Raw genomic sequence first — 144,179 nt, forward strand, 5'->3', positions numbered from 1 at the left:
CCATGATATTTTTAAAAACAATATATATATCAAGGAATGGGAGGACTAAAGAGAGAGCAGGTCCTGCGGGGTTTCAGGACGTAACCTGCAGCTGGTGGATGCCATAATAGGAGACCTGGATTTAGGCCCCTGTTCCGCCCCTTATTTGGCTCTATGACCTGGGGTAATTCAACTCCTCTGAAGATAACATAGCGCCTGCAGACAGCTGCCATGGAACTCAAAGTGAGCAAACAGGTGAAACTCTCTGTGAACCACTCAGCTAATTCGCATTAGGCCTCTCTCCCCTTTTCCCCCCCAAAAGAAGAAAGAAGGAAAGAAACCCATCACAAACAAAATGCAATAGTATCTCTTTTCTTTTGCCCTTGAAAATGCTTAACATTCCACCTTAAGGCTTAGAAGTCTGTTAAATGGAAACTTCCAGCAATAAGGATGGATAGAAGGGAAGCTAAAGGAAGCTCTCAATCTCTGGCTCCTTGCTGTAAAGGAGATGTTATATTTCCTCGTGGATTGGCTTTGTAGGACCTCCAGGGAGGGGACAATGAGACAGACTCAAGGTCTGCCAGAGGAGAGCAACTCAGGTGGACAAAAGTGCGCAGACAGGGGAGGGCTGGGGTGCCCAACAACCACCCGCAACTTCACAGCTTTGCAATGGCGTTGGGCAGCGGAGAAATGTGTCCTTGGCCTGTCCCCTCTCTATTGCCCTACTTTCCCCCTCCCCTAGCCTTCGTACCTTAGGATGCCTTTCCCGGCTTTCTCCTGGGAGGTTTATTTATGTCCCTTTTTTTCATCTAAAGCAGCGGAAATGAATCATCTTTCAGCCTCTTTGGTAAACAGCCCCACGCCCTCTGACCCTGCTGGGCTCTCTCACTGGTTTCTCTGGACCTACTCCTGGGCTAGGCCTCAACCCCCACACAGTCAAGACCCTCTTGGCTGGTTATTCTTGGTCATGTCCCCCTTCCCTCAGGGCCTGGAGCTTGACCTCCTTCACCCTGGGGAAGATGGGGAGTGACACACAGCATTCCAAATGAGAATCCCATGAGCCGGCCAGAGGGGCAGGAGAAGCCAGCCAGCCACCGTGTTTTGAGTGTTTTGTGTGCCGTGTCCTGGCACATCTCAATGACCCTATTATGTGGATGGATCTTGCAATCCTCATTTTACAGATGAAGAGTCCGAAGATCAGAGAAGTGAAGACATTTGCCTAACACCACACAGCTAATAAGTGATGGAGCCAAGATTCAAAGCCTGGATTTCTGGATTCAGTCTATTACACCGGGCTGCCCTGCTTGTTCACATGTGTACACGTGTGTGTTGAACTGGGGATTCAGGACAGTCAGCTACAACATCAGCTGCCATCCATCAGGATGAAAACCTAACATCTGTGTGGATTAAGCCACATGCATATGACAGATGGGTGTTTATCTACAGAGAGGATGGCAAGTGTGTGCAGTGTGTCTTTCCAGGAGTCTGTGTGTCACTGAGGATGGTGTCAGAGTGACAAAGGGGGGAAGGGAACGGGGATTAATAAAATGCCTATATTCAAGACCACTTTAGGCCCTTCCCACACCTTACAGTGATGGAATTTCACAGATAAGTGTCCAGGGGTGTTCACGTTGGTGAAACCACACTTCCTGGTGAACACACTCCTGCAACTATTTGCTGGACTTCTAAAAATGGGCAGGTACTATTTCTAGGAGCTATGTAGGATACAGAAATAAAACTCCTGACATCAAACTATCTAGTGTGGGCAGGTGGGTTGGGAGGCGGGATTAACATAAATATATAAATAACCGATGCAAGGTGGATAGAAAGCACTCAGGGCCAAAGAGCTGGATGGATCCTATATGAGTGTTCTAGGAGGACCACACACTGGAGAGATTACTCGGGGCAAGGTATCAGCGAGGGCTTCTTGAGGAGGTGGCATTTGAATGTCTCTAAGTAGATGTAGACTCTACATCAGAACTCTGTAACAGAAGTGAGATCCTGTTTGATTTTACAAGGAGCCCTGAAGCCCAGGCATATACCTTTATTCCCCTTCTACAGAGGTGGAAACTGAGGCCCAGAGAAGGTGATTGGTTTGTCCATAGTCACTCAGATGGCAAGTGGAGGGACAGGATTTTATCTGGGGCCACTGGGACCGACTCTAAACCCCGCGCTCCGGTCCACCGCCTCGGGACCCTGCCTTAACTAGGAGCCGGAGCGGCGTCGGCGGAGCTACAGGACAGACGGGACGCGCCTAGGCGGGGGCGGAGAGTCGTGGAGGGGCGGGGCTGGCGGCGGCGCCGGCGGGCGACAGGCGCTGGGCCCGTCCCACTCCACCTGCCCGGGGGAGCGCACCGGCCATGGGCGGCCGCGGGCCGGGGGGCGGCTGTGCTGGGCCCCGCTGACCTCGCGGGCCCAGCCATGGGCGACCGCGAGCGCAACAAGAAGCGGCTGCTGGAGCTGCTGCAGGCGGCGGGCACCGGCAACGCTCACTGCGCCGACTGCGGGGCGGCGGGTAAGGGCGCAGCGGCGCGGGCAGCCCGGGACCTGGAGCCGAACCCCGGCCCCCCAGACCTCTCCCCACCTCGCAGACTGGGTGCCACCATGCGCCCCGCTGGATCCCCGCGCGACCCTGTGGCACCTTCGGAGCCAAGCCCCGCCCACCCGGACCGCGGATCTCCGACCCCGGTCCCCGACCGCCCTCTCCTCATCCTCCCCACGCTGGACCCCGTCACTAGGTCTCGGACCCGGGTGTCCTGGCCATCCTGCTCACCTCCCCCGCCAGACACCCTACCCACCCGGAACTACCCTGACGTCGTCACTCCCAACCCAGCCACTTACCGTCTCCTCGGACCCAGACATCCCGCGCACCTAGGGGTCCCCCTAACCGTGCAGTGCCCCTCCCCCACTCAGGAGCGCTCCCCAGGTCTTCCCGCGTTCCTCCTCCTCAGTTTCCGACCCTGCAGACCCGGAGGTGCCCCGACTCAGACTTCCCCACCTGCAGCTCCCCAGCCAGGCGTCTAGATGCTGGTCCCTCTCTCCGCGCTCCCCTCTCAGTTCCCTGGAGTCCTGTCACTTACCTTCGCGCTGCCTCAGCCTCGCGCCCCCGTCCCTGGGACTCTTTCCAAGATCTTCATCATGGTGGCCTCCGCGCCAGGGCCGGTGGGATGACCAGAAGGTTCCATGCTGGTATCTTAGTTCAACTAAGGTGGGGAGACCGAGAGAGAGAAGGGGTTCTCGGGGTGGGCAGAGCTGGACACCGCCCCAGGAATCCTAACTGCCAAGCTCTGCCTCTGCCAGCGCCCCCAGCCCAGTTCTCCACCCAGCTCCCTCTTGCCCTCTCATCCTGCAGATCCCGACTGGGCCTCGTATACGCTGGGTATCTTCATCTGTCTGAACTGCTCCGGCGTCCACCGCAATTTCCCAGACATCAGTAAAGTGAAATCCCTGAGACTTGACTTCTGGGACGACAGCATTGTGGAGGTAGCAAGGGGTGCACGTGAAGAGCCTTGGGGCAGCAGAGCTGGTGGAGGCGGTGGGTAGGACGCTCCCATTCGCCGGGGGAAGGAAACGGAGGCCCAGAGAGGGGCAATAACCAGGGAGAAAAAACAGCTTATTAGAGCTGAGGCTTACATAGAGGCCCTGAGTTCAAAACCCTGCTTCATTACTTGTTTATTTAGAAGCTGTGAGGCCCTAACCCTAGTTGTGGGCCCTCTGTTTCCACATCTGTAGTATGGGGGGTACCACTACCACCTTCAGGGGGCTGCTGTAAGGATTAAATGTGTGCTCAATGCAGGTACAAAATAAGTAATGATATCATAGCTGCTGTTCTCATTAGCTGAAGACCTGGACTGGAACAGAAGTATCCTGATTTAAGTGTCCTGAGTCTATAGTCCCCCTAGCCAGGAAGGGGACCACTTTGCTCTCCTTACCTTCAGTCGGGATAATAATACCATTTCAGCCATAAAACCATCAGGGAGTAGGCAGTTCTAAATTGTGCTGGTTGGCTGAGGATTTCGAGGCCTACTGGCCATGGTCCCTGAGCGCCCTCTCTTTGTCAGGCAGTGTGCTAGAGCCTGGGCTTCATGCTTTACTTATTCATGTGACACATAGTTACTGTAAGCCTACTATGTGCTGGGTATTAGGAGAGAGCAGGGAGCAAGATCAAGTCTGTCCACATGGAGCGTACAGGAGAAGGAGAGGAAACCAATAAACCAGCACATAAACCCAGGGGATATTTCTTTGTGCTTTAGAACTCCCGTTACAGTGTCTTCATTTTTGCAGGTGAGTTCTCTGGAGTGTAGGGGGTTCAGTATTGCCCAAGGGTCACTCTGTGAATAAATGGCACAGCTGGGATGTGAACGCTGCTCTGTTAGGATCCAAAGCCCATGCAAATCCTGTGATACAGCCCAGTGGCCCCTGGGGAGGGGGAGAATAGGGTTCTCCCCGTGAAAGACTTGATGTGTCCTCCCACACTGCCTTCACCCCAGATACGCTACTGCTGTTACTGGGTGCTGACTGTTGACCAGGGCCACGCTTGGCACATGTGCCTCTGGGTTTCTCTGGTGTCCAAGGGTCCCAATGAGCATCCTGACCCAGTACTGTATGGGGCCAGCACTAAGTTCCCACCTCCAGCTACATCTGTCTCCCATAGACTTGCAGGGACTGCGGCTAGGAGTCGGTCCCGGCCATCTGTGGAGGGGGTGGGAGAAAGAACATGAGCTTTGGAGTTAGACAGGACTGGGTTCAAATCCTAGCTCTCCACTTACTAGCTGTGTCACCTCTCTGAGCCTCAGTTTCCTCGTCTCTAAAATGGGGAGCGTAATATTAAAATGGGTAAGGGGATCAAATGAACTAATGTGTGAGAACTGTCAAGTGCTCTGCCTCTGTGAGGCATGCTTGTTAGAGCACCTCATTGCTCGAGGCTGGGGTTTCCCAGCAGCATGGTGACAGCCTGGTGGGACTGGTCAAACTCCCGTAGGAGTGTCTCCTGCCTCAGCCTAGGAGCCAGTGAGAACAATGGCTTCTGGGTAGACCGTGGTTTCATTTCACATTTTTTCAAGTGCTAATATTATCCCAAGTTGCTGTTGTCTTGCAGTTTATGATCCACAACGGGAACCTCCGTGTGAAGGCCAAGTATGAAGCCAGAGTCCCTGCTTTCTACTACATCCCCCAGGCCGATGACTGCCTGTGAGTGTGTGATTTCCTGGTCCCACCTTCCCCACCCCCACCCCATCTCCAGGCCTTTGTCTGTGGTGGTCTCATCTGTGGACCTGGGCAGCAAGTGGATCCAGTCACATGGTTGGGACTGTCGTGGAGAACATACAGACCTGGTTTAAGCCCTCTCCACCTTTATTGCTTGGGTTGTTACTTCCCCTCTCTGAGACTCAGTTTCCACAGCTGTGAAATGCAGCAGTTTTTCTATGATTTACCCCATTTGCCTCTGATGTTCTCATAGCCTCCAGGTGGTGGCTAACTTGATAGAGAAAAGAAATGCTGGTATTTTAGTAGGACAAATGTGTTCCAGCTACTTCCTATGGAGTTACGCCTGGGGTTGTGCCAAAGTAGCCCCCTTAGTCCCAGATCGCTAAATAATAACCATAAAAATAATAGCAGCTACTTCAGCTGAAGTGAGCTTTCCCTGTGTATCAGGCCCTGTGCTAAATGCTGTGCGCACTAATTGGTTGAATTCTCTCAACAGCCCTATGAGGTAAATACTGCTATTATCCTGATGATATAGACGAAAAACCTGAGGCTTATAAAGGCAGAGCTGGGACTAGCCTATCTGACACCAGGGTTGGGGGACTGTACCATGGCGTTAGGAAAATCTAATATAATGGGGGTAGGAAGAGGTCAGGGGATTGTCTGTGAAGCAGGATGGTTCAGTTCCCCAGAAGGTAAGGGGTCAGTGTGACATTGGTACCTAATGACCCAGACCTCTGCAGGATTGACTGCCTGAGCCTGAGCCTCTCTCCTAGGGCCTCAGCCTCACCGCCAGAGCTTTTAGCGCCTTGTGTAAACGGGAAGCAGGTATACCTCTGGGCAGACCCAACCTCCTGGGGCATGGCTTGCAGGAAGCAGGCTGCATTTCAGCCACCATTGTCTTCCAGCTTCTGCGGGATGCTTTTGGACAATGCACAAATTATACAGCTGTACCTGATGGTCCTGCAATTTCCCAATCCGTAAACAACCCAGAGGCTACGGATACAGTGTAGAGTGGCAGGGGAGGCACAGCTTTTGACTCAGAAAACCTCAGTTTTGTTTCCTGCCTCTACCATGACCCAGCTGTGAGGAGGTAGATCAGTTACCGAACTTCTCCGACTCGTGGCATCCTCGTGTCTGAAATGCAGATAATGAAGTCTACACCATAGCATGGTGGTACAGATGAAATGAGATAATTTATGTGAAACATCTGACAGGCCACCCAGAATGCTAGTTGTAATCCATTTCTCAGCGTCAGCTTTGGCGCGCTGCCTGGTCCTTGACCCAGGGGAAGGATATGCCAGGCTCAGATTGAGAGGCCTGGCTCATCTTGCCTCACTGCTGCCACTCAGCACTTTGCTCCAAGGGGAAGGGAACAGGCACTTGCTGAACACCTACTATGTGCTAGGCTTTCTGCCAGCACTACACAGATACTACTGTGTTTCCCCGAAAGTAAGACCTAGCCAGACCATCAGCTCTAATGCATCTTTTGGAGGAAAAATTAATATGAGACCCAGTTTAATATAAGACCGGGTCTTTAATATAATATAATATAAAATAATATAATACCGGGTCTTATATAACATAATATAAGACCAGGTCTTATATAACATAACATAATATAGCATAACATAACATAACATAACATAATACCGGGTATAATATAATATAATATAATACCGGGTCTTATATTGATTTTTGCTCCAAAAGACGCATTTGAGCTGATGGTCCAGCTAGGTCTTGTTTTCAGGGAAACAGGGTACTTTGTCATGATCCCAACAACAGCCCTGCACTTCAACCCCTTTTAACTGAATACTAATGACCTCTTCCCCCCAATTCTAAAACTCCTCTAAGTTCCCCACCCCCAGGACCGGGACTGGGCCTCGGTCTCCATTCTCTCTCCCAGCTCTGACCCTGTGGCTGAGGGTCCACAGTGGGCTTGGTGACTCCTCTGTTCTGGATGAGGACCATGTATTAGATAGGACTCTTGACTGTAAGGGACCAAAACCCAGTTTAAACCAGCTTAGTAACAAGGAGATTTCATGGATTCCGGGTATCAGAGTACAGGAAGCACAGAGGTGGAGCCATCCTCATACAGGACAAGCCAGGGGCTCACACACGACCAGGTCTCCCAGATTCTCTGGCTCTCATTCCCTTATCTAGGCTTCCTTCATGCAGCTGGGAACAAGACCACATTCAGGTCCCCAGCTCCAGCTCCCAGCTTGACCCCAGAGAAGGCTTCTAATCCATCCCCCTCTCAATTTTGCTTCTTTTGGTCCACATAACCCTAGGCATTGCGCTGATTGGCCAGTTTGGGCCCGGTGCCCAGCTCTAGGTCATTCCCTGTGGTTGTGGGGTGTGAGGTCATATAAACCTTGGAGCATTTCCCTGGAAATAGCAAGAGGGGACCAAACAATTAAATTGAGTCCACTCTTGACTGCATGGTTTTTCTGCAGGGGTCATGTAAGATAATATCTAATTGGGCTAACATGAAATACCTACTGTGTGCCCAGCATGGTACCAGGCCCTCTATATACATTTAAACCTACCCTGAAAGGTAGGTAGGTATGGTATTATTGACATAGTCCCCAAGTTTAGAGCAGTTAAGTAACTTGCTCTTGGTCACACAGTGGATAAATGGTGGAGTGGGACCAGGGGGTTGGACCCGAAGTCCACCTCTCTGTCCAGTGTAGCATGCCCAGCTTTCATGGGCAGGCCACAGGAAGAGACTCATGGACTCTCCGGGCTTAATTCAGGAGCATGCAGTGGGAGCTAGCAATGTACGTGGTCCAGAGGAGCTGGTATGTGGCTCTCTGACCTAGAGGGCTGAGGCTGGGGTTGGAATAGCCCAGTGGTTTTCATACAACCCACTGGGGGATATATTTCTCCCCAGGAAACACTGGCAATGTCTGAAGACATTTTTGGCTGTCACAGCTGGGGAGGAAGTGCTACTGGCATCTAGAAGGTAGAGGCCAGAGATGCTACTCTGAGCAGGCAGAAGGCCTGAGCAGGCAGAAGGCAGCTGCTGTGATGCTCCCTTGCTCAGCTTTAGGACCTTGAAAGTTACTGTGGGCAGGGAATGCATCAGACACAGCTGACCGAAGTGTCTCTCTTTTTAGGGTCTTAAAGGAGCAGTGGATTCGAGCTAAGTATGAAAGACAGGAATTTATGGCGGATGGGAAAACCCTCTCACCCCCAGGTAAAGTTATTTGCATCCTCTTTTGAGGTCTATGTTCTAATGAGCTCTAAAAAACACAGTGCCTGAGTATTAGGAACAGGGTCCAATCAAAAGATATCTGCTGTCCTCTCTCTGGCCACAGAGGCCCAGGTGTGGGCTCGTCTGCCTCTGAAACAGCAGCACATCAGCTGGTGGGGTTTTATGGTCCAAGAGGCCGAGCAGCATATTCATGTCAGGTCCTTGCAGAGCCACAAGTCTTAGTATAAATTGCAGGAAGACTCACCCACCTGAAACACACCCCTCATCTTGGCTAATGTAGCCCCTGGAGTAGCGCAAGGCTTGGAAGGTGCATGGGCTGGATTTCAGCCGCCGTTCCCACCTTTGTGCAGGGCACAACCTCCTCGGTGGCCCTGGACCTGTGGCAGTTTCTGCCCAGCTGCTTTGACCCAGAGAGCAAAGTGTAAAAACCACTCTTTGAGGATGAAGGCTGCCAGGGCTCAACAACCCTGGCTACTAAGAGCACATGGTATTCTTCAACCAGCAGATGCCTAGAGGTCACTCATGATTCCTGTGCTCTCAAGAGTGTCATTAGGCTTATGTTAACGTGAGGTCATCAGATCAACTTGTCCGTACTTAGCCAACTTAAGGGTTTACTGTGTCTCCTTATGAAACAGCCAACGAAGAAAGTTGGGGGAGCCCACCTGAAATCATAAGACTTTACAAATTGGCCCCAGACTGGATGGGTGTCAGCTGAAGTAGCTGAGTTAGAATCGAGACATTGTAGCAGCAGGTGGAAGGTTCATTCCACCCTGAGACCCTCCGAGGGTCGTGAGCTGCTTGTCCGTCTTAAGGCTGTGGGCGTTCACTCTTTCTTGTCCTTGGTGGCTAAGGTAACCGAGAAGGGTTCCTGTGGAAGCGAGGAAGGGACAAGGCGCAGTTCCTGAGAAGGAGGTTTGTCTTCCTGGCGAGAGAAGGCCTCCTGAAGTACTACACTAAGGAAGAGGTAAGAGGCACATCAGCGGGGGGATCCCCTCCCTGAGCACTGTGCTCTCACCCCACTGAAGTCTACCTTTTAGTTAACGGTGCCTTGTCTTGTGGATGATCTGAGCCCCTGAGAGTTAAGCACCACATCCAATTTTTCCTTGGTTATACCATCAATCCCGTCTACTACAAAACATACCTTCTGTTCACCTAGAATGGGCTTAGACTGCTCCACGGTTAAGCTTTTGATGCTTACTTGATTTTACTTCATTTATTCATGCACTCAAGAAATATTTGTCAAGCACCTACTATATGCTAGATATTATTGTAGGCACTGGGGATACAGCAATAAACTAAACAAAGCTCCTGCTTTTATGGAGTTTTCATTCTAGTGGAAGGAGATGGGTGGTAACCGAATCATACATCAGTACATGACGTATCAGGTGGCAGTAAGTTCTAGGAAGTAAAATAAAAGAGGGTGAAGTGTTAGGGCATGATGGGAGCGTGGCAGGGACGGCCACTCTGATGACATCTGAGCAGAGAAGTGAATAAAATGTGAGTGAGTTATGTAGCTGTGTGGGGAAGAGAAGACTAAGGGGAGCGGTCTGTGCAGAAGCCCTGAGCATGGTCCTGGCCAGCACGTGCACCTGTGTGCTCATTTGAACAGGTGACCCCTCTGAGGGGGTACAGCTTCCAGGCTCCAGTCTACACAAGCAGAAGCCTGCATTGCAGCTCTCACGAGCACCTTCAGCCAGGGGCTTTTTGTTCAGTGCACAAACTGCCCACCCATAAGCCATAGCCCGGGCCTGAACTGGGTATGTGTTTGGTGGGCTTACAAGGACATCAGGAGGTCACAGTGATTGGTTCAGAGTGAGCAAAGAAAAGGATAGAGGGAGATGAACTCATATAGTGCAGGTCCTTGTGGACCATGGTAAGACTTAGGATTTATTTTTTTGTAACAGCCTTATTGAGTTATAAATTCACATACCATACAATTTACCCATTTACAGCACACAATTAATGGCTTTAAGTGTAGTCACAGAGTTGTGCAGCTATCACCACCATTTCAGAATATTTTCGTAACCCCAAAAAGACACCTCACATCTGTTAGCTGTAATGTTGAACTTACTTCCACTCCCTTGCCCTAGCCACCCACTAATCTACTTTCTGTCTCTATACATTTGCCTATTCTGGACATTTTCTATAAATGGAATCATACAATATGTGGTCTTTTGTAACAGACTTCTTTTCATTTAGCAGCATTATGTTTTTAAGGTTCATTCATGTTGTAGCATGTATCAGTACCTCATTTCTTCTTGTTGCCAAGTAATATTCCATTGTGTGGATATCTCACATTTCATTTATTCATTCATCCATCAGTTGATGGACATTTGGGCTGTTTCCACTTTGTGGCTAGTATGAGTAATGCTGCTAGGAACATTCATGTACAAGTTTTCATGTGGACATATGTTTCCGTTTTTATTGGGTATGTACGTAGGAGTAGAATTGCTAGGTCATATGGTGACTCTGTGTAATCTTTGGAGGAACTGCCGCACTGTTTTCCAAAGTGACTGCACCATTTTATATTCCCACCTGCAATGTATGAGGGTTCCAGTTTCTCCACATCTTCACTGACACCAGTTACTATCTGTCTTTTTGATTATAGCTGTCTTAGTGGGTATTTGGGAAGTAGAACCAACAGAATTTATAGGACAACTGGATATAGGATGTGAAAGTAAGAGGAATCCAGGGTGATTCCCAGATTTTCCTCTGTGCAATTAGGATGGATTTGCCATTTGACAAGATGGCAAAGACTTAGCTCCCTAAGGGGAGGAACGTCATTTGAGATGCTCCTTAGTTATCCAGGTGGAGACACTGAGAAAGAAGTTGGATATGTGAGTCTGGTGTTTTGGAGGTAGTTTGGAACTGGAGTCACCAGCACGTAGACTGGTTTAGCAATGGGACTGGCTGGGATCACGTAAGCAGGGAGTATGGATAGATGAGAAAAGATGCCTGAGGACTGAGTATTTTAGTTATTTGTTGCTGAGTGACAAGCCACCATAAAATTTAGTGGCTTAAGACGTCAATTTATTATTTCCCACAATCCTGTGGGTCAGGAACTTGGGCAGGCCGTGGCTGTTCCAATGTACTCTTCGGTGTACCAGCTGGGTCACTCACCCTGCTGCATTTAGTTGGTGGTTGTGCGAGGTCCCAAGGCTCAGGAAGCCTTCACTCACATGTCTCGTGACGTGGCTACTCCATGTGGCTTCTGTCTCTCCATGTGGTTGTTCCTCATTTGGGAATCTAGCTCCAGCTTCTTTATAGCCTGGTGGCTGGCTTCTTCTGAGCAAATGAGGGGTGCTACAGGTCTCGTAAAGGCCAGGCATTGCCTTCTGTTGGTCAAAGTAAGTCATGCAGCTAGCCCTCATTCGAGGGGAGGGGATTTAGATTCCACTTCTTGATGGGTAGAGTGGCATGGGCACACAGGGAGGAAAGGAACTGGTGAAGGCCGCCTTTGGAGTTTATTTACCATACTGAGCCCTGGGACACCCCGGTATTTAGAGGACAAAAAGATGAGAAGTTTCCGGCAGAGAATGTGAAGGAGTGACCCAAAAAGTAAGAGAAGGACAAGCTCTGGGCACTTTAGCCTTCACCTGACTCCATTCCCTATATGTAGAAATTATTATTTATTTCCCCCATTGCTTTCCTATATGGACCAGACCAAAGCCAGAAGTTCTGTCCTGGTGGCCGCAGTGTGGGGCCAAGTGAAAAATGGTGGGGGATGAAGAGTTTTAACTCTCTAGGTGGGGATTTCTTCTCAGTCTTCCATTTAAAGCACTGAAAAATGTCGCAGGTACCACAAAATAAAATAATAAAATAAAATAAGGAGGAAGAAAAACTGCTGCTGCAGAGTTAGCAGGGGCCACTGAACCCCAGCAGTAGCTGTGAGTTGACCTCTAGGAGAGTCCATCGTTGGGTGGAAAAAGTTGATGTTTCTCAGTCCTAAGCCAGTTCAGTCTAAAACAGTCTAAAAATAGAATGAGTTGCCTTTTTCTTTTTTCTTTCCCAAAAGGGGCATTTTTTAAAATTATAAAGATAACTCACTTTTATGTAAACATTTTGGATGATACAAAAAAGTAAATAAAATATAAAGAAAATTAAACTCAGAAGATATCTCAACATAATGAAATGTTAATACCCAGAACACAGTTTGAAAAAGAAAAACAAAAAACCTGCAAACCCAGAAGAAAAGACAATCCATTGGAAAACTAGGCAACAGAAATGGACTGGCAGTTCACAGAAAAGGAAATCAAAATACTTGATAAGAAGAGATGTTCAATGTTTCTGGCTGTCAGGGAAATGCAAACTAAAAAACCACAATGAGACATACTGCACACCCACTAGAAGGACTAAACTTAAAAAAGCTGACAACACCAACTATTGGCTAGGATGTGGAGAAACTGGAACTCTCATACATTGCTGGTGGGACTGAAAAATGACACAAACTATTTGGAAAACAATTTGGCAATTTTTAATAAAGTTAAATGTACACTTAACCATATAACCCAGCCATTCCATTCCTAGATATTTACTGAAGAGGAACCAAAACCTATATCCACAAAAAGATTTGTACACAAATATTCATAGACCCCTTATTTGTAATAGCCAAAGCCTGAAAGGAACCCAATTGTCCATCTACAGCTGAATGAATAAAAACTTGTAGTATATCCATAGTGTGGAATATTACTCAGCAATAAAAGGGACAAACGACTAAAACAAAAAAACAAAAACAAAACAAAACAACATAAACAACAATGTGGAACAATCTAACAAATATTATTTTGAGCAAAAGAAGTCTTAAACAAGCGTATGTACCATATAATTCCATTTACATGAAATCCTAGAACTCTATACCAATAGAAAGCCGATAAGTGATTGCCTGGGGTTGGGGTGGGATGGAGAGGGATTACCTGCAAAGGGGTAGGGGGAAATTCTTTCAAGATCATAGTGACATTCTACGTCTTAATTGTGATGGTGGTGATGTGGGAATATATGCTTGTCAGAAATCAAACTGTAGTCTTAAAATGAGTACTACTTATTGTTTATAAATTATACCTCAGTAAAATTGATTACATGAAAACTGTGAGATCCGATTTCAAACCCATCATATTGTCAGAAAGGTTAAAAGCTGGCAGTGTCAAGTGTTGCTGAGACTAGGGGGTAAGGGGAACTCTTGTGTTACTGATGGAAGTAAATATTGGTACAACTGCGGTGGATAGCCATTCAACAAAATCATGTGGCAGTTACTTGTTAGTCAAAGATATACACACTTTGTGATCTAGCAATTCCATCCCTAAGTAGATACTGTGATCTAGAGAAGCTCTCACGTATATGTACCAGGGACACAAGCTGACTGCAGCACAAAATTAGAAACAATCTCAATGTCTGTCAACAGGAAAATAGGTTGATAACTTTTGGTGTAGTTATTTACAAGAGCAAACGAGAGTGGTATATTTCAACTTGGATAGAACTAAAAAAATATAACGTTGGGTGACAGAAGCAAGACATAGTATGATCCATATGCTGTTAGACCACTTATATAAATTAAAGCCACATGAAACAATGCGATGCAGTGTTTATGGATATGGGAATATGTGTGTGTGAGTATACAAGGTGAACTGGAAGAATAAACATCGAACTCCTGACCGTGATTGCCGGTGGAGAGTGGAGGAGGACAGAGGGCAGGGTGAGTGTTAGTTAAAAAGATTTGGGCTTTATTAGTAATGTCACATTTCTTTTTTTAAACAATTATGAACAATACTGACAAAATTAGACGTTCTTTTTTTGTAGCTTAAGTGTTTTTCGTAGTAAATATTTTAAAAGGAAAGTCTTCCAGTAATCTTTCAAGAAAACCATTGTTAAGAGTGTTGGTGTAAATCTGTGTATACTTTTTAGGCATGTTCAAATATACGTATTTTATATATATATATATATGTATGTATGTATATGTGTGTGTATATATACATATATAATATAACATATACATATATTTTGTGTGTATAATTTTTGTTTCAGTAGGTTCTTACTATATATCCTGTTCTGGGACTTGGTATTTGTCATGGATATCATGGACATTTTTTCATATTAGTAAGATTAATCTAAATTTTCCTTTAAAAATTTCTGTGGTATTTCATTGTATGGATGGACCGTGATTTATTGGTTTAACCCATTATCATGAATTGACATTTAAACAATTTCTTCTTTTTTTTCCCACTACTGTAAGCGACATGGTAATAAATACATTTTGACATACCTGTTTGCACAGTAATGCAGTTACCTCCTTGGGATAGAGTCTTAGATGCAAAATTGTAGGTCAAAACAAGACATTCAACATTTTAATAAATATGACCAAATTTCCCTCTACAGAGAAGACTGTTTGTAGGAAATGTTCTATGTCTGACCTGCTCAGTGCCCTAGCCATTAGCCACAAGAGGCTACTTGAGCACTTGAAATGGGGCTAAGTGCGTAAGGAACTGGTTTTATTTTTATTTAATGTTAATTTTCATAGCCACATGTGGTTAATGGCTACCACAGTCTACTGTGCTGGTATCATTTTTACTCTTATCAGATATGAAGGAAAGCACTTTTTTCTCTTCCCTTCTCAGCATCAATTGGACTGTGTTTCAGAACCCTGAGAACAGAGAGAAGAGTGTGGGAGGGAGTGGTCTGAGGGCTCCACATCTGATTGTGTTCTCTGTTTTATTTTTATTTGTTTGGCTTCTGTAGAAGGTTTGCTTCCAGAAAGCTCTATGGCTAAAATGTTTGAAAAGTCCTAAGTTAAGGCCTTTCCAAGCCCCCTTCCAGCTCAGAGGCCAGTCTGGTTAAGCAGGAATGCTGAGATGGCTGAATATAGGAAAGCAGTAGGGTATCTGTGCATCTTGATATGAGACCAAGAACATTGAACACCCATGAAAAGTTACAAATGTGTTACCCGTTTGCCTTAGGGCCTCGGTGAAGGTGATGAGAAGTCACCCAGCTGACTGTCAGCATCTTGAGGATCTGTTTCCTCTCTTTCAGGGTAAAGGTCCCAAAGCTGTCATCAACATCAAGGACTTGAATGCCACCTTCCAGACAGAGAAGATAGGGAACCCCCACGGGCTGCAGATCACCTATAGGACAGAAGGCCACATCAGGAACCTATTTGTATATCATGAAAGTGGCAAGGTGAGATGATTGGCATTGTCACACCAGTGCGGGACTCAGCAGGCCCAGCTCACCAGCTCCTTTGTTCAGCTGCCTCTTGGGATTTGCTGCTGCTGTTTGCCTTCATCTATTGTCACTTTCCAGGCTGAGATAGAGGTATGAGGAAGGCAGAGGAAGATCAGAGAGAGGAACAGTGCATAGCCACCAGGGGCATCCAATTAGCAGAAGGGACTATGCCCGCGGATGGCAAATCCAGGTAGAGCCAGAGATTCTGAATGTGGGAGGAGGAGTGGATAGGCGATCAGAAGCGGCGCACTCTAGGGCCTTGCTTCTCGACGTATGGTCCTGTCCCAGCAGCATTCGCGTCACCTGGAAATTGATTAGAACTAGAGTCTCAGGCCCACCCTGGACCTACTGCATTAGAAACTGCATGCTGACATCCCCGATGATCCTTATGCTCGTTAAAGTATGAGAGGCACTCCGGAAAGGTCCAGGAAATCAGATCCCTGGTTCTGAGTCCCTGGTGGGCCCTCTGCTGTAGCTCAGACTGGCTGGACACCGCTGGCCACTCCTGACCACCCCTCCACGCCAGTCAGTACCATGAGGACTTGGGCTGAGGTACCCAAGGTCTCTGCCACTTACGGTGCCTGGCTCCCTCCCACTTGCTCAGTTGTAGAGCATTTGACAACCTCAGACTGGCCATTCGCCTCTTTCCCTTGATACCCCAGCATCTCCATTAGATGGGCATAAATGAGGGGCTCAAACTCACGCCTGCAGGAGCCAGGTAGGTAATTTAAAAGTCAAGTGGATAGCGATAAGGCTGTGGCAAACAGGAACTCCTGTATAGAAGACTGAAACCAAACTTCAGGAGCCAAGCAAGCATGCGTGCAGGTTGGGTTTCGCCCTGGGGTCACCAGTTTGTGACCAGAGACCTTTCAAAGTGAAGGCCTAGGTGGGTCATTCCTGGGATGGCCCCAGAGCCTTAGTGCCTGAGACCCAAGAAGGTTCTAAACTCCCAGGACTAGAGAACTCAGAACGCCAAACGCTAGCCTGTGTGCTCAACCCATGAGAGAGCAGGGTAAGTGTGTTTCACTCCTTTGAAACCATGTTCATATGAATTTCTCAATTACCCAATTACATCAGCGTGCAACACTGCAACTATTTGAACAAGTCTTTCTGCCTCCCAATTCCAAATGCCTGGGAGAAAGAATCTGATAAGCCCAGTCCAGCCTCTTCATTGGACAAGCCCTGATGCCATAGCTGTGGCCAAGAAGGGGTGGGATCACAGCAGCAAATGTGGCTGCAACGGTGGGTGGGTGAGAATGGGTGGGTGAAACCAGGTGGAGCATTTCTCATAGAAGCAGAGCTTGGGCTGAGCAAATATCTATTACGACATCTAAACTAATCTTCAGGATGAGTGGCAGCATGTTGTAGGTAGTAGGTATGTGTGGGGTGAGGGGAGAGGTGGGTGAGGCAGAGGGTTCTGGGAGGAGGGAACAACATGTACAGGGGGGATTGCAAATGGATTTGTATGGAAGAAGCTCAGAAGAGAAAGTAAGTCATACAACGGAACTTGAACGTACTGAGGGTAGTGGAGAGGACTTAAAGCTAGACTCAAGAGATTTGCAATTAGAAAATCACTGGCTGCCCTAGGGAGGACCGACTGGAGAGCAGCAGAGCAGAGAGGCAGTTAGGTATGTGGTTCACTTGGTGAGAGATGATGGTGGCCCACACTGCCGAGGGATACGTTCTGCCTGAGTGACAGACAGCAGAAGGTCCAAGCCAGCATTGGCCTGAATTGCACTCCAGGCAACGAGCTTCCCCATTGGAGGAGCATCCCCAGGTGCAGCTGTCCCCACCTGCAAGCCTGCCTTTGACATCTGAGGTCCCTTGCTCCTCAAAGTGTGTCCCACTAACCAGCATCACATCATCTGAGAACTTGTTAGGAATGCAGAATCCCAGGCCCCACCCCAAACCCACTGAATCCAAATCTGCATTTTAACGAGGTGCTTTGTACACCTATGAGAAAGTGTCAAGAACTGTCCTAGGCCATTGCATAGCTCCCATACGGTTTACCTTGGTTCTTTCCCGTGGGTCTGAGGATCTCCCTGTCAGTGGCTTCCCACTTGCTTAGGTGAACCCTGCCCTGCCGCCACGGGCTCTGGCAGATGCTTGTTATCCGGGCCCCTGAGTGGAACTGGGGGGGGTGTGCCTGTGCGGAATGCATGTACCCAAGCCCACAGACACAGCTAGCTTCCTGCCACCAGACTCAGTTTCCCCCTACTCCCATCTCACTGGCTGTCCATTTGCCCTTTCCATTTTTCTCTGCAGGAGATAGTGGACTGGTTCAATGCCCTCCGTGCAGCCCGTCTGCAATACCTAAAAATGGCCTTTCCTGAGCTCCCAGAGTCTGAGGTGAGCTAAAAGTGGACCCCAACTTCTGAGTCTCCTCTCTGCCACCTCCTTCTCCTTGTCTGCTGACCTCGAAGACACTCAGAGGCCAGATTAGGTTGGTTTGCAGGGAAGACCTTGAGACTTGGGGTTGGGTATCTCAGAGGGAAGCCAAAGGCTCTTTCTTGGGGATGCTGGGTACCATGGCCTCATCCATGGCCAGAGGGCCTCCAAAAAGCAGGTCAAGCTCTCCTGCTTTTTGGCACAATTCACCATGTCAAAGAGCTCAGGATTTGGGTATTTCTTCCTTACCCCATCTCCCTCTAAAAATTACAAATGATCCCTACCATACTGCTTACAAAGGGCTCTTGAGCCCATTTTATCTTGTAGTTCCTTGTATCTCGTAATCCCTGCAGCAGGCAGTTAGGCAGGGGTGATTATTCCCATTTTACTGATGAGAAACTAAATCCCAGGAAGGTCAAGTGAATAAACCGAAGGCGCTCTTCGCACTTTCACATCCCCCTTCGCTCTTTCGGGTCCTGGTCTCGTGAAAGCAATGGGATCTTCCCCATTACAATTCTAGCAGGCACAGTCTGTCTTTTGTGGCCAAGGTACTGGTGGGCCTGAGAACTCCATGTTGATTGTCTTTAGACGTCTGGGGCATCCATCTGCATCTCTCGGGCTTGGCTGGGGAAGCTGACAGTATGGGGCCGACCAAGGGTGCTGCCTCGAGCCAGGAGGTCTGGGCTCTTGTGGATGCCCTGTTACTAACATGCTGTGTGACCCGTGCAGGTCACGTCACCTCTCTGCACATCTGTAAGATGGCGGTTGAGCTGGGTCATCTTCAGTATCCCTTCCAGCTCGGAGGGGCTATGATCTGGTGTCTGTTTTAGGCCCTACTCTAAGGGAAGTTTGTACGTGGTGGGGGTAGACAGATCATAGTCCTCCTCCGACTATGTCATTCCAAACTGTTAGGTTCTCCTTGAAAGCCTGAATGTTCCTTAATACCAAGGTTTGTAGGGAGCCGAGTGTCTGGAATGGGGGTCCACTCCAGGGCCAGTGACGCACCAGGATGGCGACCCTCTGGAAGAGGTTCCAGCAGGCCTGGGTCAGGGCGCTCCCGGTCTGCAGCGTCAGCACCCACAAGTAGTGAATGCACGTTCCTGTGGGCAGGGTGTTGGAGTGCTGACTGGAGAGGTCGGGAGGACAAAGTGCAAACACTCGGCCTTATTTATCTGGGTAGCTCTCCAACTCTGCTGACCCCTGCAGAGGAAACTGGTCTTTGGTCAACATCCTCTTGCCTCCATCCTCTTGGCTCCCTCATCGACCACGGTTACCCCGTATCTACCCCCAGTCTCCTCCCTGCCTGCCTCTCTCCCCTGTCTTTCCTCCCCTATGTCTATGTGAGGTTCTGGACAATCACCCAGCTCTGGTTCCAGCTGAGGGACCCAGATGCCAGAAACTTGGGGAGTCCCAGTGGCGTGGAGGTCCTGTGCTAAGAAAGGCATGGACTCTGAAGTCAGAGAAGCTGATGGGTTACCCAGGGCAAGTCACCTTACCTTTCTGAGCCTCAGTGTACTCATCTGTCACCATGGGGATAATACCTACCTTCCAGGGCTATTGTGAGAAGCAAGGGAGCTAAGGTTTCTAAGGTACAGTAAGTAATACTCCACCTGTGTGCTTTTCCTCCTCCCAGTTGTTTCCTTGGCCTATCCCAACTCTTCCCTGGCTCAGGTTCAGACTACTGAGCAGTAGGGACTCTGTTTTTATTCCAGAGGAAGGAATTAAAGCCTATAGAATACATTTCAGCGAAAGGAGAATGGTATAGTTTAGATTTTTGGTTTGAGCCCATAGTTTTGTCTTTTTCAGACTTCTCCTTATTCTGCAGACCTCACTTCCCCCTTGCCTCTGCCCTGGGCCCTGGAGTACTGGAGAACTCCCTCTGATCTCAGAAGGCGGGGCTGGCATTGGTACCTCTAGATTTATTAGGCTGACCCCCAGGAACATAGGAGGCCAGCATCAATCCCTGGAAGCTTCTCTGAGAATAGGATAGTAAGCTGGAAGGGATCCTGGAAAGCACGTCATCCAGTCTGCTTATTACATAGAGGCCGACAGGCCCAGAGAGGCATAAGGTTTTTACCAAGGGAACAAAGCTGGGTGAGGTCAGAAATGGAGCTAGAACCCAGGACTCCCAACTCCTAGTCCAGAGCTTTCTCTACTTGCCCACTTTGCTGTCACCTCCTTGGGGCCCTGTGTCCGAATCCCCACCAATGACAAGGTCTTGGCCAGGGGCCTGATGAGAAGCATGTTTATACTTTAGCATCACAGTGTAGTGGTGGGAGTACCACTAGTGTCTGGTGTCCCTCAGCCCTAGGTGTGAATCCCAGATCGTCATCCTATCAGCACTGTGACTTTGGGAATACCCCTGACCACCGTTCAATTATTTGATGAGGATGTTAATATCCACCACTTCACGGGGTGGTTGGGAATTGCTCCCCGAGTGTAGACCCTCAGAATACGCCCCTTGACACCAGGAGGGTCTCATTGGAGCCTTGCCTGGGTCCACCTTCTGGGGTTATTGAAGAAGCATTCCTTAAACTAAGTCCTTAAACCAAGACTTGGCTATGCTGGGAAGCCCTGCAAACATCTGGGGTGCTGTCGTCTGGCTCTGTTGAAATATTAATATTGCATCCATACCACGTTCCAAATATAACCCGTGAACCATGAGTACACATCCTTCCTCATTCCAAACTTCCCCTGTGTTGGGGAGCCAACTTCACTAGGGAACTCTGAACCCCTGGCGTGAGAGTCAGGGGGTCAGTGTGTGTCTTCTTTCCCCCAGCTGGTGCCCCTCATCACCAGGAACTACCTCAAACAAGGCTTCATGGAAAAGACTGGTCCAAAGGTATATTCTGCCACTCCCTGGGGGACTCTCATGGCCCCTGTCTCAGCAGGCAGTAGGACAGAATTTGGGAGGTGGAGAAATGGAGAACCAAGGGGAGGGAAGTGGGAGGCAAGGGAAGTAAACCAACGTGTGAATTCCTGGGGTGAAGGACCAGGCGGAGACTGGCTCATGGTCCGTGATCCAGCCTCGCTGCAGGTGCTTCTCCCTGTCATTGGGCATCCTTCCTCTTTATCAACAACACCATCTGCTTCTTTCCTCCTAACTGCATCTAACTGACCCTGCTCCTGGGAAAGCATTGCTGAAAGGGACTTCTTGGGGATCCTCTGTTGCCTTTTCCAGAGCTGTGTGCTCTGTGCTAGGGGCCTCCCGGGACTCCCCGTCCAAGTGAGTTGGGAGCTGAAGACTTGCCTGAGAAAACACACCAATACACCCCGGCGTGGGTGTCCTTGTGGGCACACCCCTCCTCAGCACACACTCAGCCTCTTCTCCCCTTTGCTAAACCTGCCCCAACTCCCCAGGGGCTGCTCATTTCCTCTTAGCTATGAAGGAAGGGGAGCCTGGCTGCTTCTCTGCCTCCCATGGAGGGTCCAGAGGGTGGAGGCTGCCCAAGGGCGTCTCAGAGACCCAATCTTGAACACTTGACAAGGGTCGCACGTTTTGTTTTCTTCTCTCCCCAGCCCTCCCCTGATCTTGTCTTGACCTAGGTTAGAATTTGACCAAGGCCAGTGCTTTCAGCATTGCTGAGCAGTAGCCACTTCTGATTTCCCCAACTTCCTTTTCCTGAGGCTTCTTGTCTGCAGCTTGAAAAAAAGAAAAAGTGTCTCTTCCAACCTATAGCAGCACCTGAAGGCAGCAGGGTGACTGTGGCAGGGGGTGAGGAGGTGGGCAACGCCTTCAGAGCTCAAGGACCTCAGAGCTCAAGGGCACTGGGGTGTCTGACTGTGGAGCCAGCTGAGGCTAGCCCTCTGACCTCTGTGCTCCCCGGCTTGGCCCACCCTGGTACGAGGTTCCCTATTTTGCAGCAGAGAGAACCTTTCAAGAAAAGGTGGTTTGCCCTGGATCCTCAGGAGCGGAGGCTGCTCTATTACAAGAACCCACTGGTAAGAGCCATTTCCGGCCCCTCCTCGGTTCACACCGAGATGGAGGTGGAGTCAGTGCTGGACGGGAGACTGTGGGGAAGCCACAGGGCTGGAGAACCCTGGTGTGTCCTGTGCACAAGCTACTCTCTCCCCTCCCCTGCAGGAAGTCCTTTATGTGCATCCAAAATGCTGCCAATGTAGTTAAATAGGTTGTTTCTCGTCCTCTGGTTTCCAAGGCTCACCTCTAACCAGGAGGCTGGGAAGTATAGTGGTTAGGAGTGTGGGCTCTAGAACTCAGCTGTCTGGGCTTCAGTTTCAGCCCTGCTACTTTCAGTGGCGGGCCCTGGGCAGAAAACTTAGCTCTCTGTGCCTCAGTTTCCTCCTCCAGAAAATAGGCTTAATAACAGTGCCTTCCTGAAAGGTTGCCATGAGGATTATATGAGTGAGTACACGTGAATTCCTGGTGCAGGCACTTGAATTCCTGGTGCATAGTTAACTCTCCATAAATACTAAGTGTCATTTTAACAGATGAGGTGTGTGGTTTCTTTTACAGTTTTAGCCTTTCAAATTCTGAGTTCACTTAGCACAAATCCCCAGAAGAGACCTGACACAGACACACACACCCCTTTTACTAGAAGAGAGCTTGAGGGCCATCATGGCTGCAGGTGCCCCACTACCCCAAGTGTGGCCTCTGACGACAATGTGTCCTCCGTTTCCAGGATGCCTATGAACAGGGTGAGGTGTTTCTCGGGAGCACCGAGCAGGGGTACGAGGTGTCTGAAGACCTGCCCAAGGGCATCCGTGGAAATCGCTGGAAAGCCGGCCTCACCATCATCACCCCTGAGCGCAGATTCATCTTCACCTGCCCGAGCGAGAAGGAGCAGCGGGAATGGCTGGAGAGTTTTCGGGATGTCCTTTCCCGCCCCTTGACGCCCCTCAACCTCCTCAGTAAGAAGTAGGGCCTGGGGTTTGTTCTTTTGGCAAAGGGTGGAGCGCATAAAGAGGCTTTTTCACTTGGGTTCAACTGTGAGTCCTGAAACCAAGGTCATGGCTCCCGATTGCACATTTTCCATTTTTCCTTGCTGCCAAAGAAAAGTACAGACAGTGCACATTATTGCCAGAAAGCCCCCTGTCTACACTAAGTTCCTCTTTCGGAAGCCCTTCCCCAATCGCATCTGGTGGAGTTTTGCCCTGGTAGAACCTGGTTAGATCCCTTTTTCTACCCTGCTGAGTCCAGGAGCCGAGCAACCGCTGTCTCCTCCAACCCCTCCCCACTAAGACCCTTTTCTCACGAGAGAAAAGCCTTTTCTCGTGAGAAAAGCCTGGCCTGTTATTATTAGCTAAGGTCCACCCGCTGGGCAGCTCCCAGGAATTTGGATTCCTCCCAACTCAGAGGGAAGGCTTTTTTTAGCGCTCTTTTCTCTGGGTCCTCCCTTCTGTTTGCCCCTCACTTGCTCCTTTCCTTCACCCCAGTTGTGTCACGGTAGGCTTCCCTATCTGCCAACAGCCCTGTGAAAAAAGGGGCGACATTTTGAGCTAGAACAGGAATCTTCTGGCCCAGGGCCTGGCTTCTGAGGCCCCAAGGAGAAGTTCTGTGTTTGGAAAAGTACAGACCGAGCAAGTGACCCTACATGGTCCCTTGGGAGAAACATTTGTGTTCTTTGCATCTGACCAGTATAAACACAAACTCTCTTCACTTTCCAAAATCTCAAAGTCAAAAACAGAAAAAAGACAGGAAGAAAAAAGAAAAGAAACAAACAAACAAAAGAAAAAAATTGAAAACAACGAAAAAAGGAGAAACCAAATCTCAAAGCCAAAGTGCCTCAGGAGTTGTCAGTGAAGCACATCATCTGGCGCTTTCTTTTCCCTGTGGGCCTGTGTGTCTGAGTCCCTCTCTGCTTCTGTGTCTTTCACTCTCTACTTTTCTCTTCTTCTCTGGTGTGTGTGTCCCCTCTGTCTCTCACCCTTTCAGTCCTTTTAAAATTCTGGTTCCCTCTGTCTTTGTGCCCTTGTCCCCTGCTGTCCCTTCCCTCCAGTAGGACTGCATTGGCACCTATTGACCCCTCAGCCCTCTTCTTGTTCTCCTTGCAGCTGCATCAACAGAGAGTGACCACAGCAGCAGGTGATCCATTGGCTGAGGAACTGGCTGGCCACTGGCCACGGGAGCTGTTGGTAGGAAGGAGAAGTTCTCACCTTGGCCTTGGTTGCCCAGCAGGAGTGCCCTGCAGTTGGCAGCCATCTCTGGCGGTGAACTCTGCCAAGACTAAAGCTTGCAGAGCTCCCTGGGCCAGCTCCCTGGGCCTCCCCAGTGCTCAGCCCTGGGGGTGTGGGGATCTGGTACATGTCCTCAAGACCCAGGACATCGGAAAGGAAGGCACTGCAATGAAAGAGGCACCCACAGCATCACGCAAGTGGCATGCTTGTTCAAAAAAAAAAAAAATGTTTAATCTGACCTAACCATGAGGAAATAATCAGACAAATCCATGTTGAAGACATTCTGCAAAACAACTGGCCTGAACAGTTAAAAAACTGTCAGTATCATGAACGATAAAGTAGTGTGGGAACTGTTCTTGATTAAAGGAGACTAAAGAGCAATACTATGCAATTTGTGATTCTTGATTGGATCTTGGATTTTAAAACACAGCTATAAATGACATAAATTTGAATATGGATGTGTATTAGCTAATAGTATTGAAAATCTGATAATTATCAGTGTGTAGGAGGATGCTCTTATTCTTACGAGATATGCGCTGAAGTGTTTAGGGGTAAAATATAATAATTTTCAGTCTACAACTGAAATGGCTCAGCAAAAAATAGGTATGTGTACATGTATGTGTACATGTATGCATAGAGTATATACATATATTGTGTGTGTATACTTGCTGTCTTCCAAAAATATATATTTGGAAGTATACATATGCAGAGGGGGGGAGAGAGAGAAAAAAAAAAAAGAGAGAGAGCCGCTGTGTGAAGTGTTACCAACTGATGAATCTAGATGAAGTATAGATGGGTCTTTATTGTCCTATTCATGCAGATTTTCTATTGATTTGAAAGTATTCAAATTTTAAAAAGTTAGGGGAAAAAGATTAAAAACATTTTCACTTTTCACTCCTAACACACAGTTTTCTCTACATGAATCAAAACTGTTTCTGGGAGAGTTTTCTCTTTGTGTACATTTGAGAAGAAATAAAAGCCAACACAAAACACTCCTGCCTGCACTAACCATCCCTGTGCTCTGAAAGGAAAGGAGACCCGACCACGCTGCCTGACCCCAGGGCACAGAGCTCTCTAGCCGGTGTCAGGTCTGGCCTTGCCACTGACTTGAGCCTGTTGGAAAACTCACTTCCCCACCACTGCGCCTTGGTTTTTGTCTTTCAAATGAGGAAGTTGTAGTAAGGACTGAAATTCAATGGAAGCAACAAGTGTTTTTGAGTGCCTCCCAGGTGCCAGGCTCTGTGCCAAGCCCTGGCAATTGGCAAGGATGAGATGATGTGGTCCCTGCTGTCACAGATTACACCGGGCAGGACAATGTGGTGAGTGTTCAGGAAGGGGAAGTGCAGGCTGTTGTGGGATCATGTGGCAATAGGATTTACCCTAACCAAGGGGGAGAGGGCAGCCTCCTTCCTCTTCAAAAGTGACATTGAAGTTGAAAGCTTAAAGCTATTTAGAGGTGAGTCTGGGAAGAGGGTGAGGAAAACACTCTAGCCTGGGGGAAGAAAATGTTCAAAGACCCTGAGATGGGGAAGAGGACTGAAAGAAATCTTGAATGGCTGAAAGGTTAGAGAAACAGATCACCAAGGTCTCTGCTTCATGATCCTTTGTCCCTTCAAGTGATGTGCAGAAAGACCTTGGGTGTTCTCTCTTCATTTTGGTGGAGACCTACAGGGTTGTGAGGATCTTGAAGAGAGTCTCTTCTTTTTGTGGGATTTACCTTTGGATCCCTCAATCAGAGGTCAAACATCATTGGGGTGTCTTTTCTGAGACTTCTTGACTGCCCAGATGGAGATGTGGTTGCTTCCTCTTCTGGCTCGTAAAGAACCTTGAAAATACAACCTGCCGGGTTGTATATTAAGGGACAGTTTACTTGTCTGCCTTTTTTTTTTTTTTTTTAATACCCGTGAGCTCTGTTGACTGTACTCTGCTAAGTTCTGAGGATGAGAAAAACCAATAAAGGCATAGTTTCGCCCTCAAGGAACTTATGGACTAGAAGAGAAAGAATAGAAATAGGCAGTAACAAAGTTGCTTGAGGAGAGAAATTGGGATTCTTAGGAGCCCCTCAGAGGGGCAGAGAAGAGACACAAGAATAGCAATAAAGTCCCAATGAAATGGTTTTGGTTGGTTTCTGAGGCCTGGCTGGAAGTGTCTTTGGGTTCCCTGAGGATGACTCTGTACTCTTACATTAAATCCTAGTCTCCCTTTTGACTTATTGGTACAAGGAAGTTTCTGTTACTGGAATCTGCCTGCCTAAGAAAGCTCTCAAAAAGAGGTGCTATCTATGCTGAATCCTGAAGAATGAATAGAAGACACTTGGGTTGGGGTGGGGGAAGGCAGAGAAAGAAGTGTACAAAGGCCTAGAGACATGAGAGAACATGGCCTGTTCTGGAAACTTCAAATAATTGAATATGACTAGAGCACAAGTTGTTGGAAGAGGAGAAAGAACAGATTAGACTGGAGGAGGGTCTACTTCAATAGTGGTGGAATAGCTCAGATCAGAACAACCATTCCACAGATAATTAGAAACTCTGTACAGACTATGACAAAACAATTATCTGAAGGCTCTGGAAAACGACCTAAAGCAGGCAGAGACTAGAGAGAAGTTGGTACTGGAAAGCAAGAACTAGCATGGGTTTCTCATTTTTTAGCTTTTCACCCCAGGGGGCCACTAAAACTTTGATGGAAGCCTGCGTACATCCTAATTGAAAAGTAGAGGACAGAATTTAGGGTGACTATAGCAGCTGGCAAATGAGAGAGGGAAGTCTGGGAGGCCACAGAGGAGGAGCCCAGAATTCTACATATCATCTGCCTACTCTCTGGAGGAACATAAAAGAATCTGGAGTTTGACAATGTATTATGAAGAATATCAGGATTATAGCCCTAAATTAGTAGACATATGAAGAAGCAAGAAAATGTAAATTATACTGAAGAGAAAAATCAATGGAGACTGAATCCAAGATGTCCCATATATTGGAATCAGCAGGCAAGAAGTTTAAAGCAGCTATTGCAACTATGCTCAATAAGTAAAAGAAAATATCATAATGAATAAACAGATATGAAATTTCAACAAATAGAAATTATGACAAAGAACCAAATGAAACTCTAGGACTGAAAAAATACAGTATGTGAAAAAAAAAAAAAACTCAGCCCAACAGTAAATTGGAGATGATTGGGTATCAGTGACTTGAAGACAGTAATAGAGCAATGGAAATTATCCAATTTAAAAAACAGGGAAAAAAGGGAATGAAGAAGTGAAAAAGTCTCAGTGACCTGTAGGACAATATCAAAAGCTCTAATTTACATGTAATTGGTCTCAGAAAGAGAAGAGAGAACTATTGAGGCAGAAAAAAATATTTGAAGATATATTGATTGAACTGTTTCCAAGTTTGGTGAAAGACGTGTAGAGACTCAAGAAGCTCAGTAAACTCCAAGTAGGATATATACAGAGAAAACCACATCCACATTCATTGTTGTCAATCTGCTGAAACAAAGATAAAGATAAAATCTTGTACAAACTGTCAGTTATAAAAACAGTCACAGGGATGTAAAGAACAGCATAGGGAATACAGTCAACAATATTGTAATAACTATGGTATTAGATAGGTACTAGACTTATTAGGATGATCATTTCATAAATTATTAAATATCTAATCACTATATTGCACACCTGAAACTAATATTGTATGTCAATGTAATTGGAAAAATTTAAAAATATTTTTAAAAGAATAAACAATTCCAATTGGAGAAAAAAGAAATATCTTGAAAGCAGCCAGAAGAAAATGATATACAAGGTATGGCAATTAAGTTCGTGAATTCATCCTAGAAAAAGTGCTACATACCTCATTGCTGAGTATCACTATGGTCAACTTCGAAGTACTTCCCTTGGGAAGCTATGCACCAACGCCAGCACCTAGTCCACCCTTCAAAGCAATTTTTTAAAAAATTATTTTTAAAATTATTTTTTTAATTGGGGAATATTTGGGAACAGTGTTTTTCCAGGATCCATCAACTCTATGTCAAGTTGTTGTTTTCAATTTAGTTGTGGAGGGTGCAGCTCACTGGCCCATGTGGAAATCAAACCGGCGATGGTGTTAGGAGCACTGCACTCTAACCACTGAGCCCAGCGATTCAGTTGCAAGCTCAAGCAGTTGTTTCTCACTGGTCCATGTGAGAATCGAACCAGCGACCCTGGTGTTATGAGCACTGTACTCTAACCATGGAGTGAACCAGCCACCCCTCAAAGCAATTTTGGAACTCTTTCTGGAATGGCCATCACAGCTGTCATCATACTACCCTTGATGTCCTGAATATCATCAAAATGTCTTACTTTCAATATTTCCTTTATCTTTGGGTAAAGAAAGAAGTCTTTGGGGACCAGATCAGGTGAGTGCGGAGGGTGTTCCAATACAGTTATTTGTTTACTGGCTAAAAACTCCCTGCCAGACAGTGCCATGTGAGCTGGTACGTTGTCGTGATGCAAGAACCATGAATTGTTGGCAAAAAGTTCAGGTTGTTTTCATCTAACTTTTTCACGCAGCCTTTTCAGCACTTCCAAATAGAAAACTTGGTTAACTATTTGTCCAGTTGGTACAAATTCATAATAATTTGTGAATAATAATTTGTGAAAAATAATTTGTGAATTATGATTTCTGATATCAAAAAAGTTTACAACATCATTGCAACAAGTTCGCTAACATAATTGTCAGACCTCGTATGCATATTTTTGTGGCCGAGAATTATTACAAAGTGATAAAAGTGATTAGAAACTGATAAAAGGCTTTCATGCACATATATTACTATAGAATATAGTTCTGTGGATAAATTGGAATGGAAATACAAGTTCAAGAAGATGAAAGAATGATACAATTTCCGATGTAAATGAAAAACTTGTTCAAGTATTATTTTTTTAAACTTTTATTTATTTGTGTTTTTCCACAAGCCATCAGCTCCAAGTCAAATAGTTGTTTCATTCTAGTTGTGGAGGGCACAGCTCACACTGGCCCATGTGGGGACTGAACCGGCAACCTTAGTGTTAAGAGCACCGTGCTCTAACCAACTGAACCAACCAGCAGCCCTAGTTCAAGTATTTTTACAGCTAGGGTTGAATACTTCCACCCTTTCTCCTTTTCTTGTAATCACTGCATGTTTTTGCCTAAAACTTTTAGGAGGTGCCCAAGAAAAATGTCTGAAGACCACTGGTTAATCCACCCTCTCAAAATACTTGGGTGTGTAATGGAGAAGAAAAGGAGAGGTACCTAAAGGGAGGCTTTTATCAAAGGAGACTGCATTCTTTAAGATGGGAAATTTGAGCTCGTGTGTTGGGTTATTCCTATTTTTCAGAAAAGAGAGGATCAGAGAAGCTATGAGTTTACGCCAGATGAGGAGACTCCGCAACAAAATCCAGGTAATACAGTTGACCCTTGAACAACACAGGTTTGAACTGTGGGCATCTACTTATACATGTACGATCCTGGGACTCCACAGATGCAGAGGCTGGCTGTATGCATTGATCTACAATAGGGCACTTGAGCACTTGAGTGGATTTTTGTAGTAGAGGGGGTCCTGGAACCAGTTCCCCCACCCGTGGATACTGAGAGACAACTAAGTGTTGGGGGAGTCAAAAGTTACATGTGGATTTTTTGACTGTGCAGAGGCTGGCACCCCTAACCCCTGAGTTGTTCAAGGATCAACTGTACCTCAGTCAGGATAGGCTATATTATGCTGCAGCAGCAAGCACCCACTATATCTCAGTGACCTGAACATATCTCGTGTATTTCTCTCCTTTACTACACATCAGTGTGGGTTGGCAGGTGATCTGCTCATCTTAGCCACTCAACTACTCAGGCCCCCAGATGATGGCTTCATCTCTGTAGTCAGGGCAGATGGCAGAGATACAATGACTAAGTTTTTTTAAGCTGGTAGGAAGTTAACAAGTGTTACTTCTGTGTGTTTCCAGTGGCTCAGAGAAGTGCCAATCCTACCAGGTGCCTAGAAAGGGAAACTTCGATGAGCAGCGCGAATAGGTAAATTCTATTGACTACTACCTGTCATTTCCAGTATTGCAAATTGCCACACGTTTGTATTATCTGGTACCTACTTTGAGACTGGATAAGACCGGGGCAAAATAAAATATAAGACATTGTTAGTTCATTTCAAAAGATCAGAGATGGGTTCTGGTCTCTGCCACTCAGTTATTGCTCTGTAAGTCTGGAAGTTCCTTTGCCTCTTTGGATCTTTGGGGAGGACTTGTGCTCTTCCAGTTGCAACGTTTTCTGGATGTAATGAGCTTAGGACCGGAGTAAGAGCGAAGGAAGAAAGCAAGCCCAACCAGGACCAGATGTGCTAGCTACAAAAAACCCCCACTGTCTAGTATTTTCGTCCCGAAGCCTGTTGTGTTAACGTGCTTTCAGCCAGCAGACAGCAGTACTGCTTTCAGCCAGCAGAGAGCAGTAAGGAGATACCACATTATAATAGCGATTTTAAAAGTCTAGAGTTACTCAGTTTTGCGCGTTCGAATCACCTGGGGGAGGTTTTTCAAAAATCCTGAGTCCGCGATGCACCGCAGACAAAGAAATCAGACTCTGGCAGCGGAGACCGAACATTGGTATTTTAAAAGAGTTTCCCAGCTTTGTGCGCTGGGTATTCTTGAATCCCTACTGCTTGTTAGAGGGGCTGGATGATACTTAGTCGGCACATCCTCTTTTTTTTTTTTTTGGACTTGGCTACCAGGCACTCCTGGCTCTGCCATTTATTACGGTCCCTTGTGAGGTTGAAATGGGGTCAAGATTGAAATACAGATTGACAAAGATTATATGTCCAGTCAGCTTTAGATGATTTTCATAAAGTATTTTGAATACAAGCCCCTTCTTTTTTGGATCAAGATAAAGGGCTGAAAAAAGAATACCTGACCAGTAAGATGGAACCAGAAAATTCAATATTTTTTTTTCCTTTTTTAAATTCCTTCTTTTTTTTTTTTATTTATTGGGGTGACAATTGTTAGTAAAATTACATAGATTTCAGGTGAGTCGGCACATCCTCTTGAAAGAGTTCTGGAATCGAATTCTCTGTTGTTTCTTCTCCCAAGAGCTGTCAGGGTTGCATTTTAATGGGGGGACATCAAGCTAGAGAAAATCTTCGGGCATCAGCGGGCTTCCTAAGGCTTGGGGCGAGCTGATTTCCCAGCGCAGGAGGCGGTGGTGAGGACTCGCTCTAGCCAGAGGGCGCTGCAGGCTGGGCGGTGGAGACTCTCGGCTTTCAGCGGGACCCGAGAAAGGAAAAAAGCTTGGATCGCTACGAGTAGAGGAAGAGGCAGCAAAGGAGGAGGGGAGAGGAAGAGCAAGGGAGGAGCAAGGGAGGAGCCGGAGGAGACGTAGCGCGGGCGGGCGGTCCCCACTGTGGCCCTGCTTCCGGACGGCGGCCTGGTCACAATGGCGGGTCTGGACATCGGACTCACGGTGCCGGTGTGGCTGGCCGAGGACGACCTGGGCTGCATCATCTGTCAGGGCCTGCTCGCCTGGCCCGTTACGCTGCCCTGCGGCCACAGCTTCTGTCGGGACTGCTTGAAGGACCTGTGGGGCGCAGGGCGCCACTGGTCCTGCCCCACTTGCCGCGAGGGCTCCGAGCAGCAGCTGGAGCTGCGGAAGAACACGCTGCTGCAGGACCTGGCGGACAAGTACAGCCGGGCGGTGGGCGAGCTGGAGGGCGGCCCGGGCCCGACCCGGAGCCCCGGCCCCTCCCCGCGACCCGCGCGCCGCACCGGGCTGCAGAAGGTAGGGTAGGCGGGTCCGGGTTCCCGTCTCTCCGTTACCACTATCTGCCCACGCTTCCTGCACCGCTTTCCCCCATGGATCTTCCTCCCTCCCTCATCCTTCCTACTTTCACATTACTTTTCTCCATCTAAAAGTAGAACCCGCTCTTTGGAAAGTTCAGAAGAGTATGAAGAAGCAGAAAAAAGTCCAAATCTCCTGAAATCCTTTCAATTTAGCTGCTATACACCTTGGCATATTTCCATTTCTTTGCAGTCTTTCTGCTGTCTGTGTCTCTGGCAATTTTTTTTCTGTTTTGTTACTTCGTTTGTTCTGTTCTTTAGATTCCACATATAAGTGAGACCGTATGGTATTTGTCTTTCTTCGTCTGACTTATTTCACTTTGCATAATATCCTTGCACAAGGTAAAATTTCATTCTTTTTTTTAAGGCAGAGTAATACTCCATTGTATATATGGACCACTGTTTCTTTATCCAGTAATCTTTTGATGAGCATTTTGGTTGTCTGGATTTTTTAATTGTGGTAAAATACATATAACAAAACTTGCCATGTTAACCATTAAGTGTACAATTTAATGCCTTTATTATATCCACAATGTTGTGCAGCCATCATTACTGTCTATTTCCAAAACTTCATCACCACAAACAGAAACTACCCACTAAGCAGTAACTTCTCATTCTCCCTCCTTGCAGCCCTCCCTGCCTCTAATCTTTCTGTCTCTCTGAATTTGTCTACTCTAGATGTTTCATGTAAGTGCAATTTGTGTCTGGCTTCTTTCACTTACCATAATGTTTTCAAGGTTCATCCATGTTGTACCATGCATTGGAACATCATTCCTTTTTGTGGCTGAATAATATTCCCTTGCATGTATATACCACTTTTTTTTTAATCCATTCATACATCAGTGGACATTTGGATTGTTTCCGCCTTTTGATGATTGTGCGTATTATTGCAGTGAACGTTGGTGTACAAGTATCTGAGTCCCTATTCTCAGTTCTTCTGGGTGAATACCTAGGACTGAATTTGCTGGGCCGTTAGTGTAATTATACGTTTAACCTGAGAAACAGCCAAACTATATTCCACAGCAACTACATCATTTTACATTCCCATCAACAAAGTTAGACGGTTCCAGTTTTCCCTGGCTTTTTCTTGTGGGACTTAGGTGGTTTATTGTGTCTTTCAACTAGAATCTTTTGTCCCAAACATCCGCTATGGTAGTTTAGTTCAGCTTGCAGCGTTTGCCTGAGTTAGGTGAAACAAAGATGAGCACACTGTGCCATTCCTTCAGGCAGCCCCTAGCCAGGTTTGAACAGACATACAGGACAATTTCTGAAAAAGGTCTGCTCTGCACCTTCCAGAACCAGGACAAGGGTTCCAGGATTCGTGAATACTGAGGGAGTGGGGATGGCCAAATAAAAACACCACGAAACTTTCCTAATGCCAGGTTGCTCTTTTTTGATTCAGTGTTTTCCAGAGTTCTGGCAAAGTTGGTTCTGATTGTTTCTGCTTGTTTTTCAGTGTTTCTGTGTGTGTGTGGCGGAGGTGGGGGGGTGAGGGGGGTGGGGTGCGGGGATGAGAGCTTAGAGTAGCCCACTACACCCGATTGCTAGTCTCTGCAGTCCTTTTAAATAGAGTTGAGGTCATGTTGTATAGGCAGGTTATGTCCTCTTATTTATTTATTTATTTTAAGTAACTATGGTTTTTGTGATTAGTTTCTTAATCTTTTAAACCTCAGTTACTTTTTTAAAAATTTTTAAGTGTGTTTTTCCAGGACCCATCAGCTCCAAGTCAAGTAGTTGTCTTCAATCTAGCTGTGGAGGGCACAGCTCACAGTGGCCCACGTGGGGATCGAACCAACAACCTTGTTGTTAAGAACACCGCGCTCTAACCTACTGAGCTAATCGGCCGCCCCGTCCTCTTTTTTTAAAAAAACTTAACTAACAGATTTTATTTCTTAGAGCAGCCCTAGATTTACAGAAAATTGAAGAGGTGCTCCAGAAAGTCCTCACACACCCCTCACGTTCCCCATATTATTAATGTCTTGTATTAGTGTGGTGCATTTGTTACAATTGATGAACCAATATTAATACATTATTATTTACTAAAATCCTAGTTTTCATTTACGTAGGTAGGGTTAACTCTTTGTGTTGTATGGTTCTATGGCTTTGACAAATGCATGAGGTTATGTATCTACAATTATGGTATCATACAGTTTTAGTGCCCTGAAAATCCTGTGCTTCTCTTGTTTGTACCCCTCACTCCAAACCCTGGCAACCACTGATCTTTTTGCTGTCTCTTTAGTGTTGTCTTTGCCAGAATGTCATATGCTCATAGTTGGAATCATAGAGTATCAGGCCTTTTCAGACTGGCTTCTTTCACTAAGCAAAATTAAGATTTGTGGCTCGATAGCTCATTTCTTTGTATTGCTGAATAATATTTCATCGCATAGAGTGGACCTTATACCTGAGACAGATGCCTTCCCCTGCACCACTCACTGCCAAATCTCCAGGCTGTCACCCTATTTCTTCACCTTTTGATGGACATGCTGGTTGCTTCTATTTTTTTTTTTTTCAATTATGAGTAAAGCTTGTTCTCTTAGATTATAAATGCAGCATTATCCTTCAGGTCCTTAAAATTCTTTATTAATGTAGTTTATAGTGACCGACTATATGTCCCATTGGCTTTTACATTAAAATGATGGTCTTTGGCTGGTGGGATATTGGATGATTTGAAACATTTCTTCTTTTCAATTCTCTGCATGTTCTAAATTCAAATAAGTGTGCATCTCTCTTATGGATAGAAAAAGCAATGTAATTATTTTTTTTAAGTTTTTGATTTGCTCAGACGCCTGGAGAAGGCCTCCATTCCAGAGTTCCAGCTGCTTGAATTTTAGGAGAAGGGCCTTGAAATTTAAGAGCAAACAATGTTACCAGCGGTCAGCCACCTCCCTCTCTGAAATAGCCTGGTTATGTCTTCCAAAACACATACAATTTGAGGGACACCAGGGCTTCTTAAGAAATGAAAAAGGTCCTGGGTCAATTCCAGTTTTTGAGGTTCCAGGAAAATTTAAAATAATGAAAAATGTCAAAGCCAAGTTATAAAAGCTCTGGTTTACTTAGAGTTCAATGATGAACACCTTATATTTCTGTGACTCTATGTAGAACCCCTGTTGGAGGTAATGCAAAGTTTTCCATTGAGGCCCGTGCCCAGCCTGCCTCTGAGGACTGTCACCAGGTCTTGAGGTTGTTGCCAGAATATGTTGCCTGCCTGCAAAACTTACTCCCACTCCCAACCAGGCAGCTGAGCAGAGTAAGCTCTTTAAGTGGAGTTGTTTAGCGCTCTCTTCTGAATGTGTGTTTTTTCTTTTAAATTCAAATTTATTGGGCTGACAATTGTTAGTACAGTTACATAGATTTCAGGTGTACAGTTCTGTAATACGCCATCTATAAATCACATTGTGTGTTCCCCACCCAGAGTCAGTTCTCCTTCCATCACCATATATTTGACCCCTCTACGCTCTTCTACTATTCCCCCTCCCCCCTTACCCTCTGGTAACCACTGAACTATTGTCTGTGTCTATGAGTTTTTGTTTGTCTTGTTCCTTTGTTGCTTTCCATTTTATATCCCACCTGTTTTTTTTTTTTTTTAATGTGAAGGATGTCACTAAACAAACAAAAAGAGCTTGCATCTGTACATCACTCTAAAGTCTCCAAGATCCTTTCACTGTGAACAGTTAGGTAGATCCTTTTCACTACGGAAAAGAAGGAGGGATAGTCACTTTCACATTTGAAAGGAGTGGTGAGGACACAAGATGAGTCAGAGGCAAGAGTGGACCTTAAACCCGAGACAAATACCTTCCCCTGCACCACTCACTGCCAAACTCCAGGCTGTCACCCTATTTTTTCTCTGACTTCCCCTGTTCAAATTGACCCCTAGGCTTCCCTTCACACTTTACCCCCGACCTTTTTCCCCATCCCATAGATGGACTCTGGTTTCCTGTGATGGCCCCAGGACGATCAGTAGAGGAAATGGGTAGCTTCCTACTTGTCCTCTGAATATTTTTGTCACTTCCTTGTCAGTTACTTTATCCAGTCTTCACCCTCTATCTGGGTCCAGCTTTGTGTTCTACTTTGCTCTTTTAAAGGCGGCGGTACGGAAGAGCACCCCAGAAGTTGGTCACGAGCTGGCAGAACTGGTGGAACAGCTTGTAGACATTGTCAGGAGCCTTCAGAGTCAGAGACACCTCCCAGAATCTGGACCAGACAATAAACTGCACATCCTGGGCATGGTAGGCTCAGCTGGGAGAGGAAAGGATGTGGCAGAGGGCGGGGCTAGGGACACCTTCCAACGGGAGCAGCAGGAAGATGTTTGCAATCGGAGGATTCAATAAGTCTCAGTCGTGTAGCATTCTCTTTCCTATCAAGCAGGGATGACTGGACGTTTGGAATGCTTGAGGGGAGGTAGGGAAGCTGCAAGCGGCCCAGGTTCCATCCTTAGCCCTCCACCTAACCAGCTCGAAGATCACCAGTGGCCTCTGTGTAACTCCTGCTGACATCCTAGCCCTCATCCTCATTGGCCTTTCAGCAGCCTTTGACACACGTGACACCTTCATTCTCATCACTACCTTTGGCCTCAGCTTCTGTAACACAAATCTTCCAGCCATCCTCTGTTTCTCTCTGGCTCCTCCTTCTCAGTCTGTTTTGTAGGCGTCCTCTCCTCTGCTCAGCAGTGAAATGCTGGATCCCTCAGGGCTAAGTTGTAGGTCCCTTTCTCTTCTCCACACCCACGGCTCTAATTAGCACAAACATCGCTCCAGCTGGTCCTTTCTCTGAGCTCTAGCCTGATAACCTCCCTTCTTATCTTTTCCTCTTGGTATCTCAGAGGTACATCATGCTTAACATGTCCCAAGCTGTTCCTCCTCTGGGATTCCACATCTGACGGGTGGTGGTATCCTTCCAAGGGCACAAGCCAGAAACCTCCCTTACCTGCCAAAACATCTCTCGAATCTGTGTACTACTCTTGAGCCCCTTTGCAACTTCGCTAATCCAAGCCTACAATCATCTCTTGCCTGGATTGCTCTAATAGCCTCCTAACTGCTCCCCTCTAATCCATCTAGTCTGCTCTCCTTGTGGTCATCAAAGTGACCCTCTGAAACACAAAGCTGATCGTGTGACTCATCTGCTTAAAACCCTCAAATGACATCTGTTTGTGTAGGACGAAGACCCCACTCACTTCTCACAGAACCGACAAGGTGCCACAGGGTCCCATCCCTCTTTGCCTCTCCCGTCTCATTTCACCCAACTCTTCCTGGCTCTTCAGGCTCCAGTCACACTGGCCCACACCAGTCCCTCCAAGTGTCACACTTTTCTCCCACCACAGGGTGCACACCATGCAATGTTCTTCTTTCACCCTGTCATCTAATAGGTAACGCCGGGTCATCTTTCAGACCCCAGCTAGATCTCTTTCCCAGGAAAACCTTCACTGATTTCCTTGAACAAGCCCAATCCCCCTGAGAGGCTCTTAGGATTCCATGTACCTTTCATTTGTAGCACTTATCACAGTTGCAACTTGATGATGCTTGGTGCCATATGTTATTAATGCCGGTCCTCCCTCTTCCCTTGCGCTGGCCTCGAGGCTTCATGGGGGTAGAGACCTTAATGGCTCTTGTTCTTTTGTTCGCCCTTATAGTCTCAGGCCAACCTCAGTGCTTGACTTGTCGTTCACAAGTGCTCAACAAATACCCACTGACTGAGCGAATACGTGGGACTTCAGGATTGCAGTGGGTAGGGATGGGAAGTTTGAGAGCCTGACGTGAAGACCTGACTTTGCCCCTCACGAGTGGTATGACCTTCGGCAAGTCCTTTCGTCTTTCTGAGTCTCAGGCTTCTATCTGTAAAATAATAATGAGGCCTGCCATCTCGTTGGTACGGTGTGGGAATTAAAAGGGATCGGGTACAAAAAAAGGGCTTGAACAATGTGGAAATTAACTATGGCATTTAGTTAACCTTCATGAACTTGGACTTCTTTTGTAAGATGAGGATAAGAAACCTACCTTGGAAGATTGCTATGCAAATTAGAGGTGAGCATTGATTGGACTGTGTACTCAGTAAGGGGTGCCTACTGCTGTTATGACTGGTGAAAAGAATGGGAAATGGATTATGCCAAGATGGGAAGGAAAGCAAGGTGCTGAGGGTGAGAACGTGGGAAGGCGAGAAGATGGGAAGGCGGCCAGCAGATGAGAGGCTGTGTTGGGGTGTAATAGGACCTGAGATTAAAGAAAATCAGGGGGCGTGTGTTGGAGGCCCCAGAAAGCAGGGCCTGGATGGAAGTAACATGTTTACATTGGCCTTAGAAGAGCTATGGTAGAATGATGGCAATCTGGGGGAGATTATTCTGGCCTTGGGGGCTAATCTCGGTGACTATCTATATTATTTATTATGTAAAGCCCCTGTAATAGGCACCTAACAACTTTTAACCTTTTTTAGTATTACCCAAGAAATTCATATTTATTGTACAAAATACTAGGAAATACATAGCAGTTTGAAGAAAACAAATGAAAATCATCCATAACCCCCTCCCACCCCCCAGAAATAACCACTCTGTAATATTTTTGCTGTACTCTGTATTATTCAGATTGTCTTCAAGGCATGTTATTTTGAGGGTGTAGTAATGTTTTTAAAAACTTGTTAGGAAGTTAAGTGGAAAATTCTAGATGGAGGGCAGAACTGGAATATACTATTTGATGCATTCTGGAGGAGACGTTCATTATTTATTTATTTATGTATGTAATGATTCATCAATAGGCTTTTTCTGGTGGGATGGACCTTTCATTGGATTCTCCAAAGCTAGGGACTTCCAACACACCTGAGGGAAAAATGAGAGACATTCTGCGTGACCTAGAAGAAATCCGGAAAAAATTACGAGAAAACTTCACAGGGAAAGAGCCCCTTGAAGAACAAAGGCAGGGTAAGTTGATTTTATTTGGCAGAGGAGGATCAAATATAGAAGTTGGGGGGAAATGGCAAAGTGTTCCATGGCTTTGTTTTTGGGGGACATGGTCCCAGAGCGCAGCTGCAGTATCACCGTGGTGTAGTAAGTGACGGAGTGGGCTAAGGTGTTGATGTGGCTGGCTGTGGTTTTGGACCTGACTGGGGGTGTGATATAACCCGGGCCCTTGACGAGACAGAAACTCATTTCCTAAGACCTATACATCTAGAACCTGGACCTGATTTTGCCAGCTTACCACTCCCCTGTGTAATCCATCTGAGGAGATTCAGAAATAGGCCACTTTTTATTTTTAACTAGTAAATGTCTTTATTAACAAAACATGCGACTTTGTAAATAGTTCTTGATATATGCTATTAAAAATGTAATCTTTGAAGACGTTGTTAATCCTAAACAGTAACAATGTAGACAAGAACCTTTCTGTCCTGACTTTATACTGTAGGTTCTCTGTTGTTTCCCTGGTCATGACTGAAAATCAGGGAACGCCTGTCCTGTATACATCAGCTCTCTTCTCCCTTGGCTCCGCCCCCCGCTCTGGCTACTACCAGCTCTATATACTTTAGAAACATACTTCCTACAGCTTTTTTCTATTTAAATGATCTTGTACCGCTTAAAAAGTCATCCCTTATTTAAGCAGAGAAACAGGATTCCTTGGAAAAAGTTTCTTAAGGAAGCCAATTAGAGTGCAGTTTATTATTTGTTCCCAAAAATATCTGAGAAATAAATGCCCTCTTGGCTCCTGTGTGCTCCTAACTGAGGCTGAGTTCCTTAGTGAGTTTACTTATTTATACAAATTTAAAAGTTATTTTTTAAAAAAAAAATTTTAAATGGATTTTAAATTTCAACTTATAATTTTGAACTTAAAAATTTTTAAATTAAATTCAAAAATCAAAACAATATAAAAAGACATACAACAAAAGTCTCTTGCCCACCCTTGCCCAATTTTAGCTATCCCCCATCTCAGTTAACCACTTTTATCAGTTTTTTGAATGTCCGTTCAGAATTCATTTATGCAAATACAAGTAAATACGAATTTTTATTCTTATCTCCGCCAATCTTTTTTCACACAAAAGGTAGCGTATTATATACACTGTTCTGCATTTTGCTTTTCTTCTTTAGTATATGTTGATGCCTTTATGAATCAGGACCGTTAGCATTTTTCTCTTCTACAGCTGGATCATATTCCAGGTTATGGATATGCCAACATTTATTTACTGACTCCTCTACTGATAGACACGTGATTCTGCCAATTGCTTATAATTACAAACAACGTTGATGTTAATAATGATACATACATCATGTTATATGGGTACAGATATGATTGTAGGTTCAATTGCCAGTAAGTTGTGAAATCAGAAGGTAGATTCATTTAGAATTATGATACACATTGCCATCTAGTTGGGTTATACCAATCTGCACTCTCACAGAAGAAATATGTATCCCCATATCCTGCCAACTGAGGGTATTGTCAAACTTTTGTAAATATTTTTGCCAATCTGATGGGTTCAAAAAAGGAATATATGAGTATACTGTACTTTTCATTCGCATTTTTCCACACCTTGGGTGTTTATATCTTGTGTCTTTTAAAAATGGAGTTTTAGGAACTCTTTGTAAATTAGGAAGATTAACCTTGTGTCTGTGATACGAGTTGCAAATTTTGTCCCCCAATTTGTTATTTATCTTTTGAATCTTTAGCATGGATTTTAGAAAGCCATATAGACACATTTTTCTATTTTCAAGTGGCAAATTTTAGCAGTCTTTTCTTTTATGGCTTTTAGATTTTCAGTTTTAGTTAGAAAACTTCACCACCCCTAGTTTAGAAAGGAATTTTCTTGTGTCTGTGTGTGTTCATACTTTTACATTTTATATTTAAATCTTTGGTTTCATATTTTACATTGAACTCTTTGATCCATTTGAAGTGTATCCTGGCATGTGTCCCAGTGAATTTTAGATAACATTTACATAACACCACTTTAGGGACATATCTCTTATAACATTTTTATATTTAATGATGTTGATCTGATTGAAATGTTGCTTCTTAACTGGAGCAACATGATTTTGGGGGTAAAGTTATCAATTTTTAAGATTATTTGAGTATGCATTTAAAAAATTTTAAATTTTTAATTGCAATAAAATACACATAAGAATCTACCTTCTTAACCGTGTTTTTTTTTTTAACATTTTTTTTTATTAGTTTCAGGTGTACAAAACAATATAATAAACATTTATCATTTATATCCCTCCCACTTTGATAACCCTCCTCCCCCGCATCTTTACCGTTTTAAGTGTTTGTTGGTTCAGTAGTAGCGTTAAGGACACTCACCTTATTGTGAAACCAAGCTCCAGAGCTTTTTCATTTTGCAAAACTGAAACTCTGTATCTTTTAAACATTAGCTCCCTTTCCCCCAGGCCCTATCAACCACCTTTCCACTTTTAGTTTCTATGAGTTTGATTGTTCTAGATACCGGATATAAGTGAAATCATGTCATGTTGTTACTATCTTTTTGTAACTGGCTTGTTTCACTTAGCGTAATGTTCTTTAGGGTCATCCATATCATAGCATGTGTCCGAATTTCCTTCCTATCTAAGATGGAATGATATTTTGTTGTATGTGTATACCACATTTTGTTTATCCATTCAACCGTCGATTGCTTCCACATCTTGACGATTGTGAGTAACGCTGCTCTGAATATGGGTGTACAACTATGCACATGTCTTCAAGATCCTGCTTTCCGTTCTTTTGAATATATGCCCAGAAGTGGCATTGCTGCATCATACGGTAATTCTGTTTTTAATTTTTTGAGGAATTAAGTATACATATTAAGTATTTTTTTTAATTCCACTTATAAAATTTAAGTATGCGTTAGCAAGTGGAATATAGTTCTTTCTCTGTGGTTATGTTGTTTTTGATTACTTGGACCAGTCCAGAACATTTTTTAAAATAAAGGATCTGGGTATATCCGTATTTCCTGAAACATCATTCCCTGAAATTTTCACAAATTGTTTCTAAGACAATAGATTAGTTGTTCTTCAAGTCAGTGCTTTAACAGTTGCCAAGCAATTTCACTGCCTCATCACAATGATTTCCTTTGACCGTCTGTAAATACAACATGAGCTCCCATGGAATTCACATTTTATGCAGAAAAATGCCACTTAAACAGAACAGTGCTATAAGAGACCTGTTCCTGATATTTTATTTTCCCAAGGGATCCTGGCTACATTTTGAAAAAGAAAAGAAACCTGTGGCTTATTCTCTTCTTTTGTGGAGAAACGAGATTCTTTAGATTCTATTAGAAGAAATTTCTCACTGATTAAATTGATATAACAAATATTTCTGTAAAATCAACTGCTTAATGAAGCATCTCTTTTTTTTTCTTTTATGAAACTTATAATCAGTGGTAAGCAATAAGGTTTATACCGAGATCGATTAACATATCATAAAACTTCATCTCTTTAATAGTCACCAGTGCTTTATTTAATAATTACTCAGCACTTATGAATGTACATCATGTGTCAATTTTTTCTAACTATCTTTAAGAACCAGTCAAGTGTAGATTATTTTCCTCATCACTAGGAGAAAAACATGTTGTTAGCTAAAAGGCTAAAAACATTTTTTAACACTATGATTAACAATAAGTGAAAATCCTGTATGTCTCCTTGGGCAATGGAAACAAAAGAAAAAATAAAGAAATGTGACTGCATCAAACGAAAAAGTTTTTGCACAGCAAAGGAAACCAACAACAAAACGAAAAGACGACCTACTGAATGAAAGAAGATATTCACCAATGACTCATTCAATAAAGGGTTAATACCCAAAATATATAAGGAACTCATACAACTTAACACCACAAAAACAACCAACCTCAGGCCACCAGTTAGCTCAGTTGGTTAGAGTGTGGTGCCCTGAACAACAAGGTTGCCAGTTCGATCCCCACATGGGCCACTGTGAGCTGTGCCCTCCACAACTAGATTAAAACAACTACTTGACTTGGAGCTGATGGGTCCTGGAAAAACACACTTAAATAAAAGTTTAAAAAGCAACAACAGCAAAAAAAAACAACAAACAATCCAATTCAAAAATGGGCAGAGGACCTGAATAGACATTCTCCAAAGAGGACATAGAGATGGCCAATAGACATATGAAAAAATGCTCAACATCACTAATCATTAGGGAAATGCAAATTAAAACCATAATGAGATATCACCTCATACCTGTCAGAATGGCTATCATCAATAAATCAACAAACATGTTGACAAGGAGATGGAGGAAAGAGAACCCCAATGCACTGTTGGTGGGATTGTAAGTTGCTACAGCCACTATGGAAAACAGTATGGATGTTCTTCAAAAAATTAAAAATAAAACTACCATATGACCTAGCTAGCAATGCCACTTCTGGGTATTTATCCAAAAGAAATGCAAAACACTAATTCAAAAAGATATGTGCACCCCTATGTTCATTGCAGTGTTATTTACAATAGCAAAGATATGGAAGCAACCTAAGTGTCCACCGGTAGATGACTGGATAAAGAAGATGTGGTACATGTATGCAATGGAATAGTCTCCATTAAAAAAAAAAAGGCAATCTTTTCCATTTGCAACAACATGGATGGACCTCAACAGTAGTATGTTAAGTGAAATTAGTCAGACAGAAAAAGACAAATACCATATGATTTCATTAATATGTGGAATCTGAAAAAAGAAAAAGAACAAAACAGAAGCAAACTCATAGATACAGAGGATATATTGATGGTTGCCAGTTGGAAGGGGTTTAGGGGGAATGGATGAAAAAGGTGAAGGGATTAAGAAGTACACATTTCCAGTTATAAAAACAGTCACAGGGCTGCAAAGTACAGCATAGGGAATATAGTCAGTAAAATTGTAATAACACTGAATGGTGTCAGATGAGTATTAGACTTATCTGGGTGATCACTTTGTAAGTTATATAAATGTCTAATCACTATGTTGTACAAAAACTAACATAAAACTAATATAATATTGTATGTTAACAGTAATTGAAAAATTTTTCAAATAAAAAAAACCCAGTAAGTTAAAATCCTATCAGTTCAATGCAAGAACAGTGGTGCCCACCTGAATTTTGATCATGATTTCTTGAAGGGCAGCTCTCTTGCTCTTATGGCCTTACCGCCCACACCCCAGACAGGGTCTTTTGTCTCTTCTCAGTCTGACTCTTAGGTTCACTTTATGCTGCGGTCACTTGAACATACAAATGGGGGAAGGTTTCACCTTCATAATCCACGCTGTGACATTTCCTTTACTTTCTCTTCTTCTACCTACTATGGCCATTGCAAGCACACGGTAGCTTTAAGTTAATAAGTAAACTTTAGTACCTTGAGAGGGAAGTAGGAGGCGTCAGCAGTTGAGATGAATCTCACACCAACTCGTGTTCTCCAGTTTTTATAACAGTTTCAAACATTGACATGGGGTTAATGGATATTCTAGGTGTCAAGGTACTGTGATCCCCTGGAACTTATTAGTTAATTTATTGGATAAATATGCATCAAACACTTCCTATGCACCTGGCACTGGGCTTGGTTCTTAGAAGACAGAGATGAACATGGAGCCAGCAAGGAGTTCATCATTTAGTGGGGAAATAGAAAAAAGTCCATAGTGAGAACGTTGGTCTGGACACATCTAAGTTGGATGCTCTGCCTAGTCAAGACCTGACACTAAAAAACATGCTGCTGATGAGGAAGCCAAGCCCTGGCCCCTGATCACAATATATAGATACCTTCTGTTACCTTTTTCTGATGGGACTTTCTCTCCCTCCCAATTTTGATTCCTTAGTTAAACTCCCGGATGCTTTGTCTTCCTCCTCATGCCCAATGCCTGACCAGAGCAACCCTACACCCAAGAGGTCCTCTCAATGTAAGTATGTGGTCTGCTGAAAACTTGGGTTTGACCTGCTGCACAGAGTAGCGCATGTGAAGTCCACCTCCCTGCTGCTTGTCTTCACCCTTCCACATGGGGAGGTGATTACAAAGACAAAGGAGATTGAAGACTCCCAAATTCCAGGCTGAGCCAGACCCATGAGCACTCTGGAGCCCCGGCCACTTGTGGGCATCCATGCTGGAGCCACCATTCACCAAGCCATTTAGGTGCTACTGCTGTCCCAGTCTGGAGTAGTCCTTGAGAGTGTGGAGCCTAGAGCCAGACGGCTTGGATTTGACTCCTTGCTCCTACGCTCACTAGCTGTGTGATCTTGGATAAATTACGTAACCTCTCAAGCCTCAGTTCCCTCATCTGTAAGATGGAGGTAATAGTCCTTACTTCTCTCGTGGTATTGTCATGAGGGTTAAATGAATGAGTGTGAACAAATGTGTACCTAGAGTAGTGATGCTGTTTAAGTGCTAGCAATTCTTTACTCAGTAGGAAACAGCACGAAAAAGAATTGAGACCTGATCTTATTAGGAAGCTTTTGTATAACTAGAGAGATGCAAACGGCTGTGGTCATAAGTCGCGGTCCTGCAGATAGTACCTGTATCTTTAGAGAACAGGTAAAGCACCAGGGGTGTTAAGATAAGTGAGAGGTAACTTTTTGCTGGGTGGGGTGCAGAGAGGGCTTCCTGAAAGATGATGAATGGTAAGTAGAGATTAAGGTGGGAAAAGGGGTATTGTTAATAAACAACATCAGGGATCTGTATAGAGAACAGCAAGTTGATGTACCGATTTTTATGCCTGTAAAAGTAAGACTTGGTCCCACCCAAAGCTACAAAGCTGCTGTTTGCTATTGGAGGACCTCTTAGCATGGACAGTCAGGGCTGGCTGGTCATGTTGTTGGTTTTTTTCTTCAGGGGCCATCAGTCCAACCTTTGACCTGAGGAGCCTCTCCTGTAGCTTGGAGGTATCTGAGAACTGCCAGACGGTGACTGTATCTCACTTTCCACAGCTGTATCCCTGGAGTCATGAGAGGTTTGCAACCTGCCAGGTCTTAGGTTCCCAGGCTTTCTCTTCTGGGAAGAAGTACTGGGAAGTGGACACTCAGTACTGCAGTCACTGGGCAATTGGCGTGGCTTCCTGGGGGATGAGCCGTGACCAGATCCTGGGAAGGACCAGGGACTCCTGGTGTGTAGAGTGGAAGGGGACTAGCCAGCTATCTGCGTGGAACATGGTCAAGGAAACTGTCCTTGGCTCAGACAGACCTAGGGTGGTGGGCATCTGGCTGGACCTTGATCAGGGGAAGCTTGCCTTCTATTCAGTGGCCAATCAGGAGAAGCTTCTGTATGAGTGCCCAGTCTCTGCCTCCTCTGCCCTGCACCCTGCCTTCTGGCTGTATGGCTTACATCCTGGAAACTCTCTGACTATAAGGCCAATAAAGGTGTAAAGGTTCCTCAGGTGTTGAAACAGGGTGGTTTCCTGACCTCTCTCTCTGCCTTCGAGCAGGGTGGTAACTTGACAAGAATCCCACTTTGAAGTTAAGGGGTATGCGGTAAAAGGGTTAACTCTGCAGACTTGGGATGTTCAAACTGTACACTCCAAACAAAGGAAGGGGCCCTTGACTGGCTCGTGGGAAGTAATCTCTAATCCCTGGAATATTCTGCCTGAAAAGAATGTCTTTGTTTGCCTGGGGACCTTGGGCCAAGAGGTAGCAGCTTGACCTCTGGAGGGGCTGGAGACTAAGATCAGCCACGTGACGTGGGTGGTGAGGTCTGCCTACGTGACCGACCCCCAATAAAAGCCCTGGACACCAAGGCTTGAGTGAGTTTCCCAGGTTGGCGATACTCTTTGTATGTTGTCATACATTGTTGCTGGGAGAATTAAGCATTGTCCATAAGGATTCCACTGGGAGAGGGTAACTGGTGTCTCCTGGCTCCTGTCCTGTGTGCCTTCTTCTACTGCTGATTTTAATCTGTACCTTTGCACTGTGATAAACCGTAACCAGGAGTTTAACAGCTTTGCTGAGTTCTGTGAGTCCTAGTGACGCACTGAACCTGAGAGTGGTTGTAGGGAACCCCAAACAAAGGGCATGTTATCACGCAATACTATCACCACAAACTCTGTGGTTTCAAACAACTCATATTTCTTATCTCAGTTTCTGGGAGTCAGAAGTCAGGGCACAGGTGACCTGAGGACTCTGCTTGAGTCTCAAGGCTGCAGGCAGGGTGTGAGCTGTGGCCATGGCGTCATCTGAAGCTTGACTGGGGAAGGATCTACTTCTAAACTTCCACGGTGGTTGGCAGCATTCAGTTTCTTGTGGGCTGTCATTCTAAGGGTCTCAGTTTCTGTTGTGTATTGGTTTGATATGATTTCAAATCCACTTGTTTATGACTTAAGTGAAGTTCTTTTAATCGTGTTTATGGCAAAGACAAAAAATGTTTATAGAAGTAAAGTTGTTTTGATATAAGAATGGAGTAAATTATGTTAGGATGTCATCTCATCTCTTGTTGTTTGATAAGCACTTATAGCTCAGCTGCTAAGGGCCCCCCCGCCCCAACCCCTAGCGTATCAGTAAGAACATGTGGAAAAGCAATTATGGCAGGAAGGTACTTAGATTATAAATACTGAGTTTGTGAGGAATATCTGAGAGTTTTGGTCTGGGCAAGGAGACACTTTGCTGACCGGAAAAGCTTTCCGGAGATCTTTGGGGCATTGTCTCCTGCTGTGGTAAAGGTGACTCTTACTAGCAGTGATGAAAGCCTTGAAGCAGCCTCTTGAAGGAGATCATCTTGCCCAACACTGACTGGCGCCAACACTGACGTTCCCTAGCAACGTGCTCTAGCAACAAGGGACTTTGACTTTTGCACTGGCAGCTAGATGTCAGCTCTTGGTTGGCTAAGCTTTCTCTCCCAAGTACCAACTGGTATAAAGGTACATCTCAACTAAATTTGGATTTTATTCCTTTCGTCTCCCCTTGCCTGGAACAATAGTATAATTCATCTGTCATTGGTTTAGAATATGTTATTTTTTTATTGGCTTATCAAGAGACATCCTGTATGCTACTGGGTTGTGAAATTATTATAATTCCTGTAGAGAAGCTGTGTTAAATAAACTATTGTCAAAGACAAACTCCGTCTCAGAACATAATTTGCCCCCAAAACGAAACAGGTGGGGGGTCATGAGGACCATCTTCCAGTCTGACCAGCACAGCGTGTCATTACATGCTTGATTTCCCCTAGTTTAAAAAACCATTTTGTCATAGAACAGACACAGAAAACTACACAAAACCCATGTGGAGCAGAATGAATTATTATAAGTAGTTATAACCCTTGTTAACTACCCTTCAGGTCAAGAAATAAAAGAAATAGAAGCTTAATCACAAAACCCTCCCTCCACCTGAAAGGAATCCTGACTTTTACAGTGGTCACTTCCTGGTGTTTCTTTAGTTACGCATCCCTAGCCACAAGAGTTTAGTCTTGCCCATTAAAAAAAAAAAAATGATGTCTCTTTTTTAACAGGTTTGTTGAGATGTAATTTTCATACTATAAAATTCATCTATTTAAAGTGTACAAATCAATGCTACTTAGCACGTTTACAGAGTTGCGAAACCATCACCATAATCTAATTTTAGAACATTTTCATCATCCCTGTTAGCAGGTGATATGTCTTTCAAGTCTCCTCATTCCATTCTTTTTCTTACACTTCATCTGTAGGACCCCAGGGTGCAGTAGCACCTATTTTGAAGAATGTGGAAATTCAACTCTGTTGGACTGGATCGAGACTTGCCATACAAACCAACCAGGCAACCTTTGACCGTGCGTGTAAGCACTGTCTCTTTTCCCCCTGTAAAATGGAAATAATTATTTTCCCTTCCTTACGTTCCTTAAAAGGTTGCTGAAAGAATTAAATAAGGTTTGCTGAGAAAACTGGGAAAATGCCAGGCTGATTATAACCACAGCGATAATGACAGAACTATATTGTAATATCACGCACCCTGGCCTCTGAACATCTTGAGATTCACACCTCATACTGGTACGTACCCTTCTGCACGATCTCCTAAGTTGCTGTCTGAGCCTCACGAGCACCCTGCATGATGGCTTTTACTATCTTTCTGTTCACACACTCGGAAGTGGCGTTCGGGACAGGGTCAGTGGTTTGTCCAGGGTCTGTCAGCTGAGCGTGGCAGAGGCTCTCAAGTCTCTAACCTTCATACACTGATAAGGTTCCATGCTGCGACCTGGACCTGGCCCTCCCCCTGAATAGGGCACAGCTTGCCCGAAAGCCATGAGGTGCTCTTTTTTTCTGGTTGTCCATAGTGGTGGTCCTCAGTATAGAGGCCTTGGGGGTTGTCCGGGCAAAGACACAGCTTCTCTCTTTGTGCCAGATGACCATGAAAAGGCTCTGTGTTCTCACTTTCTGTGTTATGAAGCTTTTATCTTCTCACCCAGAATCACCTTGATATTTGCCTTTTCAAAGCGCTGACAGTTTAGAGGCCCAGGTTTAACCTCTTGAGGGGCTTTGGTTAAATACCATCCTCTCAGGTGGTTTGGATAATGGGGCTTCTGGGAGCATTGGGTTTATCGGCTGGTCACATGATTTCCACAAACGGGAGGCGAAGCCCAGGAATCATAAAGGTAGAGCGGGAAGGTTATCACTTTTGGTTTCCTTTGTCTCTGAGTCTGGCGTTTTCAGTCAGTATATCCCTTTCAGCACACTGTGAAAAATGGCACCCTTCCCTGAAACAAAACACACAACCCTTCAAAGGAGTACTAAAGCTGAAATACCTCTTTTCAAAGGAGAGGACCGCTCACTCAGGTCTGCGCTGTGTGAGAGAGGAACTCATCCACCCACCGATCAAGCCTTCCCGTGGGGAACCTCCCATGGAGAGCAAAGGCCCTTCCCCTGGGGAGAGCACTGGGGATTCCTTGGGCAGCGTCTCACCCTGTCTGGGGAGGTTGCTTTCAAAAACTTGTGTTTTCTTTCAGGCCTTGTCTCTCTTAAGTGCTTTTTCCCCCTGGGAGTTGGGGAGAAGGGAGTCGCGTTGTCAGTGTCTGTCTGTCTATCCTGCTCTTTCCCACCTCACACACTCACACGCTCAGACTCACCTGCTGGGAAGGCAGCTACTGGAAGACTCTTGTCAAGGAAAGAACATCCAGCCGAAAAAAAACTCTTAAAGAGTTTATTTGAGCCAAACTGGCAACAGTTGCTAGGGAGAGAACTGTGGATAAAAAAGGGGCCACATACTAAACCTGACAAGCTCAGGGGAGGCCTGCGTGGCGGGCCTGACAAACTCTGTAACCACATAGGATGGTCTGCATGTAAAACTTCCTAACTAAAAGCAGGACATGGCAGGTAGTCACATCCTGGGCCTGTAGCTTCCTTGACAAAAGTCATTCTTTATCTTAAGTGAGCCTGTCTGTTGTCTTTTTTATCTAAGATAACATACCTTTGAAAAGTCAAAGTAATTGCCGTTTTTGGGACCCCTCTGCGTACAACCTCATAGAGAGAGCACAAGACCACAGAACCCCTCATTATCTCATGGCCCACGTACCATCTCTGTGTGCTGTAGATGTTAACTATGCTGTCCCCATCCATGTAAAACAAGTATGTGTCTCTTCATTTTACTTTTTATCCAATCCCAGAGATTTCCCCGCTTTGCTTTCTCCGACCCCCTTCATCTACCACCAATGGATTTCATATAACCCTCCTTATGTCTCCTTTGATTTTATGTATAAAATAAGCTTGCAAAACTGCCATTCTCCAGAGCATTTTCTTAATCTGTTGATATTTTTGCTTCCTGGCAATTGCCATCAGTTTAGTTAAAACAACAACAACAACAACAACAACAACAACAAAAAACAACACACACAAAAAACTCTAAGACTTTTTCTTCGGCTGGACGTTCTTTCTTTAACACACTGTTGTGCCCGTTATTGGGATACAGGGCTTTGGGTTCCTGGAAGAACCATCTGCTGAGAAGGAAGCCACCACCTTCTTAGGCTCACAGCAACCTCTAATACGGTTATATCTTTCTGTCCCTTGCTTCTCCTCAAATACATGTTTTTTTTCTGGAAAAGTTTGATTTGAAGACTATTTCCTGGCTGATTGTAGAAACAAACCATAAACTGAAACAATTTTGCTTTCTGGAGAGACCTCGCAGACCCTCTTGCTCCAGTTGAGGGAGAAGGCCCTTCCCCAGGGGCATCTCGGGCTTTTGCCAGGAAAAGGAGAACCTTTTGATTTATGCTTGGCCCTGTCATCCCCCACTCCTGCTGAGCCCTTGGCTTAGCCCTAAGCCCCAAAGTCACTCACATTTATAATTGCTCAAACCCTAATCACTGCACGATTGTCTGTCCTTCCAGAGGCTTGCAGACTTCTTCTTTAATTATACTTAGGTTATGCTGAAGGTGTGTTTTGAATTTGGGATTTACCTTTCTAACTGACTGTAAGTTTTTTTAGGACAGGGTTTCCCAGGCTTCAGCCTTTCATGTGCCATGATTCATTACATCTGCATTGATTGTCTCCTGTACCATTTTTTACTTAATTTTTTTTTCTAAACCAACTCACTCCCCCTGCCCCACCCACTCAGCTGGTATATTTCAAAAGGAAACTTAAAGGAAACTTAAAAAAAAAATTATGTGTCTTAAATAGAGGGGTAATCGTAAATGTGTATCAAGGAAAACAAAAAAATGTGACTAACTTGATATGGTTTGTCTAAGTCTCTGAACCTAAGGCTTGCTCAGGAGGTCTCTCTCTCTCTCTCTCTCTCTCTCTCTCTCTCTCTCTCTCTCTCTCTCAAAAGGAGATTATCAAGTGTTTAAGATTTACTCAGGCTTTCACTTTGACTTACTCAGATGGAAAGATAACAGAAAAGGGAAAAACTAGCCAAAAAAGTCACTGTTTCTGATGTCCCCCCACCATTTATACTTAATTCTACCACTTCGGGCAACAGGATTCTAAGCGATTGGTTTGGTGACATACAGAAGACTGTGTCTTCCTTCCCTGCTCAGTGAAATGGTTTCACCTTTATTTTTCAAAATAAATATGCCCTGGGGGGGAAAAACCGTATGGCTTTGATCAGTGACAATCTGCAGGACACAGCATCTGGGAGTTACCCTAGGATCTTTTTTCTCTTACCACCTTCTGTGCAGTAAGTCACCAAGTTCTAACTGGATTCTGCTGTCCCAAATCATCTAACTCCAGCCCCTCCTCTTCCCTCTGCAGCTACGCTCTGGTTCAGACTCTCATCACTTCTTTCCTGGATTATTTTAATTAGAGCCACTCCAATGCTAGTCAGAACCCCCTTCCCATCTAGTCTCATTCGGCTATTGTGAGCTTTCCAAAACACAGATCAGGTCATTGTTGCTCCTCTGCTTAAAACTCCGCAGGGCTCCTTGGTGCCTACAACAGAAAATTCTTCCTCCCTCTACTCTTACCTACCTCTAACCACGCCCCCCCACCCCATTTCCTGTCATCCTCCCCCTTACACCCTCCATCAGAGCCGCCCTGCTTTGTGTCCCATCATGTATCTTTGCACATTCAGTTTGCTTTGCCTGGAGTTCCTCCCCGTTGCCCAGAGAGAAGTCACCATTGAAAACAATGAGTTTAGATCAGATCAAAGCTGACATACAAGGAGCAAGTACCGTTAGGCCACTCAGGCTCAAACCATGGCCGTTTTCCTAGGCGCTTTCTGGGGATATTTGCATTGTGGCTGGGTTATGGCATCGTGTTGCACTGGAGGTCATCTGCAAGCACAGCCCTGCAGGGAGAGGGACTGGAGAGTCACAGAAGTCAGGCTGGTTTCAGCTAGGGGTGGGGTGGGGAGGGAGGAGGTCGAGAGACATTTAGATGATGAAATGCTACCTCTTACAGAGGGTTTTGAAAGGTGTGGTTTGGGGACGTAGACAATGATTTGGAGGATTCAGGTGAGAGGAAGGATGGATGCCTAGATGAGCTGTCTTGTCCACCACTAGCCTTCCATGATAAATCTATTTATTATTGTGTCCCCAACTCCTAGCAACAGAGCCTCACACATGGTGAAAACAATAAATATTTGTTAAATGAGTTAATAAACATGATCTCCTACATTAATGTCTCACAGCATTGCTATTCTTTTAAATACTTCTATTAATTTGCCTAAAAGATATAATGGTTACATTCACTTTGACATTTTACAAGATGCTTAATAATTAATTCATAATCTTTAACACGTTTTTCTGTTTTTTGTACTCTCATCTAATATTTATGTACATCCATTAGTTTTTAATTACCCAAGTAACACATATGCATGCTTGTAAAAGTTCAAAATGGCAAAAGTATAGAGGGTAAAAGTTGCATAAATGAACATATACTTAGTGTTTATGTAGTTGTGATTGTATATATGGTTTTATATTTCTATTTTTTTCACTTATTTTATAAACACTTTTCCATATCTTGAATAGTCATTAGTTTCAGTGACTGCAAAAGTTTAACTAGTCCCCTGTAATTGTATGTTTTTCCATTTTAAAAATTGTTCAATGTTGCTATAAATAGAATATATAGAGATATGTGTATAGTCTTTTGAGTTATTAATATTTTCTTAAAATCTATTTAATTGTGGTGATTTGTTTGCAGAGATAAATAGAAATTATAGATTTACTAGTCTATGGAATTTTTTGTTTTGCAGAAATAGCCTGTGGCCTAAAAATTCTTGACAATCATTAGTTGGTATATAAGTCAACAAAAATTTTAATGTCTCTACAGTGATTAAAAATTATATTAAGTGCGTTTTTGCCTTTCAGTGTTTACAATTTACATGAGCAGGCTAATCAATTTGCCCTTGGAAAGATAATGCAAGTCAGCAAATGAATGCTAAATTTTAAAATGCAGCTGTTAAGGTTGATACGTAAGCAATGTGCTAAATGCTGTACCTGCATTATTTTTCACTTAAATTTTTTGGGGTGACATTGGTTAATAACATTATGTAAGTTACAATTAACTGTAGCAAGACTGTCCTCAATACTATTTAAGCCTCATTTTAGGTCCTTTGAACTACTTCCGTATTTGTAAATGTGAGAATTCACGTTCCAGTAACTGATAAACTAAAATTTGACATACCAATAAATTTATTCAATATTGATGTAACTCTGCAAAATTTAATATGCAACATGTGAACTTTAATGTTACAGAATTTGGCTTTTGTAGACTAGCTTACACATCAACAAAGTTACTCTTTGCTTCTCTGTCCTAACCTGTGAGGTATTGCACCAACAGAGCCCCTCCCGTAGCTTTTTATTATGTAAACAGATGATTCCTTCGTTTAAGACAAGGTGAAAAAAAACCAAAGTTCCCACCCAGAAGAAAAATGTTAACCCAGATTATCAAATTCTAAAGTTTCAACAGATACAACACCAGAAATAGGTTATGGGCAGCTCATTAAGTCTTTTACCTAAGTAGTACAATAGGAAGTTAGTGTTGACCAAAAGAACACACAGGTTTCTCATTCAACTTTGTTTTAATGGGTCTCAAAATTTTGTGACAGATTTTTGGTCAAGTTGTTTCCATTAAATTTAAAAACTAATTTAAAAACTAATTTTAAAAACTGATTTTAAAAACTAATAACAGGGGCAGCCAGATTGCTCAGTTGGTTAGAGTGGAAGCTCTCAACAGTAAGGTTGCCGTTTCAATCCCTGCACGGGATGGCGGGCTGCGCCCCCTGCAACTAAAGATTGAAAATGGCAATTGGACTTGGAGCTGAGCTGCGCCCTCCACAACTAGATTGAAGGACAACAACTTGGAGCTGATGGGCCCTGGAGAAACACACTGTTCGCCAATATTCCCCAATAAAAAATTTTAAAAATTGCAGCAATTAAAAAGCAAACACAAAAAACTAATAAAAGCTGCCACACAAAAAAACCAAACGGTCCACAAAACATTCTTCTTTCTTTCTGAAGGTTTTGATGAATTGTAATCAGTAACCAGTCTTTTACTATTAAACTTAAAAGTCCAATTAAGACATATAGTTCTGAGACCATTCTTCCATCACTAATTAAGACTGGGGTGGAATGTATTGGGGATACTATTTATTTAGCCTCTGAGCTTTTGGGGCAGACTGGGTGACCTTGCGACCTCCAGCTGCTTTGTCATCTGTTGCTTTGATGACACCCACACACTGTCTGTCTCATGTCACAAACAGCAGAACAGCCCAGAGGAGGGTAGTCAGAGAAGCTCTCAACACACATGGGCTTTCCAGGAACAATATCAATGATGGCAGCATGATCAGATTTCAGAAACTTTGGGCCGTCTTCCAGCTTTTCCCCAGAATGACGATCAATACTCTTCAGCTTAGCAAATTTGCAAGCAATGTGAGCTGTGTGACAATGGAGCACAGGTGCGTATCCGGCACTGATTTGGCCTGGATGGTTCAGGATAATCACTGAGACGTGAAGCCAGCTGCCTCCATTGGTGGGTCATTTTTGCTGTCACCAGACACATTGCCACATTGAACATCTTTGACAGACACATTCTTGACATTGAAGCCCACATTGTCCCCAGGAAGATCTTCCCTCAAAACTTCATAGTGCATTTCAACAGACTGCACTTTAGTTGTAACATCAACTGGAGCAAAGGTGACCACCATGCCAGGTCTGAGAACTCGGCCCACAGAGACTGTTCCAATACCACCAATTTTGTAGACATCCTGGAGGGACAGATGCAAAGGCTTGTCAGTTGGATGAGTTGGTGGCAGGATGCAATCCAGAGCTTCAAGCAGCGTGGTCCTACTGGCACTGCCATCTTTCGGGTGAATTTCCATCCCATGAACCACGGCATGTTAGCACTTGGCTCCAACATGTTGTCACCATTCCAACCAGAAATTGGCACAAATGCTATTGTGTCAGGGTTGTATCCAATTTTCTTAATGTAGGTGCTGGCTTCTTTAACGATTTCCTGGTATCTCTTCTGGCTGTAAGGCGGCTCAGTGAAATCCATTTTGTTAACACCAACAATTAGTTTCACACCCAGTGTGTAAGCCAGAAGGGCGTGCTCACGGGTCAGCCCATCCTTGGAGATACCTGCTCCAAATTCGCCAACACCAGCAGCAACAATCAGAATAGCACAGTCAAGAACACACAATGTAATTTATAGATGATGTGATACAGAATCGTACACCTGAAATCTATGTAATTTTACTAACAATTGTCACCCCAATAAATTAAAAAAAAAAAAAAAACAGCACAGTCAGCCTGAGATGTGCCTGTAATCATGTTTTTTATAAAGTCTCCATGTCCTGGGGCATCAACGATGGTCACGTAACCCTTGCTGTTCTCAGATTTCCACAGGGAGCTACCAGTGGTGATCCCACGCTCACGTTCAGCTCTCAGTTCATCCAAGACCCAGGCAGACTCGAAGGAGCCCTTTCTCATCTTAGCAGCCTCCTCAGATTTTTCAGTGGTCCTTTTGTCGATCCCACCCCATTTGGTAGGTCAGATACCAGTAGTGGTCGACTTGTAGAATCTACGTGTCCAATATGATGTTGATAGGAGTCTTTTCCTTTCCCATTTTGGGTTAAATTTAACGGTGGTTTTCACTACACCTGTGTTCTGGCAGCAAACCCATTGCAAACAAACGAAATTATGTGGTTTTTGTCCTTTTCTGTCTGACTTATTTTACTTAGCATGATACTCTCAAGATCCATCCAAGTTTTCGCAAATGTACCTGCATGATCTTATTTAATTCTGAAAAGAGTCCTATGAGATAGCTCCATTTTGCCGATGAGGTTACGGTTTTTCAGAGGAGTTAGGTAACTTGCCCAGTGTTGAACAGCTGGTAAGGTACTGGAGGTGAAATGTAGACTCCAGAGCCTGTGCTCTTAACCATTCCATAGGGAATTCAGGCCATGGTGGGGAAGGATAGTCTGAGAGCTTCTCAATATCAATTATCTTTTAATTGAGGGTTTGTTTTACAACCTGAATCTGAAAGGAACTTGAGAAAATTAAAACAAAACTGGATGCAACCTCATCAACAGAGGAGGATCTTGTCTGGAAAAATTTCCTTTCAACAGGTTAGTTATAATCAAATGCCTTTTAATAAGTAATTGTGCTGAGTGATGTACCTTGCAGCCAAATCAAGCAAACAGTATCTGTGTCCTCTAGAGACTAATCCATGTGACTATGCAGAGGACATGGATGTTTGAACCAAAAACAAATGTATTAAAAAGCAAGATAAAATAGTTACCCTGTATCAAAGCACTGGACTTTTCTGCTCCACCAGAGTGGGCTTGTCAGGAAAAGGAAATCTTTCTGGAAGGAATGGGAGAAAAATGTGAAGCATGGGTAGATGATGGATGCTGCTTTGGGTTTAACTTGAGAGACTAAAAGATAGATAGATCTGAAGGGTGGGACTGATGCCAGCCCAAGTCTAATTTGGCCTCCTGCCCAGGACTGTGTCTAACTCACCAATCAGGGGCCAGTCTCTTGTTCCACCCAGTGTCATTCATTTAACATACTCATATTTTCTACCCAGCAGGCCTGCCCTCTGGCCCTGGGTGTTCCACTGTCCTGAGACTCAGGGAGAGGCTATGTTGCAAATTCCTCCTTTGATAGGCATAAAAGATGAATCCTCTTGTCTCCTGGCAAAAGGACTTTGTTTAGGCCTCCCTATGTCCCCTGCACAGTTGAGGAGACATGAAGCCTGCCTTATGATGGTAGAGCTCCTTCCTAGCCGCATTCCAGAGGAAAATTCCACCAGTGCCTTTTAGATACCAATCTGCCCTCTTGGCTTTATCCAATCTCCTTAGTATACAATAATCAATTTGTAATATCCCAACAGTAAATTCCACTGCCAACAGCTCCATTCTCTGGCTTATGCTTTGCGGCAGTGTGTGTCATCATGGGACTCTATTCTTAGGCTCAGAGAGATGTGCAGAAATCACTTCCCTCACAATTTATTATATTTATCCAGCACTTATATATCACTGACCATGTACCAAACACGATTTCCTATTATATTCACTCAATTAATCTTCGTAATAATTCCATGAGGTGTTATTCCCATTTGGCAGCTGAGGCTATGGACAAGTTACGCAATTTACCCGATGATGTACAGCTAGAAATTGGCAAAGCAGGTTCAGACGTAGGCAGGCAGATTTCCAGTCTTGGCTCTTAACCATGGAGCTATGTGGTCTCCAGGAGAACTTCAGAGTGACTCCTGATGTCTGTTATCATAGGAGAATGGTATAAAGCTCAAGGCAAGTCAGGAGGTTAGAGCTTCACAAATGGAGTGAATCAGTAGGTGGAGATGGGCTGTAAAAAGAAACTTACATCGCCTGGGAGGCACCTTGTGGCATGTCAGATGCCCCCCTTCCCTGTGGTGAGTGTTGGCCTCTGTACTAAACCATTTGTTGTTGTCTGCTGTAAGTGCTTGCTGGTTTTCTGATTTCTGCAGCCCTTGAGTCCGGATTTCTAAGTTTTATTTACAAAGTTCACAATATTATCTCTGCAGTCTCCCCAGCTCCCAAATAAACTCTTCTTCCTAGTCCCCTGCCTTCCAGAATTTCCCATGCCAAAGCCTTCACCCAGCACACATGCACACCACCACGAAGGCCTGTCTCTCTCACCCTCGTGAAGAAGCCCCGTGGAATTAATATTGTCATCCACTGCCAATGCTGATGCAAAGCTCTACAGTGTTGCTTGGAGTGAGCAGTGTCCTAAAGAGTTTGCTCCTCTGTAAAGGGCCCTTGTCTTTTGTGATATATTTGTGTTAATTCATTTTTTTTTTAAGGAAAAGCTTTTTCACATACATTATTTCATGGGATCCTCCAAACAACTCCATGAGGTAGAAGGCTGGGAAGAGATTAAAGACTTCATTTGGTAGAGAGGAAACTGAGGCACAGAAAGGTAATGTGACTTGATCAGAGTCACATGCTGGGATGGCAGAGCCAGGGTTCATTCTCAGCAGTACTGCCTGGCAACTCATGGTATCCCTGTGGGTCTTGCTTTGCTTACCTACAGAGTAATGGGGTTCTAACAGGTGCTCTGTAAGGGTGCTTCCAACTCAAACACTTTGTAACACTAAAATTGGAGGAATACTTTTCCTTGAAAGATCAGGTAATCAATCCTCCTGAATTTCACATTTCCATACATCTTATTTTCATCCACCCTGGAATATGTCTTCATTATCTCCCAGTGAGCAAGGGGTGTGTTTTTCCTCTCCCCCTCCTTACAGCACGAGAGAGTGTCTCTGGGAAGGGCTTCCTCTCCTATGCTTGTTAGGGATATCACGTAATGAAGATGGTGAAATGTTGTTGTAAACATAAAAACCTATTTGCCTCAACACCTGCAGATTACAACTTTTCAGTGAACTTGATGTAACAATGATAGATGAGGTCAGTAGAGCAAATAAAATGAGTCTGGCACTGTACCAAATGCTTAACATGTATTATTTATTTTTCACAACCACCTGCAGAAGTGGGTATTCTTATTACTGCCATTCACAGAAGGGATGGGCTTGGAGAAGTAAAAGAACTCACTCAAGATCACGTAACTATTAGGTGATGGACTCTGGATTCAAACTCAGGCAATTTGTCAGTAGCTCTTTTTATTTTTTATTGGGGGAATATTGGGGAACAGTGTGTTTCTCCTGGACCCATCAGCTCCAAGGCAAATCGTAGTCCTTCAATCTAGTTGTGGAGGGCACAGCTCAGCTCCAAGTTCAGTCACCGTTTTCAATCTTTAGTTGCAGGGGGTGCAGCCCACTATCCCATGCAGGAATTGAACCGACAACCTTGTTGAGAGCTTGCGCGGCTAACCAACTGAGCCATCGGGCTGCCCCTGTCAGTAGTTCTTAACCTGCTGCACTAGACCACATGGCTTTTCCTAGGAGAAAGAGGGATTGGTGTTATGCACATTTTATTTTCTTTCAACTTATGTAATATTTAAGATATAAAAAAAGGCACATTATGCACAGTGTTTCGTCGTTCTATCTATCATCTATCTATCTATCTATCTATCTATCTATCTATCTATCTATCTATCTATCTATCTATCTATCTGTCATCTCACTGTGCCAAGCACTGTTCCAGCATTAGGGATGTAGCAACAAATTCCACCAGGTGGAGAGGGTCAGGAGGAAATTAAGGCAATGTTAGAAAAACCAGTAAGAGACTTTTTATCCAGGGGCACCTATGTGTCCAGCAGTACGCTGGGTAAGCCTGAATAAGGAGAAATATCAGGCTCTTTTCCAGTTTTTGCAGTGGGAGGCAACACGGGCAGCAAGTCTCCCGGGACACTTGTCTAGGAAGCGGGGAGGGAAGTCCTGCACGGAAACCAGCGCAAGCACCGGAAGTTTTGGAGATGGTGGGGCTGCCGATCAGCTTGAAGAACTACGATCCTCAGAAGGACAAATGCTTCTCGGGCACCGTCAGGCTTAAATCCATTCCCCGCCCCCAGTTCTCCGTATGTGTTCTGGGGACCAGCAGCACTGTGACGAGGCCCAGGCTGTGGATGTCCCCCACATGGACACTGAGGCACTGCAGGAACTCGACAAGAATAAGAAACTGGTCAAAAAGCTGGCCAAGACATATGAAGCCTTTTTGGTTTCAGAGTCTCTGAGCAAGCAGATCCCACGAGCCCGGGGCCCAGGCGTGAAGCAGCCTGGCGAGTTCCCTTCCTTGTCCACTCATAATAAGAACGTGGTGGACAAAGTCGATGAAGTGAAATCCATCATCAGGTTCCAGATGAAGAAGGTGTTGTGTCTGGCAGTGGCCGTTGGCCACGTGAAAATGACAGATGGGGAGCTTGTGTACAACATCCACTTAGCCGTCCATTTCCTGGGGTCATTGCTGGAAAAGCACTGGCAGAACGTCCCGACTTTCTATATCAAGAGCATCACGAGAAAGCCCCAGTGCTGGTACTAAACCAGAGCTTAAAAAACCATAGTGCTACCATTCAAACATAAAAAGAGAAATATCAGGAGACCCTACCTAAAGTAAACCACGGCAAGTCACTTAGTTTGGCTTAGAAATGAAATTTGGCTTCGTTTGGTTTAGACCAGGGGAGTCATTTATTTTGGCTACAAAGAAACGAACCTTTTTACACAGACAGCATAAAAACGAATCCTATTTGTAAATTATACGCATCACAGGCGAAAATCAGCGAGGTAGTGGAGAGGGCTCGATCCTGTACTCAATCCTTTACTCAATTGAGCATTACCTGAGGGCTATGCACAATGGGGTGGGGATACTATGAAAGCCAAGTAGACAGGTCACTGTCCCCCTGGAGCTGGTAGGCCGGTGAGAATATTCTCTCCTTGAGTCACTGCGAACCTCTAGCAGATACGTGACTATGGACAATTAGGAATTTCTTCTGCCCCTATTTTGTAAAATACATGGGGTCAGACTCGCAAACCTGCCACTTAAATTCCTAGCTTAAACCTTAACGATGGCGGTTGTGCCCAGAGGAGGGTGGGTAAGACTCCACCGCTCTGCGGTGCTGCGAGCCTGGCAGCAGGGGCGCTACTGAAACCCACAGAGCGTTCGCGTTCTGAAAGCGCTTGTCCCTCGCGGCGCCCCGTCGACCCCGCTGCCGCCGCCGCCGCTGCCGCCGCCGCCGCCGCCGCCGCCGCTCGCGGAGCCGGAGGAGGCGGAGCTGGCGCTGTCCCGGCTCTGGAGCGGGGTTGCAGCCGAGGAGGCGGCGCGGCGGGCCCGGGTGACTAAGGCTCGGGCGGGGCGGCGGGAGAGGCTGGCCGGCAGCGCCGGCAGCGCGGGGAGAGCGGCGCCTTGGGGTGGGCGCTCCCGGCGAGAGGAGTCCGCTCCATGCGTGCGGGCCGAGCCCGGCCCCTGCGAGCCGTCGACATGAAGAAAGACGTGCGGATCCTGCTGGTGGGAGAACGTGAGTCCGCGCACCGGGGCTGGCCGCGGCCACCGCAGACCCTGCCGCCCCTGCCCCTGCCGTCCCGGGCCTGCTCGCCCGTCGCCGTCCCGGTCTCTTCCATCCGCATCCCCGGTGCTCCCAGCCCCTTCACTCTGCCCTTTCGGCTGTCTGCAGGCGGCCCTCCACCTCTTGCCTCACCTGGGCCCTCCTAAGACCTCCCTCCCTTGTCCCCCAGTTGTCCTCCTAAGCCATGTCCCCATTAGCCTCTGACAGCCCGGCCTCATCCCTCCGAAAGTCCTGTCCTTTTCCTCTTCTAATCCTTCCCTCCTGGGCCTCAGCGTTTCCGAGGCCGCCGCCTTTCAGATCCTCTCGTCTTCCGTGGAGATTCCCTTGTCACTGCCAGGCAGGTGCTGAAATAGACTGACCAATTGGGATGTCGTGAGCCGGCTCGGGGAAGCTGGGGGAGGGGTGCAGAACTATTCGACTTGTGGGCAAGGTCAGGTTTCTGTTTTTTTGCCTTCCCAGCCTTCTCTTGCTCTAAGCATTGACATGGTGAAGGTATGGAACGTTTTTAGCGATGTTTGTACTTGGCATTGGATTGACTCCTGATGTACTCGGCATTGCCTCAAAATTTTACTCTCAACTTCAAGTTACTCAAGTGCTCAATGAATGAATAATTAGTTGAAAGAATTATTGTTTCCCGAAAGCCTAATTCCCTCTCCCTTTTTAAACATCCATAGCTATTCGGTTTGGAATAAATTTGTAAATAACAGCAGGCACACATGAGACCCAACAGACACACACACATACATATGAGACCCCTAGAGATTCTTTGATTTCACCTTTTGAAGATAAAAGAGAAATGCCTTCTTCTCTTCACTGACTTGGGGACAGAACTTTAGGGACTTCTTGATATCACTGTGCAAGTTACATGACTGGATTGGTAGGACTAAAATAGGAAAGTGGGCTGCTGAGGATTGGATTATTTGTTTTCCAGTACATTAGTTACTGCTCTGCCATTGCTGTTTTGAAACATTGTATTTCTAAACCCCATTCCATTCTAGAGAAGCCCCTTCAGGTCACTGAGTGATGAACTCCCAAAGAAGAAAGCTAACACATTTTTACCCTCTTCTGTAGTACTATTTGGTGTTCATTGAAATCTCTGTTCACCTGCTCTTTGGAGAAATCTTCCTTTAGAATCAGAAGTCACAAGTAAACTTAACCAGACCTAGTTTACTTTTTGATTTGCAGTTGTGAATTTTAGTCTTTATAACTACATATATATACATATGTGTGTGTGTGTGTGTGTGTATATATATATATATATCTGTAGCTATGTCTTAATCTGTGTTTTGCATGGACTTCCTTGACAAAGTCCACGAAGGTGTTACTTAACATGATTCATGCTGATGCATTTGGAAAAACAAGGGAAGGAAAGTGAGTAGGTGATCTGCTTAAACCAGGGGTGTCCAAACTTTTTTCAACGGTTTTCACCAAGGGCCATGTGCGGTAAGATACACAAACAGCTGGGCCACTCACTCAAGGTGAAGTATGTATTGCCTCACCTGGTTTATTTAAGTAAACTAAATATATTTTTGGAATTTGCTGCAGGCCAATTAACAATGGCTCGCGGGCTGCAGTTTGGACACCCCTGGATTAAACTGATCCTAACTGTATCATAAAATAGTTTTACAGTATAATAATTTTTAATACTAATTTTTTAAAAAACAAAAAAAGCTTATGTTTTTTAATTAGTTTTGAATCTAGAAAGCAATTACATATAATTATTAGTCTGTAAAACACCTAATAGAAATGCTACACATATATAAAATATATTGTCAGCCTTAGAACATTTAAGGTAAAATGGTACCAGTTTTATTTATTTAGAAATACATAAAAGAATATTTTCTAACATTAAACATTTGTTAGAAAACTTATAAGCTATGTTCTACAGAAATGAAAGCGAATAAGAGAGTTGATAAAAGTGTGCATGCAAGAGATTTTTAATCCTAGGGAGAAACTTGATACAAGAGAAAGCCTTAGGTTTTGAGGAAGATATTTTTATTAAAAAGGGTGGTACCAAAAGCTCTAGGCCAGCTACCATATATATAACGTCTTTTCACAATTAAAAATATTAGAGGTTGTGAGGAATGTAAATATCTAACTATTACATTGCTTTGTACACCTGAAGCTAGTAAAAAAATTAATATATTAGAGGTATACTTATTTGAAATATGTAATTTTAATTGTATTAAAAGATGTAATTTAGTTACATTAAATTATATTTAATTAGTTATATTTTGGGGGGAAATGTTTGAAGCATTACTTTTTGAGATTTAATGTACATATTTGACAGCTGTTAACCTAGCTTGTAGTACTTCAAATGCTAGGTAAACGTAAGTGTGATCAAGTTTATTTTTTAATACTGGTCTGACACACGAATTTATCAGGAAAACCACTTTTTTAGGAAAAAGTGGTAGTGATTCAGTTGTAGTTTTAAGATGTTAACTAAAGGGAATGGGGGGGAAAGCAAAGAAAAAGGAGCATCCGCTCTGGTATTATTGTAAAGCCTGGTCCTTCTGTATCACTTCTGCGCCTTTTATTGCTCTTAGTGTCTGTGCCTAAACCGCACAGGAACAGCTTCATTCACTGAAGCTCTGAAATAGTTATGATGGTTTCAACATTCTGTTGGCTAAACTTATACTGTACTCTGAAGGTGAAATGGATCTTTTCTTGGCCCATCCAGAATCTGAATTCTGTCCAGGCTTCACTGCTAACTAATTGCTTAATATCTGTGTAGTGCTTAGATCAGAGAAGTTAGTCTGTCTGTACATTTTAAGGTATTTGTTAAGGCAGAGAACGTCAAAGTGTTTTAAATATCTGTACCTTATCTTAATTATTGAACATATTGAATACCATTCAGGCCAAAACAAAAGTCTGTTACCATTCTTTAAACAAAACAACATTTTAAAAATCTTTAAAAATGCGACCACACAAAACTTAGTTCTTCAGGTTATAGCTTTTCATGGTCAGATTCACTGGCCAGAATTTGTATTTAACTAGATATGTATTGGTATGCTTAACAGATGTTCTTGTTACAATAAAATTAGCATGAGCTTTACTACCTTTTTTATCTGAATCCTGTAGCTACCTTAAAAGTTCACAGGATCGTTTTCGTTTAGTGAGGTCTTGTTTTTAAGTTAAAGTGAGGTATAGTTGTTTTCTGCTGGTCACATTCATTAAGAAAGTGGATCTGTCATCCTCTTTTTAAGTGAATCTGGCAGCTCTTACCCGATTTGTCTAACTGACTAGTTTATCAGTGGAGTCTCTGCCCGACAAGTTCAGGCTTTAACTGACACGGCCTAGACTTTTGTAATACCTCCTTAACTGGTCTCCCTGATTCTAATTTCATTCATTTGCCATGTAGCAGACAGAGTCATCTTTAAAAATGTCTCAGATTTTGTTACCCATTTTTAAAATTCGCTGATGATTTCTCCTTTCATTTTAGAATAAAGTCCAAACTTTTTAATGCAAGCTTACAATGTCCTTCACCATCTGGCCCTTGCTTTCTCTTACATTACTTTCTCCTTCACTGCTTTCTCTGCGAGAAGGCCCTGACTCAGGCTTTATCCCCACTCCTCTGCATATTTGTTCTTGTTTTTTTGTTGTTGTTGTTGTTACTCGGGCTAGAAAGCAAGCTTCGTGAGGGCAGGGGATTTGTCTTGTTTATTGCTCTATCCCCAGAGCCTAGAAGAGGCCTGGCACAAAGTAGACACTCAAATAGTTGTTGAACGAAAGAATGAGTTCGAGCTAGTTCATTTTATTTAGACTTCCTTGTTTTCCAAACCACTCCTCTCAGTCATAAAAATTTAGTCATTTCCCTTTCTTAAATTCAGTCTGATGTGGTTATTGTTAGGATTTGAAGGGGCAGCATGCATCCAATTTCTTGTTCATGTTCCTCAGCTTTATTTTGTCTGGGAGATTCCTATATTCTGGCAATAAAGTAGACCAGTGACTTTCAATGACGCTGCCATGTCTATTCCACGTCTTGGCTGCCAGGAAGTATAGTCTTTGCCAAAAGAGGTCAACTTCTCCTTGCTACACCAGAGGTCATCTTAGAGATTTGAAGAGGTTGGGGAAAGATTTTTCAGGTGTAAGCTAGGGATAAGAGCCAAAGACACTTCAGGAATAAGCTAGCAGTTAGAAAAAAAACTTTCTATGGTCCTTTTGAAGCCATATTGCTCTCCATTCTGGTCTTTGTTAGAATGATATTTGAAGATGAAACTGTTCAGTTTTAATTATACTGTGTTTCGTACCTGGGTGATCTTCTATGGCCAAGGATGTTCAAGCATCCTTGGCCATAAACATTCTCTCCTACATAGTCTATTCATATAGAGAGTGTATTCTACATCCTCTTCACATACGTATTAAGACTTATTCTCCATGGTCTTCTTTGTCCCTCTGGCACCACTTGGGCACTGGTGTGGATCTGGTATGAGAGGGATAAACCACAGCATTAGTCTTTCTGTAACCCACGTCATCTGCACATGGTCAACACAGTTTTCCTTTGGAACAATGCTCAGCTATTTCCTCAAATGCTAAAGTTTTCCAGTTAAAAAAATAATTCCCTATTCACCCTCCTCCTCCCTGTGTATTCTAATTACAATGACTTTGGAAGAGCCAACAGGCTTCCTAATAAAGAAGCTGATAACAATGAGGAGTAGGTCCCTTTGAAGCACGCAGTGTTTGTTATCAAGAAAAAGAGCCAATATGGCCGGTAGGGCGGTAATTAGAACCAGAGAGTGTTACTTCCGCTTCGGGAATATTAGGAATTCGCTGTCATTTAGAACTAGATGTTCAAAAGATGTGATGAAAATACAAAGACATTTTTAGGCTGTATACATCTAGATAATTTGTTCTATGGTGATGAATTATGTTTCCCGTGGATGACCTACTTCGGAGCATGGAGTCTCAGACAGAAAGAACTATGGCATGTTGTGTTGCACTGAATCAGAAGGCCTTCTCTCCTTGGGGATTGTTGTGGCCGTGCTTTTTATTTTTATAGATCACTTCAGTATTCTCGGGCAAAATAGAGGAAAGAGAGACTGTCAGATGGCTGGCTAACAAACGATAATATTTTTGTCCTCCATAATAATTAATATTTATGTTAAATACTGTATACTTATATTTTATATATAATTTTAAATGAAATGTATTTCTAGTTATTTGTTATAAAATATCTATGCTATATATTATATTAAATATAAAATTTAATCGGTACAATAATTGGAGAAGAGCTTGGGATTTTGTTCCTTTATGGAAATAATTTTTATTTTCTAGATCAGTTAAAAATATCAGTTAAAAATATCTGCCATTTTTAAGGGACCTTTTTGATTGGAGGCTACTATAAATATTTAAATTTTTAAATATTTTAAAATTTAGAATTTTAAAATTCTAAAATGTTTTCCCTATATTTAAGGCACTCATTCATTTCTTAATTAAAATTAACTTAAAAGTGGCCTATTTTAGTTTTAAACCTGCATCATCATTATTATTTCTTTTTTTTTTTCGTAGTCTCACTTAAGGTTAGGTGGGTAGGCAGAAGGGAATCAAAAAGTCCTAGTTTAGATTCACTGATGCATTTCTTAACTAGATCACATCTGTGCAATCCTTTATTACAGTATCATCTCACTACTCTTCCAAAAGGAAACCCAAAATAATACTATGTTCATTTTCTCCCAAGTTCACTGTAATCTGTCTCTTTTGCTCTAATTTTGAAGTTGTTTTAAAAAAAGGAAATTGCGGGGTGGCCGGTTAGCTCAGTTTGTTAGAGTGTGGTGCTGATAACACCAAGGGGTGCCGGCTGGATCCCCGACATGGGCCACTGGGAGCTGCGCCCTCCTTAAAAAAAACCCAACAAAAAAACAAAGGAAATTGCTCTTGGATTTTTTTATGTGTTTTTTGATTTTTAAAAGGCCTTTTATTATATACAATTACCTCAAACTGGATGGAATTGTTTTATTGTGGTGAGTGCTAAACTACCTCGTATCTTTAACAGCCAAGGTAAGAGGTGAATAAATAAATGAATAAAAATATCACACTCTAAAAGGTAATATTGATATAAATAAATTGAATTATTCCCACTCTTTGGTACCACTGTCTTACTCGTATATGTCTGTCTATATGATCAAGCAAAGTAAAGCTCTTTAATTGTATTTATGATGCCTCCTTCCCTGCCAAGGTGTTTCCTTTCTTGTTTCTGAGGCCTGCCCTGTTTGGAATAGACCTGGTTGCAGGTTTGAACTTTGGCAGGAGCCTGTTGCTGCCCAGGCAGCCAGAACGGCCCTGATGAGCTGAGCTGTGAAGAAATCTGAATTTCCTGAGACCGTTGGTATTTCTCTTCTGAAAATATCACTGGGGATGTAGGGGGTCCATGGAAAAAGCAGAAGGGGACGGTGACCAGGAGAAACTTTGTTCTGATGAGTTTTAAGAAGAATTGAAAGGGTTATGGTGAAGGAGGGGACTTTAAAGGTGACACGGCATACCTGTCGAAGGCCTGAATTGTGCTAAGGGATCCCGAGTGATTCTGATTAGGCAGCAACAAGTCCTTAGCTTTCTTGGAAACTAGTAGGCCTGTTATTGTTGGTGATTGACTTAATTTTGATTACTGTGTTTAACAGTTGAACTGCAGACTAGAATTTAGGGTAGGTTCCTTCAGAAACTCATGAGGGCCTTGGAGTAGTGGGATACAAGCGAAATTTTGAAAAGGTGATTCTAAAAAGGCGATTCTGAGAAGGATCAAGGTCTTTAGCATATTAAGGTAGGCAAAATTCTCAAAAGCAAGCAAGAGTGAGACCTGTTTTCCTTTTGATTATCAAGGAACATCTGAGTTACTGAATATCTAATTCATTTTTCCCCGTGCCTAACATAGTAGATCAAGGATAAGATGTGGAGATCTATAAAGTATCCAGGAGAGTTCTTCAGAAATGGAAAAGTTTCTGGGAACATCTATGCTGGTGGTAGTTTTGGGATTTTGGAGACACTAGGGAAAAGACAGACATCTCTACGGTGTCCAGAAAGGCCCAGAAGTCATAGGAATTAGATAGGCATTGGATCTTCTAAAAGATTTAAGTACCTGGGAGTTATGCAACTAACTAAAATAAATTACATAAAGTACAGGACTTGATTAGACTTCGCAGAAGAGGCATTCTCCTGTCTGGTAATCCACCGAGAGCTCTGCTGTGTGTTAATTGTCTAATATCAGACATCACGACTCTTTCCAAGAAACCTTAAGGGTTCTCTCACAAATGTATACTGTTCTGTAACATCGGTTGCCAAGAGTAAAAAATATATAGGAGGTCCAAATTCTAGGTTTCTTGATGCTGGATAAAGAGAACAGTGGCTTGGCTCATTTTGAATAAGGTAACTGTTTTGCCTCCATTGTGCACAATTGAGCGGATTTAGGATTGACTACTATGGAGATAGGGATGAATGATACTACCTTGAGCTAGCTAAAGGTTTGGGGGTGCTGGGACCCTACACAAGGCCATGATGAAAGGAGTTATTTAAGGGAAAAAGCTAGGAAATGCTGACTATAAGTCAGCAAGTTCTAGAAATTCCTGGACCCCGTATTGGCTTGGTGAGTCCCACTTTGTTCCTATAGATAGATGAATGCTCCTGCCAAATCGCTTTCCCATACACAGTTAAACAGGTAACATACAGGTTTGGAGATCTGTCTGCCACTTCAAGGGTACTAGAGGGTGTGTGACCTAATTAATATAATGTGCACTTTTTCGTCTGTTAAAGGTCTGTTTCCTAGGGGTGCTACAGGATAGCTTAGATTAATTATAGAATAGAAGCATTCATATCATCTAGTCCATTGTTTTTAAACTGATGGGAAAATGGAGGCCCAGAGAGTCGGTGACTACTCAGGGTTACACTGCTAATGGCAAAGCTGGTTCCCGAATCCAGATTTTCTTGCCCATTCCCGTGCTCACTGAGCTCCTTTAGTTCAAACTCATCATCATCATCACCATCACAACTACCATATTGTATTTAACGTGTGCCAGGCATTGTCCTGAGCGTTGTACATCTGTCATCTTCTTTTTTTTTAATTTATTGGGGTGACAATTGTTAGTGAAATTACATCGATTTCAGGTGTACAATTCTGTATTACATCATCTATAAATCCCACTGTGTGTTCACCACCCAGTCAGTTCTCCTGCCATCACCATATATTTGATCCCTTTACCCTCATCTCCCACCCCCCAGGCCCTTACCCTCTGGTAACCACTAAACTATTGTCTGTGTCTATGAGTTTTTGTTTCTCATTTGTGTGTCTTGTTCTCTTGTTGTTTTTGGTTTATATACCACATATCAGTGAAATCATATGGTTCTCTGCTTTTTCTGTCTGACTTATTTCGCTTAGCATCATTACATCTGTCATCTTAATTAATCCTCTTGCCCATTCAGTGAAGCTTTTCAGCACCACATTTTATGGATGAACAAACTGAGGCTTGGTGACTTCCCTGAGGAAACAGCCAGTTAAGTGCTGGAGCTAAGATTTCAATCCAGTTCTGTCTGATTCCAAAGCCTGTGTTCTTTTCTTCTTTTTCTGATGAAATAATTATATAAAAGGTGTGAAGAATAATACAACAAATGCCCATCACCCAGCTTAAGAAATAAAACATTACCAGTAATTTAAAGCCCCCTCCCATTGCATTTTCCTCTCTTTCCCTCAAAAGTAGCCAAGCACAGAATTTCAGATCTGTGCCCTTAACCACTAAGCAAGCCATACAGCTCCGTTTATTAAGTGCATTTGCTAGGCACTAGGGATTGAACAGTGAACAAGACAGATACGTTCCCTGTGCTTCTGGAGTTTCCTGTGGGTGACAGTGAAATACTTGTTCCTTAGTCTTTCTGGAGATGCTCAGTAGCTGGTAGAAAATGTCAGGTTTTCACCAAGGACGCATAGGAAGTCCTTTAGGTGAGCATTGGTGATATTCCGGAAGGCTGTGAGGTATTATTACACGGAAACAGTACTGTCTTAAGAGCACACGTCTTAACTGATTGCTCATTTTTTTCCTCCTAGAGACCAAGGTATAGGCTTCTTTTATTAGCTTTTTGATTTCCTGCTGTGTTTCCAGACTTCTGGGAGAAGTAGATAATCCCTTCTTCTGCCCTTTCCTTTCCCACTTCACATCTTTAAATAGAGTGTTTGAACATAGCACTTGATCCATACCTCTTCTGTGGCAGTTTTATCTATCCTGTTTAACGCATTTTCCATATTATCCCCACATACTACCTAAGACTCACCTTTGTACTTAGAGGACAATCAGGTAAATATTTATCAGATGAACTAATGGTAGTAGTCTGGAAGGAAGATGGGTCGTTTAGAAGCATAAGTTAATACTCACTGTGTATTCTCCTAGTGTTTTTCCTAGTTTGGTCTAGGTAGGGGGCAAATGTGTCTGTGTGAAACTCACTCTCTTTGATAGAAGGGCTATTATAGTATTTCTCAGTTTTTTGAGCCATCGCTTCTTTTTATGAATGTAAAACTCTTATGCCCTCTGCACTCTGACAATTTTCGGGTACTAACTGGGTGTCCTACCATTCAATTCAATTCTGACACTCACTATCCTGAGCTAGCATAAGCTCCCACAAGTAAAAGGGCAAGGTCCCCCACAAGATTACCTTTACTTTATTTAGACACAGCTGCAGGAGGGTCCCCAGACTGCCCACACTTCTTCCCGGCTGACTATAAATTCAGGGCTTCCCACAATCCCCTTTGGTTTGATAGTTCACTAGAATGCCTCACAGAACTCAGGACCGTTCTCTGCTTACGATTACACAAGTGAACAGCCAGATGAAGTCCACAAGGCAAGGTCTGAAAAGGTCTTGAGCTCAGGAGCTTTTGTTCCGTGGAGTCAGGGTGTACCCCCTTCCTGCCACATCCGTGTGCTCACCAACCAGGAAGCTGACCTGAGCTCCGATGGCCAGAGTGTTTATTTGGGACTTCATTAGGTAGGCACGACTGATTAAATCATCGGCCACATGATTGAACTCAATCCCCCACCACACACACACCGGAGGTCTGGGGTAGGGCTGAAAGTTATCACCCTATAATCACATGGTTGGATTTTCTGGCAATCAACCTCCACCCTGAAGCTATCTAGGCACTTCCCTCCCTCTAATGAGTCAGGGTATGAGGATAAATTCAAGTATGGTTGAAAGAGACTAACAAAAGATACTTCTGTCACTGAGGAAATTCCAAGGGATTTTGAAGCTCTGTGTTAGGAACTGGGAATAAAGACCAGATGTATTCTTTATTATTAATATATCACACCCTCCTTTAATATTTGAAATTTCAACATTAATTATTATTTACTAAAATCAAAATGAACAAAGTAATTTTAGAATTTTTTTTTTTTAATTGCCAGAGCAGTTACCCACTGAGCTCTTCAATTGCTTACATAAGAAAAGCTTTGCATGGGAGAGTTCCAGAATCTCCAGGAGATGAGACTAATTTCCCAAATGGCAGTGCTGAAGCTATAGCAGCAATACAGGCGTGCTTGGGCAAGGTGAAATCAAGTCAGGTAGTTCATCCAGTCTGGTTGATGTGCTAGAAGTGTTTCTCCCATTCATGTAAAATTAGAAAATTTGGTTCATTATCCAGTGCTTCCAAATATTTGGTTATTGTATTTAGACTCATACATGTTCAGTACCTTATATATTCATAAGAGTTTGATATAAATTATGTGGCACAGGAGTAGTTGAAAGAAGGAAAGGGAGGTCTAGGGTAGCCGTGGGGTGTCTTTAGGGATGAGGTAGAATTTGAGCAGTTTTTGAGAGGTGGTTAATATTTGGAGAAGTAGAGGGGAGAGAGAGAGTAGTATTTTAGATGCAGAAAACCATGTGGGGGCAGGATTCATGACGGCTAGTTTGTACTTAGAGCAGAATGGCCTTGTGAGAGCAAATCGTGTATGTGGGGACTAGTGGGAAAGGAAATTAAATAGATGAGCTGGGTTAAATTATGTATGACTGTCAAAGGCCAGTAGAATAGTTTCACCTTGATGTGGCAGATAATTGAGAGTCAAGGAAGGCTTTTGATCAAGTGAGTTAGAATATGAAAAGAATGTGTAAGAAAGATGGACTGTCATTTGTCCTTTTGATTAATGACGGATGGAGAAGGGGTGAAAAATTGGGAACTGGGAGGTGTTTCAGGAAAAGTACCATAATTAGGGGAAAGTGGGAACAGAGAGGAAGGAATGAATATTAAAAACTTCAAAGGAAAATTTGATAGAATTTGGTACTTTGCTGAGTGCAGAGGAAGGTTGAATCAAAAATGGCTACAGTTTTTGAATTTTTGCTTTTTATCCTGATGTGTAGAAAGAGTGTTCTTAATTGGTGAAATTTTATAAGTCCCTTGGAATACCATCTCCATGAAAGTTAAAAAGTAGGGAAGACCTTGACCGCATCTGGAATAGTGCCTGGCATATGGAAGTGCTCAAGAAATATTTGTTGAAGGGATGAAAGAATGCATTGAACATGTCATTTAGGTAAATTTCAGTTGCCATTTGTAAATTTAGAACATGCCATTTTTTACTACCACAAATGACTTTTAAAATAGTACTTGTTGACCTTTTTCAGTAGCAAAAATTATGTTTATTGTAGAAAATTGGGAAACTGTAGAAAAGCACAGAGAAGGAAGTTACAATTACATTTACCTCCTTTTACATAAGGAATCACTGTTGGTATCTGTCCTCCAGGTTTGTTTTCTATGCAAATACGTATTTCTTTATAAAATGGGATCATATTGAACATGCTGATTTATACCTGCATAAATATCATTTTAAAAAGTAAAATGGGGCGGCCGGTTAGCTCAGTTGGTTAGAGCGCAGCGCTCATAACACCAAGGTTGCCGGTTCGATTTCCATATGGGCCAGTGAGCTGCACCCTCCACTAGATTGAAATAACTACTTGACTTGGAGCTGATGGGTCCTGGAAAAACACACTGTTCCCCAATATCCCCCAATAAAAAATTAACAAAAAAAAAGTAAAATGGAACAATTTGAGCCTCCAAATAGTGACAGTAACAGATCATAACCCGTAGAGTAATTTATGAGACCATGCTAATATGAATCAGGAGGGAAGTTTTTCCTTACAGTAGAATGCAGAGTGATGCAGAAGGATTGATAGAGATAGAAAATTTCAGGCAAGAATCATGAATGGCTACTAAAACCAGTAGGCAAAATTTGATGAGAAACAGGATATTTATTTACCTAGTCTCATGGTATCTCCTCATAAGATACATATTAATTACAAAGGGAAAAACTGTAACTTTACAGTGGAGGAACCTGGCAGACACCACCTCCTCCAAGTGGTGACAGCTAACATCACAGTAATGGGACAGATCGACATCATCTCCTTCTGCTATGAAGCGCTGAGAAGGATTCAGTATCACTTCTGGGGTAGTCCTGCCAAAAATGCAAAACCTGAAACTAATCATGAGATAACATCATATGAACCCAATTGAAAGATATTCTACAAATTAAATGGCCTGTATTCTTCAAAAATGTTAAGGTCATGAAAGGTAAAAAAGATTGAGGAACGCTTCCAGATTAAAAGAGACTAAAGAGACATGACAACCAAATGCAACATTTGATCCTAGGTAGGAAAAAAAAAGATTTTTCTTATCTATAAAGGATAATAGTGGGACAAATGGAGAGATGTGATAAGGGCTATAGATTAGATAGTAATATCGTATTGGCATTACTTTTCTGATCTTGACAGTGTACTGTGATTATGTAAGAGAATGATCTCGTTTTTAGGAAATATACTAAGGTGCTTAAGGGTAAGGGGCCATCATGTCTGCAGCCTACTCTCATGGTTTGAAAAAATTTAAAAATATATATGTAGAGAGAGAATGATAATGCAAATACGGTTAAATGTTTACATATGTGGAATTTGGTTAAAGGATACGAGTAGACATGACTCCTTTGTACTATTTTTGCAGTTTTTCTGTAAGTCTGAAATTTTCTCAAAATAAGTTTTAAAAAAATTGATCCAGTCCCTAATGAATCAGTGACTATTTTGATTCACTTGTGTAGTATTTGTGTATGCCGTGCTTGTTGACTTTAGGGGTCCCCATTCGTTTTCTGTATTAACTTGTGGTAGTATTTTTTGAAGTCTGGCATAAGAAAGAGAAAGACCACTGGCTTAGCCATGAGGAGATGGGTTATTCTTTAGGTGTGCAGCCAATCTTTTCATGAGACCTTGAGAAAATCCCTGTCTCTGAGTCCAGGTTCTTCTGAGAAGTTTTAGAGGGAGCTGCATCAGCTGACACCGGTGACTAGGCTCTAGTAGTGGTTCCGTGATGATGGGCTCCAGATTCACTGACATGGCTGGAACTCAGTGAAATGTTTATCTTACTGCCAGCCACTTGAAAAAGGCTCAAGCCTTTGCACACAAGTCAGTTGTAAAAAACGGTGGAAATCAGAGCTAGAAGACAGCTGGTAAACTATCTATCTGTCCCTCCACCAGCAGGACTCACTTCCTCCCAACACACCCCGCAAGTTGTTTTGACCTCTACACTCCTTTCCAGCCATTCATTATTTATCCACAGATTTGACTTGTGTTTTTAGTTCACCCTTTCTTTTAGTCATTTAAAAAAGGAGTGTGACTTTTCTTAACTTTAAAAAATTTCAGTTATTTTATATTTAGACTTGACTTTTGGACACTAATTTGCTGTGATGGCAGAGATTAATAGGCAGGTGGACTGTTTTCCTCTAGAGTCACCAGAGGATTTAGTTGAGAAGCAGTTCAGTGTCTAACAGTAGTAATTATATGATCAGAAAGTGGTGGTAATGGAAGTCAAATTTCAAAGTGGAAATTAAGACTTTTAAGTTTGTACGTTGGAAAAATTGCTAGGTTTGAAAATGTAACAGGAAAGTTTCTTTGCTCTTAATAACCCTTTCATTATGATTCCTAAAAAAGGAACAATGTAAGGATGTATAGAGAGATAGGCACTCTGATCTTCTATTGGTAAGGATGTAAAATTAGTTTATTCTTTTTTGGAGGTAATTTAACAATATCTGTTAAAAGCAATAAAGATCATGCAAGCTAACTTGAGTTCCACTTCTAGGAATTTATCCTGTAGAAATACTCATTGTAGCATTGTTTATAAAAGTGAAAACTTGAACAACATTCATTGTTAGGAGATTACATTAATTATGACATTATACATGAGTTTTTATACAACTATCAAAAATAAGGTAGGCTTTTAAATGTTAATATAAAATGGATTTATTATTACTGTTTTTTAAAATTGTGATAAAATTTTCAAGACATAATATTTAACATTTTCACCATTTGTAAATGTATAATTCAGGGCATTAAATACATTCACAGTGTTATATAATATTCACCACTTTCTATATCTAAAACTTTTTCATCATCCCCAACAAAATTTCCATATCCATTAAATACTAACTTTCCCTTCCCCCTTCCCAGGAAGTTTATATATATTGACATGAAATACTGCCCAAATACATAATTATACATACATAAAAGAAAATACATAAAGGAAAATTGCAAAATAGTATGACTGCTATGATCCCACTATGGTAAATTATTATTAAGTGTAGGAAAAATCTGGGGAGACTGTCTATATTAAATTTAGGAGGATATTGTGGGACAATTTTACTTTTATATCATAAATTTTGGTAATTTTTTGTTTTACACAATATGTATAACTTCTAAGCAGAAGAAAAAGAGATGCGCTTTACATATTGTACTAAAACTTGGCAATTTGTATGTTGATTTTAGCTAACAACATACTTTTCTGTGTGGTTGCTGAATTTGAGCTTATGTAGAACCTGAACACTTTATTAAAGTAATGATTTTTCTTTTCACAGCTAGAGTTGGGAAGACATCACTGATTATGTCTCTGGTCAGTGAAGAATTCCCAGAAGAGGTAAACATTTTGATTTCTTTCCTATTTTTAAACTGTTTTAAATTTATCAAAATTGAGTTAAGATGAAATAAGTTCTGTCCTTTTTTGTATGTTTTCTTTCTGAAGTTGTGACTTTTAAAAAGCCTCATATTTGTTCATGCAAGACATCACTGAAATACAGTGCAGGAGAAAAAATCACGCTAGATCTGAGTTCACCTCAGTCCTTTGCATGTCCTACTTTTGACCTTGCCTAGGCTATTTGTCATCTCTGTGCCTTTTTTGTATCACCTGGAAACTGGGAGCTGAAAGGGCTATTAGAGATCATCTAATCTGTGTAATCCTTTTTATTTTTTCTGTGTAATCCTTTCTTAAAAATAAAACGTTATCCATAAGCCCCAAACATAAAAACAGATGAGTATTCCTTTAGTTGAAGTTAGGGTGAAAGATTTGGACTCCCCTGCCCACCCCCGCCCCCCCGCCACCGCCACCTCCACCTTCCACCTGATACTCCCCAGTCTTTGAGGCATTAGAACCACTAGGATCCTGACACATTTTTGAAAACCTTTAATATTATCTACCTCCATCATTTTACAAATGGAGAAACTAACTCATTCTACCTTTGCCTACCTCAGAGGATTGTTGTGGGTCTCAAATGAGATAAGCTTAATCATGGTAGGGTGCCACCCAAAAGTAAGATGGTTTTACTATTGCTGGCAATATATTTGTTTACATTGTGGAAGTTCTAGTATGAGGAACTGCTGGCCAAGGCCTTATGTAAAGTGAGGATATTGTTATGGGGTCGGAATCAATGCAAATGGGATGAAAATTATTTCTTTTTATTCTCTTTCTTCACGTAATAGGTGTTATTAGTGCCACAGTTTGCATTTACCCGTTTTTGATTCTTGTTTCGGTAGGAATAGCTGTACAGTTTCATTATTCAGACAGGAATTTGATGTACGTGTACGATTTGATAGTGTTTTTAGTAGTGGCCATGTGCCCATTCATTGTTACTTTTGCTTTTTTTTTTCACCTCTTCAATAAGATAGTTAAGTAAGTACTTAATTTGTGAAATGAAGGACATTTTCATGTGTGGTTTATGGAATAACCAACATTAGTTATAGTCACTCAAGGTATAATACCTCAAAGTTTTCTGTGATAGTTTACCTTAGTTTAGAATGGTAATTTTAGCATGGTCCTCTTGGGTGTGAATAAGGGGTCTTTAATTGATTAAAAAATCATCCAGTCTTTCTAAAAGTGGAATCATTAAGCATAAGGCTTATGTAGCCAATCAGTTATTCTCTAGAAGAAATGAGTTTTGATAATTTATTGTTTTATTCAAGGGTTGTTTTAGATTAACATACTTGCTCATTTGTAGAGTAGCTGAAACCTTCAATAAAATAGAATGAAAACCACACACTTTAAAAATCTAATGTTTGAAACACCAAGTTGATGTAAGTACTGTTTTAGGCTATGTCAGATCTGAAGTATCCTTAATATGTCCTGTGTCCACACAGCTGGTAATGTGCATTTTTAAAAAGTGGTCTATCATATAGCTTTAGTATATATTTGCATCTGTAGTAAAGCACAAAATTAAGCATTTGAAAGCAATGACAAATACCTGTAAGGATAGGTATGGGTAAAAGGGGCTAATATAGAGATAAATTTACATAATCTATTAACAAGTTTGATTGATAATATCCAAAAGTTTTTCTTTTCCTATTTGTTTTCAAATGAAGGTTCCTCCCCGGGCAGAAGAAATCACCATTCCAGCTGATGTCACCCCTGAAAGAGTTCCAACACACATTGTAGATTACTCAGGTAACGGAATGACCTATTGTAGATGAAACTGTAGGGTTAATTTAATAGTTCTCAAAAAAGGTACTTACTGAGCTGTAAAAAAATGTTCAAAAAGGGGTGATCCTTTTTCTCTAGCAGTAAATGATCATTTACTATTCTCATCTCATTTATATCTCCCTGCCAACACCCACCCCACACCTACCTAAAGACTCCATCTTGCAGTACTCTGTCCCTAATTGACTAAGTTGGGTTCCATAATAATGAAAAGGAAGGAGAGATGGTAAATGACAAGAAGTAGATAAATCATTACTCTCCTTGAATTGGCATGTTTGTAGAGAGAAATTCTGGATTCATTTTGTTATCAGGCATGCTCTGATGATTTAAAAAGAGTTCTGAATTTGAGAATTTGTTGAGTTCTAAATTTGTTCTTTAATTTTTCAGCCTTTGTCCCAAATAAAATAATAGTTTAAACAGCTGTCAACTTGCTTACATTATATGACAATAGAAGCCCATCTGTATCGGTTTTAATAATTTAAAAATTTTCTACACATTACTAAACTTTTTAATCATTAAATTATTTTGCTTTGTATTGGGACTTTTTTTTTAAAGGGTCAATTGTAACAGGTGTACCACTCTGATGGGAGATGGTGATAATCGGGGAAGCTGTCTGGGGGCAGGAGGCATATGGGAAATCTCTGTACCTTCCACTCCATTTTTCTGTGAACCTAAAACTGCTCTAAACAAAATCTATTTTTAAACATGGGTGTAACTGCGTTGGTAATACTTTGTTTTACTAAGCTGGTATCCCATATAACCTAAAAAAGAAATATTGCAACTGTGATACTGCAACTGTGTAGTCCGATACATATGACTATTTGAACACTTGTAATGTGACTAGTCTAAATTGAAATGTGCTTTAAGTGTAAAATATAAGTGAATTTAGAAGACTTACTATGAAAAATTAATGTGTGAAATAGCTCATTAATTTTCTATTGAGTACATATTAACATTTTAATATTTTTGATATTTGGAGCTAAATAAAGTAATTTTACCTGTTCCTTTTTACTTTTCTTAAGGTGACTACTAGAAAATTAAAAATTACCTGTATGGCTTGCATTAGATTTCTACTGTACAGCACTGTACTGGAAGCTAAGGGGGGTTGGATGCTTTCTTTCTGCTACAGTCAGTTTCATAACTAGCTTTACTTACTAGAATTATTTTTAAATATGTGTAGCCATATAATTAGATTCACTTCAGTATTAGAATTGAAGCCTTAACCCATTGATTGCTCAACATATGAAAAGATATTAAAATTATGGCCAATTATTTAGCATACTATAAAATGCAGTTGAACTCATTTATGATATTAGTTTGTATGTCAGAAATAGCAGGCACTTGGAGGAGAAACATTAAAGATGATCTAAATTAATATGTTAGTAATAAATACTGTGTTTCCCCGAAAATAAGACCTAGCTGGACAATCAGCTCTAATGCGTCTTTTGGAGCAAAAATTAATATGAGATCCGGTTTTGTTTTACTATAATGTAGGACCGGGTCTTATATAAGATATAATATAATATAATATAGTATAATATAATATAATACCGGGTCTTATATTAATTTTTGCTCCGAAAGACACATTAGAGCTGATTGTCTGGCTAGGTCTTATTTTCGGGGAAACACGGTAGCTTTGCTCTTCATTTGTGTGCTTCTTCATCCTAGCTATATCATGTGTATCTCCTACACCTTGAAGTTATAGGCACATCCACCCATTAAGACCAGTTCTAGCCAGAGATATATGCTAGAGAAGGAATTCTTGACTCTTCATTCTCATGCTCTAGTTTTGCTTCTGGGGCCTCATATCTGCTATGTAGATCTTAAGCTTGTATTGCCCAGATTCTCACGTGGCCTTTTGACCCTGTTTGGATAGATTCTTTGTTTGGACTCTTCAGTGTCCAGTCTTCTCGCTTGAGTGTCTGATCTCTTTTGCGTGACCCTTCTCATCTCCGGGTCAGATGCCGGCCTACATTTATACCACAATGCCTTCTGCTCTTCTGTGCCTGAGTTCTCCTCTTGTCAACTTGTCTTTGAGTGCCAGCCAGCTTCCTTATCATGGTTCCACTCTTTCCTTACCCTGGCTTTCCCTTGTCTTTGCCACCTAGTCTGGCACCATGGCACGAGGGATGAGGGGTGTTTGGAGGGCCATTAGATGGGTGTCACATAGATTTTAGCTTGACCATTAATTTTTATGAACACGTGTAAAATATGAAACTCTTTTTTACTTTGTCATCTGTAGAAGCAGAACAAAGTGATGAACAACTTCATCAAGAAATATCACAGGTGAGTTTAAAAAAATAGTTGTAGGTTTTTTTGTGGGGAGAAAGTGATGATTCTATGAGTCTACCTTTTTCATTCTCTCACTTACCTAGAGGGCCTTTTCAGTTCTTTGTTTTTATTGCTGACTTTGAGTATGTATTTTTTGCTGTAAATCCTTAGGACCGTTTTCCTCTTAGAGGCATGCTAAGTTTTTATTGTTATTATTATTATTACTTAAAAATACCGTTAACTTGTTTGTTTTTCTTGTAGGCTAATGTCATCTGCATAGTTTACGCTGTCAACAACAAGCATTCTATTGATAAGGTATGAATGTGTTGACTTTTTTCACTACATTATGTTAAGTTTCAATGGGGGCGCTTTCAAAATTGATTCTCAGTCTAGAGTTTTAGGTCAAAGATCCTCACCATGGCTTAGCTCTTGTTAATTTTCATTTTAGGTGACAAGTCGATGGATTCCTCTCATAAATGAAAGAACAGACAAAGACAGCAGGTATTTTTATTTCGCTCTCAAACTTTGCATATTGAAAAATTTCAAACTTACAGAAAAGTCGCAAGAAACAGTACAGTGAACATTGGTACACCTTCACTGATTTACCGGTTAGCGTTTTGCCACACTTGCTTTATCTCTAGGTCTGTCTCTGTTTATACACCTCTTTTGGGAAGAGTTATGTAATGCAGCTCGTATTTGCGAGCAAAGCAGAAAATAGAGCTCTGATACTCTTAAGGATTTACAATTTCAGACATTAAATATTTTGATAATCCATCTTCTATGTCTCTTTCTCCAACTGCTGCTTGAAAAGTCTCAGCTTTAGAATCCCTCTTCCCCTGTCTTGTACGTGCCCTCTCTCTTGAGATGCAGTCTCCCTGGTCGTTGATTGCTCACAGTGCAGTGTATGTAGGAGCTTAGGACTTGGAGGAAAGTGAATGACCTGTGAAATCTGCTTCGGCCTCTTAGGAGCTTTTAAGACATTGACGTCACTGAACCTGCTTCCTCAACTGTAAGGGGAGATGAGGATAATACCTGTCTTGACTTCATGTGGTTCTTTTAAGAATCCAATGAAATAATGCATGTGCGAGTGCTTTGTAAGTTCTCTAACTCTAGGGATCTTCATTTAGGAATTTATACAGGGAAATTTCTTTGAAATTCTTTGGGAGATACATATATGACAGGGAAAAAGCAAGAGAACACCAGTTCTGTATTTTTCTGAGCAGAACTACTGAGGTAGTTCTGGGTATAAATGCTTTGAGTTTTAAGTCAAAGTGGAAACAAAACATTTTTCTCGCGTATTGTATAATTGACCATGTTATTTATGAAGCTTTTGAACCTTTTTTAATGTTAGGAAAGCAGACAAGCAGACTAACATCTATGTCTCGTACACATCTGGTCTTTACTTAATTTTTTGGATTTCTTTTTTTGGTTGGGCATTTTTGTGCCGTGAAACCTAAAGATCTGGTTCTGAACAGGTGAACATAGTCACGTATTTATGGAGGGAGACTGTGATCGTGCTGGTATTGTATATGTTGTGCCTTGCAGCTCTTATGGCTCCTCTTTTGCATGGCTTTAAATTTCATAGTGACTTACTGTCAAGGTGGAAAGGAGAGCTACACTGTCCAATACAATAGGCTCTAGTCAGTTGTGGCAATTTAACCTTAAAGTAAGTGAAATGAAATAAAACTAAAAACCCAGTTCCTAGAACACACTTAGCCACATTGCAAGTGCTCAGTAGCTACTTGTGGCCAGCGGTTCCAGTAATGGACAGGACACATAAAGAACATTTCCATCATCACAGGAGGGTGTATGAGACAGGGCTGTTTTGGAGGCTCCCACACCCGTATGCCCCTGACACCTGCTCTCCTTGCTGATTACTTGAGCTGTTTCCAGGAGGGACTCTTCAGAGAAATCAGATTTGCCAGGATCCGTCAAGCTTGGACCACTGACATTTTCAAATCTGGCTTTGCTATCACAGTTTCCTAAAATGCTGTGGCTAGTTTCGTGGCCCTTTCTGTACCATCTGAACGTGGCTTTTAACATTTGAAGATCTAATTGAGCTTCCTCAAGTGTAGTTATATTTTTTTCCTCTCTGAATCATAAGCATACTCATTTTTCTTGTGGTTGACTTGTCCCAAGATGGTCTGTTTCTTACTGTTAATATACGGACTTTACACTTTCCAATACCTTCCTCCCCTAAGTTTATATTTGTTACACATAAATTCTTCTTAGGACTTCCTTGGACCATTGTTACAATGGTCTTTTTTTTTTTTTCCATTAGAGTTGGCATACACTATTAAATTTGTTTACGGGTGTACAACATTTTGATTCAAAATTTAGATACCTTATGATGGGATCACCATGCTAAGTCAGTAACCATCTGTCACTGTGCAGAGTTATTACAATATTATTGACTGTATTCCCTATGCTCTACACTACATCTGTGTAGATTATTTATTTTATAACAGGCAGTTTGTACCTCTTATTTGCCTTCATCTTTTCACCACCACCACCCCCGTTACAGGGGTTCTTAATCAGGGTACCCATCATTTGTCACCTGAGGTTCTTTAAAAACATATAGATGCCTTTGTCTCACCCCTAGAGTGTTAGAATTAGTACGTTTGGAGATGTGTATTTTTTTAAAGCTCCTTAAATTATTCTGAGCACACCTTTGGTTGTAAACCACTACATTTTTTGAAACCCTCCTGGCTCTGTTAGGAATCTATATAGGGGTTGTATAGCGGGCCAGTCCTTTTATGCATAACCACACTAAGGGAGTCAATAAATGCTTGCAAATATTCCTATTGCAAGCTGGAGTTCCATCAGGATGACTGGCTTTCCCTCCAAATTCTCTTGCAGGGTGCACAAATAACAGTTCTCCACTAGGCTAGTTCACCTTGATACCCTCAATTTAGATTTCTGATAGGCCTGTCAGATTTAACTTGTCTGAAACAAAATCCTAATTCCTTGCCTACCTGCCCCGCCCTCCTCTCCTCCAAAGTCTCTCAATCTTTTCTGTCTAAGGAGATCTACTAATTTTGTCCAGCCAAAACCCTTTTTTTTCCCTGCCTTTTTCTCAGCTTCCATATCTAATCTACCAGCTGCTGCTATATCTCAAATCTGAATACTTCTCCATCCTCACTGCCCTAATCCAAGCCACATTTAAAAAAACTTTTTATTATTGAAAAAATCAAACATATGTAAAAGTAGAGAGAATAGTATAATAAATGTCTCTGTATCTATCATTCAGCTTCAACACTTATCAACTCATGGCCAGTCTTGTTTCATTTGTTACCCTTTCCGTTGGGATCATTTTGAACAAATCGAGACAAAATATCATGCTGTAAATACTTTAATATGTATCTATAAACAATAACAAATGACTACATTTTAAAATGTCCCTCAGATCATGTCATTCCCCCACTTATCATCCTTCATTAGCTTCCCATTTTATACTTATAATAAAACCCACACTCCTTGCTGCAGCTGTAAGTCCTTACGTGTCTGGTCTTTGATTCTCTCTCCAACCCCATTTCATACCTCTTCCCCAACTTTGGACTCATCAGGATGTTTTTTCAATTTGGGGCCTTTGCACATGCTGTCCCTTCTTCCTGGCCAGCTCTTCCCTGGCTCTTCACATGGCAGATGCCATTTCATCCTTCACTCCTTGACTCAAATGCCACCTTGTCAGAGAGACTTTTCCCTGATTACCATATATAATTAGTTCCCTTTCATTACTCTATCCCATATCCTTCCTTCATAGCACTTACAGAGTTGGAAATTGTCTTGTTTATTAGCTTATTGTCCATTTTCTGATTTTCACAGCTAGAATGGACAAGGACTTTTGTCGGCCTTGTGTCCTTAATGCCTAGAATAATACCTGGCGTATTATAGGTACTCAATAAATATTTGTTGAATATGCTCTCTAGGGAGCTTGAGCTGACTACAACTAGAACTAGAGGGTTCACATTGGGGAGATTAAGTGAAGCTTATTAGTTAGAATGGGTTATGATGTCCATTAAAATATAAATCTATTGTCTTTTGTCTTCCTTATTATTATGATGTGTCCTGTTTCTTTCAGGCTGCCCTTGATATTGGTTGGGAACAAATCTGATCTGGTGGAATATAGTAGTATGGAGACCATCCTTCCTATTATGAACCAGTACACAGAAATAGAGACCTGTGTGGAGGTATGCCTTATCATTCGATTTTGAAATATACTGTTGGTAAATTTTCACTAAATTGAGGTTTGGAATAGGAGCGGGGAGGATGTGGGATGGTAGAGATTTCCTATTGTTTGTGAAGTCATATGAACCAAAGGAAACAGATGACTTGGAGTTGGCCTTTGAGCTCTTTGTAGACAATCACATTTTAATATCCACTAAGAAAAAATGCAGTTTTCAGTTTCTTCAACGATATTGATAGTTTAAAAATTGTTTTGAGCTCATAATTACTTTCAGAGGGTAATATTTTAAACTTTTTTTTCCAGTGTTCAGCAAAAAACCTTAAGAACATATCAGAACTCTTTTATTATGCACAGAAAGCTGTTCTTCATCCTACAGGGCCCCTGTACTGCCCAGAGGAGAAAGAGGTAACTGCCTCCCCACCCCCAACCCCACCCCCTACCTGTGTTAGTAGGGGCTGGAATGAGTAGGTAGTAACTCTAGTATGGTAGTGATTTTTAGTAACTCTTAAGTATTCTTGTAAACTGCTGGAGTATCAATTCATTGCTCATTAAACTTGCATTTTCTAGGTACTTTTCTTCAAAACATTCACATTCAATACTCAGAAAAATATATTCCAGATTAAATATCATTTCAGAAAATGCCATTAAAACAAACAGAAGAGTTGGCAAGAATAACAACAAAAAGTCCAAAGACTTAGCTGTTTACTTGCTTTGCTCCTATAAACAAACTTAAAAACACCCATGAAGACTTGTGTAGTTATTTGACATGAGTACAACATGTAATACAATTTGAACACTCCCTTTTGTTTCATAGCTAAGAAACACAGTAATTCCTTAATGACTACCTAAAATTTAATGATATTTTGCCATTGACTTATAAAATTAATTTTTTAATTGAGACATAACTCACCATAAAGTTCACCTTTTTAAAGCGTACACTTCAGTGGTTTTTTAGTATAGTCACACGGTTGTGTGTCCATCACCACTGTCTAATTCTAGAACAATTTCTCACCCCCAAAAGAAATCCTGTGCCCATTAGTGGTTACTCCCATTCCTTCTTTGCCCCAGCCCTTGGCAACCACTAATCTATTTTCTGTCTGTATAAATTTGCCCATTACGAACATTTCTTATAAATAGAATCGTATAGTATGTGGTCTTTGTGTGGCTTCTTTCACATAGCATAATAATGTTTTCAGGGTACATCCATATTGTAGCATGTATCAATATTTCCTTTCTTTTTATGACTAAATAATACTTTACTGTATGAATATATACAGTATATGGATAAACATTTTGTTTATCCATTCGTTGCTTGATAGACTTTTGGGTTTTCACTTTTTGACTATTGTGAATAGAACTGCTCTGAACATTAACACAAGTCTGAACATCTGTTTTCAATTTCCTTTTGAGTGTATATTTAGGAGTGGAATTGCCAGATGACATGGTAATTCTATGTTTAACTTACTGAGCAACCGCTAAACTGTACCAGAGTTCCAATTTCTCCACATCTTTGCCAGCACTTGTGATTCCCCACCCCCTTTTTTGTTTGTTTGTTTGTTTTTTGGTTTCTTACAGCCATCCTAGTGGATGTGAGTGTTAACCTCATTGCTGTTCTGATTTGCATTCCCCTGATGGCTAATGATATTGCCCATCTTTTATGTAGCTATTGGCCACTTGTATATCTTATTTGGAGAACTGTTTATTTAAGTCTTTTGCCTATTTCTTGAGTTAGTTGTCTTTTTATTGTTGAATTTTTAAGAAATAAAAAGTTGCAGATTTTTTTCAGGAAAAGTTTACAGGATGGGTAGGTGGTTGGCCGACTTTGACCTGTGGGTCAAATGTGGCCTTCCATCTGTTTTTGAATAGCTTATGAATTAAGAATACATTTTACATTATTAATTGATTGAAAAACAATCAAAAGGAGTAATGTTGTGTGATATGGGGAAATTATATGACATTCAGATTTCATCGTTCGTTAATAAAGTTTTACTGCAACACAGTCACGCTCATTTCCTTATGTTTGTATTTGACTGCTTTCATGCTTTGAAGGCAGTTGAATAGTTGCATCAGAGCTTGGATGTAGCACTCTCATCACTTCTCGGTGCTGACGTGCTGAGTGCTCAGTGGTGCACTGGTAATTGTACTGACTCAGTTATTACTTGACAGCATTTCAAGTACCATGGACATCAACAGTACTGTGCCATTTTGTTTTATTATCAGTGCTTTATGTATCATGTCAAAACAAGAAAAGAAAGTCGATGTTTAGTTGGCAAAGCAGATGTGTTTGCTTAGTTGAAATTACAATTCCAGCATTGTTTTTTGGATTTCGATGCAAGTGCAAAGGAAATTTCCATATTTCATTATCCCTTGGACTGTGCAGTTGAGGAGCTTTTGCCTAACCTTCAATTGAACTGATTAATCTGCAGTGTAATGACATGCTAACAGCTGAAAATCAAGAAAATAATGTAATGTGATAAATGCCTTCCAAGCAGTGAATGTGCCCAATTAAAATTATGTTTATGGATATGCATCAGTATTGGCAATATGTATCTGTGCAAAGAGACTTTTTCAAAGATGAAATATGTAAGATCTCATTACAGATCAGCATTAACATTTGCAATCAATTTTTATGATAGGGAACATTGACTTTGAATCCCAATTAATCAAAATGTTAACCCTAAGAAGATGTCCATTCTTCTCAGTAGTAGACCTATACAGCAAATTTACACTCAGTTACTATTATAATTTGAATTTCATCAATAAAAACCTTGTTGAAATCTGATTCTCTCTTGCTGTGTAAGTACCTAGATGACATCCTTGATTTTGCCTGTTGGTTCCCAAAGCCTAAAAACATTTGCTATGTGGCCCTTTACAGAAAAAGTGCTGGCCTCTGGTACAAGTAATTAATCTGAGTTATCCCTTAATCTGACCCTGATTTACTTTTCCTTAATCCTGGTTTATGTTCCTTAATTGGAATGCTTCTTTCTAATTTACTTTTATTCTTAATCCAGTATTTCCCAAATTTGCCTCATAATAGTCACTAGGTGTATTTGTTAAAAACACAGATTGCATTCTGATTCAGCCACATGCTATATTTTATGATCAAGGAAATTTGGAAAACAGTCTCATATTATAGCAATTTGCTTCTGAGGCCTTAGCCTAGCAGTACGTTTCAATCCCTTCTATTTATTCTCAATTCTTTAATTTCTGTTTTTCCCTTAGTCTGTTATTCTACTAATCTGCTAATCGCCCCCATCCCACTTCCCCCATCCCATGAGTAAAACATCTACTACCACCATCTGTTACTCCTTTCTTTCGTGTACCTGCCTGAAGTAAAATCTGCAACTTTTGCACAAGAACAAGCTTTGAGTCTAAATTTATACCAGAAACTTTTATTTGGACAGCAATAATAACCTCTTAACACAGCTTTAAGGTGGAATCATCAAAAAGATCATGTTAAAAATTAAAGCCTGAATGTGTTTCCAGTGTTGACGGACTCTGTGTGACCCATGGAATCCTTTGCTTACCTAATAATGAAAAAGGTGTGACTTTTGTGTAATAATAATGTTTATTGTGTGAGGGTTTAGATTACTCATGGAAAATGAGTTTATTACTGTTAAAAAAATTTTTGCAGCTTTAATAAGGTATGATTTTTAATATTTTTAAAAGAGGTCTTTTTCTGATGTTATATTTTAAGGTAGTTAATAGTTAAATATCACATTGAGCCAATATGTTAGAGCACTTTAGCTCCTGTGATGCATTTCAAGCTTTAATGAAAAATGCATCGCTGTTTATTTTTCTTCAAATTACTTTTTTAATGTAGATTTTTATAATGTGAGGAAAAACCACTTGCACAAGATAAAAAGTTATTTTTAGATTCTATTCTTTACATCATTCTAATTTTTTGCTACTTTTTGAAACATTTAGATTAGTATATAACAGATTTTTCAAAGGAAAGTAAATAAAATGTAACACTGTAATCTTTATTAATCTTGAATATCTAGTATTAGGATCACATTTATAGAAGCAATGTCTTAACCATTCTTTATTTTTTGAAACATTCATGATTGTAGATGTTATAAGTTATAGTCCATTTAGAACTCTATTATAAAGAAAGCCCCTTCCAATGATACCTAAATGTTTGACTTTCTCAGTTCTTTCTAATCTTTTTATATCTTAGGTTTTATCTTTTTGTCACTATATCAAATTCCTTTCCTAGAGACCCCATTTAAAACAACAAAAAAAGAAGGGATTGTCTGTATATTTGGGGAAAAAACTGTTGCCTATTTTTAGAAAAATTTATTTTCTGCATTTGAGTTTGATAGCCTGGTCAAAACTCATCATTACAATTTGCTCTGGATAGCCATATCACTGAAGTTAATAAGTATACTTTTCCTCTCTTTGCCATCTAATTCCTGATTCAGATGTGTTCATAAGAGATCTACTTCCAATTTACAGAGTGTTCAGAGATCTTCCTGCAAGTGTTATTTTCTCAAAATTGTTGACAGTGATTATTCTGTAGCAATTATACAGATTAGAAGCTTGTGGGTCTTACTTTAAATAGTCAAATATTTGTTCTACCCATTATAAATCCTAAAACAAATATTAAGGAAGTTGTCAAAATATATTTCCAGCAGCATTACTTAATAAAAGTTTTACAGAGTCATAAAAAGCAAGATTCTTTTTCAAATGTAAGTAATTCTTAGCTGATGATAAGAAGTTAATGAAAGGCTTTTACATTTACTTGCCAGTGCTATTTTACCACCTTTTTGTGAATAAGCACGTTTTATATCCCAGCTTTGGTGCACACACACACACACACACACACACAGTCCCATTCTGCTACCAGAAGGTTGACGGTCAAAAATCAGCAGTTGATCATACCGCAGTAAAACTGAAATTTTTAAAAGAAGTTGGGAAGGAAAGCCCATAGTTTTATAAATCCACTGGAATTCTTTATGGAATGATGGAGGGCATAAGTAAACATTTCTGTATATGACTGGAAGAATGAATCTTTTCTAAAGATGAACTTCTCTTTTGCCTATCTTTGGATGATTTGTGGTCATGAGGGGAGAGTTTGACCCTTCCAAATATCGGTCCTCATTTATTTAAAAAGATTTGAGTGTGAAAGTAAATGGCTTTGCTCTAGTTCATTTTTCACGTTGCTTGTATTTGATGTTACGTATTTTTCAGTGAGAACAATCAGAATTGTTCTTACCCTTCCTTTTGAAAATCTTATTTAAAAATTCCAGCTATTTAAATTAAAACAATTGTTTCTTTCCTCAATGATTATAGATGAAACCAGCCTGTATAAAAGCCCTTACACGTATATTTAAAATATCCGATCAAGATAATGATGGTACCCTCAACGATGCTGAACTCAACTTCTTTCAGGTAGCCCTCTTCTTCTTTAGACATTTGCGTATCTCGGTGGGATTTTTGTTTTTTGGTTTTTTTTGCAAAGAAAAACTATAAGAATTAATTATCTTAAACAGTGATATGTTGATAAACTCATGTCTCTTTCATGTAAAACTGTCTTTCACATCAAGCTCTTTAAGTCTTTACCTTGAGTATAAAGCACGCTTCGGCATAGGAATCGAGGAGACCCTATGGTAGTGTTATTTCCTGGTACACAATGGGTGTATTGAGGGTATCTTGAAGTCTGAACTCCACATTATTTTTCTTTCTTGGTTTTGTATAACATAACTACACAAAGAGCTCTGTGTTTTAGAAATGCGATGGGGAGAGTCAGGAAAGTTTCTTTCCTTCTAAGGAGATGACATGTTTTACAAAAATAATATAAGGCAGAGACTATCCTAATTCAGAATTTATTTCCTTTGTTTGTGTCTTTTTGATTTAATATTGCTTTGTAGATTAATGTTTTGTGTATATTAGTTATGGTTTTAATGCTAGTTTTTAAAGACATTTATTTTTATTTCTTTTTGCTAGAGAATTTGTTTCAATACTCCATTAGCTCCTCAAGCTCTGGAAGATGTCAAGAATGTAGTCAGAAAACATATAAGTGATGGCGTGGCTGATAGTGGATTGACCCTAAAAGGTAGGTAAATGGTGTTTCTCCCCCCTTTTGAACTTAATATTTTCAAAATTTGGTAGAAGGTGAAGATCTTTATAGTATTATTTATACTTTAAGGAAATGTTAGTATTTTATTCATATGCCTAAAATCTAACTTGGATATGTAAGAGTTGGAAGAGACAGGCCACTGGTGGGGATAGTTATCCTTACTGTCAGCATAAATTAGAGGTAGGGAAATTGGTTGGATCTCAGGAATTCAAAGGTCCATCTGAGGGAAAGAGAGTTTTGGCACTGATTATCTTAAAATTCTTCCTACTCATAAGCATCCTTTAAATAGAAATTATTTTTAGGGAAGACATTTTGTATATCAGTCAAATTTACCAAGTACAGGATGTTCCTTATAGATAAGAAATGAAATTGAAAACCAGAATTTTCCATGATAGAAATAAACACAAAGATCTATAAAATAATTTCCTTTGTTTTTATCATATGACTGTGAATGTTGGTGTATTCCTTGGGATGTGTTTTGGTCCTTTCATCCTCCAGTGCCATCTCTTGCTGACCTGGGTGTATATGGGAAATGATTCTGAAATCAGCTCAGTTTTTATTGAGACACTGTGAATTTGGTTTTAATTTGATCTTCAATATGCAAAACTAGTATGATATGTTCATGCATGTAGCTCTTGCCATTATGTGTTACATGCTTTTCTCCCAGGTGACTCTGTACCCTTTTTCACATCAACTGTATTTACTAATTTATTTTATTTCAGGTTTTCTTTTTTTACACACACTTTTTATCCAGAGAGGGAGACACGAAACTACTTGGACTGTGCTTCGACGATTTGGTTATGATGATGATCTGGATTTGACACCTGAATATTTATTCCCTTTGTATGTACCTTTTGGCTTTCTAGTTGATTTCACTTGCCAAGTATTTTAAAATTTTGTTTGACACATAGGTAGGCTTTGGGGTAATCTGGAATAATTTAGATTTATAGAGAGGTTTATAGCAGAGTTTCTCAACCCTCGGCACTATTGACATTTTGAACTGGATAATTCTTTGTTGTGGAGTCTGTCCCAAGCAGTATCTGATGTTTAGCACATCCTTAGATGCCAGGAATACTTCCTCCCCCAGTTGTGACAACCGAAAAGGTCTAGCGTCTCTAGAAATTGCCATATGTTCCCTCAGGAGCGAAATCATCTCCAATTGAAACTCACTAATTTATATAGCATGGTTCAAACTTTTCCTTTTCCTCTCGTGGGGAATACAAGTATTTTTTTTTTTTTTTATTCATTTTACTTGAGGAAGGAGATAAAAGATGCTAAACAAACTTGTTTTGGGAGTCAAGATATGAGAAATATATTGGTTAGCATTTCTCTTCTCTTTTCATTAGTCCTTCTCCTCCGTAATGTTTATAGCCTATTCTTAGCTCAGGATAAAATAAGTATTTTTCCTAAACAACCTATCTATTTGTGATTATTTTGTAAGTCTTGTTTGTTACCCTGAAACAGAAGACTGCCTTACTTTAGGATGCCTCTCCTGTAACCCAGGGAAGTGACTTCCCAAAATCTGGCCTTTGAGGCTTCGGCCTTTCTTCTTCACTTTTTCAGTGGCAAGTTATCTTCATGCTGTCTTTCTTTTTATTTTAGCATGGCACACCTAGCTAGCTATGTAAGGGTTCAGAAAGACTTTGTTGTTCTCTCCTTCCCCATCACTGAGGAAGCAAAGTTCTTTCTGGTTGGATTCCTGGTCCATTAATTAGTTCTAAGTTGAAACCTCTCATCAAAGTTATTAAATCTTGGCTCAAGTAATTTTCTACATTTTTCGATAAATGTATGTTGAATGAATGAATTTCTCCCAGGACCTTTTCACCAAGTTTTCTTTTCTGTGCCATTTATGTGGGTAGATAAATTCTACAGGAGGTTGCTTATTGCTTTCTTAAGTATGACAGTGAGGAAACTGTATCTCTTACGGCTTTGTGGCTTACACTAACATCTCTCCCAATTTCTTGATGCTCTCTGCCTTGGATTTTCTGCAGAATAGCCCCCGAGAGCCACCACCTGAATCTTTCTAACTGTCTTATTAAACTCTCTGCCTCTGTCCTTCACGCTGCTGCTCGATTAATAGCTGTATAAATACACATGTGGCCATGTCACTTCCCTTCAAGACAGGATCAAGCCCAAGCTTCTTATCATGGGACACAAGGTCATTCTGATCTCTGCTCATGCTCACCCCCGCCTTCATTCTAGGAGTAAATACGAAACTATTTATAGCCCACCAACCAGATGTTGTTTCCTCCTCCAGGCTTTTGCCCATGTTGTTTCACTCTCTCTTTCCCTCTCCCCCCAAGCGAATGAATGCCTCTTATCCTTCAAATCCCAGTTCAGGTGACAGTGTCTCAGCAGTGCCGACACCTTCCTACCCCCAGGCCAGGGATACTCCCTCTCCTGTGAGCATCCTTACCTGACTCCTACTCAGCACTTGTCTCATCCTGTGGAGACAGTGAGATTATCTGTTTCTGGTACATCTCCCACTTGAATATGGTTTCTTAGAGGTAGGGAGCCTGTCTTGTTTTTGTGTCCTTACTACATAGCGCAGTACATTTGATAAATGTTTATCGAACTGAATTTTGAGTGGGTGAGAAAGGTCAGATCTGGCAGAAATAACATCTCTTCACGTCATGTTCAACTCCTTACAATGTTGACAGACTCATGACTTATAATTGGTTTATATAGGAAGAACAAGCCCATTACAGTTTAACCAGCATTATTTGTAAAATTTTTATTTTCAACCTGGCCTTCAGATATTTAAGAAAAGTTGACATGTCATCTCAAAATGAGCATTATTATGACTCTTGAGGATTACCATGTCACTCTAGTGACTTTCCTTGGGAAAGCCTCAATGGCTCCAGCAAAGATATTTTGTAAATGGTGTTATCCTACAAAAGAACTTGTTCCAGTTTTATATTCATTTCTTAAATTAAATTTTAATATTTGATTAATGATTTGTTTTACTCTTAAATTTTTTCAACAGGCTAAAAATACCTTCTGATTGCACTACTGAATTAAATCATCATGCGTATTTGTTTCTCCAGAGCACCTTTGACAAGCATGATTTGGTAAGCTTTTAGCTACAGTTTTCCACGATATATGATAAAATGTTTTTCTGTGAAGATTTAACTCTCTTCCCTTAGCTATGGGGTGTTCACATCACATAGCTAAAAATTGTTCAAACTCTCTTAAGTTAAACTAGCAAAAGCTTTTTTATTTTTTAATTTTTTTTTCTCAAGATGAAAAAGTCTAATTTCTGATAAATTCTTGCATAGGTTTTCTTGTATATGTGTAAGGAATTTTCTTGATAAAATGTAAAATGTCTTTTCATGTGTTAGGTTTTAGAAGCACAGCTTTACTAGTTTAGGGGGTTTTTGTGTTTGGCAATTACTGTCATAGATATCTAAACATTATGTATACTTCCTTGTATATCTTCAGGATAGAGACTGTGCTTTGTCACCTGATGAACTTAAAGATTTGTTTAAAGTTTTTCCTTACATACCTTGGGGGCCAGATGTGAATAACACAGTTTGTACAAATGAAAGAGGCTGGATAACCTACCAGGGATTCCTTTCCCAATGGACGTGAGTATAGAGCTCACTTGTTTTCCTCTAGAGTTTCCACTAGTTTCAAATTACGGTGCATTACATTCATCATTTTGTAAGTTTTCCAGATCCTAAGAAGTGCTCCAGTCATAGTAAGCAGGATTTATAGTGCTGCTGCTGTCTCTGAGATGAACTTGAGATGTTCAATAAATGTATCAGGAAGGGATGTTTTTGCTTTTGGATGATGTACAGGGAAACTAGTAATGAGTCTTACATCAAAAGTAAGCTAAATTTTAATACTTTTTTGATTAAGGGAATTGGAACCATCATTGCTGTTACACAATTCTTGCATCTTCAGAATATAGGGAGAGCATATTTTACTTGACACTAAAGACTTAGTGTGAGGGTATTTTGGGTTTGTTTTTAATACACTCTTAGTGAGGGTTTGTCTACAGTCTGGGTACAGCATAGTTGACACTGTACCTAGAGTACGAAGGAAATGCTCTGGGCGTGTCTGAGGACATAATTGCTTTAGTCATGGTGAAACTAACTTTCTTAACATCAGAATCTATTCTTTTTTTCAAGTCATAAAAAAGGCTAACTAATATCAAGTACTTTTCAGTTATTTTTGCTCCTTTCACAAACCTTTTCAGGTTTAATTATCATACAGTTCTCAACTAGCCAACATTTGCAGTATACTATGTAACTTGGGAAGCAGATGATATAAAAAAAATCCCTGCTCTAGATTTTACCAGCAGCTCACTTCTCATCTGTGTGGCCTGACTCCCTCTGGGCTGGTGGAGTAGATACAGGAATCCCCCACATCTTGCATTTTCCTCCTCCTTCTCTTCCTTAAGAATAGCAGCATAGAAAAACCATAGTATTTTGGGCACATGGAAAATTACAGCAGTCTGTCAACACTTATCTGTGTCTGGTGGTAAAATTATTTGAGCTGTTGGAATTTTTTTTTCTATAAATGCTCGTTGAGGAACTTCTCACATTTTAAACTCTTCCATTTCCTAGGCTCACGACCTATTTAGATGTACAGCGGTGCCTGGAGTATTTGGGCTACTTAGGCTATTCAATATTGACTGAACAAGAGTCTCAAGCTTCAGCCATTACAAGTAAGTGCCTGAATACTAATTAGTAAAAAGAAATTAGAAAAATTTGTTAATATTGCAGTTTCATATGTGAAATGTATGAAAATAAACATATCTTCCTTCACTAGTCTTCCATGTCTACTTTCTTTTTCATCCTGTGATTTGTTTTCCCTGTGATTTGGTGATTTCTTTTGAGTTGAGATGCCTGATTTTATTGTTTATCAGAGGTTTTACTTCTGATTTACTCGTGAGGTTACTCCATGATGAAAATCAAGGAGGGCTATGGCATTGAAAATATAGTTTGTCCTGTGTTTTAATTTTCTTTAAACATTAAAAACAATGCCTGTTAACACATAACCCTGATATTGAATTAAGTATGTCTCTCAACTTTTTAACCTTTTCCATATTAGTAAATCTTTCCCAGATCTGGTAATTCTTGCCAAGTAATGTGCTCCATTTATAGAAAACCCATAGGTATGGAAATAACAAATTAGGGAACTGATATTTCAAGGGTTTCTTATATCCTAATTGGTGGGGGGAAATGCCATATTTTATAGGAAGCCCCAGCACAAGAAGACAGCCAATCTGAAATTGAGAAAGCAAGTGCCCTTTAAGTACTGAACCATTTAGGCAGTATTTAATTCAACATCAAAGAGTAAGGAATTCATTGCTAGCCAGCATGAGGACCTTTCACTCAACAAAGTATTATGGGTATTTTTCTATATTAATAAGTATACTTTTATATATCTTTAATGTTAAACAACGTATCATCATGTGGATATTCTATAACTTATTTATCCTGTAATTATTGTGTTTTTTATCATTTTCAGTTTTTTGCTTCTAGTGAGCTTTGTCACAGTTGAATCTTTGAGGCTATATAGCTTAAGGTCTCTTTACCTCAGGAAGAGATGCCCCATTGCTCTGCTGAGATAGCTTTGTTTTCTGGCTTGCCTCTTTTACAGATTTACGTTTGAAAAGCCAGTACCCCCAGAGTACATATGCCTTTACCATTTATAGGTCCAGGATAGTGCAGATTTGAGAGAGCATCTTTTAGTTTATAACTTAGTAATTTATCACAGAAAAAAATAGATGGGATATAATGTTGGCTGCAATCATTGCAATTTTCATTCATTTTTAGGATATCATTTTTGAATGGAAATTATTAATTTTGTGATGAAATAAATATCATTTGGTTACTAGAAGTTCACTTCACAGCCAACTTTCAGAAATGCTTTTTTTCTATTAAGTGAGTCCTTTCTGTATTAGATTTAGTTCTTTATTTCACATGTAGCTTGACTATTGTACAGTATGTTTATTGATTAAACACTTCATAAAGGTGATAAATAGCAGTACCCTATTTTGCAGAAGGAGAAATGGAGGCTCAGTGACTCTGAGTAGTATATAATTAGTTTTTTTTTTCTTTTTAGTAACAAGAGATAAAAAGATAGACCTTCAGAAAAAACAGACTCAAAGAAATGTGTTCAGATGTAATGTAATTGGGATGAAAAACTGTGGGAAAAGTGGAGTTCTTCAGGCTCTTCTTGGAAGAAACTTAATGGTGAGAGTTCTCAGAAAATAGAACTTTATCCAACAAATTTTATAGTCACAAGTTTTACATAATTTTTTATGGCCATTAACCGTTTTAGATGATTACTGGAACTTAGTGACCTATGTATATTAGTAAAGTGTAATCTCAAGTGTAACAATAATCCTATTTAACTGACTTTATCTTTGTTTTATTGATGTCAGCTATCATTTGTCCTGTTTTTAAACCAGGGTTTAGGTGGGGATTAAATGAATACACATGTGAAAGCCCTAACATAGTGTTTTGCATGAAGTAAATGTATAGTCAATACTTTGAATTGAATATTAAAATCTGAGTACTGCCTTGAGTAAGGAGATAGACGTATTTCCTGGATGAGTCTCCTATTGGGTGAAATTATAGGATAATGAGAATTGCCAGCAGGTGGCTCTGGAATACAATTTCAATAAAATAGTGTACTTTTTCAGCTACTGCTTTCACTTTGTGCAGAGCAAATGCATCTTTTGTCTTAGACCTTAAGAACTAAGGAACGTAAAATCAATATCCTCTTTGTACTGATCAATAATACATAATGTAGGGAAGAATGCCCTTTTATTTATGACATACCCACACATATACACAGAGAATATGTATTAATGACAACAAGTTACTGTGATTTCTTACTGTAAATATTGGGATTTTTGGTTGTTTTCAGAGGCAAAAGAAAATTCGTGATGATCATAAATCCTACTATGCGATTAACACTGTTTATGTATATGGACAAGAGAAATACTTGTTGGTAAGAAATTCTCTGGCATATAAAGATTATTAATTATTAGGTGTATTTTTTAAAGACTCTTTGAAAACATAATTAGGTTCAATTTAATGGCTGTGTATAGAGCTTTTGTGTGATTCCCCCCCTGGTTTATTCATTGGATTAATTTTAATTCCCTTGACATGTATGGTCATTACATGGGTGTAGCTATAAGTAAAAATTCATCTACTTGTATGCTTAATTGTATGTTATTCCACAGTAAGAAAATTTTTTTAAAAAGTTAACTTCTTACTCTTTTTTCTACTTTTATTTAAAAAAACTATGTCCTCTACAGTTAATTAGAAATAATACGAAAACCTTAGTGGTAGTGTCTATAATCTGAATTGGGTTTTATCTATAGGTTGGTGCAAAAGTAATTGCGGTTTTTGCAGGTTTTTTTGTTTGTTTGTTTGTTTTTTAAATAAATTTTATTGGGGAATATTGGGGAACAGTGTGTTTCTCCAAGGCTCATCAGCTCCAACTAGTTGTCCTTCAATCTAGTTGTGGAGGGCCCAGCTCAGCTCTAAGTTCAGTCGCCATTTTCAATCTTTAGTTGCAGGGGGCACATCCCACCATTTCATGGAGGGAATTGAACCGGCAACCTTGTTGTTGAGAGCTCGCGCTCTAACCAACTGAACTGGCTGGCCGACCCTGCAGTTATTTTTAACCTTTTAAACCACAATTACTTTTATACCAACCTAATATTTATCAGGGCGGGGTATAGTTAACAAATGTGTTAGCCTAAGAAATGAATGAAATAAGGGTATGACTGAAAAGATACTATGAAATGCCATAGAAAGAGATTATATGCTCTCCTTCCATCCAGTTCGGTTTCAGTATGAACCCTTTTGCACCATTGATGAGCTATGTGACCTCAGGCAAGTGGCTTACTCTCTCTAAGCCTGAGTTTCTGATTAAGTTAGTTAATATGACATGCTCCTAACAAATGGTAGGTAGTAGAAAAAGTTTATTCCCTCTCTTTTTTTTGGAAATAGTTTATTCTACCAGACAAATGATCACATTGAATTTTAATACATATTTTACTCTTTATGATAAAAGTTCCTTGTCAGATTCTTACTACACTTTGTCTTCTTTTCCTATAAGTATAGTTCTACTTACTGTGTACCCAGTAAATATTGCTTACTGTTAGTTATCCTGTGTTTATTCTTACACTATTCTTTCTAAATAGGTATCTTGCATGTCTGAATAGTCATGCTATAGTAGTGTTTTATTTGGAATATATTGAGTCACTTCTGCCTCTACACTTACCCTTTCTTCTCAACAAAGATGCACTGTCTTACATAACTCAGTGCTGAATTTTACTCTTGTTAGATCATTGTCATATCATAGATGGGATATTTCTTTAGAAATTTTATAGTAAACATGGAAAAAGTGTAGGCAGTAAAGTAAAACAAAATGACCTTAGTAAAAAGAGTTCTTTGCTTTGTGTTTTTGATTGGTGGGGGAGAAAAGGTAGTGTGGTAGGAAGAAAATAGACTTGGAATTATATCTGAGTTCAAATTTTGGTCTAACGACTTTTTAGATGTGTATGTTAGGCAGTTGATGTAATTTCTTTAGCCTGTCATCTTATCTATAGAATATAGAGAATACAGGTGAAGAGCCTGCCTGGCACACTTTAATCACTCATTAAACGTTAGCTTCCGTAGAACCTTAGTCACCATTTGTAATCCACAAAATCAGAAGCTACTTGTTTATCCATAGTTCCCACTTGTATAAATGGTCTGAGAAAATATGCTTAACTAGTATTTCTAATTAGGAAGTTAAGTGGAGCAAGTAATAAAATATCATGACTTTATATATCAATATTATGGTACTTATATGTCTTATTATCTTTTTCTTTTTACAAGTTGCATGATATCTCAGAATCGGAATTTCTAACTGAGGCTGAGATCATTTGTGATGTTGTGTGCCTGGTATATGATGTCAGTAACCCCAAATCCTTTGAGTACTGTGCCAGGATTTTTAAGGTTTGTTGGTCTATAACTAAGTTTAACTTTGTATGTAGCTTAATGGAAGTGTAATTGTAATTATAAGGTGTTTTCTAACCAGGGAAATGTCAGACAGTCATTTGTGGACCTTTTTAAAAATGCATACGTCTGTGTCCTGTCCCTAAAAGTTTTGGTTTCATCCTGAGGCAGTAAAGTCCCATACATGTATATTTTTTAAAACATTTTTTCCCCATATATGACTCTGATGTGCAGAGTTAAGGTTAAGAACCTCTGTACTAATGGAAGGTCTTTGTGGCTGGTAGGAATGCCTAATGGATTATATATTGCCAGTTACACCAAGAATAGTAATAGTCCGAGCAAGGAGAAAAACCAGACGCTTGAATTATCAGTCACTTTGAGATGATCAATGAGATTCAGTAGGAGTAAAAACTATGTACAAAGGAATTTATTCTAGCATTGTTTTTAATAGCAAAAAACAGGAAATAATTCAAATATGTAACAATAGGAGGATGGTTTACCAAATGAGGATAAAATAATCCAGTGGACTATTAGGCAGCCATTAAAAAAAAACAGTTTTGAATTCTGAAAACATGGAAGACTCAGTATTATATTTTTAAATGTTTATGTCCAGCATGACTGCCACTATAGAAATATATAAATGCACATGCTTAAGGTCTAGAGGTAATATAAAAAAATGAAAATAGTGTGCTTTAGAAAGAATTTAGGTGGATTTCTTTTAATTTCAAAATGTTGTGTCTTTTTAATAAATTCGTTTTAATTGTAGTGAATCTGAAGAAGCATTATAGGCTTATATTGTTACCAGAAAAGTGGCCTGGTCTTCCTGTGAGACTGCCCTGGACCGCTGCCAATCTTTGCCTCTTAGTTTACTTACTCTTTGAAACTATTGATGCTTTGCCTATCCAGAGAAAATTTTTAGTGCACGTGTAATTAAATGGAGTAATTGTTGAACTTGTCATCAGATTCTCACTTCATTTTTTTATTCCATAGCAACACTTTATGGACAGCAGAATACCTTGCTTAATCATAGCTGCAAAGTCAGACCTGCATGAAGTTAAACAAGAATATAGTATTTCACCTACTGATTTCTGCAGGAAACACAAAATGCCTCCACCACAAGCCTTCACTTGCAATACTGCTGATGCACCCAGTAAAGATATCTTTGTTAAATTGACAACAATGGCCATGTACCCGTAAGTACTTGCTCCGCCATCATTTTCATGTTGCATGGTTCATAACATTGCATGCCATTATTGGCCGCGAGGGTACAGTCTTTGTCACACAGAAGTTGTTCAGCAACAGAAAGAGACTTTGTAATGAGAAGGTACAAATTTGAGTAAATGCAAGTTTGGTGTGGGTGCCATGATGAAATTACATAAACAGTACTTCTGACAGTATTTCTGTGTTTCAGAGCAGGCTGTAATTATCTTAGGAGGATAGTGCAGGAAAACTCAGCCCCCACCCAGCATAAAGTCTTACTGCGATAAAATGCGGTTGGCACATGTTGCTTTATGCTTATCAGGCATTTCCATATGAACAAAAAGTTCATCTTTATATTTTTCCTTTGATTAAGTGACAGAGTATATGAAGGATTCTAAAATCTTTTATGAATTTATGTTTGAATTATGGGTGTCTTTTTTTAAGTACTGCAAAAAGTAGTTATAATTGGAATTCCTGTTATATAAATGTTTTACATTGTGTTATGAGCCACAAGTTTTATGTACATTTATTGTATACCGATACGTGCATATGCACAAGCACATAACTGGTCACCTTCATAGGTCACTAACTGCCTTAAGGTTGCATGGCTCTTAATGGCATTCTCCTCAGGTACTGTGTTTGTATAGATTCTGTTTTGTAACAAGCTAGTTTTCAGGCAGTGCGTTTCTCAGGACTTTACAGTTTATTCTATTTATGATTATGTTATTCTCTGAATTTTTCTTAATGAAAACTACACTACAAAATAGAGTAATTAAACGTTGCTGTAAACTAAGGTTTTTCAGAAAGGTGTTCATTTGTTACGGATTTTTCAAGTCAGAGTTATGTTTACTGCTGTTCCATTAACCAATACTTTTTTTTTTAAACGCAGTAAGTAAACTGTTGAAATTGTTAGTATTGGAAAACAAGTCCTTCCTATTCCTATAAGATAAGCACAACCTTATTGATGTTTTACCTTTGCTTTAAAACTCTCATGTATGTTATCTACAGAGAGGATCATTACAGAGACAGCCTCTCCCGAGACATGGGCAACACTGATAGGATAGAGAATTTGAGAAAAATCTGGGTCTTTCTAAAAACTGCTTTGTAAGTTATTTTTTCTTTATGGCTTCTGTGGGATTGTGTTGGCATTTTCTTACAGATGAACAAATCTCCTTTCTTGCCACAATTAACATTGAGTAATTATCCAGAAACGCACTGCTTGGTCAGCCTTACTGCCTATCTGTATACTATGGTGTCTTTTTTTTTTTTTACTGTGTAGATGTGCTATTTTAATCTTGTAAGTAACTGCAACAGTGTTTTCAGATCTGCATCTTTAAAACATTGTACTGCAGTGTGTGTGTGTGTGTGTGTGTGTGTGTGCGCTCGTGTGTGTGTGTCTGCGCGTGTGCGTGTGTGCGTGTGCGTGTGCGTATGCGTGTGTGTATATGATAAATGTACATACTTGGATACTTGTTTATATGGTTAATTGCAAACTCCTTCTCATGAAGCATCTCCCTGTTGCTAAGCATACTTTGCATCCCTCCTTTTTGGTGGGTGGAGCCTGTGTATGTTGAAAAGTCAGATTCATTTATAAAATAACAGATGGATTCCAGTATGACAGCTGGCAGTGACTTAGTAGCAGTGACATGTTTATCATCACAAGTCAAGTTTTAAAAAGGAATGTCTTCAGCCTATAAGAGTTTTTTTAAAAAAATTAATTCTTCTCTTTCTTCATGTTGGGAATTAGGCATTATTGGGATGCTGCTAGCCTCCACACCATGCCACCGTGTGCTGTGGTCTCATCAGATCTCTCAAGCTAAGCCAAGGCAGATTGGGCCAGTCCTTTGACTGAGAAGCCTCTAAAAAAACATGTTCAGGTGTTACAGGAAGTGATGGCATTGATTCATCAGGTGGCGCTCTTCTGAGTGGGTTCTGCGCCAGTGCCTCGTAGGGCCGGTGTGATGGCTTTGTCCGGCTGAGTGGCTCTGACCACGGAGCAGTCATTGCTTTGGTTGTTAGGGCGGAGGTGAAATGGGTTGCCCCATGTGCCTGTGCCAACTAGTGCAACTCCACTCAACCAGAAAGGAGTCAGAAAGCCTCCCTAAATTTCATGTCTAATACCAATTGGATCCATTGTTGATTTTTACATCCTTACCCAGAGTTTCATACTGTCATACTTAGCTGCTGTGTTTTAGTAGCAGATGAAATTAACACTATATTTTGTTCAAGTGGAAATTTATGAAGCACTTTGGTTTCCTTTGGGAGCCAGGGTGCTTGATAATTTAAAGACGATGTTGTTCATATCACCTCAGGGTTGAATATACTCGTCTTTTGACTCTTTTGTGTATTTGTCACTCTCCTCCTTCCTGGTTTTCAGGCATGTGTGTATGCTGAGGGAGGAGGAAGAGAAGGAAGAGGAGGGAATGGTTATTTAAATGTTAGCAAACTTTGTCCTTTTGGTGGGTGCTATAGCTTACTCAGTTTTTCTTTTTATTAATTTAGATGAGGGTGCCATCTATTGCTGTGCATATTCATTCCACTAAAACTCTTGTAATAATAATTCCATCCCCCCCTCCAAAAAAAGCAAACGTGTCAGGTAATTGTCCTAAGATTTTCTATAGGGAGGGAGGAGGGAGCTGTGGCTGTTTATTATATTTTTGGTATATGTGGAATTCTGCACAACTTCAGCATGGCCCCACACTATCCTTTTCCTTAGTGTTGCTTATGCCTAAATCTATTTTTATTTTAAGTCGGCACACCCTGACTTGTGCCATATTTGTAAGTAAGAACTCAACTCCTGTCCTTCTGTGTGTTTTTGCAGCCATGCCCGGTTACGCTGTATGTGCACCTGCAACAGGTGTACATTTTGCATCTGTCAGAACTTCCTCAACTCAGACTTGCTGCAATCTGTAAAGAACAAAATCTTCACTGCAGTTCTTAACAGGTTCTTAACTTTATTTACTGGGTACCAGGCATTCTGTTAAAATACAAAAGAAAAAAAGTGGATAAGTATTTATTATATAGATACTCAGCTACAAAGACAAGAAGCCTATTGATGCCCAACTAACTTCCACCAAAATTCTCACTGTGGTGACAAGGTTTAGGTTTAGAATCATCCTTAATAATGTCTTTAAATTAATAGATACATTTAGGGAACTATAAGATGTTAGATTTTTTTCATTAAGGAAGTTAAAATATCTTTCATATTAGAGGATATGTTTAAGGAGATTAAAATCTTTTGGCTGAGAGTTGTAGAAATAGATTAAGACATTCATAGTAAGGAAAAGACATGATCCCAAATATTAAACTGTATTTAACTTACATTCAAATAATACAACTTATTAAAACCATACTAATGTGAACAATATCTTGGGTTTGAAAAATTCTCTCTTATAAGTACCTGGAATGTTTATTTGAAAGAACATGGTTTCTGGAAATGAGGATAATAACCAACTTTAAGGATTCAAAGGAATGTGGAAAAGAAAAAAAAAGATCCGTAGCACTAGTTTTTGAGGTCTTTATAATTGAGCTCCAAACATGAAGTATGCTTAGAAAGTAATATGCTTTTGAAAGAGAAAGAAAAACAACAAAAAAAGAGGATATTTACATTCCCTCAAAGCAGTGAACTTAGAAGGTTATATTCTTATTCTGGTCATGCTACCTTTGTTCACATTGATATTTCGTTTTGTGAGCATTGAAGAGCCTATGTAATATTAATTTGTATCCAGTGTCAAATTTTTATGTGTCTAAGACGAAGTAGGTTTTTGAAATCATTCAAATGTCATTGGGAACTGGGCTTGATTAAGACAGATGATCAAGCTAAACAGATTTTGGTTAGAAATGGGTCAGTTATTTGGTTTACCACTGGACTCGCACTGCGGGCGAGGCTCTGCCTGTAACCACATGAGTAGGATAGTTTGCATCTACCAGCAGTGTAGTAGGTGTTGGCTATGAAACAGTGAGAATATATCTTGTGTGAGTCGGAAACTGACTTTGAAAGCCTTCTAAAGGAGTTGTGGTGATGTGTTGGGTACTAGCAGCTCTGGTGTAAGAATGCAGCCATCTCAGGTGACTGCTTTGAAGGGATCACCACACTCTGGTGGTAAAAGTCTGCCTCTGTCCTTTGAATGGCATCCTATAAAGTAGTAACAGACAGATTCTCTCATAACGACTGAGAACGTGCAGGCTAGTTCAAACTGAACAGTATTCAGGAGTTCTGATGTTGGAAATAGTCGAGTTGGAAGAGATTCTAGAATTCATGTGTCCTAATCTGTCCTTCCTGCAAGCCTTCCTGAGAGAATGCTACTTACCTGCCGATGGCTTTCCTCATTGGAGAGGGGTTTTGCTTTTGCTTTTTATTTATTTATTTTTGTCTGAAATGATTTCCCTATAACTTTCTTTCCTTTAGTTTTAGTTCTGCCCTTTAGAACAACATACGACTATTCTACTCCCTCTTCAACATAGCAATCCTTCAGACATTTGAAGACGGCCATCATGTCTCCCCTAATTTTCTCTTCTCCAGGTAGAACATCCCCATTTCTTTCAGCCTTTTCTTAAATTAGATGGTTTAGTGACCTCATCATTCCTGGTTGTCCTCACCTCAAGCCCCTTAGGTTTTCAGAGTACCTCTTAACAGGTGCCACTGAAAATGGAGAACACTGCTCCAGGTGTGGTCTGACTTGTCCAGAACGGTGGGCAGTCCTGTTCCACAGTTAGGACAGCACCTGTCTACTGCACCGATTAACTTTTTGGCAGCCTCATCTCACTGTTGATATATATTAATCTTGGGGTTAACTGAAATCAGATTTTTTTCACATGAAATGCTATTAAGGCAGTGTCTTTTCCTCTCTAATTGTGTATTTGCCATTTTTAGTTGGCTCTTTGAGTCTAAATGCAGATACGTATGTATCTCTATTAAATGTCGTATTCTTTTTGATCCATTTGTTCTAGCTCAGTCATTTCAAACATTATTTTTGTCATTTGTCCCATTTTATATCTCTCTCAGCATTGTGTTATTTGCAAAATTTGGTGGATATGTCTTCTTTATCTTTCAAGTTGTTGATATAAAATAATGTTGGATGCCCAGAGATTGAAGAGAGAGAGCTAAAGCAAGCAAGCTCTATAGCGTTCCACTAGAGAACTGTTTTCCCAGTGACACAGGTTCAGAGTTCTTGGGGGGGAAATTACTCGGTCGATTAAAAATATTTTATTATCCAGTCCATATTTTTATCTTATTATCTTACGAGATATTTCATGGAGGGCTTTTTTGAAATCAGTATATAATTTCTACAACAGTCCTCTTATTTACCAATATAGTAATTTTATCTCAGTAGGAAGTGACATCTTATTTGGTGTCTTATTCTTGGTGAACTCGCTCTGGCGCCTACTAATTGCCGATCACAGACCATCTATTTTATTTATTCTAGAAGCTCTTGATTGTCCAGAATTGCAGATTGATTCATTGTCTGCATCTTTATGACAATTTTATTCTTAGATTGGTTTAGTTCAGCTTCCAAATGAAATAGGTGGGGTGTGCATTATTGGATGAGCTTGCTCATAGTATATTACTCTGTACAGTGATCCTCGAAGAGAACTCAGTACCTTTTGTCGCATCTATTTATAAACTAGAAGTAATTGAATGATAATGTCAAGGTACATCACTGACATCTGATAATCAAGAATGGAAGGAATGAAAAAGGTGAGGAGGGAAACCAGTGTACCTTTCAAAGAACTCCTTCCTTGACCCCTGGTAGTATTTCAATAATTTATTTGATAGGAGTACAGTGGAAATTTAAAAGTTGTATATTGAAGTTTTTTATAGTTTACAGAAGGATATAGATAAGACAGGTGGGGGTGGAGGCCCAAAACTTAAGTGCCTGCAGGGTCTGGATGGATAATGTAAATGAAGGAGGTGGCTCAGTGTAAGAAATAAGAGAAGTGGGGACTGTGATGGGTCCTGTTTAAACAAGGCAGCCACAACTCATCTCTGGCCATTTTGTTGTTGTTCGGCCGGGTGTCACCAGTCTTCTGATTCTGTCAGACTAGACATTTCCTGATATTTAAATAATAAAAATTAAATTTTAAAATTTAAAAGTACTAATCAGAACAAACAAAGCATGATTATAGGCCACCAGTTTGCAATCTTAGTCTGACGATATGGCTTAGAGTTGTAGGCACACACACAAAAGTACACCTAAGGAATGAAAATGTCGCTTAACCTCGCCACCCTCTATTTTACTCCTTTCTCATGAAAAATTTGGAAAAGATACAAGGCGATGGGGTGAGAATGGAATCACCTTACCCTAGTATTTCTCAGGTTTTGGCAACCTTTGGCGGTTGGCTATCATTGGTTTGCCATGCTAGATATACTTGTATCTCAATGCTACATAAGCAGAAAAAGGATTGATTGATTGAGTACAAATCATTTTAGAATTTTTCACTGTAATTCAGTAGGGAGGATTCTCACTCAACACTAAGTCTTAAATCTTTCGTTTTAGAAATCCACCATGCCTAGTTTTTGATTTAGAAATGTAAAAGAGCAGTTTTAAAATTTTCATTTAAGCAAAAAGTTTCATTAAATGTCTGCAAAGAAATTGATAGACAAATATTGGTCCATGCATGTTGGTCTCAAATTAGTGCGTTGGTTTAGTGTGCTTATAAAAAATTTGGTCGCTGAAATGGAAATTACTTCCAGAGATAATACATGTTTGAGGCCACATTCTCCCTTTTATCTCATCCCCACCTCTTTGATTTATTTATTTAAATACTTAATTTAAGTACCTGCTTTAGGTAGGATACTGCTGTGAGCTGGGGCAAAATATGAAGATGAAGAAGATATGGACCTGTCTTTAAGTACCTTGCTAAATATTATGTTTTTAAAAATTGTTTTTCTTTAAACTTTGGTTATATTTTCCGTGACCTTAGTGTCATACTAAAAAAGGAAGTGCTATAACCTAATCATGAGATGATTTATGCCTATAATTAATTTTTATTTAGGCAGTTTTAATAGATTCATTTCTGAAAGTGTCCATTTTTTCCCTAGCTATGTGTCTTTGATCAGAAAAGATTGTCCCTTTTATGGAGCTTATATACTGGCAGTACACATTTTAAGTAGAAAGTAGTAATAAATGTTTTTCTTTCCAATTTAATTAAATATGTATTGATTTCAACATGTGAGAGAAGTGGTAAACTATGTATCTGACATGTGACTTTGTTGTTTGGTAATTATAAGGTCACCCTTCAGATCTGGATAGGTTTATGTTTTTCTTTAGAATAATTTATGAATAACTGGAATTATTTTAATTTAAATATATTTGGAAGATGATTAACATGTGGTCAGACGATTTTAATCTTTAGTAATGCTTTCATTTCAAATAGTGTAAATCACATTAGTGGGGGACAATATCTTTTGATTATAGTTTAATTTTTAAGTACCTTTTAATCTGAAAGTATTAAAATGATTATATAAGAGTGAGCTTGATTATTGGTTTCAACTACCCAGGCTTTTAAGTATTTATTATTTTGACTTCAGAACACTCCTACTCTGCATAAATGAAGATGTTACTGTACTGTACTGTACTATGAACTTGATTTTGTCCGTTGCTTTAAGTGTTCATTTTCATTTGTTTGTCTGGAACACTTAGTCATTTTTTTTTTTTAACTCCTCTCAGTTCCTTTCCCAGCTAGTTTTCTGTGTATAACCCACTCCTCCTAACCTATAATTCAATCAAAATTATTTATTTTACAATTTATTATTTTAGTGGGATTTTCTTTGATGCATGTTTTGATTTTAGGATTTCTTTTACCCCATTTTATTATTTGCATTAGCCATATAAATTGTTCGTGTTACTTCTTAAATTTGGTAGCAGCATTTTACTTCAGCAACCAAGTGCATAGCTTACACTGAGTATTTACAGAGACCCAAATGTATGACGGACTGTCATCGTACCTGTTGTATTTTTTACCCTATTTTTTAATGTATTTTTGAAATTGGATATATGTGACATTTATTTTAAGCCATTCATTAATGACTTCATTTGCCCATATTGCTTTAATAATCACCCAAGGTCCTCTTTTACGTAATTTAAAATCATGTTAACATAAGAGACCTTTTTTTGAAGAAAGGATTTTATTATCATCATACCAAAATGAACTGCCTTTTCATAAGATTGCTTTATGAAGAGGACAGGGTCCTAGAAATCTCAAATGTTATAGAGATTCTGTTGGGAAAGTAAGAGTACTTAGGGTATTATGTTGTAGTAAAATATTGTATCCAGCCAAGTCCATTTTGTGTTTTAGTTCGGCATGAAACTTCTATGTTCCCTTGTATGAAGGTCCTTACAAAGCTTTTCTGTGAATTTGGATACAAAGTCATATGTTTAAAATTACACAGGAGTTTGTGTTACAGAATCTCATTAAGTAAGCTGCTGCTGCTTTTAATTTAAAATATTTTTGCCGTTTGGTTAAACTCCAAGGCGGAGTTTGCCTATTCTGATGTTTAGGTATCAGTAGTTAACATGTAGATATTATGTTTCCCATGGAGTATTTCACATGTATCTATGATCATCTAAATTTTGATTCTTATACTTGGTAAAGCATTTTTTGACATTGATGCACACCTACGTCCTATTCAAAGTATGTTGTTATTGAGGCATGCTCAGTTAACTAAGCTTTCTATGATTTTTATGTTGCAGTTCATCTTTGTTGGACACTATATTTTGATTTCTTAACCTATTTTGAGAAATACCTTATAAACATATTTCATGCCTACTAGAAGTTCAATTAGGAAAATTGTCATTATTAAGATTAGTAGTAGTAGTAATGGCATTTTTATTAGAAATAAATATTTAAAAATAATTCACCAGGCAGAAGCATTGGGAGAAATAAAAACAGGGAGGTTTAGGAGTCTTTAAAAAAAAAAAAAAAAAAAAAAGGAGTTATTTAAAAACAGCGAACTATAGTTTTGGTGATCTCATTACAGTTTTCAACTTGAGATGTGTAATTGCAAACAATAAAAAGCTATACACGAAATCTGTGAACCCTAGTAACTTTAGGTTATATAGGCTGTTTCAAAGTATTAACTTAAAACTCCTTACCCAAGATACATACATGAACACAATTATAAAATTAGAAGACCTTTCATATTAGTGCATTTGCACACCTCTGAGTTGTGTTTGGAAAGGATAAAATGGTGAGATGAGAAGAATGAAAAATATGAAATTCAAATTTATTTCTGACAAGCTGTATGGGAGGACTGATAGAAGTGAATGGCTGTCTGGGTGGAACTACTCTTCCTACAGTCTCTTAGCTTCACTGCTTTTCAGTAGGTTCTACTTTACTTTTCTTTCCCCTGCACAATAATAGGCTCCAACATAAGACCAAGGTTGATTGATACCTGCATCTCTCTGAATTCTCCCCCTTCCTCAAATTCTAATTTTTGCAGACTTTTAGGGCTTTGCAATATAGTTTTCATACCCCAGATATAAAGTTCTGTGACACATTATTTAAAAAAATATTAAAAATACCCTACTTGGGAATAGCTAGAATGGGTTGAATGCCATTGAGCCCCTTAGGGTTTGAACATTTTATGTTTCTAAATATTGCAATTGATAACATTCCCTTTATTTATTGTTGGTTAAGTCATTGAACCAATAAAGATTTTAGGTCATGTTCTTCTATTCTTCATAAACTGCAGCGTTAATCAAAAGCATCTTGTATGCCTTCTTTAAGGTATTCTGTGCATAGGTACATAGGAATTTTGGCCATTCTGTTATATGCCTTGTGTGACTGTTCAAAGACAATTCTTAATTTAGCTCTTCGTTGCTTGAATTTTGAAACATTTCCTTCTGTCTGCCTTAGTAAGTAGCAGCCTTAATAATACCAAAGTCCAAACACGTTGTTTGGCTCCCACACCTGTCATCTCATCGATATATGGGCCCTCAGCCCTTCTAAGAAAGAAAGCCAGCATCCAAAACACAAGAATTTTCTACCTAAGAACTTGAAAGCTCTGACAAGCTTCAAATGATTAATCAAAGTTACATTCCAACATTTAGTCATTATTTCTTATGTTCTCAAAAGAGATACTTCTGAACTAAATTATCATATTCCACATAGAGTAGGAAAATGCAGTGATTCTGGTATATCAATAGATTTTTTTTAAAAGAACCCTTCATACACACACACTTGCATTTTTATTTTTAACCCTGTAATATTCCTTTTGGGGAAGTTTAGCTTAAGGAAACTGTCCTAAATATAGAGAAAAATCTTATGTAGAAAGATATTCATTACTTTAGTTATAGTCACCAGTAAATGGTAATAGACCAATAGGAGAATGGAATATAATGCAGATATTTAAAGTGATGTTTCTATAATTTATGGAAAAGTCATTACGTAATAGTAAGTTTTTAAGAGGATATAAAATTAAGTAAATTATATACATTGTGTTTATAGCTATGTAAGAAATATATAGAAAAAATTCTAAAAGAAAATACCTCAAATTTTAATTAATTGCTTTAGGTGATGGGACTGTGGGTGATTTTTTTTCTTCCTACTTTTGCACATACCTTATATGAACATATATTACCTTTTTAATACTAAAAATAAAAACTAAGAAGAAAGAAAAAGTATGCGGTAAGATATTATAATGTATTCTAAAGTGATATTTTATGTGAGTCAGTTTGGAAGAATTATACTTTTGAATTGTGGAAGAATTATTTTTGCTTGAATTTAGAAATGAACCGGGAAGCAGCTTTACGAAACTGTTACTCTGCTTCTACTTGAGACCAAAAATGACAAACTTGACTCAGTTCTTAATACTTACGGAATACAGTTAAGATTGCACTATTCTCTATTCAGGTGTTGTCAGTTAGCTAAGCAATGACAAATGTGCCTTCCAGTATAAATGCTTGCTCCTTTACACATAGAGCCTGGTTAACGCAGCTTTTAAATGTACCTGGTAAAGGCATAAAGTAGTTCTCAAAGTAGCTTTCTTATGTGTAGAAGTTTAGTTTTCCATGTCTGAAAGCACCTGAAACAAGTACTACAACATTGATGGAATCATTGAAATATATATAATGAGTTAATAGTTGCCTTGAGTTTTTAACTAGCTATGTCTTGAACACATATCTATATTGTTTGTCACATATAAATAGGAACAGCTTTCAGTCCATCATGTTACATGTTTTGCCTATTGAAAGCTATACTGTAGCTTGGGAAAAATAATAATTAGTATCTTGAAATATAAGAGAAAACTAAGCCATAAAGTCAGTCAGAATATATTATTTTGTGAATGGTAATGCTTTCTTAAAATACAACAAAGGGAGCTATGTGCAGCAGATTCCATACTTGAATATTTATGAGAAATTATTTTGACTGATTTCAATGTGATTACCGTTAACTTTAGTCCTAACCACTTTCTTTCCTTAAGTTAAAAAATCAATGTAAAAAATTTTTAGAAAAATTCTCCATCAGTGAAAATGCACAAAAAACTCAGAGACCAAAACTTGAAGCAAAAGCTCTAATGCACTTTTAGCCCGTGTTCTCACTTTAAATTCTGTACATCTTTGTTAACTTGGAGTTTTGGAGTTGTAAACTTTGAAATTCTCATCATAAGTCCATGACAGTCTATGAGTTTGGGATGTTGGACTCAATTTTTCACAGATGTATTTTGTAGTTTTTGGTAGTCTGAAATTAGAAGCACCTGTAAACTTCATGACTAACAGTTGTTAGCCTCATTTTGAATGAATACTTAAGGTCACCACATATTGTCAGGTACTGCTTAGGGTATTGGTTTCAAGGGTTTCTCCTAGTGTTTTGGACATACCAAGACCAGCCTCTGAGGGATATACAGAGAATGTACATGACAGCCTTCGGTTTCCTTGCATAGTAGTCGAGCGTTTTAAAGAGTACATAGAGATAGATTTCAAGTTTGGCAATTTGCTATAGAATACATTTATTTTAAATATAACAAGCATGGGATGCATCGTATAGGGTGGCAACTCAATTTCTGTGTAGGATGTTTAATGGAGAGATGTTATTTTCAGTCCCCTTCTTTTATGAGCTCTGCTGTGAACCACAAACTGTGTGCATGTGTGTACAAGGTTAAGAGCCCGGGTAGCTGAGTGGGGCGCCCTGCTGTTAGTAGACGACGAAGGCAGTGTCATTCACCAGGTGCACGCCGTCAGCGTGGTGGAAGATTCCATCTTCATGGGGTCATCTCATGGTCCACTTTTTCTTGAAGCCAGGTAACATTCCCCACGACCAGTGGGTTGGCCTTGTTGGAGTTTTTCCACCTGGAAAAACTAAAACCTAAGTATTCTCTTTCCTAACTTAAAACAATAAAACTTTGGCTGTTGAAAGAACTAACTCGCAAGGCAGAATGAACCTGCCTTAGCACTTTGCTTTGGGAAATAAAAATTATGGAAGGAGTGACTTTTTTTTTCTTTTTTTCTTTTTTTAGTAGACACTGGGGAGGATGAAACATGGGAGTGCTGTGTGTGGTTTTGCTGTGGTGATAAGCATGGAGCAGTCTGGCTTGTTCAAGACTTGTTTCTAGGGATGTACAGATTGCGTTTTGTGATAACTAATCTGATTGTTCACTATTTGACTATTACTGAGGCAAAATAGTTTTGTATAATTTATATTTTTGGCTCTTAATTCTTTTGCATATGTCAGTGTCTTGGATTTATTTTTAAAGATGTCTGACTTTTGCTTCAAATCTGTTTGTTATCTTAGTTGTAAAATAACCTAAACTAGACAGTTGCTCTAAGCTCTTAATTCTGTAAGTTTTCTACATCACCTCAATTGTGTTCACTTAACTAAAATTTCAGTGACACTTGAATAATATCTTCCCAATCTTTGCTTTAGAGCTTTATCCTTTTCGCATAAGCTGTCATACTTGAGACTCTTGAGGGTGCTTAGCAGTGGTATTAACTGAGCATGCTCACAAACTCCGTTTGTGGTACAGGCTATCCCTGTTCTTGTCATGCACAGTATGCCTTTTTTTATGTCATTTACCTTTCAGTCCATCATGTTACATTATGTCCTTTAGTTGGTGCCATTGTCACTGCCTGTCTAATACCAGGATTTGTTTGTTTTTTTGTTTTTGTTTTACTTTCTTTAATCACCAGTAACCAAATTAATACAAACTGGAAAATCTTCCCTACTCCCTTTGGTAAATTTTTATGGGGTCAGTGTTTCCAAAGTTGACTTTAAGCATTACTCTTAGAAAAGTATTGTCACTTGTCGCTTAACTGCTTACAAGAAAGCTTTTGGTTCCTGGGGACTCGAGATTGTATTTTTAAGTTCCATGAAATTGGCTCTCAAAATTGTGAGATCTCAGTCTTACCTCTCATTTTGAAGGACCATGGTGGTATGAAAAAGTGGTAGGTTGATTTGTCTAAGTTCTCCATTTCCCATGTGATGAAAATGTGTAAAATTTTACATGTTGTTTACTCCCAAATAGTAGCTAATTGTAAAGACATTTGTTTTTATTAATGTCTACACATTATACGATGATTATCTAAGCAGTGTACATATGGCTATATTGATGAATGGTTTTGGTAAGCATTACTGTATGCAATTAGCCTGACAAGTGTGCTAATACTTCCCTAAAAGTAGACTGTTAATATGACTGGTGTTTTCATACTAATCGTGTTTTAAACATTAATTATATTTTCTGACTACAGGCACGTGACACAAGCTGACCTCAAGAGCTCCACGTTTTGGCTTCGAGCAAGTTTTGGTGCTACTGTTTTTGCAGTTTTGGGTTTTGCTATGTACAAAGCGTTATTGAAACAGCGATGATTAAAAAAAAAAAAAAATACTGGCCCCTACCAAAAACAAATACTTTTATGTACATTCTGAATGCTTTAAATTCTGCTAGAAATATTGACATATTTATACATGCAGAGTTACTTTATTAATATTTGTAATTCATGCATAAGAGTATTTTAATGATAGTTATAACTGCAGTATTGGCTAGCATATGGAAAGAAACAGCTTAACAGCCAAACTAAAATGGCTAAATTCCAGAGGCTAAAAGGGAATATTTTGTAAATAGTGTACATATTCAGGCACGATATGGTCTCCCAAACCGAGTTCTAGAAATGATGTTTCTAGTCATTTCCACATGGTATTGTTAGTGCTCTCAGTTGGCTCACTGTCCTGGGTTTAAGTCAGCTCACAGATTCTATATACACATGGATCACTTATTTATTTCACATTTACTCAGAATGACTTGAGGATTCTTGAAGTACACGAGGCACAATTTGCCATTTCTCTCCATTTGAAAAAAAAGAAAAAAGAGTCATTGTCCGCTTACCAACACAACTTTCTTTCAGTCACTTAGGGCAAGCCAGCCTTGAAGGCATCATGCAGTCTAGAAAAGTGTACAGCTGAGTATGAGGTTCTCCTTTAAAAGGAAGGAGTAAGCCAAAGTTCAATTAGCAGAGGTGTTACCTATGTGATTATGTTGCTTCCTTTGTCAGTATGTTGAATTTTATAGCCCTTTCAATCAAATGAGAGAAAAGATTTGTATATTATCAATGTTTTTAGTTTAAATAAACAGTCACCATTACTACTACTGAATTTCCTCCCAAAGTGTAAAACATTCTATAATGGCTTTGTCTATTATAGTAGATTACGGTAGCTGCATGTGTCATGAAGTGTTCTATATCTGGCTAGGATAATCTAGAAACAGCACTTTTCTAAATGGTAAAATAAATCTAATGAATATAAAGTCTCATGATAAACCTATTTTTTCCATCATCGACCTTTTCAAGTATTTAAATAAATAACCACTGTGTACTGTGATCTTGAGTTTTTTGTCTTACAAAGTAAATATTTCTGTACGCTTGAGTGAAATCCTGTGGTTTCTATCTTTCTTACCTTGAAAATTATTTTTTATATAAAAAGATAATACTCATTAGGAAAGAAGACAAGTATGACTTGTACGTATAAGAGGAAATCTATTCTTAGAAAAGACCGATTGTTTTCCCCTACAACTACCTAACTAATGTGGTTTCTGCTCTGATTTATATGTTCATTTTCTCTTTCAACATGTACTCTTCCCCCTTTGCTATTCTGAGGAATGTTTTCTCATGAGATCATACTTCTTGAACAGCTAGTAACAGCATAACTTACTAGCTATAAGCTTGTAAAATAATATATGTGCCATATTTACTTGCATACTTCCCCCTTATTTTTATTCTAAATTAAACAAAAATCTGGTGATTCCTAATTTTCATTATTTTCTGAGAGATTTCCATTTACCAAATAAATTTGTCAGTTACACAGCTTCCAAAGACAGTTACTTCTTTCCTTCCAAGTTCTTCCCTATTCAGACTAAAATATTATTTTGAATGATATTCCTTATAGATTGTTGTGTTTGTGAGAGACAGAGGAAAGAAGGTAGTTTGTCAAGAGCTGAAAAGTGTTGTGTTTGTATAGTTAGTTTTTTCCCTTAATCTTTTTATTTGAAGCTTACGTGTCTGATACACAGAAGACAGATCTACAGTTGCCCTATGTCTCACCTGCTCTTGACATGTCTCCCTCTCTAAGCCTAAAGCCTTCCTCCTCTCCTGTCAGTCTAGGCGGGGTGGGATTGCAAACGGAGTGCTCACCCGTTTCTCCTTTTTAACCTGCAGACTCATGTGGATCTTTTTTTGTTCCATATCCACTGTAGAGACTAGTTAATGTGGAGAAATGCATGAATAAATATAGTAATAGGTTTCTTCTGGCTTTTACATTTGCTCAGAATATGCAAGCTGTAAGAGTACTAAGGAAAAATAAGGAAAACAGGAACTTGAAGGCTGAAAGGAAGTCTTTCACTTTGCACCAATTGCGTTATCTTTTAAATGGACACTTCTGAGGCTGCTTGCTACGATATTTTAATGAATAGTAAGGGGTGGCCAGTTAGCTCAGTTGGTTAGAACGTGGAGCTAATAACACCAAGGTTGCCGGTTCGATCCCCGCATGGGCCACTGTGAACTGCACCCACGTTAAAAAAAAAAGAAGAAGAATAGTGAGGCAGTGACGTGGAGAAGCATCACTTTGAAGGCCTGTAGTCCTATGGCATAATGTAGTAACTTTGCCTCACTTCGCACATCAAAGGTCTCTTGCTTTTGTCTTTCTTTCTCTTTCACAGTGAACCAAACACTGAGCAATATCCCATATTGTCGGAGCTTATAAATGCTACAGTAGGAGTGGGCTCTCAGGATGTTTGGGGAGCACGTGTCCATTCTGAAATGGTCTATAAAAGAGGTGGTGGGGGGCTGTGGGGATCTCTGCGTATCTGTGCATCACCTGTCAGGCAAAGGCACCAAAGAGGAAGGTGTACTGATGAGCCAGTCCTGAATGATTGAGAATTCTGACCTGAGGAAAGGCAACTGCATAATGACTACAGTGTTTCCCCGAAAATAAGACCTAGCCGGACCATCAGCTCTAATGTGTCTTTTGGAGCAAAAATTAATATAAGACCCGGTATTATATTGTATTGTATTATATTAAAGATCCGGTCTTATAGTAAAAGAAGAGCGGGTCTTATATTAATTTTTTGCTCCAAAAGACGCATTAGAGCTGATGGTCCGGCTAGGTCTTATTTTCGGGGAAACATGGTAGCAAGGGGGAAACAGAGGTAGGTGCTCACACCTTGTGTGGAGCATAAGTCTTTCCTAAACAGGCTGCCAGAACAGAACAGGTGTTAGCTTTGATACCCCTTTTATTTGAATTGTACTTGTAAAAGTCAATATAAAAATGACTTTCAATATATGTGCAAATCTTAGAAATGAGCATGTGACCTAGTTTTCATTAACACATTTATTTGGCATCATCCTTTAATTTTTAATAGACTATGTTTTTAGGAAGCTGATTTGGGGGCAAGATACTTTTTGAGAAGTACCACATACCAAGATGCTAAATTTATTTGATGTTTACAGTATGAGAATGCTTCACACAGGCAGCCTGACCACTCCAAAACCCTTGCTCCCCAGCTTCACCGTCTCAGTAACCCATTTGTTAAAACTGCTAAGCTTGCAAGTAATTCTTATCTTCTTATGACCATTTATCAAAAGTCTCCAGTGAGAGCGAATGTCTGTTACCTGTTTGGCCCTCAGCTCTGTGGAAGTCTCGCCTGTGAGTATCACATCCCAAACTCAAAAACTGTGTCCCCTTGCCTCCCCTGGCAGCCTCACACTTGTCAGGCCGTTTGTCCCAGTTCTTTTATTTTGGTTCAGGAAATATGGACACCTTACTAGAAGGTGAGATTTTGACATCATTAGGAAACACTTCCTAACTTCATGGTGCCATTCTGGTTCCTAGCTGTATTTTCCAATGATGGCTTTTGGACTATAGATGTTATCTCCTCCTTTAGCAGAGAGAGTTGCAGAAGTCAGTGAAATTCAGGGATTGTCCTTCCTTCTGGGTTTGAAAGCTGCGTACAGATGCATACACACAAGAAAGCATTGCCTGTATTACCTTCATGCATTGAGAGACAAATTCCACAAGAACGTTTTTCTTCTTTCAGTATTTTCCTACTCCTATTCTACCCATAAGTCTTTTGTAATCAAATAACCCTTGGAAGTGTTTATTATTAGAATGCTATGGGCATATATGCTATTGTATAACTTACGGGTCACAGACCTTTTCTGTAAAGGGCCAGATAGTAAATATTTGAGATTTTTGCAGCTACTCAACTGTCACAGCAAGAAAGCCATAGATGATATGTAAAAAAATGAGCATGACTGCATTCCAATAAAACTTTACTTCTAGGCACTGAAATTTGTATTCTATAGAATTTTCACTTGTCACAAAATAGTCTGATTATTTTGAACCCCTTAAAAATGTAGAAACTATTCTTAGTTCACCGGCTGTACAAAAACAGGCTATGGGCCAGATTTGACCAACCCCTGATGTAACTGATGAATATATAGTAGTAAATGCACAGCAGCATTTACTATTAGCTAAAAAATTTTACCTGGTTGTTTTGGAATTTGAAAGGGTATAATACTAGGAAGTACTTAAAACTACTTTGTAGTCATGTTTTGTTGGTAGGGAAACAGATTGGACCGGTAACAGGTTTTTGATTTGTTTCACTTTTGTAGTGATGATATTCTTTCCTAGAACCTGGTGCTCTGGTCAAGCTGGGGCTCACCTGGAAGGCATGTGGCACTCAGAAAGTAAAGAGAGCATCAATTCCACTTGCTCTGAGCACTCACCTGGCGCTATTCTTTTGGTACATTATCCATGTTTGTTTTCCATGTGTTCAATTGTGTGTAATTGGCATATCTGGAAAGTAAAAGAATCCCCCAAGAATATTCAGATTGAACTCTAGTTACCTGGAGAATCTATCATCCTGGGTGCATGACGGTGTGATAATACTTCTTACTTCTTTAGGTTTGAGAGTCAAAATTGCAGAGCTGAAATACACCACAGAGGTCATCTCTCCAACTCCATACTTGTATAGCATAACTGAGCACAAACAGTTAGCAGTGATTTCCCCGGAGCCACGCTGTCTGTGCTGAGCCTGGACTGGAACCCAGGGGTCCTGACTGCAGGACCCCTCCCTTGTAGGAGCCAGCCCTTAACAGCTGGAATTGATATTATACCTTTAGTAAAATGTGCTGTATGTTCAGTGTAAAAAGTCAGGCCTAAGAAAAAATAAGAAAGGAAAAAACCAATGAAGAGTTTTGACATCTCTACTCCAAAAAAGCGTTAAAGTTGGCAAAGCAAATTTTCTGGAAGCCATTCAATTCCTCAGAGGCATTTTGCCTTTACTTCTGGTAGCTGTCACCAGGTAATTGGTGATGTCTATTGAGAGGAGTGCAGGCTTAGTGGTTAGGTTTACAGCAGGTATAAATAATGGAGGAAAGTAGAGAGGTAACTATTTTTTTAAAAGCACTCTTTATGATTTTTGGTTAATTGTCCTTAAATTGTTAAGTTTTAAGAAAATACTCCTTCACCTTTTATTTGTACATGGAAAAATACCTTGTTATGGGCATCATTAGAGGGGAAAACGCCTGGATTATGGTTTTGTCATTGACTGAACTGCTGATATCCACTTCTCTAATCTGCCTCTGGGATTTCTGTAATTCCAGCCTCCGGTATCCCAGCCACTTCCGTGTACCATTTAGACCAGAAGTGGCAAAGTGTGTCTTCACATATCCACTTAACTCTTTTTTACTGATTTCCTCTCAGCCTCTTATTTTTCCCCACACTTTCTCAAGGTGTGGTCACAACACCTTTTTAGGCCCTTTTTAGGTCACAGATTTTAGGCCCTACCCCAACTCTACTGAATCAGAACCTTTGAAGCTGGGGCCCAGCCAAATCTGTGTTAACAACCCCTGCCCTCTGTCCCGCCCCCCTGGAATTCTGATGTGTGCTCGTGTGAGAACCACTGCACTAGACACTGAGGAAGTCAAAGTAGTTCAATACACAGCTTTTGCCCTCAAAGAGTTTACAGTCTGCTTGAATAGCTAAGTTAACAATGGTTAAGGTTTTTTTTTGAGATAATAAATTATACGTAAGTATAATTCTGATTTTAAAAAAGCACAAACTCTTTAGTGTCTTCCCTTTCCTCCTCTGGTAAAACTCAAATCTTAAGGTGGTATACAGGACCCTGCAGACCAGGCTCCAGAACTTTGCAGCCAAATCTGTACTCCCGTTGACTACTCTCCAGCCAAAGAGATCTTTCAGTCCTAAGAATGCACCTTGCTCGCTATTGGGCGCTTTGCAGATGCTCCTCTGTCTCCCAGCTCCTCATCCTTTAGGGCTCAGGAGGGTCAAGGCCAGGTTGCTGGTGTCCAGGCGTTGAGTCTTGGTGTTAAGATGCACCTGTCCACTTCATCCCCCAGTTCTCAGCATGGTACCCCTGCCCTCACCTGCGCTTTGTCCAGGGACCGTCTCTTGACCCTCTCTAGAGATTCCATTAAGGGTTTGAAGCAGAGGACTGACAGACTAAGCAGGTCTCAGCAAATTGCCGTTTCTTTCCCCTGTCCCTGAGGCGCTGAACCCAGGGTAGCTGACCAGTCTCCGTCCTGCTTGCCTGTGTCTTCCTGGCATGAACTGAGTCCCTAGTCTGAGCCCCATCTGCCACCTTCCTGCCTAAAGTTCCCAGATGGGGGACACATATCAATCTGCTTGTGTCTAACTTAATTTTCTTGATTTATGTAACTCTTGAGGAGCAGCTTTACTCAGGCACTGCAGCCCGTGTGGAAACACTGACTAGCAGCCCTGGAAACTAAATCATCCCTCCGTGGTATTGGAAATTCACTAGGTTGCGAGCGGGAAGAGCAGAAAATCACGGACTTAGAAGCTAAAACTCAAGTTTGAATCCCAACTTTGCCACATTCATTGTGCAAATGACTTGACTTTTCTGTTTTTCTCTCTTGAAAATGAAGATTAGGATCGTTGTGCACATTCACTGAGCTCCGTCCCTGGCGGATGTTATTTCACCTTCCTCCTTCCCCAGACAGGAAATCTGAGTCCCCACAGCAAGCACCACAGCATGGCAGCTTCTCCCCCTCCTGCACTTTGAGCAGAGCTGAACCGTTAACGTCTGGGCAAGCTAGAGAAGCATGGGTGACAGCCAACTTTTTTTTTTCTCCATGTATCTGAGAAATGTCTTATTAAGCTGTTGAGTATTGGGGCCAATAAAATGTCCCTCACCCCTTTTGTCTTGGCAGGCAGCACAAATAGCTGAATTTCCTATCTTGCTAGCTACTTTCTTGGTCTCTTGCTGGCTATTTGACCTCTGCTCAACCTATAGAGTGTTAGTGTACCCCAAGGTTCTGTCTTGACTTTCCTTATCCTCTATGTAAACTGTCTTGAGGTGGTCTCATTTTGTATCTTGATTTTATTTTTTTAACTTTTTGAACTAATTTGAAGCATTTTAAATGTTATAAAAGTTATAAATATTTAAAAACTTATAATAGGATTTGCCTCTTCTGGCCATTTCATATAAATGGAGTCATACAATATGTGGTCTTTTGTGACTGACTTTCATGTAGCATGTTTTCAAGTTTCATCCATATTGTAGCATGTATTAATATCAACCATTACTTTCGCTCTTTTTTTTTTTGGATGAATAATATTCCATTGTATGAATGTATCACATCTATTCATTAGTTGATGTACAGTTGGATTGCTTCTACTTTTTGACTCGTTTGAATAACGTTCCTATGAAAATTTGTATGCAAGTGTTTGTGTGGACATGTTTTCATTTCCTTTGGGTATATACCTAGGAGTGGAATTGTTGGGTCCTTTGGTAAGTCTTTTTAATGTTCTGAGGAATTGCCAAACTTTTTTCCAAAGTGGCGGCACCATTTTGTGTCCTCACCAGCAATGTATAAGGGTTCTAGTGTCTTCACATCCTTACGAACATTTGTTATTATGTCTTTATTGTAATCATTTTAGTGAGTGTAAAGTGGTATCTCTTTGTGATTTTCACTATCACTGATCTTACCCAGAATAGTCATTACTGTGATATTTGCCAAATTGTCTACTTATATTATTTCTTCTACATTTATTAATTGGAATTGTACTGTAAGGGAGAACAATCTCTCTTCTTCCATTTATTCAATTATTTATGTATTACTATATCAATGTGGACTCGTGGATATTTACTTTAGTCTGTGGGTCAGAATCCATGACTATCGTTATTTATTTTGTTGCTCATCTGTTGTTATCCCAGATTTAGCCTTTGGAAGCTCCTTCATCTTGACTCCTGTGCCTTTCAACCTGTGTGCATATCTTCTGTGCACTCCTTACGTTCTGGCCCTATAAGATGTTCCAGGCAACTGTGTGGTTCTCAGCCATCATCCTATACTTTCTGTCCTAGTCCTGGCACCAACCACTTCTCCAAAGAACCCTGCTTCATTTTATGGGAGAATAGTGTTTAGAAACCAAGATCTTGGTACCAGGTATAGATTGTTGCTACTAGCAGCCCCTTGACTTTAAATTCAATCTCCCAATCACCACCAAATCGGTACTGCCACCCTTGACTCATTCTAGAAATCCACAGTCCTATTCCCAGTCCGCAGCCTGTTTCCTCTCTGATGTCGGAGGCACCTTAAACAGAGTCCTTATTATCCAATACTAACTGTCCCTTACCCAGTTTTCCCATTTTGGCAAATACACCACCTTTTTTGCTTAAGGCAAAAATCTGGATGTTATCTTCTTGCCACACATGCAGTCTGTTAAGAAGTCCTATTTACTCTACTTCCAAAACATGTATGTATCCACTTATCTTCATATCCCCTACTACCACCTAAGTCCAGACCACCACGACTTCCCGCCTGGACTAAATGCAAGTTAACTTCCTGTTGATTTCCCACTTCCATTCTTTTCCTTCTAAAATCCATTCTCTGCAGCAGCCATCTTGCCACAACTGTGCTTAAATTATCTCAGTGTCTTCTTGTCATAAGTAAAACCCAGACTCCCTGCCCAGCCTTAGAAAACCTACCTGAGCTGCTCCTTGCCTGCCTCCCTGGGACCTTACCATTTCTGAACTTATTGTGTGCCTGCTTCATTCTCATCTCAGCTTAAATGTCATTCACCTCTCAGCTCCCCAGAGAAGAACATTTAACAAGCTCACAAAACAAGCTCACAAAAACATCACCCAGAATTCTTAGCATCTCACCCCCTGTGTTTGTTTTTCTTTTTTTTTCTCTCATGGGTATTCCTTTATTTGTTGAGTGTCTCCCCCCTACTAACATGTAAGCGTTGTGAAAGTAGGACCTTGTCTGTCTTTTTTTAATGGGATATAGCTGACATATAACATTATATTAGTTTCAGGTGATAACATAATGATTCAACATTTGTGTATTTGTGAAGTGATCACCACAATAAATCTAGTTAACCTCAGTCATCATACAAGTTATAATTTTTTTTCTTGTGATGAGGGCTTTTAAGATTTTTCTCTTAGCAACTTTCAAATATGCAATACAATATTATTAACTATAGTCATCATGCTGTACATTACATCCTCACGACACATTTATAACTGGAAGTTTTTAGCTTTTGACCCATTTCACCCACCACCTACCACCCACCCCCTGCCTCTAGCAACCACCAATCTGTTCTCTATCTATGAGCTCAGATTTTTGTTTTTGTTTTTTAGATTCTACATATAAGGGAGATCATGTGGTATTTGTCTTTCTCTGTCTGACTTATTTAACTTAGCACAATGCCCTCAAGATTTATCCATGTTGTTGCAAATGACAAGATTTCATTCTTTTTTATTGCTGAATAATATGCTATTGCGTATGTGTACCACCTCTTTATCCATTCATCCACTGGGGGACACTTAACGTTGTTTCAATATCTTGGCTATTGTAAATAGTGCTGCAGTCAACATGGGGACGCATATATCATTTTGAGTTAGATATTTTCGTTTTCTTTGGATAAATACCCAGAAGTGGAATTGCTAGATTGTGTGGTAGTTCTATTTTTAATTGTTTGTGGAACTTCCATGCTGTTTTCCATGGTGGCTGCACCATTTACATTCCCACCGTCAAGGCACAAGGATTCCCTTTTCTCCACATCCTCGCCAGCATTTGTTGTTTCTTGTCTTGTTGATGACAGCCATTCTAATAGGTGTGAGGTGTTATCTCATTGTGGTTTTGATTTACATTTCCCTGATGATTAGTGATGTGGAACATCTTTTCAGGTACCTGTTGACCATCTGTATTTCTTCTTTGGGAAAATGTCTATTCAGATCTTCTGCCCATTTTTAAATCAGAGTGTTTGGGGGTTTTTTGCTATTGAGTCCTATAAGTTCTTTATATATTTTAGATATTAACCCCTTTACAGATATATGATTTGGAAATACCTTCCCCCATTCAGTAGGTTTCCTTTTCATTTTGTTGGTGATTACCTTTGTTCTGCAAAAGCATTTTAGTTTGATGTAGTCTCACCTGCTTATTTTTGCTTCTGTTGCCTTTGCTTTTGGTGTCAGATTCAAATACCATCACCAAGACCGATGTTTGGTATCTGACCAATACTCGGCATATAGTCAGTGCTCAATAGATACAGATATATATTTTTTAAAATAAATTTAATTGGGGAATATTGGGAAGCAGTATGTTTCTCCAGGGCCCATCAGCTCCAGGTAATTGTCCTTCAATCTAGTTGTGGAGGGCACAGCTCAGCTCCAAGTCTAGACACCATTTTCAATCTTAGCTGCAGGGGGCGCAGCCCACCATCCCATGTGGGAATCGAACCGGCAACCCTGTTGTTGAGAGCTTGTGCTCTAACTGAGCCACCCGGCTGCCCCTAGATGTTTTTGAAAGAATGAATAAACAGGCACATAAATGAACTTCAGCTATTTGCCTTAAAACTCTGTGGTCATCCGTGCAGCTTAGTAGACTGAGTGTGGATGTAAAACTAAAGGGAAACCCAAATATTTCCTGCTGAGATAACTCCTGACAGCTGAGCTGTGGGGCGGGCCCTCAGCAAAGCCAACTACTATAGAATGACGGACTAAGATAATTCTGATCCAGGGGGCACAGGCCTCTGAGCTTCTCTTCAAGTTATCTGGTCATCTAGGCTCTTTGGCCTGATCTCAGTGACCTCTCTCCTACTGCTACACTTCACAGTAGGGATTTCATACTGCTTGGTCATTCACTCACTCAGAAACATGCTTTTGGAAGCGCCTGTGTATAAAGGGCCGGGCTGGGTGTTGTGAGAAATAAAAATGAAACTTCTATAAAAAAATGTCAAAGTGGCAGCTGAATATGAAAAATATGCTATGTAATAATGGACTTGGAACGGAGTAGGTGTTCATCTCAAGCAGCATGAAAGCCATGTTCACCTGTTAGGTATACGTGACAGCTGAAACATGTACCAGATGATAAGCCAGGTGTAGATATAGCATCTGACCTTGCAGTCAGGATCCTGCAACATTTTAGGATTCCTATTTTGGCAGCGAGAGTTACTGTTTACCAGAAATGACCTTCAAAGCCCAAATGAAGAAACTCTGCCTGGCCAGCAGTCAGTGAGAAAGAATTAAGAGAGGCATGTCACTTGCCAGAGAGAGCCTTCCTTATGTGACCAGGATGAAGGAGATCCCCACAACAAGGGCCCTGGGAAGTCAGCCAAGGAAGCTTGCCCTTGGGTGTCTCCTGCCTGGTTTCTCTGTGCCAGCAGAGCCACCTAACTTTTGAGCTCCCTGCTGCATGCACTCTCTTGGCTGAGCTTATACTTGTGCTAGATCAGACTTTTACACTGATTTTCTCTTTATGAACCATACATTTTAGGACAGAAAATGGGTGGTTCTGGAAGGTGTGAGAGACTGGGACGGCTGTATTTGTTGCTTCTCTGGGTGCTTGTATAGAGAAGGAAGACACTGTCCTCTGGTTGTTCACCCAACCCAATATGGTTTCTGGTCTTTGAGATGCATTCCTATAAGGATTAACCTTCACCTGCTGGGTCCAGGGAACAGTTTAAGTGCTGCTTAAGTTGTATTTTAAGTAAAGGCCCCAAGAGCAAAAAGGAAACCCCTAGATCCTGACACTCCAAGCACATCTAGTTCTGGGGGCTTCGACAGATGAGGGTTTAGATGAGCAGGAAACCCATTGCCATCCTGTCTTGCCTTCGGTCCGTCCACATGTGCAGGGGTGCTCGGCGGGGTGGTACCCATTTCTTTCCTCTCTGTATGCTATGTAAGAGGTGCTTTCCCCACTCATCAGCATGCGTTCTTCAATTCCCAGCCAGCAGGTCGCATTCCCATTCATTTTGTAGGCAGGATGGCTTTAGGAGGGCGCTCCTTCTCAAAGAGAAACCACAAAAAAGGCAACAGATCCTTCTGAGAGTGGGTATAGGGTTACAGCAGACAAGGGTGAAATGCCTATTTGGCTGATCACTGAGTCATTTGTCCTTTGACTTTTCAAAGTCCTGGAGTACCAGGAGCTCAGCCGGCAGTGAGCTGGGGAACCCCTACGTGTGCTTCAAGCAGTGAGTAGTTTGGTGTGGAGGGTAAGGCAGTGGTCCCTTCTTGGTTAAGCAGTGATTCAGGAGCCCTTGTAGAGGGCTGAACAGCATGGGAAATTCTGGGTTGCAAGATGAGAATGTGTGCGCATGCTTGTGCCTTCAGGGTAGTCTGAGGCCCTGGGGACTGAGAGGCAGAGCTCGAGTCCCTCCCCCTTAAGTGTGGGCTAGACTGAGGAACTCCTCAAGCACTTTGACCTCTTGCCAGGACAGAACTGGCGACGTGTTTCAGAAGCATCAGGATTTGTTAGGTCTCAAGTTTTTCTCCCTCATTCCCTGCCCTGTACACAATGACCCAGAAGGGGCCACCCCCCTCCACCCACCTCAGGATCACACAGCTCCAGCCCATATGAGAATCCTGACCCTTGGAGGAAAACTGCTGACCTACGAACTCCCCCCATTCTGCTAGAATGCAGAGTTTTGACTGAATCAGTCCTTTCTTTGGGACCTGTTCTTCCAGCTTCATTTTCCTTCCTTTATTTCTAGAATTCTGAGAGCTGCACTGTTCACTGTTCCTACCCATCGTTATTAAGGGAGCGATATGGAAACATTCCCATGGTAACAGTTTCATCTCAAAATATCTGGATGCTATTAGCTGCTTTCCTACTCCAGGGAAAAGACTAGATTCTTTTTTTTTTTTTTTTCCCTGTCTTCATCCTCAGAGTGCAGTTGACAGGTCCTGTCTACACTGCAGGGAGGCGTGCCCAGATCAGGAGCAGAGACAGGAAGCCCAAAGAGCCAGATATGTTTCCCGATTGACTTCACATCTGAACAAAGTGGAAACAGTTCAGAAACTTAAAATTAGATGACGCTCACGCTGACCCAGGGAATTGCTGGTAGAAGCACTGATGAAAATACCAACTTCTCTGGGGAGAAATCATTAGCTAAGAACACAGGAGATAGGCCAGCACAGACATGGTTCAAAGCCCCACATGCTGCACGATTGTACTGCAGAACAGCGTGTTTGAGCGAATTCAGATGTACTCGTATGTGCTGATCATCGTTGGAGAGGCAGGGAGAGACAACGGGACAAGAAAGCATTATACTTTATAATACGCTTTATAGCTGGCAAGGGACTTTTCATATTGAGAGGGAATGACGGAGGTGATAAATCACATTTGTCTTAAGCATGTGTGTGTGTTATCTCACAGTTTTGGTTGGTCAGAAATTTAGGAGCAGTTTCATTGGGTGGTTCCGGTTCAGGGCCTCTAATTAGGTTGTAATCAAACTGCCAGCCAGGGCTGCAGTCATCTGAAAGCTTGACTAGGGCTTGACCACCCTCGTCCAAGATGGCTCACTCACATGGCTTGTTGGCAGGAGGCCTCAGTTCCTTACCATGTGGACCTCTCCCTAGAGGGCTGCTGGAGTGCCATGGTAGCTTGCTTCATCCTAGAGCAAGTGATCCAAGACGTAGAGAACGAGGAGGAAGCTGCGTTGTCTTTTATGTCCTAGTCTCAGAGGACACACATTGCTTCTGCCATACTCTATGTGTTAGAAGTGCGTCCCTAAATCTAGCCCACACTTAAGGGGCACGAAATCAAGCTCTGCCTCTTTGAAAGAAAGAATATCAGAAGACTTTGTGAACATAAATTTTAAAACCATCACATCATAGTAGTTACGAAAAAGTAGTGCTATATGTACTGATATGAAACAATCCCCAAGATATACATGCAGTGAAAACAGCAAGATGCAGAACAGTGAGTAAGTTGGAATACCATTTGTGGTTTAAAAAAAAACAGTGGGGGATATATATGTAAATACACACACATATGCTTTCATATATACAGAGATTATTTATTTCTTGGAGGATATACAATAAACTGGCCTCAAGGAGGAGGACTGGGGAAAAAGGTAGGAGAGAGATTTGCTTTCTGTACCTTTTGAATTTTATTTGTGCAACTATTACTCTTCAATAACTAAATAACATTTATTTATTTAACATTTATTTTAAAAATAGATTCAAATAACAAATCAATAACTGGAAGAATTCAGGGTGAAAGAATGACCAGTTTGGGGTGGAATTAATTTGTAAAAGCTCCTGAGTAGATGATTTTTTGAGGATTGATTGGCTTTCTTGTTTATTTCCTTTGAAGCCAGTTCGCTTTCTTGAAAGGCATTGTGTTAAGACAAGAGGCTGTAAGCAAGATATTCAAGGAAAACAGACTGAGTTCTCTGCAAGAGGGCACTTGGAAGAGAACTTCGCACAGCCAGTGTACCCTCTACCTGCATTTGTACATGTCTGCTGTATTTTCTCGCCTGTTACTACAAATGGGCTGTCCATAAGGCAGCCCCGTGAACTTCAACTCTAGATTCCAGTCCCTCTCGCCTCCAGCAATCCTCTCCCTCTCTCTCTCTATCTCTGTCTCTCTGTGTCTCTGTCTCCCCCTCCCTCCCTCCTCTACCTCCCTCCCTCCTACTCTGTCCTGCATCAACTTTTTTCTGTCTCCTGAATCTTTCTATACAACTGTATTGTTATGTCTGATAGATGAAAAAATTATCTTCTTGTCCCCATTCCTCTGTTCCCCTTCAAAGTTTCTCCAATGCCTTCTTTCCAGTCTCTTTCAAATTGGAGATATAATTCCTACACCATAAAATTCACTTGTTTATATAATTCATGGTATTTAATATAGTCACCACTATCTAATTCAAAAACATTTCATTACCACCCCCCCAAAAGAAATCCCATACACATTAGCATTGCCCCCCAACCCCGGGCAAATACTAATCTACTTTATGTCTCCATGATTTGCCTATTCTGGATCTTTCACAGGAGGCGTCATACAATATGTGGCCTTTTGTGTCTGACATTTTTAACTTAGCATGTTTTCGAACTTCATGTTATAGAATGTATCAGTACTTCATTCATTTTCATGGCCAAATAATATTCCATTGCATAGATATATCCATGCATGGATAAACACATTTTTGTTTACCCATTCCTCAATTAATGAATTTGGGGGTGGTTTTCACCTTTTGGTTATTATGAATAATGCTGTATGAACATTTGTATACAAGTTTTTACGTAGACATATGCTTTCAATTCTCTTGAGTATAATTATACCTATGAGTGGAATTGCAGGGTCATAAGGTAACTCATGTTTAACATTTTGAGTAACTGCCAGACTGTTTGCCAAAGCGGCTGTAACATTCCCACCATCCTTTCCCACTGTTCACATCTGTCGTTGTCCATCTTTTTGATTATAGCCATCCTACTAAGTATGAAGTAGTATGTCATTGTTTTGACTGGCATTTCTCTAATGACTCGTGATGTTGAGCATCTTTTCATGTGCTTGTCGGTCATCTGTATGTCCTTGTTGGAGAAATCGATTTGAATCCTTTGCCCGTTTAAAAATTAAGTTATTTATCTTTTTATTATTAAGTTACAAGAGTTTGTTATATATTATGAATAGTAGACCCTTGTCAGATAAATGATTTGCAAATATTTTCTCTCATTCTGTGAGTTGTCTTTTCATTTTCTTGATAGTCACTTTTGAAGCACGTAAGTTTTTAGTTTTAAGGAAGTCCAGTATATATACAGAGGGTACCAAAAAATGTGTGCACGTTTTAAGAAAGGAAAATAACTGTATTAGAATTACGCTGATGGTAACTACATTGAGCACCTCTTGTAATTACAAAAGTCGAACGTAACTTGTATTCATCTTTTGTCATCGGAATATATTGAGTATTACAATTTTAATACAGCTTTTTCCTTTCTTAAAATATGTATACATTTTTTTGGCACCCTCTGTATATTTTTTGCTTTGTTGCTGTGCTGTTGGTATCATATTGAAGAAACCATTGCCTAACCCAAAGTCACCAAGATTTACACCTATGTTTTCTTCTAGGAGGTTTAGCTCTTACATTTAGGTCGTTGGTCCATTTTGAGTTAATTTTGTATATTATGTGAGCTGAGGGGGTGGAGAGCAACTGCATTTTTTTGTGTGTGGATATTTAGTTGTCCCAACACCATTTGTTGAAAAAACTGTCCTTTTCCTATTGAATAGTCTTGGCCCTCTTCTGGAAAATCAGTTGGCCATAAATGCGAGGGTTTATTTTTCAATTCTATTTTATTGATTTGTATGTTTATCCCTATGCCAGACCACATAGTCTTTATTACTATAGCTTTATAGTAAGTTTTGAAATCTGGAAGTTGTGAGTCCTCCAACTTTGTAGGGTTTTTTTTCCCCAAAGATTGTTGTGGCTATTCTGGGTGTCCATATGAATTTTAGGGTCAGTTTATGCAAAGATAGCCAGCTGGGATTTTGGTAGGGATTGCAGTGAATTTGTGGATCAGGTGGGGAGTATTGCCATCTCAACAATACTAAGTCTTCTAATCAATGAACATGGAATGTCTTTCCATTTATTTAAGTCTTCTTTAGATTCTTTAACATTGTTTTATCGTTTTTAATGTATAAATCTTTTATCTCATTGGTCAAATTTATTCCTAAGTATTTTATTCTCTTTGGTTCTATTGTAAATGAAATTGTTTTCTTCATTTCATTTTCAGATTATTTATTGCTAGTGTATAAAAATGCCATTGATTTTTTTTCATTTATTCTTGTATCTTGGCACTATTATCTCTAATAGTTTGTGTGTGTGTGTGTGTGTGTGTGTGTGTGTGTGTGTGTGTTTATTCCTTAGGATTTTCTATACATAAGATCATGTCATCTGTATGTAAAGAAAGTTTTAGTTTTATTTCTTCCTTTTCAATATGGATGCCTTGTATTTATTTTTCTTTTTAATTGCCCTGGCTACAACCCCAGTACAGTGTTAAATAGAAATGGTGAGAGTAGACATTTTTGTCTTGTTCCTGGCCTAAGGGAGAAAACATTCCATCCTTTTAGGATGACATATGATGTTAGCTGTGGGTTTTTCATAGATTTCCTTTATCAGATTAAGTAAATTCCCTTCTATTCTTAGTTTGTTGAGTGTTTTCACCATGAAAGGGTATTTGGTTCTGTCAAATGTTTTTTCTATATCTATTAAAGTGATCATTTGGTTTTTATCTTATAATCCATTAATGTGATGTATTTCATAAATTTTTGTATGTTGAACCAATCTTGCATTTCTGGAATAAATCCCACGTGGTCATGGTGGGATTTATATGCAAAAAGTACCCAACATTCTTTTTATATATTGTTGGATTCAGTTTGCTAGTATTTTGTTGAGGATATTTGCATCTATAGTGTATGTGATATTGTCCTGTAGTTTTCTTGTGATGTCTTTGTCTGGTTTTGGTATCAGAGTAATATTGGTCTCATAGAATAATTTTGGAAATGTTCCCTCGTCTACTATTTTTTTGGAAGAGTTTGTGAAGGATTGGTGTTCCTTTTTTTTTTCTTTGAACCCACTCTGATCAGTCTTTTTGCCTCTACTACAGTGCTAAAACTGCTCTTGTCAAGCTCTCCAATGACCAAATTCTTTAAAAAAAATTTTTTTTCAATTACAGTTGACATTCAATATGATATTAGTTTCAGGTGTACAGCATAGTGGTAAGACATTTATATAACTTATGAAGTGATCCCCGGATAAGTCTAGTACCCACCTGACACCATAAATGGTTATTACAATATTATTGACTGTATTCCCTGTGCTGTACTTTACATCCCCATGACTACATTGTAACTGCTAGTTTGTACTTCTTAAACCCTTTTCCTTTTTCACCCAGCCCCCCAAACTCCCTCCCACCTGGCAACCATCAGTTTGTTCCCTATGAGTCTGTTTCTTTTTTGTTCGTTTATTTTTTTTAGATTCCACATATAGGTGAAATCATATGGTATTTCTCTTTCTCTATCTGACTTAATACTCTTAGTATAATACGCTCTAGGTCCATCCATGTTGTCACGAGGGTTCTACAGTGGAGAATTCAATTGTCAGTTCCCAGACATCATCTTACGCTCATCAGGAACATTTGACACATTTGCTTCCTTCTTGAAACACACTCTTTTCTTGGCTTCCACACTCTCCTGGTTTTCTTTCTGCCTCACTGGCCACTTTTTCCCACTCCTTTGCTGGATTCTCCTCCTCTATCAGATCTCTTAATAACGGAGGGCCTCAGGGCTGAGTCCTTGACATTTTTTCTATATTTTCTCAGACTTTTGGTAATTTCATTTGCTCTCCTGAATTTAAACACCAACTGTATGCTGAAGACTCCCAAATGTGAAGCCCAAATGTGACCTCTCTCTCTTAATCTCTGGATTTATATGTCTGCCTACTGGATATCTTCACATGGATGTTGAATGTGTATCTCAAACTGAACATATCCAAAATCAAACTTTTGATCCATCCCACCAAAACCTGCTGCTCCTATCATCTTCCCTGTCATTACTAACTGCTGCTTTCTCCTTCTAATTGCTCACACCAAAAACCTTGGAGTCATCCTTCTTGGCTCCTTTCTTGCTCTTACTCCCTACCCATTTCCTGGCCTTTCTCCAACTGGGATTGTTGTAATAAGCTTCTAACCTGCCTCCCTGCATCCACTGTTGCCCACTTTCAGTCTGTTCTCAACACAGCAACCACCTGAGAGTTTTTATCATGAATAGTGTTGAGTTTTGTTACGATTTTCTGCATCTATTGAGATTATTATTGGTTTTTCTTTTTTTTCTTTCTTCCTTTTTCTGTTCTTTTCTTTTTTTGTCTGTTAATGTGGTAAATTAAATTGATTTTCAAATGTTAAACCAACTTTGCATTCCTGGTCTTAATCCCATTTGGTCATGGCGTACTATCCTTTTCATTTTATTAGAGTTGATTTGCCAAAATTTTAAGAATGAGTGAATCTATGTTGATGAAGGATGTTGGTGTGTAATTTTTTTTTTCTTATAATGTCTTTTTCTGGTTTTGGTGTCAGGATAATACTGGCCTCTTAGAATTAGTGGAGAGGTGTTCCCTCCTCTTCAATCATTTGGGAAAAAAAATTGTGTAGAATTGGTATTTACTTTTAACCTATCTTTATATTTAAAGTAAGTTTCCTATAGACGTATATAGTTGGGTCTTGGTTTTGTTTATCAAATCTGACAATAACTCTTTGCTTTATTTTACTGGTTGCTTTAGGATTCATAGTATGTATCTTTAGCTTATCTCCATCTACACTGAAGTGATATTATACCACTTTACATATTATATAAGAACCCTACAAATGTATACTGCCATTTCTCCCCTTCTGGTCTTTATGCTATTGGTGTCATATATTTTACTTTTACATATGTTATAAGCCCTATGATTCATTTCTACTATTTTTGCTTTAAGAAATTGATTATGTTTTAAAGACATTTAAATAAGAAAAAAGGACACATAGTTAAGTACCCATTTATTATTTCTGGTGTTTTTGGTTCCTTAGTGTAGAGCTAGATTTCTATTTGAAAGCATTTTCCTTCTGTCTGAAGGTCTTTTAACATTTCTTACAGTGCAGGTATGCTGGTGATGAATTCTTTTAGCTTATATGTCTGAAAAATCTTTATTTTACTTTCATTTTCGAAAGATATTTTTACAGGGTAAAGAATTCTAGCATCACAGTTTTTTCTTCTTTCAGCATTTTAAAGGTCTTGTTTCACTCCCTCTGGTTTGCATTGTTTCTGACTATAAATCTGCTATCTTATCTTTATTTCTGTGTATGTAATGTGTCTTTTCCCTCAGGCTGCTTTTATGATTTTCTCTTTATCACTAGTTTTAATCAATTTGATTAGGAAGTGCCGTTGTGTATTTTTCCTCATATTTCTTGCACTCGGGGTTCATTGAGGTTCTTGTATTTGTGCATTTATAGTTGTCATCAAATTTAGAAAAATTTTGACCATTGTTCCTTCATATATATTATGAATTCATCTATCTATCTATCTATCTATCTACACACATATATACCAGGGGTGCCAAAAAATGTATACACATGACTTGTATTCATCTTTTGTTATTGGTATATATTGAGTATTGCAATTTTAATACAGTTTTTTTTTCTTAAAATGTGTATTTTTTTGGCACCCTCTGTGTGTGTGTGTGTGTGTGTGTGTGTGTGTGTGTGTGTATGTGTATGATTGCTTGAAGACAGTAATAGGAGCTATCAAAAATGAAATACCGGGGCCGGCCCAATGGCTCAGGTGGTTGGAGTTCCATGCTCCTAACTCCGAAGGCTGCCGGTTCGATTACCACATGGGCCACATGGGCCAGTGGGCTTGACTCCCGCAAGGGATAGTGGGCAGCGCCCCCTGCAACTAAGATTGAACACAGCACCTTGAGCTGAGCCGTGTTTTATATATATATATATATATACACACATATATATATAATTTTTTGTCTTTTTTTACTCTTGGTATTTCATTTTTTTAAAATTGTTTAATTACAAGCCTTTAGTAGTATTTGATTTTTTTTTTTTTAAGATTTTATTGGGGAAGGGAAACAGGACTTTATTGGGGAACAGTGTGTACTTCCAGGACTTTTTTTTCCAAGTCAAGTTGTTGTCCTTTCAATCTTAGTTGCTCCAGGTCCAGTTGTCTTTGCTAGTTGCAGGGGGCGCAGCCCACCATCCCTTGCGGGAGTCGAACTGGCAACCTTGTGGTTGAGAGGACGCACTCCAACCAACTGAGCCATCCGGGAGCTCAGCGGCAGCTCAGCTCAAGGTGCCATGTTCAATCTTAGTTGCAGGGGGCGGGGCCCACCATCCCGAGGGACTTGAGGAATTGAAGTTGAGGAACCTTGTGGTTGAGAGCCCACTGGCCCATGTGGGAATCGAACCGGCAGCCTTCGGAGTTAGGAGCATGGAGCTCTAACCGCCTGAGCCACCGGGCCGGCCCCGGTATTTCATTTTTGATAGCTCCTATTACTGTCTTCAAATTCACTATTTTTTTTCCTTCTGTTAATCCTATCCAGTGTATTGCTCACGTAGACATTGTATTTTTCATCTCTAGAAATTCAATTTGGGTCTTTTTATATCTTCAAAGCCTCCCTTCTTCCAACTTTGCCTGTCTTAGACTTTACTCAACATTACAGCCAGAGTGATTCTATTATAATGTAACATGCTACTCTTTGACTCAGAACTTCCCAGTGGCTTCTCATCTTATTCAGATTAAAAATAAATAAATAAATAAAACATAGCTTTAAAAATGACTGACAAGGTCCTACCTGACTTCATCCATTACCTCTGATTTTATCTCCTACCCTCATTTCTCTCTGTCTTCTCTGATATCCTTCTATTCCTGGAATGTACGAGGTGTGATTCCACCCCAAGGCCTTTGCACTTGCTTTCAACTCTGTCAGAAATGCTCATCTCCCATAGGTCTACGTTCCTTATCCCTCATCTCCTTCAGAGTCTTACTCAAATGTCACCTTCTCAATAAGGTCTTCCCTTCCACCGTATTTAAAACTTCAGTCTCTGCTCATACAGGCACTTCCCTACCCTGAATCCTTGCTATATTTTTCTTTATAGCTCTTACCACCGTTTTATATACTATGCTCTTTTATATAATTAATTTTGTTCGTTGTTAGTCTCCCTAACACTATAAGCTTTGCAAAGGCAGAATTTTTATCTTTTTTATTCACTGCTTTACTTTTAGCTCCCAGCATAGTACCTAGCACATGGCAAACACTCAGATATTTGAGGGAATGCATAAGTGGGCATAACAGGGTGGGTGGGAGAGTGTAATAAAAAAGGAGGGGGAAATTAGCACGTTTTATAGAGCTGTTTCCAAAGTCCTTTTCACATATGATTTAATTCTCATAACCAAGCTGTGTAGTATGACCATCATACCCATCTTAAATATAACAACTGCAGCTGAAGGAGGTGGAGTGTCCAGTCACAGACCCAGCTAAGCAGCAGGAGTGGAACTTGAACCCACACCCTCTGTCAGATGCCCTGACTCAGGTTAGTACCCAGTTAGCAAAGGCCTTAAGGGACAGACCTTAAGCTCCTTTCAGCTTTGATTTTGCTTATGACCATTTCCCGAGGGAAAGTGCAGAGCTTCTGCCATGGACTTGGTATGAGCAAGTCTACATTTCTGAGTTCCAGCATCGGAAGAAAACTCCAGCGTGGCAGAGTGAGCACACCACCTGCAGGTGCCCAGGAGAGCCTGGGACTTATTTTTAGCCAGAATAGGAAAAGTGCTGAAATCTTCTAGGAGAGTTGGCAGCTGGTGGGTTGCTGATACAGCTGTGTTTATGTAAGCTGGTGGCCGAGGACAGCATGAGGGTTAGAAAGGAGGCAGGAGGTACTGAATCCACCTGTACACTCGCTGATGCTCTGATGTCCAGTGCCTTTTGTTGGCAAGTTGTGAGTCAAGGGTTATTGCTAAGGAGAGAAGTTGTACAGATAATTTGGAGATTGCAGAGAGGATGGGAGCAACCGAGGAAAGCCCCCCGTCAGAGAATTTGTCAAAGCAGTCCATGCGAAGACCTGTCCACTAGTTTTGGGCCTCTTCCTACCGTATTATCCAGGAGTAAATTAAAAAAACAGAAGCTCATTGAAATGGTGTAGCTGTAAAGCATAGCAGTTCATCTGGTTCAGTCCATATTTCTCAGATGTGCCACTTGAAAGCAATCTCTAACACTCCGTCATACGGTAGTTGTCAAATAGTGGGCTCCTGTTTGCTCATAGAAATAGCAGAAAAAGCTTTTAAAGGAGTCATCTGTGGGCTCTTTTGAGCATCAAGGTTGAAACTTTTTCAGATAGGGATTTTTAAAAATTTAATTATGAACATTTAAATATAAACAAAAGTAAAGCAAATAGTGTAATGAGCCCTCATGTACCCATCACCCAGCTTCAACAGTTATCAACATGGCCATCTTGTTTCATCTGTTCCCTCACCCACTCAAATTATTTTGAACAAATCTCACACAGCACATTATTTCATCTGAAAATATTTCAGTGTATACCTCTAAAACAAAGGGAATCTTTAAAAAAAAAACCTCATTATATAGATAGATAGATAGATAGATAGATAGACAGACAGATAGATAGATAGATATAGATAGATAGTCACAAGAAGTGGAGTACAGCATAAGGAATAGAGAGTGGAAACGTAATGGCTGTATGCGATGTCAGAGGGGTAGTAGATTGGGGAAGGGAGGTTATCACTTTGTGAGGGATATAAATGATAAATGTCTAACTATTACAGTGTTTTGTACACCTGAAACTAATAAAAAAATTATAATTTCAAAAAAAATAACCATAATATCATCACAGTTAAAAAATGAACAATTTAAGATCAGATATTCAGTGTTCAGATTTTCCCCATTGTCTAAACAAGGTTTTTGTTTTTCTTTTTTTCACTTTCTCTCTCTCCTTTGCAATTTATTGGTGAAGAAACCAGGTCCTTTGTCCTGTAGATTTTCCACAATCTAGATTTTTCTAATTGCATTCCTGTGGTATCTTCAACATAGTCCTCTGTAAGTTTGTTTGTTTCTTAACTAGTACCAATTTGTGTCCTGTAAATTGGTAGTTAGATCTAGAGACTTAACTTTGGCAAAAATACTTCATAGGTGGTGCTGTGTGCTTCCCTCCGAGGCAGTGAGTGTCTGGTTTCTCTTTGTGATGTTAGCAGCCTACAATCATCACCTAGACCCCATTAATTGACTAATGCCTAATGAATTTTACGGAACAAATGTGGCTGCAATGGCTGTGTCTGAGTAATACATTCCAAAAAGCATTTCCTGGAAAATGTTTGTTTGTTATTTCCCACTCATGAAGACAGCCCTGGAAGTCTGCCCTGGAGCCTGCACCATGGGGCTGACCCCTGGCACTTGAGGAAACCTGTCCCCGCTGGGATTTGTGGGTGGTGGTGGGCTCGGAGGGGTATTGTGGCGGTTCATTGCCCACTAGAGGGCACTGTGGCTCCAGGACTTCACGTGATTCTCAGCCAGTCTTGCAAAGCCAAGTCCTCTACCAAGGCCAAGCCCTTGGTGTTGGTTAAGGCTTCATCTGTGTGCCTTGTGTCGGGGTGAGACGCAACAGGTCAAACACAAGCCCTGGGACATTGTTTCCCAAGGCAGTCCCTTCGTATTTTCCCTTAAAAATAAACAGAGGTAGTCCTCCAGCTGTTGGAAACCACTTTAGCCCACCCCAGGATGCCTGCTGCCTGCTGTAAACTGCAAATTTGGTGACTTGGTGTTGGATTTAAAAAATAAAAGTTAAAAAAGAAAGAACTACTGCACTATATGGGCTTTTTGGAATGTGAATATATCTGTGGGGACAGAGTCCCAGAGAGCAGTTTCTAGGCTCTCGGCCTCAGGTGGAAAGGTGCTGGCTGGGTTATTGGATGCCCCTCAGCTATAATCAGATGGCCATTAGCCGCTATTGTTTTGTATATATCTGCAGTGGCTATGCTGGGGGTGGGTTGGTGGGCAGAGAAGCGGATGGCATGGCGGATTGCAGCTAGCAAGTGCGGTTAGCAAGCAGATAAAAAGATTGTAGGTTGCGGATCATGTTGATCCTACTCCCTGTGTCTTGCCCGGCCGCCAGTGAGACGGGGGTGCAGAAAGACCCCTTGTTGGGGTACTGGCAGATGTTTGCTTTTGTGTCTCGACCAGCCGCCAGTGAGAATATAGTGCTATGACTCCCCTATCTATGGCTCCATGGGTGTTCCTTTTTGGCCTCACCATATCCTGCGTTCTTGTGCGGTGAGCGGGAGCAGAGATCCTGCATGACAATATCCATGAAAGATGCCAAAGTGCGTTCATCTCTAAAGTAATTTATTAATTTATTCAACACTATGTCCTTAGTATCCAGGGGGGAAGGGGTGGGAGGAAACTGATGCTTACTAACAGCTCCTCTGTGCCAGGCACTGTCCCATCCTTTTCCCTTACATCCTAGCAAGATGTGTCACGTTAGCCTCATTTAAATCCAAGGAACCTGAGTCTCATTGAGCCTAAGGGAACTAACTCGCTGAAGGTTATGCTGCCAGATGCAAATGGAGGTCTGTATGAATAAATATGTTTTCCATGAAACCCCTAGATACCACGCTGATGGCATGGTTATCTAGGAGACAAAGTGAGGCGATGACAAAGGCCTCCTGTGCTTAGGGCGGTCATGATATAACATAGAAGTGACAACAGACGGACAAATGAGTACAGGTCCCCTCATAAGTGGGCACCCTTGCCACACGCAGCCTGCTGCTGCTCCCTTGATACTGTCCTTTCTGCAGGGGGCAGAGGCCACTGACCACTACTAATAAGGCGTCACTAGGACTCTGCAGGAGAGGTGCCTTCGTGCTGACTGCTCACCCGCCCCATGGCCAAGGCTTTTCCGGGGCCTCTGCGTGATTCGGCCTGTGACCGCCAATCCATGTGGGATACGTGGCAAAGCCGAGACAGACGTAGCCCCTACTGCTCACAATCTGTAGTTTCATGGAGGAAGACGAAAGCAGACACATGTGTTATTAGGCAAAAGCAATGAGTTCTTGAAAGTTCTGTGCTAATGTAGCAAATAATTTCAAATGCCCTGCCAGTGATTTACATTTCAAACCCACTTACCCACACCCCGCCTCGTTCCTATTGCCTCATAGTTCAGCCCTGGCAGCACAACAGAAAAGCCCATCCTAAGAGCCCAAGCTGCGTAATTGACTAAATGCGGTCAGTTACATTAAGGAGAGAATGACAGCTGGCAGCTGGGAGAATGGACTAACTAGCTTAAGCCGAGAAAGAAGATACAGGTGGCAGGTTTCTAAAGAAGCAAAGCTAGGAGTGTTTGGAGAAGCCCAATCCTGGACATCACTTCAACCTCAGGCAATCATAGCTTCAAGGTTCTGGGTAGAAGACTAGCATGGGTGGGAGTCCTTCAAACCACCACCCTCCTCCAAAAGAGCCCCAGGATAATGAATGAACCATAAGCCAGTGTCTTTGCTGTGCGATGAAAGACCCTCCCCCTGCAGACTCTCTCTGCAAAGACAGTCATGCCCCAGGAACCATCTGGCAAATGTGACCGTTCCCTCAGCATTTCTGGTATTTTCCTGATTTGCAACCCCTTTTATTTGGATGTAAATTGTTGCAGCAAGCCACGCCAGCAGAATGTTTGCTGGCGCTTTACAGGCTTTCCCGGAGCCTGGTTAACCCCAGGGCTTGCAGCTTATGAGGTTGCTCACAGCTAACGGATGTCTTGGATGTATGCATTTCTCCTCTCTGCTGTTTGTCTGTATTTTGGAGTATGCAGAGCAGGCATGTGAGCTGCAGACCAGAACCGCAGCAACCAGATCAAGAGGCCGGCGGAGGAGAGCATATTTCCGTTGCAGGACGTCCTTCACGGAGAAGGGACAGGTTAACTCCATCTCTCTGCAGAGAACTTAGATTCCCCAAGGAGCCACAATAGGCCACCACAGTTGTAGGAAAGATCACGTGCTCCGGCCACACACGGAAGGATGCCCAGCAAACCCAGACGCTGGACCCTTTGTGCCATGGCACAAAGCCACGTTCCTCCTCTGACCCAGCCTGCTGGCGTGCAAGGCTGCAGATTTCTGGATCACCTTGGGGCCACTTGAGCCAGCCCCCTATTTCCAGACAGCTTCGCTGATTATAATTCAGATAATAGATAAAGGCAGGAGATGGAAGGGGAGACTCCCGTTAGCCTCTCATCTCCTTAGTGACATGCTTGGTCTCATGGACAAGGAGGCCGAACTGAGCCATCAACCATAAGCCCCCTCACCCCCAGCCAGGGGTACTGGATTGCTCCAGAGGAATAGGAGAGGAAGCTGTCAATGCAAAGACTCCCAGAGTGTCAGCATCGCCCTAACAACACGCAGACCGTTTCTATGCAGATTCACACCTTCCTGCCTTAGTACATGCAGTTCCCTCCAACTTGAACGCGTAAAGCCTCATCTACCTGGTGAACTCCTACTTGGTCTTTTAAGATTCAGCTCCAGCATCACCTACTTGGACCCCCTCTCTGCCACCAAATGCTTCGCATACTTCTCTACTCAGCACCTATCATATTGTACCTGCAGGTTTTTAAAGCCTGTATTCTCCACCTGTCTTAGAGCGCATCGAGGGCAGAGAGTATGTCTCATTCATCTCTGTGTGTAGAGCCTCTGTCTGTAAAGATGTGTATCGGCAGTGTGTTGGAAGGGAAAATTGGAGATCGCTGAATTTAGAGATGGATTCTCCTACTGAAACCTTCTAGTCCCACCTTCTTGTTTCACAAAAGACCAAACTGAGGTTAGGAAACTGTGCCTTACCCAGGGTCACGTGGCTAAATAGTGACAGAGCTTGGACAAGAACACAAGTCTGCTGACTCCTGGGCCTCCTCGCACGTACTAAGGGGTCACATCCTGACCTGTACTTCCCCCGTCCAGCCTGGGTAGAAGGGCTGATGGGAAATGAACGGGTTTCTGGGCCTGGAGCAGGAGGGAGAAGAGTTAGAGTGATGCCAATTGAGTTTTAGAGCGGGAGGAGATGTCATAGGCCATCTAGTCTGACCCCTGCATCACAGATGAGAAAACAGAACCACAGGGTTGAGGTGCTTTGCCCACAGGTCACGCAGCAAGCCGATGGCAGAACTAGGACGAGATGCAGTCCTCCTACTTCCCAGGAGAGCAGGGAGTTAACTGCCCACCCCAGAAAGACGATGGCCAACCCCTCCTGACCAGCGGCTATCGGGGAGCCGGTCCGTGGAATCCTTGACTCTTCCAGGCTTTTCTTTCCCTCTTCTGGTGGCATAGCACTTAAGTAGGGTGCATTCTGCATAAATAATAAAGAATGCCTCCCTTCCAGGGAGGAAGGCCGCGTCTGGGCAGGCAGTGTGACAGATGGTATTTACAATGTGCATTGAGAAGTTCTCACACAGCCTCGCTTGGGCTGTGTGGCTGAGAGATGGAGGAAACAGATTTGAGTGCCCACTGTCTCACTCCTCTGCCTGGCGTTCCCAGGCAGCTGCTGCTGCTGCTGACCCTGCTGTCACATTTCTGTTCAGGGCTGTCTCCCTAGCGCTGGTTGCGTCTTGCTGTACTGGATATGGAGCTGCAGCATATTTTGCTGCTGCCGCCGCTGCTGCGTCCTCATCAGAAAGCCTGCCTCAGGGACCCCAAGGCATTCTTCACCATAGCTCCTCACTGGAGTAGTTGTCTGATTAACTGAATGCTTCTTTAAAGGATGCCCGGGAAGTCCTATAAGGCAAGATGCTGGGCAGACTTCCCAGGAATTCTGACCTCTGGGACGCCTTCCCTGGGCCTGGGGAAGGATTTGCTCGTTCACTGTGCAGATACTTTTGGTGACTCTTCAGTGTGCCAAGAATCATCCTGGATGTCCAAGATACTGCTGTAAGCAAACAAAACCAAGCCCTTGCCCTCGTGGAGTGTCCACTCTTGTGGGAAGGTTTACCACAGGTCTCATGGCAAATTGCCCATGGCCCTCCCAGACTCTCACCACTTCTTTCACCCTCTTGCCTGGCACCACAGTGATGAATGAAAGCTAACCAGTCCCCCTCCTTTTGGGGACACTGATTGCATGTGTAGCTTAAGAGAAACAAAGCACATAAACAGACCCATGGCTTTGGCTCTAAAGCTAGAGACGTCTCCCAAAGTTTCTGACTCACACCAGCCAGTAGCTGGACAAACCCACCTGGGTGCCCTGATTTAGCCTTGCTAGTTATGCAGGGAGAATGTCACTGCAGGCCAGGGGCTCTTACCACATCAGGCGCTTTTGTCTTTCACTCTTCAAATAAGAAATTTGGTGACAGCAAGGGAGACTCAAACCTCCTCTGAAGCCGGGGGTTTTAGCGTCCCCATTTGTAAAAAGAAGGCAATTGTACTTATTCGATATACCTCAAAAAGGCCAGCTTTTTGAGGATGAAATGAAATGACAGATGTGGAAGTGCTTTGAAATAAAGGCAGCAGGCATATAATTGTATTTTTATTATGCAAAAAAATCTTTTCTCTATAACATAAAACTTGTTTCTTGCAAGGGGCTGAGAGTAATAACTATGTAATTAGACTTCATGTCAGATCAAGAGACATGCTCCGTTTTTCACTAAACAGACATTTGTTGGGCTCTAACGGTGTGCAATTTTGTGTATTGTGATGGATGCAAAACTGAATAGGCCATAGCCTCTCTGTGAGGAATACACATTCTCAT

General features: G+C 41.0%; 4 protein-coding genes and 1 pseudogene across 19 annotated transcripts; 4 read left to right on the forward strand and 1 right to left on the reverse strand.

Moving 5' to 3' along the window:
* Positions 1-2,273: 2,273 nt before the first annotated feature.
* ADAP2 (ArfGAP with dual PH domains 2) lies at positions 2,274-24,779 on the forward strand. Of its 7 annotated transcripts, none has more exons than XM_033091517.1 (12): positions 2,371-2,494; positions 2,984-3,187; positions 3,332-3,462; positions 5,061-5,169; positions 8,301-8,380; positions 9,250-9,362; positions 15,419-15,565; positions 17,876-17,959; positions 20,778-20,840; positions 21,863-21,940; positions 22,639-22,867; positions 24,011-24,779. In XM_033091517.1, exons 4-12 carry the CDS (start codon positions 5,081-5,083, stop codon positions 24,043-24,045), a joined length of 918 nt encoding a protein of 305 aa, XP_032947408.1. In that variant the 5' UTR covers positions 2,371-2,494; positions 2,984-3,187; positions 3,332-3,462; positions 5,061-5,080; the 3' UTR covers positions 24,046-24,779. The 7 variants fall into 7 exon arrangements, with proteins under 7 accessions (XP_032947402.1, XP_032947401.1, XP_032947403.1 ...); XM_033091515.1 differs by having other exon boundaries at positions 5,078-5,169; positions 24,011-24,771; XM_033091516.1 differs by having other exon boundaries at positions 2,377-2,494; positions 3,037-3,187; positions 5,078-5,169; positions 24,011-24,771.
* Positions 24,780-31,483: 6,704 nt separating this feature from the next.
* Positions 31,484-46,257, forward strand: RNF135 (ring finger protein 135). Of its 2 annotated transcripts, XM_033090838.1 has the most exons (5): positions 31,489-31,902; positions 36,044-36,187; positions 38,703-38,865; positions 44,711-44,791; positions 45,718-46,257. In XM_033090838.1, the coding sequence occupies exons 1-5, from the start codon at positions 31,561-31,563 to the stop codon at positions 46,245-46,247; spliced, it is 1,260 nt and encodes a 419-aa protein (XP_032946729.1). In that variant the 5' UTR covers positions 31,489-31,560; the 3' UTR covers positions 46,248-46,257. The 2 variants fall into 2 exon arrangements, with proteins under 2 accessions (XP_032946730.1, XP_032946729.1); XM_033090839.1 differs by lacking the exon at positions 36,044-36,187 and having other exon boundaries at positions 31,484-31,902.
* Positions 46,258-54,749: 8,492 nt separating this feature from the next.
* LOC117012917 (elongation factor 1-alpha 1-like) lies at positions 54,750-55,592 on the reverse strand (annotated as a pseudogene).
* Positions 55,593-56,061: 469 nt separating this feature from the next.
* On the forward strand, positions 56,062-61,354 carry LOC117012921 (60S ribosomal protein L10a-like). Its single transcript, XM_033089440.1, is given in 5 exon segments — positions 56,062-56,257; positions 57,840-57,910; positions 60,074-60,122; positions 60,125-60,238; positions 60,241-61,354. Coding segments are annotated over 5 exon segments (882 nt in total). The 3' UTR covers positions 60,693-61,354.
* RHOT1 (ras homolog family member T1) lies at positions 61,354-116,012 on the forward strand. 9 transcript variants are annotated; one of them, XM_033090115.1, is made up of 23 exons: positions 61,489-61,665; positions 61,986-62,050; positions 76,563-76,621; positions 78,337-78,418; positions 80,694-80,737; positions 80,984-81,037; positions 81,171-81,223; positions 84,804-84,912; positions 85,212-85,313; positions 90,204-90,302; positions 90,858-90,966; positions 91,713-91,833; positions 93,977-94,061; positions 94,432-94,577; positions 95,562-95,662; positions 97,066-97,196; positions 97,876-97,959; positions 99,843-99,962; positions 100,953-101,155; positions 102,171-102,266; positions 103,984-104,106; positions 113,261-113,404; positions 114,848-115,967. In XM_033090115.1, the coding sequence occupies exons 3-23, from the start codon at positions 76,589-76,591 to the stop codon at positions 114,963-114,965; spliced, it is 2,157 nt and encodes a 718-aa protein (XP_032946006.1). In that variant the 5' UTR covers positions 61,489-61,665; positions 61,986-62,050; positions 76,563-76,588; the 3' UTR covers positions 114,966-115,967. The 9 variants fall into 9 exon arrangements, with proteins under 9 accessions (XP_032946001.1, XP_032946004.1, XP_032946002.1 ...); XM_033090107.1 differs by lacking the exon at positions 61,986-62,050 and having other exon boundaries at positions 61,368-61,665; XM_033090109.1 differs by lacking the exons at positions 61,489-61,665; positions 61,986-62,050 and adding an exon at positions 61,406-61,482.
* The last annotated feature ends 28,167 nt before the right edge of the window (positions 116,013-144,179 follow it).

The sequence above is a fragment of the Rhinolophus ferrumequinum genome, chromosome 21, assembly GCF_004115265.2.
Source record: "Rhinolophus ferrumequinum isolate MPI-CBG mRhiFer1 chromosome 21, mRhiFer1_v1.p, whole genome shotgun sequence".
Lineage (NCBI taxonomy): Eukaryota > Metazoa > Chordata > Mammalia > Chiroptera > Rhinolophidae > Rhinolophus > Rhinolophus ferrumequinum.

Excerpts from the sequence above, each read along its gene's own strand:
- RHOT1 (XM_033090107.1), top strand. The coding sequence starts at position 61,590 with ATGCGTGCGGGCCGAGCCCGGCCCCTGCGAGCCGTCGACATGAAGAAA. Across the intron at positions 91,834-93,976 it reads CCTGAATATTTATTCCCTTT|GCTAAAAATACCTTCTGATT; the intron begins GTATGTACCTTT and ends TTTTTTCAACAG. Across the intron at positions 99,963-100,952 it reads ACTGTGCCAGGATTTTTAAG|CAACACTTTATGGACAGCAG; the intron begins GTTTGTTGGTCT and ends TTTATTCCATAG.
- RNF135 (XM_033090838.1), top strand. The coding sequence starts at position 31,561 with ATGGCGGGTCTGGACATCGGACTCACGGTGCCGGTGTGGCTGGCCGAG. Across the intron at positions 31,903-36,043 it reads GCCGCACCGGGCTGCAGAAG|GCGGCGGTACGGAAGAGCAC; the intron begins GTAGGGTAGGCG and ends GCTCTTTTAAAG. Across the intron at positions 38,866-44,710 it reads CCTTGAAGAACAAAGGCAGG|TTAAACTCCCGGATGCTTTG; the intron begins GTAAGTTGATTT and ends TTGATTCCTTAG.
- ADAP2 (XM_033091510.1), top strand. The coding sequence starts at position 2,401 with ATGGGCGACCGCGAGCGCAACAAGAAGCGGCTGCTGGAGCTGCTGCAG. Across the intron at positions 3,463-5,077 it reads GGGACGACAGCATTGTGGAG|TTTATGATCCACAACGGGAA; the intron begins GTAGCAAGGGGT and ends GTTGTCTTGCAG. Across the intron at positions 22,868-24,010 it reads GACGCCCCTCAACCTCCTCA|CTGCATCAACAGAGAGTGAC; the intron begins GTAAGAAGTAGG and ends TTCTCCTTGCAG.